We start from the raw sequence: 106,511 nt of genomic DNA, 5'->3' as shown, positions 1-106,511 counted from the left end.
CGACGTTTTTAATATCGATGGAACACCTAACCGAGCTGGACGGATAACCCATTTTGCACGTCTAGCACTCACAGTGGATAATCAAGAGCGATGGATGGACTTTCTGATCACCAACCTAGGAGGTGAAGACATCATCCTTGGACTCCCCTGGCTACGGAAGGTAAATCCGGAGATTGATTGGGAGAAAGGACGACTTTCAGTAAAGCCTCCTCGAGTAACGATAGAAGAAGTCCCAGACGAGGAGATCTTGTACTCTCATCTAGCCGCCACTCACACAGAAACCCCGATCCTCGAACTCCCGGAACTGGAACCTCCCGCAGAAAACCCCCACATTGAGGAGCCACTAGAAGCGACCCTTGAACCAAGTGAATCAGCAGCGGTGGAAGAACCACCAATACACCGAATTCGAGCCAATCATAAAACTCGCCGGGCATGGGTAAAAGCAGGAATTCTAGAGGAACAGACGGAGGAAGTCTGGTGCGCCGCAGGATTCACTTACTCCCAGCAGCTAGCAGAGGAAGCCAACCGAGACAAACCTGTTAAAACCTTCGAAGAAATGGTCCCTGAGCAGTATCGTGATTTCAAGAAGGTTTTCTCAGAATCCGCCTCCGAACGATTACCTGCCCACCAACCTTGGGACCATGCGATTGATCTCGTACCTGGAGCACCGGCAACCATGCGTACCAAGATTTATCCCATGTCCCTAAATGAGCAGGAGGAGTTGGATCGTTTCCTAGAAGAAAACCTACGGAAAGGCTATATCGTCCCCTCAAAATCACCAATCTCATCACCGGTCTTCTTCGTAAAGAAGAAGGATGGGAAACTCCGTTTCGTACAAGACTACCGGAAACTGAACGAGTACACTGTGAAGAACCGATACCCTCTTCCATTAGTTGCTGATATCATTAGTCGACTTCAGGGAGCCAGATACTTCACGAAGTTTGATGTCCGCTGGGGTTACAATAACATACGGATTAAGAAGGGGCATGAATGGAAAGGCGCGTTCGCAACAACCCGAGGCTTGTTCGAGCCTAAGGTCATGTTCTTTGGTCTCACAAATTCCCCTGCCACGTTCCAAGCACTTATGAATGCTATATTTGCTGATCTCATTGCAGCCGGCAAGGTGGCAGTCTACCTAGATGACATCCTTATCTTCAGTAACGATCTCGAGGAACACCGACGAATGGTACGGGAAGTATTAACCCGGTTAGAAAAGCACGACCTCTACCTACGACCAGAAAAATGCGAATTTGAACAACAACAGATTGAATACCTCGGACTCATCATCTCAGAAGGGGAGGTGAGAATGGATCCAGTAAAAGTAGCGGCTGTTCGCGACTGGCCAGTCCCTACTAATCTTCGGGAACTACGAGGGTTCTTGGGATTTGCAAACTTCTACCGACGCTTTATCCGGAATTTTGCCAAAATAGCACGACCTCTGAACGACCTGACGAAGAAAGACATCAGCTTTACCTGGACCGACACTCAACAGAAAGCATTTGATACCCTTCGAGAAGCCTTCATCTCCGCACCGATCCTTGCTCTATGGACACCAGACAGGCCTACTCGAATCGAGGTAGACGCATCAGGCTTTGCCACGGGAGGCGCCCTTATGCAGAAGCAAGACGATGGCCAATGGCATCCGGTAGCCTTCAGATCGGCATCCATGCAGCCAGCAGAACGGAACTACGAAATCTACGATCGAGAAATGCTTGCTATCATTGAAGCACTGAAGGATTGGAGGAACTTTCTAGAAGGACTCCCTCAACCATTCGACATCATTACGGACCATTCGAACCTCGAATTCTGGCGCACTGCCCAAGACCTCACCCGCCGACAAGCACGATGGGCCCTCTATCTGTCACGGTTTGACTTTCATATGATCCACCGCCCTGGTAGAGTAAACACCCAAGCTGATGCTCTCTCCCGCATGGCAGTTCATCATGTATCGGACAGCGATGATAACCGACAACAGACAGTCCTTAAACCTGGCCACTTCGTAAAAATTGCAGCTTCGATCCTACAGAACCCCTTAGAGGATCGTATCCGGAAAGCCTCAGAACGGGAGGCACAGGTATTGGAGGGTCTCAAAACAGTCAAAGAGCACGGACTACAGCGCTTGGCCAATGGGATAGCCGAATGGGAAGAAGACAATGGGTTGGTCTACTACCGAGGTCGAGTATACGTACCAGCAAATGACGACCTACGCACTGAGGTACTCCGTCAATGCCACGACCATCCAACTGCAGGACACCCCGGACTACACGGGACACTCGACTTGGTCAGTACCCATTTCTGGTGGCCTACGTTGCGCTCTTTTGTGGAAAAATACGTTGAGGGATGCGAGGTTTGTGCCCGTAAGAAGATCCAGCGACACCCACGGGCCGTAACTCAACCATTAGATGTACCATCCGGTCTATGGGAAGAGGTAGGGGTTGACCTGATAACACAGCTACCTAACTCCCAAGGCTACGATGCTGTCTTGGTTTGCACAGACCTGTATGGAAAACAAATTCACGCCGTTCCTTGCACCAGCTCCATCACAGCCGAAGGCGTTGCCGATATTTACTACCGAGAGATCTTCCGTCTCCATGGTCTTCCTCTTCACTTTAAATCCGACCGCGGACCCCAGTTTGCAGCTAAACTCATGCGATCCCTTCTCGCTAGGCTAGGAATTAAATCAGATCTAACCTCCGGATACCGTCCTCAGTCTAATGGCCAAACCGAACGAGCAAATCAGGAAGTAGAGAAATACATCCGCCTCTATGTAGGACGACGACAAGACGACTGGGCAGAGCACCTTCCCATGGCGGAGTTTGTGATTAACTCACGGACTCATTCTGCGCTAGGCATGTCCCCGTTTGAGCTAACCTACGGCTATCTTCCCCTGTTCAATATCCCAGTGGGCCAACGCAGCGGCATTCCAGCTGTAGATGACCGTATACGGATTCTCCGAGAAGCGCGACAAGATGCCGGAGCTGCCTTACACCTAGGAAAGAAACAACAGAAGGAGGGATACGAACACGGGAAGCGGAAAGCTCATCAATTTAAAGTTGGAGACCTAGTCTGGCTCAGTGCAGAGGACATTAACCTTCAACTTTCCAGTGAAAAGTTAGGAGATCGACAGCTTGGCCCTTATCGCATTCTGGAGAAAATTGGCCCTTTAGACTACCGCCTTGACCTTCCCCTATCCCTAGATCGCCTCCATCCCGTCTTCCATGTCGATAAACTATACCCCTGGAAAGGTAACTCCATTAATGGCGAAATACCAACACCACCAGAGCCGGTATACTTAGAGGATGAAGACGAACCGGAATACGAAGTAGAGGAGATCTTAGACAGCCGGGTTCGATGGAAGAAGTTGGAATATTTGGTTAAATGGAAAGGTTACGATGCAGGGCACAACTCTTGGGAACCCGCAGCCAACCTCAGTCGAGCACCAAAAATTGTTCGGGCCTTTCATAAAAAACACCCAACAGCGGCAAAGCCTTGACCATCGAGGGCAATGGTCATAAGGAGGGGGGTAATGTCATAAAGTACGCAGCCCCTATCATTTTCCTTTTCTCACCGTCCCGACGCCTTTACTTGTACGATACATCATCCCATCACTGTCAAACCCCCATCGATTACTGATCCATCGATTACTGATCCACCTGACCCATCTTCTCCTTCTATTGGCTTCCGCCACCTTCCTTGTTCCTAAACTGTACAGTATTACATCGTTGTTTCTCACAGACCGGATTATGTATATATAGCCAACCCTCCACAGCCTGGTCCCTTATCTTGACCTCTCTGTCATTATCTGGGACCAGGTATGTGCTTACTTATTATTATTACCTATGACTACGATACTCAATATATCTCTGTCATTATCTGGGACCAGTCTGCCGCCGTTCTGCTTAGTCGCTCCGCCTTGTTGCCTTGTCCAGTTGCTCCGCCTCTGTCAAGTCCATGCCGCGGGCCTCCATTCCGCCGCTCGGTACTCCGAAGATCTGCTCTTATTGTAATCTCTCCCTATTGTTCTTTCTCGCTACACATATCCTTTCGTCCTAGTCTCTCATTATTGTCTTTTACTCTTTCGTTCTAGTCTCTCCTTATTGTCTTTTACTCTACCCTGCAGGTACTACTCGTATAGCTCCTAGTAGTTAGTCTGGCGCTCCGCACCGATGCGCCGTTCCGTAGATATAAATACTGCCTGTACGCTACTGTAGTTCCTCAGTTTAATTATCAACTTAGATCAACTTAGATCTCCCTTCTCAACTTAGCTCTTCTCTAAGTCTTCTGGCTCAACGCCTTGAAGTACGTCCTCCTTGACCTTAGGACTTTAACGTCCTCTGGTCCGCTCCTCGTCATCGGCGATACCGCCGCTCCGACCTGGCTGCTACTTAGCTCCTCTCTCTCTACTCTCGCTCTCCGGGGACATACGGCGTAACGGCGGTGTTGTTAATAACTTCACTACTGTCCCATTCGTATTCCGCACTTAGACACCCTGTGGCCTTGGCACGGTTACACGGTGTACATGATCTTAACAGTATAATTAAACTCAATCCGTTAACGTCGTACTGACATATCATTTTTTATGCCTCCGAAAACTCGAGCTCAATCTAGAGCTAACTCCGAAGAAAACACTTTCTTCACTACAGCCCAATCATTTGCCCCATTCTCCGACTCTATCTCTGCAATTGGTCAACCACGTCGCCGTAATCGCGGTTTCGGTCCAGCCACAGTTCCTACTACGTCGACTCTTCCTGAAGCCATGGAAGAAGAACAACAATTTGAGTACAGCACCTTGTATACTGGTGACGGACAACCTGTCCAAGTCCTGACTCCTCGCCGTGGACAACCCCCCGTGGTCGCTCCGGCTCGGGGCCGGTCTACTACTCGAATTGATTCCCCAATCCTCCAAGCCATAGCCCGCCGTACGGGTAAACAACCCCAACGTCGCGCTGCTTCTGAATCTCCACGTGACCCACCTCCTCACTTCGATTTGGACACTGGTGATCACGATGATCAAGACCCTCCTGTCGATCCCGACGATCCGGGTGCCGACAACAACAATGACGATCTGGATGACGACTCCGGCGGTTTACCGCGTGGTGAGCCTGGTGACCCCAGTGGGCCTGGCGGTCCCGGCGGTCCCGGCGGACCTGGTGGTCCTGGTGGACCTGGTGGTCCTCGTTCCCCAATCTCTCCTGACATCCCCAACGAGCAACGAGCTATGTTGGAACTCCTCTCGGGGTTCAAGGGTTCCATTGAGACCCTTGGTACCGTCCTCGCCGCCCTCGGCCGCCCTTCTGACAGCTCTGAATCCAAGAGCAAGGTCAAGGAGCCAGAGGTATTCGACGGTTCGGATCCCCGAAAACTCAAGACGTTCTTCGTCAATCTCGCCCTGGTCTTTAATGACCGTCCAAAGTACTTCACCGACCAACGGAAGGTGAACTATACCCTTTCCTATCTCAGTGGGTCAGCCAAAGAATGGTTTGTCCCTGATATCCTCGATCCGGATCTCGACTCGCTGCCGGCCTGGACGTCCTCCTTCAAGGCCCTAGTAAAGGAACTTCAGGACAATTTCGGCGTTTACGACGCCCAAGGCGAGGTCGAAGATTCTCTCGGTAATCTGAAGATGAAGGAAACCGAGAACATCCGGAAATACAATATCCGGTTCAACACCCTGGCTGCTAGTACCAACTGGGATTCTGCTGCCCTGAAATGGGCTTATGGACGAGGCTTAGCTGAGCGCATCAAGGACGAAATGGCGCGTTTGCCCGAGCCGGCGACGCTCGCCGATTACCGTCAAGAGGTTCTTCGTATTGACAATCGTTATTGGAAACGCGAGGAAACTAGGAAGCGCGAGGCTGGTAAGCCTTTTGTTGCTCGGAACCCGAAGAAGGGTTCCTCGGACTTTAAGACTGGTTCTACTAACCAGCAAAACAACTCTCAGCCATCTGGCTCTTCGGCGCCGTTCACGCCGAAGCCTAAACCCTTCTCTGGTGGTAAGCCTAACAACAATGGTAAGCCCCAGAACTCTTCGAATTCCGGCCAATCCGGCGGTCAGCGCCCCGCGTTCAACCATCTTGGTGCAGATGGGAAAGTCCTTCCCTCCGAGAAGGAAAGAAGGATGAAGAACAACCTTTGTCTCTTCTGCGGTGGTAAGCATCAGATTGCTGACTGTAACAAGCGAAAGGCCCGAGAATCGAAGGGCCGCGCTGCCGAGGTTGAAGAAACCCCCGAAGCAACCATTGAGGTTGTTGAAGAGGATTCGGAAAACTAATCCGCAGCTCTTGTTCCCCGGTACGAAACGGGAGCTGCGTTGATCAGGTTCGTACCTCACCTGGGGAGTTATATCTCAACGCGTCCGCTCTTTCTTCCATTGAACGATCTCTTGTAATATCTTTGACTACTGAATTTCCTTTATCCGATTCGGCCGCGCCGGCCGAACCTATCTCTGCTCTTCTCAAATTTCCTACTCTTGTTGATTCTGGTTCTACTGACTCTTTCATTGATACTCGTTATGTTTCACAAAATTCTATTCCTACGACCAAAATCTCTCCTGTTAATCTTCGTCTCTTTGATGGTTCATTATCTTCTAAACCCATTACCGATATGGCGAATATCGCCGTTCGGTTCCCTTCCGGCGAGCTGCTTCTATTACCCTTTTATGTTACACATTTAGATTCATCTTGTAAAGCAGTACTAGGTTACAGTTTCTTATCCCGCTACAATCCGTTGATTGACTGGGCATCTCGAAACATTACGTTCCGTAACACTTCACACCTTGATTCTCCACAGACGTCTGTGCCTTCTGCCGTCAACACTGTTGATGCAAAGGTCGCTGTTCCGCTACCGGAACTTTCGCCGTCGGTTTCACCGACAATTCTGGAGACCCCTCCTGGGGACTCACCTCGCTCTCGCTCTCGCTCCCGCTCTCGGACTTCACGGGCCAAGCCCCTTTCCTCCAAATTCCCTTTTGAACCCATCTACTCTTACCCTACGGTCTCTCAATTCGCTGCTCAGCTGGAAACTCCCGAGGTAGACATTGCACTTGTCAGTGCTGCAGTCTTCAATAGGGCTTGCAAGGACGCCGGTATGGAACCCATCCTTCTTCGTGCTATCCACTCAGAGGTCGCGGCCCGCGCCGCCGACCGCTCTTCCACCGCTCCTACTGTCCCTCTACTTCCTCCTTCCATCCCAGCCGAGTATGCTGAGTTTGCAGACGTCTTCGACGAGATAGCTGCAGATTCTCTTCCTGAACACAGACCTTACGACTTGAAGATTGACTTGGAAGAAGGCGCTTCGCCGCCTCTCGGCCGTATTTACCCTTTGTCTGAAAAGGAGCTAGTTGCCCTTAAAGACTTTATTGACAAACAGCTGGCTACTGGTGCCATCACCCCATCATCCTCTCCTCACGGCGCTCCGGTCCTTTTCGTCCCGAAGAAAGACGGCAAACTTCGCCTTTGCGTCGATTTCCGTGGACTCAATCGTATCACCAAAAAGGATCGTTACCCACTCCCACTCATTTCAGATCTCCTCGACGCTCCGAAAAGAGCTAAAATATACACCAAATTGGATCTCGCTCACGCTTATCATCTGGTCAGAATCGCTGAAGGTGATGAATGGAAGACCACCTTTCGGACCCGCTACGGCTCTTACGAATGGAAGGTCATGCCGTTCGGCCTTACGAACGCCCCTGCGGCTTTCCAGCGGTTTGTTAATGACATCTTCTCTGACATGCTCGATGTCTGTGTTATTGTCTATCTTGACGATATTCTAATCTACTCTGATACGCCAGAAGAACACCGAGAACACGTTAAGGAGGTTCTTCGGCGGTTACGGAAACATCGGCTTTACGCCAACCCCGAGAAGTGCGAATTCAATATGGATACTGTTGAGTATTTGGGTTATATTCTTTCTCCCGACGGATTAACCATGTCCAAAGAGAAAGTTCAGACAGTTCTAGAGTGGCCGGTTCCGAGGAAGGTCAAGGACATTCAGTCCTTTCTGGGTTTTGCAAATTTCTATCGTCGTTTCATTTATAATTATAGCGATATCGTTGTGCCGATGACTCGGCTTACCCGAAAAGGCGCTCCCTGGATCTGGGACAGCAGCTGTCAAGAGGCCTTCGAAAACCTCAAAATCGCTTTTACTTCTGCGCCGATACTGGCCCATTGGGAGCCGAATCGCCCACTTATCGTGGAAACCGACGCTTCCGATTACGCCATTGCGGCTATTCTTTCCATCCAATATGCTGACGGTGAAATTCATCCTCTAGCCTTCCTTTCCAGAACGCTTCATGCGGCGGAACTCAACTATGATACACACGACAAAGAGCTACTGGCCATCTTCGAGGCCTTTAAAGCTTGGCGTCATTATCTGGAAGGCTCGGGTGATCCGGTGGACGTCGTCACCGATCACAAGAATCTTGAGTATTTCTCTACTACCAAGGTTCTTACACGCCGACAGGTCCGATGGTCAGAATTTTTACATCAATTTAATATGGTCATTCGCTTCCGACCGGGAAAACTCGGCGAGAAACCTGATTCGATAACTAGACGCTGGGACGTCTACCCTAAAGAGGGGGATATCGGCTACGCCCAAGTGAACCCTCATAACTTCCGTCCTATATTTACTAACGAACAACTCACTGCGTCTCTTCGAGCTACCTTCTTGGAAGGCCCGGTTTTACGAGCCTCGATTATCATGGATATCGAAGCCCTACACCAAGCCATCATCCTCGCCCTTCCCGCCGACCCGAGCTCCGTTGCTGGTTTGGAACTTGCAAAAGATCCTTCCAATGAACGTTGGAGCTTAGGTAGTGACAAGCTACTACGCCTTGACGACCGTATTTATGTCCCTAATCACGGCGATCTTCGCCTTCAAGTCCTTCGCTATTTCCATGATCATCCACTCTCAGGCCATTTCGGCCAGAACCGCACTCTCGAAGCTGTACGTCGTCAATACACCTGGCCCAAGGTCAGAGACTTTGTTCGTGACTACGTTACCTCCTGCACTATCTGTGGTCGCAATAAGCCCCGCCGTCACCGGCCTTACGGCTTGTTGAAACCTCTGCCGGTTCCGGTCCGACCATGGGATTCCATCTCCATGGACTTCATTGAACAACTGCCAATGTCGAATGGTTATACAGCTATCCTAGTCGTCGTGGATCGATCTTCCAAACAAGCTATATTTATTCCAACTCACGACACCATTACTTCCGAACAACTAGCTGAGCTTTTTGTTATTCACGTCTTCTCTAAACATGGTGTCCCTAATCATGTTACTTCCGATCGTGGTTCCGAATTTGTTTCGGCGTTCTTCCGGGCTCTCGGTAAAGCGCTCTCCATGGAACTTCACTATACCTCTGGATATCATCCGGAAGCCGATGGGCAAACTGAGCGTGTCAATCAGACTCTCGAACAGTACATCAGGATCTATTGTTCCTACCAACAAGATGACTGGTCGCCTCTACTTCCGATCGCCGAGTTCGCCTATAACAACGCTCCCAATGCTTCCACTGGTATTACTCCATTCTTCGCTAACAAAGGATACCACCCAAATATCACCGTTCGGCCCGAGGTCGACATGAAGTCTGATCTAGCCAGAGACTTCGTCGTCAATCTCGATGAACTCCACGTCTTCCTTCGAGAGGAAATCCTTTTAGCTCAGTCTCGTTACAAGGAACAAGCTGACAGGAAAAGAATCTCGCACCCGGAGTTCCCGATCGGCTCCGAAGTATTCGTTCTTGCTAAGCACATTCGTTCTACTCGTCCTACTGAAAAATTCTCAGAAAAATATCTTGGTCCTTTCAAGGTCATCAGTCGACCTGGTACTTTGTCTTACGAGCTCAAGCTCCCAGACTATCTTCGCCGAATTCACCCGGTTTTCCATGTCTCACAGCTGGAGCCGGTTACGCCGAACCCGTTCCCGAATCGTACTCAATCTCCTCCACCTCCAATTGAAGTTGATGGTGAAGAGGAGTACAACGTTGCCGAAATCCTCGACTCCAAGCTGGACAGAAGGTATAAACGTTGTCCTCTACGTTATTACATTCGGTGGGCCGGTTACGAAGGTACTGATGATGAGTTCTCTTGGGTTGCTGCTGATGAATTACATGCTGACGAACTTGTACCGGCGTTCCACGCCCGATACCCTCACAAACCTGGACCTTGATCACAAAAAATCATTTTATTCATTTCCCTTTTCCGCCGCGCTCCGCCGAAGTCTACTTTGTGCGTTTAGAGGATAAACACGATGATAGCAAATTGAGTGTTTATCTCTTTCTCTTAATTGCTTACATTCTCCTTCAATCTACTATTGCACTTATATTTCGTTCACACTTCGAACTAATTACTTTTTACGCCGCTTAGCGGCCCATTCACTTTCCGATTTCCAAAATCGAGTTGACATTTTTTATATATACAAAGTCCAAAAAACAAAAACGATACGAGGGGGGTAGGGCTACAAGAAGGTTACAAGAGAGGCCGAATGCCGATGTCCGATGTCCGCGATACTACTACTCTACCACTTCCTTCTCCTTCCCCTTATCCGCTCGCGCCTCGGTCGGCGCCATCTCCTCCTCGACTATTTCCTCCTCCTCTCCTTCCCCATCTTTCTCCGTCTCCTTCTCCCTCTCCTCCACTTCTTCTTCTTCCTCCCTTTCTTCTTCACTCTCCTCAACAACCCTTCGCCGCTTCAGCGGACGCCGCCGCTCGGTGGTCCTCCTCGACGGTCCTGCCGCCGCCGGTCCCTCTCCCATACCCATCAAGGACATCCTAGTGTCCATGGATATGAGGCGCGTATGGTCGTCCTCTTGCCTTCTCAGCAGCTGGCGAAGGTACTGCTGAGTCTTCGAATTCGCCTCTCGTAGGGCCCGGTTATCGGCGAGGAGTTGTGCCATTTGACTTTCGAGGACAGCTAGCCGCTCGCCGCTCGGGCCCGCTCCTCCATCCTTCTTCACTACATAAGGACGACCCGAGTACGAGCATCGTACTTTCGAGTCGTGGCAGGGCTTACATATTACGCTACTCCGCTTGCCAGCCTGCTTCAGGCAAGGGATTTTCTTCGACCTGCACCGTTCGCAAGGTTCTCGGTCTTCTTCGTCCTCATCATCGTCGTCGCCGTCGTCGCCGTCGTCTGGGTCCTCATCGACGACCTGAGTAGAAACAAGTCAATAAAGAAGATTTAATGTTAGCCGAAAAAGACGTACCGGGGCCTTGGCTTTACCCTTTCCCTTATTCTTCATCTTCGATACCTCCACAATAGGTCTCCTCGGCGAAGCAGAAACATCCCCGGTGGAAGTTCCGCCTTGACTTCTGGCGGTAGCAGCCTCCGCCAACTTCCTCCGTCGTTCGACGATCTCGTCTTCCTGTTCTCGAGCCCGGACGGCCCGATCGCGAGCATCTTGAGCAGCTTGGCGTCTCGCCGCCGCCGCTCGCTCCGCCGCCTGCTTCTTCTTTTCCGCCTCCTCTGCCGCCTTCTTAGCAGCTGCCTCCTCCGCTGCCTTCCTTTTAGCAGCCTCCGCTGCCTTCCGCGCCTTCACCCTCTCAACCCTCGCAAGGGCCTCCCTGATGATTTCGTCTTCGTCTTCGTCGATAGGGGCGCCGGGACTCGGAGGATCGGCGGGGCGAGAAGAGGTGCTGGCGGAGGGTTGGGTGGTCGTGGTGGTTCGGCTGGTCGTCATGTTGGTGGACTTAGAAGATTTTGAGAGAGTTAGGGCCTTAGCGGCAAAACCCTGGGCCTTTTATAGGACAAAAACTGCGCACGGACCAGCGAAAATTTTCCTTCGAGTTGTACGGGGTGTACGGTGAACCGCGCCAATTCCCGGTACTAACGGCTTTTGAAAATTCTCCTGCTGACTGATGGGCCAAATCCCCGATCCTGACGGCCTTTGAAATTTTTCTTTGGTGACTAACCAACTACCGGTATTAATGGCTTTCGAGGGCTCAAGCCTAAGAGGGGGATACTGTCAAGTCCATGCCGCGGGCCTCCATTCCGCCGCTCGGTACTCCGAAGATCTGCTCTTATTGTAATCTCTCCCTATTGTTCTTTCTCGCTACACATATCCTTTCGTCCTAGTCTCTCATTATTGTCTTTTACTCTTTCGTTCTAGTCTCTCCTTATTGTCTTTTACTCTACCCTGCAGGTACTACTCGTATAGCTCCTAGTAGTTAGTCTGGCGCTCCGCACCGATGCGCCGTTCCGTAGATATAAATACTGCCTGTACGCTACTGTAGTTCCTCAGTTTAATTATCAACTTAGATCAACTTAGATCTCCCTTCTCAACTTAGCTCTTCTCTAAGTCTTCTGGCTCAACGCCTTGAAGTACGTCCTCCTTGACCTTAGGACTTTAACGTCCTCTGGTCCGCTCCTCGTCATCGGCGATACCGCCGCTCCGACCTGGCTGCTACTTAGCTCCTCTCTCTCTACTCTCGCTCTCCGGGGACATACGGCGTAACGGCGGTGTTGTTAATAACTTCACTACTGTCCCATTCGTATTCCGCACTTAGACACCCTGTGGCCTTGGCACGGTTACACGGTGTACATGATCTTAACAGCCTCACCGTTCTGCTTAGTCGCTCCGCTTTCCCGCTCCGTTAGTCACTCCGCCTCTGCCGCTTCGTGACAGTTCGTACCATCTTCGCGCGTGGACTTTGACCAAGGCAGCTGAATATGGACTGAAGTATTGCCCCTGTGGTCATTCCAATTAATGTTCTTTGTGTTACGCGACACGTGAAATTTGGGATCAAAAGCATTGCATGAAGGGATAGTGAGCTCTCCGAGTCGGCGGCATCCCCAGAAAGTAACCAAAGCCAGGGCCCATATAGCGCAATGGAACGAGTTTGAAGTATCTAGAGCACGGTAGAGGGCTAATAAGTGTGCGAGTGTGATAGGGTGTCGTATGGGTCGTTTGTGAGCTGTCCCTTCCTTCTTCGCTGCCTTCCGGGCCATCTTTATTTCTGGTGAATCACTCGGCCATTGAGCACCTGAATACTCGAACCATGCACGTAAACCTGAGAGCCAGTTCTTGATACAACTACCTGAGACCTTGCCCATATGATGACCGACGAAACCTGCGATAAGCATGGGATGGGCGGGCATACGATCCTCTTCAGGAATTTCCCTAGAATCGCAATATTGATTGAAACGTAAGGGGCCCGCCGCGTATGAAGCTAAAGTGTTCGGCGCCAGTGACTTTTGCATAGCGTTATGTGCATCGTCAATCACTGATAGTGGAAGGGATTCAGATAAGTGTTGTCGGTGTTGAATTGCCCAGGGAGACGTCCAGGTGTGTAGTCGTTTGGTAGCCAGAGAGTGTTTTCGTAGGTCGGAAGGCCTGTATTCTTGTCCAGGGAGAGGTTGACGTGGATTCGGTGTAGGATTAGGATAAATTTTAGTGGCCGTTGGGTATGTAGAAGGGATATAAGGAGTAAGGAATGTTGGGATTATAGGTGCCGTAGGTTCGGGATTAGTATGGATGTGTGGTAATATTGGAGCAGCGGGCACTCGCGGAAGTGCCTTGCTCGCGCTAGAATCAGCTAGCGCAAATTCTGGTGGCAGCCTAATAAATTCAATGCGTTGTTCATCAGAATATTTGTAACGGGATAATATATAAGCTTTCAATACCTAAACATAAATAAGAATATCATCTAGCTCCTGCGGGAGCATAAACGCAAGTGGGAGTTTTGTATTCCTTGATCCTAATATTCCGCGAGATATAGGGTCGGCAGGATTCTCCGCTGAGATGACATATTCGATCTTTGGTTGAATGTACAGGGGTCCAATGACACCGCAAATACGTCGTATAGATGTGTTGATCCAGAAGTTTGGGCTACGAGCCTTGTTGAGTGCTCCAATTGCACCTTTGTTGTCTGAATGAATAAGGATGAGGGCATCATGATATCCCATTACTTCGAGATAGTATATAGCTAATTCGATAGCGATGGTTTCTAACCAACAAATATCTCTTCCGGGAAGCTTCCAGTCTGAAGTTAGATGAAATGCCGCCCAAGTGTCACCAATTATGATGCCGATGCCCCAGTCCGTGGATGCATCAACGTATATGTCCAAGTCTAGCAGATCTCCTAATTGTCGTAGCTCACGATAATAGAAAGGATTTTTGAGGCGTTCTAGCCACCATTTGATTTCTGTAAAGACTGCTGGTGTTGGGAAACGTCCGGCGGAAGCTTCGCGCTCGCCACGGTATGTAGCCATAAAGTTTGATATGGGAGGAAGATGTGAACGTCCATCAGGATGTAAGAAAGCGAGATGACATAGGGTGCCATGTAGAGATTCTAACTCGGGTAATGGGGTTTTCCGGCCGGTGAACTTTTCGATGAAGATTACAAGGCGGTGTAGGTATTTGATTCGCTTCGGTTCTGGTAAACTAACCCGTCGGTTGTCGATATCCCAACAAAATCCTATGAACGTAATAATCGAAACGAATAATTTGTCGCCTTTGAGGGGGTGCCATGGAACGCCGAGTGGTCGAATTATGTCTAGCATTTGTTCGCGGTCGTAGGGATATGTACTGTCTTCGAGAGGCACCGAAAACACCGCGAAATCATCTTCTATTTTCTCCACCGGATGTACCCCTCTGGCTTTCCAGATATCCCGTACCGCTGCGGAGACCTGTCCCGAGTTGCTACTAGCTGACGAAAGTCCAAAACAGTGGACGTTCTCGAACCAGAAATCACCGTGATTGTCGCGTACCACCAGATAAGGTTTGTGGTGTGGGAGTACCGGAATTGTCCTATGAAACTTTTCGATATCAAGGGTGAGGCCCTTGGTACCACGCGGTGCCGAAGCAATCTGTAGATATAAGTATAAGTTGAATGTTCTGGAAGTGATAATCCGAATATAATAATGCGGTATAATGCGCGGAATAATAATTTTTTGAGCATAAAAATCATAAGGCCTGGGATAATATGAACGGGCATAACACCCGTAGGGCCGTAATAACAGGGCATAATAATATAAGTTGGTCCCTCGGATTGAAGCCAAGTAGACCGTGGGGTAATCAGTGTGAATTAGGATAGAAAAGACTCACCGTATCTGCTATTTCCGGTGCTGAACTAAAAGTTGTTGGAAATAATGTCTTTTCGACGGAAGAGTTAACTGATGGAATTATATTCCTAGAGGAATTGCGACCGTCTTTGGATAGATTACGGCAAACACGGAATTTTGGGGGAATACCGGGTCCTTGTTCTGATTTGGAAACGATGAAGGGGGAAACCCGGAAATGTCCTCTGCAAATAAAATAAATCTCGTCATGTGTGAAAGGTCCATCCATACGACCTGCGGCGACTTCTTCGGCAATATACTGGTCGACTACCTGAGGGTATTGCGAAACGCTCGGGTGATTGGGTGTAATGATTGTTTCTGTGAGAGGTGGCATAACTCCGATAGGAAAGCCCAAGCGAAGATTTCGAACTAAGAGAGGATGGGAGCTGGTAAGATTACATTCTGAAAGCATTCGTTCAAAAATGTCGGCGTTGTAAGGAGTCACAATTTTGTTGTATAGTTGAACGAAATGATCTGGCGTATTCGGCAAAGGGTTACGTTCGATAATAGCTGAAGAGAAATCATGGAATTGCAAAGTGGGATATATGGAAGACTGAGGGAAATGATCAAGCGGAGAAATATTTGCACCTCCCGGCGTGGTGGTCCTTACTGCCGCAGAGGGAGCAAACGTGGAGGTATGTGCATGTCGCGGAACAGCGGGAAGCTGCCAGGTTCCAGGGGATGCAGATTCGCTCGGCTGCTCGGTCAGGCGTGACCAGACTGGTGTTGTTGTATTTAGCCCAGAGTAACGGTCCCTGTTTACCATCCTTGTGTTCTCCCAATTTATGACCCCGCTGACCGCATCCGATGCAGCAAGGTCCGGGGTTGTTAGCCTTACTGCCCTGCGGAAAGGGCTGGTTTGGAGGAGAAGAAGAGGAGGAGTAGTTCGAGGTTGGGTTGGATTGGAAAGGATAAGAATGCCACGATGATCCACCGCGGGCTTTTGTCATCGTCTCCTCGAACTCGACTCTGCTCTCCACCTTGGTCCATTCCGAGTCGTACACTCCCTGTATGAAACCGGTGAATTCCAGGTACTGTTCATTTCTGATTCGGAGTTCCGCTGGCTTCCAGTAAGTGTAGAGCTTTGCCGTATGACGTTTATTGAGGAAAAATGAGAAATGTTGGATGATAAATTGGGCTCGTGAACCTGCTGGGCCCTCTGGGTCGCGACTCGTTTCGAACCTCATGTAGTTGTTGACACACTCCACGAAAAGAATATAATCGAGTCCTTCGAGTCGGTCTTCCTCAGCGTATTTTATACGTAGGAGTTTCTTCAAGGCTTCGAGGTCGATGAAGTAGCCGCTCTTCCTGGTATCATTCGACTTGTATTTCCTCCGTGGAAGGGAATGGGCGCGAGCGGAGATGAATTGGAGAGAGTCGTTGCTGAAGAATGGTAATGGAATAGGTGAAACATGGGCAATTTCGTATAACGCGTCGTGGAAGTTTGCTTGGAAGGGGACTAGTGGGTTCTTCATCACCGGGACCAAGGGTTCGGCCAGTCTTCTCTTTTTCTTCTTTTCTTCCTCCGCTTCTGCACTCGTATCCTCCTCTCTCTCTCTCTTATCCTTTTCCTCCTGGTTCTTCCGGCTCTCCATCCATTCTAGTACGAAATCCGGGATCAGGTGCTTCAATGAGTCGAAACGAAATGGGTTAGTGCGGATTTTCTCCCATTCTTCCGGCTGGATAGTGAGTTCGGAAGTGACTGGTGATGGCGTCCTGATGTTCTCCGGATCCTTGAGATGTGCTGCCCGTTGTAAATCGCGACGAATATTGTTTGCATTGTTTTCTTTGTTGAATGTAAGACGCGTCGTTACATCCCAGGAAGCGAACATATTGCGAGCTTCGGTGCTACTGTGGGTTATATGCACTCTATCGGGGTTCTGTAATGTCGGACGGCTGCGTAAAGGGAGCTGCATTGTTGTATCCGAAGATTACGACGAAAGGTGGGATTGTGGGATGTATTGCGATGAGTGTCGTGAGTGAGAACGGACAAGCGCCTAATAACACTCATCGCCACTCCTTATCTTATCCTATGATAAGCCAACCTACGGTTGACTTATCTCGGATTAACCATTATTTTGGAGAAATTATAAAAAGTCATTTCGGTCTAGTACGCGTCAACCTCTGTGCAAGAGAAATTCGAAGAATTCCATACGGGGGCTGACCACTTTTTCCGTTTCGAAATCAAAAAAATAATAGAATGGTGCGTTCACAGTGTCGTAGTCATCATCTTCGTATTGTTGAACAATGCATTTCATCAGTTCCCAATGGTTGGCGCTCAATACTTCGTTGGAGTGCGGAAAAACGGAGATTGTGTGAATGCATTGTACATGCTATACATGTCCTTCAAGCCACCACCATTTGATACAATCATCCGGTCTCCTTGGACCACATCTTTTCAATACATCCACAGTCACTAAGTAACGCTTCTCTCCCGCTACTCGGGTTGGATTCCTGAGCTTGTACAAAAGCCATCTCAGCAGGTCTCGACAATACGTCTCTTTTCGTTCTCACGTACTGCATATCTTAAAGCAAGTTCTGAAGAAGAATGTGCCACTTCGACAACACTCATATTACCGCCCTCACTGACCTTATCAACAAAGCTACTCAGGATGTCATTGCTGAATACTCTGCGGTTGGACAAGCCGTTCCATCTCTCGATACCCTTCAGCCGGGTCCATTCCAGGTACCAGAGGAAACGCCTACCCGATTGATCAGGGCCATACAAATCATTGAAGCGGCCTGTGCACAACTTAGCTTCACAATTGCTCCTCCAGGCTCTGTTATGGTCAATGTGAGTCTCGATGATGTTATTATGTTCTCTCCGTTACATATCATCTGCTCTAGAAATCATTGGAGGTATACATTAACCTGTCCCTTACGATGCACCTCTATCCTTACCAACCCTGGTTAGCATGAAGAACCTGCTTGCTTGCTCGTTGTAACTGAAGCTCGAATCGCGGACCTTTTGCTCGGCATACCTGAAGGTTTACATACCAGCATCAGAGTTAGCTTCCCGCTCGGGCCTTGACGCGAAGAAATTGACGCGCATTCTGCGTCTTCTCGCCACGAAGCATTGCTTCAAAGAGAGTAAGAATTTTTCAGCTCCTCCTAGCAACAACGAATCTAAATCACATTCTCCTTCCAGTCAAACCCGGGGTTTTCGCGAATAATCGGTTGAGCATGAAACTTCTCTCGTCCGATACCGTTTCGTCGATTGTGTGTCTACTGTACATTGTTCAAATCATGTGGTTGCTATCCGACACATCCTGAATTATTCCTTACAGGACGGATGAAAGTCTGCGGGCATCCGCATACCTCAACGATACCTTAACTGATCCTTCTGAGATGGATGGTGGGATCCCGTTTAGACGCGCTACCGGGTATCCGTTCTTTGATTTTCATAAAACAGTATGTTATCTGTATTCCAATTTTGTCAGATGAAAAAATGAACCAATCCTTCTAGCGGCAGGGGCTCAAAAAAGGCGAGGTATGTCGTCCTTAATCTAAATGTCTTCTCACTGTCTGTGCCCTGGTAACTTCTTTTTTCATTTTCGCAGCGCTTCCCAAGGGCTATGGTTGGCTGGGGAGATGTAACTGGAAAAGGTTTCCTAGCTAAAGGTATGTACGTTAATTAATTGCCCCTTAAGTTCTTGAGTTCCCTACCACGCTTACTACGAAATTGTTCTATCTGCTCCTGATATCAGTTTATCCATGGACATCCCTGCCCGCGGACACCACAGTTTGCGATATCGGTGGAGGCAATGGACATGTTACCATGAGTCTCATGAAGGCACATCCACATATCAAGTTAGTTCTTCAAGACCAACCGCAAGTTATCGAGATGGCGCGGAAGGTGTCGTAATTCATGTTTTCAATGTTTTTCGATGCTCATGGTTTCCGTTATCTACTAGTTCTGGGCTAAAGAGTACCCTAAAGCGATTGAGAATCAGAGGGTCGAATTTGTTCCATTTGACTTCTTCAAGGACGCTGCCGTGCAAGGATGCGATTTCTACTATGTATGTATGTCTTTCACGGTTGAATATTGGAATCCAACTTGCAGAATGGATCCTAGATTCGCTCGATCCTGTAAGATCTACTTCATGTTAACCTCGAGAAAGGTCCTGATGAATACACAGACGGGACTGGCCTGACGCCGAAAGCGAGATCATCCTCAAGAATGTGCGGAAGGCCATGAAGCCAAGTAGTAGGGTTATCATTCGTACGTTGTCTGTTGATATAAAGATCTTCCGTAGTTCTTCTGACGTCCGACCAGACGACACCGTTCTCCGCAACGCTGTCCACACTCACGAAACCTCATCGAATGAGGGCACTGTCCAGCTCGATATCGCGCCCGAACCGCTCCTACCGAATTATGGTGTCGCCCGTGTCAGAACGTATGAACTTGATATGACAATGATGAATCTATTGAATGCTCAAGCGCGGACACTTCCCGAGTTCATCGAACTAGGGTGAGTAGAATTTGTATGGTCTGAAATCCAACGTACTGATGCGTGTTGACTGATCTAGTAAAAACTGCGGGCTTAAGTTCGAAAATTTATATGGGGCTGGAGAGGTAGATCTGGTCGAGTTCAGTCCAATCTGAGAGACGAGAAGACGAGGTTGGAGTTACAAATGTACCTTACAATTCCCTGCAGTTATCACTAATCTCTGTTTTGAAAAATTTCCTGGATCTTTGACCTTTGGTGTTAAACCTCAACGCCTTTGAACACTTTCTCGAAGACCTCGAAATTCCTGGCACCATTACCAGGAGAACTGTACACCGCAAATATGACCTTCTTGAAGCGGCCCTTGAATTCAGATTCGAGAAGGATATCACGCATCTCGTTTGCAACGAGTAGTGGAGGGCAACGATACGCGCCGCAGCCCATAGCACCTAATCGTTAGCTTGATTGAGAAACAAAATCGAACGGGTCAATAGGACAAAAGAGCATACCGAGGACCAGAAACTCCTGGTCATTCCATCCCGCCATCCTATACACCAGCCTAATCTTCTCCCTCAAATCCTGCAGATCACTCTCCTTAACAAACCTCTGCTCGTCTTTCGTCAACTCAGGACCGCAGGGAGCAGCAACAGTGAGGACAGAGACAACACATCGCTCTTTATTGGGAAGGTCAACACAGTCGTGATCGAGGTCGTGCTTGAAGATAACGACGCCAGGCGAGAATACTCCCGCAATAGATCCAGGACCGAGATTAGGCCATGGGTAATAGGAAGGGGATAGAGTGGAGAAAAGAGTCGAGGAGTAACAGAGGGCTTCTTCCTGGCGCGGCCATCAGGAACTTTCATCCAATTGACACCAAAAACATCGACACACTTGAGTTTTAGATAACGTCGTATCCCATCCTCCACCTGGTCTTTGGTCACTCGCTAGGTTCAACACAGCCGTCTTCCCCGTTGCATTATGTGGATCATCTGATATCAGTCTTCTCGCGATGGTGAATGAATCCGAGTTGACAACAGATACTGGCTTTGGGCTTGGTATCTCTGAAAGAGTAGGAAGAGGCGGCAGTTGATCCGAAATGAATGTTGAAGCCAGAGTAGCACCTTGAGCTTCAAGTTCAACGGTGACATTGGTTGATCTCGCGATGGTATCTCTAGATACTGCGTGACGCTGTTTCCAGGTGAGAGTGCACTTTGGTGTTGTCATCAGGGAATGGTTTAAAGGCGTTTTGCCGATACGGCATTTGAATGGCCTTTACATACTATGATGCCGCTACAAAGAGCTCACAAGTGCATTCACAGAGCACGACATACTACATACTGGATCAGCTCTTCTGCAGCTTCCCGCGCCTTCGTGAACAGCTTGCATAATCAAAGAATTGTGATACAGCAAAACGCGTACATAATATAAAGCCCAATTATATCGTTTCTGTAAATGGGATCGTAACCGATTCTTCCTCCTTTCTCCTCCTCCAATATTCTCTGTTGTGAAGATCTTACTGTTTCCCATTGAGGTGGGGAACATTAGGATTGAGTGGTGGAATTTTACCTCTATATTACTAGCCGTTGTGAGTCAGGGGTAATGCCAGTAGTGAGTTTTGAACAGTTTTCGATGTTAATGGCAGCAGATAGGGAGGTAGAGCAACGGGGTACATACACGGAAGAAGGGTTGTATATGTATCAATGTCAGTCATTTAAAATGCACCACAGATATGTAACGATGAAGAACCGTCTACAGTATTACTAGTTGCAAAATAAGTAGATGGCTCAGAGTAGATATAAAATATTATGAGGAATGGAATTGACTCCGAACTCGGAGTCTCAAAAAATGGAACTCATACTTCAACTGCTCATCCCAGAGGACAGACTTAGGGAGCAATGGACGACAGGCTAGAACATTAATTGACCTATACAAATTTCTTTGACTGCACTATATATTTCAAATTGCAGTGAGACATCTCAAGCAACTCTTGAGTTCTTCAAATGGCCTCACTTGACCTCTTACTTCACGTCACTTATAATTACTATTCTTACCAGGTTTTACTCCACTTACTGAACGTGTTATGGATAGTGCTGTATGAATCAAGTATTCTAGAAGTTGGCCTCACTTCTTAGAACTTGCTGATGAATTCTGCTTCCTAATTGATACAGATAATCGAGGCTTTTTATTCCGAAATAAAGTTGACTCGGGGTCCCCGGAGATGAAGATTGAAAATCTTGACAAAGATTATTCCGATTATTCCATTCAGGTGATGGCGTTGAATAAATTTCTGCAATAATATTGTGTGTGACCATGGGTCGGTTCGCAATGTTTTATGCACCGCCTTCGATGAAATTCTATATCGGAATGATCAACGCAAGCTGGCAATTGTCTGATTCTGTCTGCGGAACCATATCAAGATTTACTGAATGTGCTGAGCTTCCACGTAGGTCGATACCGGCATAATATACATCAGACATGTGTATGCATAGACTCTTATACATCAGCGCTCGAAGGTTTTCGAAGGTCTGGTGAGGGTGCAATGGGTTATCTGAGATTCCTTTAAATCTTGGACAGGAACAACATGGCCACGCGATGCCACGTGGTGACTTGATCGATCGATCGCCACGTTGTTCTTTCCCCATCACACATGGCTCATTTGATTTCTTCGGAATCACTTCCTTCTTGTTCGTCCCGATTCCTTAAAATGCGAGAAGTTTGAGATATAGAGGAGCGCCTTGCGCTTCCTCACGACCAAATAATGTCTGGTTCCTACGTCCTCCTTCAGTATGGAACAGACCCATTCAATAATCGTTATGAGGATCCCGAAGGAAGACTAGCGTTCTCTTTGTGAGCATTGACCATACTCACGAATCCACAGTGGTGTCTCACATTTTTTGGCTCAACATTTAAGGTCCCTTGTAAGTCATTAAATGACCGGCTTTGAATAAGGTAATAATAACTTCTTACTTGTGCAGGCCTCCCAATCGCCCAATCTGGTCATAAGGCTTGCTCGACATATACCTTGGGCTCAACAATATCCAAATGTCATGGGTCCCGAGAACGCTTACTTTTATTTCGGTCCAGAAACAAGTCCAGGGTACATTGTTTATGGAAATAACCGGATTAGTCTTCCAATGTCGCATCTGAGTCGGCAGCAAAGAGAAGGGAGCACGTACGTCGTTTTATTTTCACGCAGTGCGCATGGACAAGGCTCAGAGTCGCAATTCTCACATGAACTGCTTAGCTCGCGCTACTTTACTGCCCAATCAGGCAGACATTACAAGTGGAGGATTACACCACACCGTATGGAGGTACGTTTTATATTTCGTTTCTCCTTTCCCACAGCCTACAACTGGAAAAAAAATTGCGGGAGCAATGGCAAATATGATATATTCCGCTGACGAATTTCTGTTCTGCTCTATCCCACTTTCCTATCTACCATACAATGAACGGGTTTACTGCCACGTTCGACTGTTCCTTCCCCATCCCCCCCCTTTCACATCAGTAGTGCATGGACGGAAGAACGTGCCTAGCAGTTTGGGAGGCCGTACCATCTACCGAATACGACTACGACGCGCGACTTACCCTTAGGCCTTCTGCTCTCATGCTTATCACAGAGATAATGACGACACTGATACTCAACCGTATGTATCTTGCGCTGAACTGGTAACGACTCTGGTCTTCTACTTGCAACCAACATGCGGCGGAACGAGGAAGGACATGACTTCCGACAATTCGGATACCGGCCTACTGAGTCACTTTGACGTGAAACTTAGGTTGCATTCCATTGCAGAAAACATCTGCTTGGTTTATGACATAGCATTCACGATCAAGGGCCTAAGCTCCTAGTATACGCACTGTGGCGGCAGTCGTTTGTATGTCACCTTCACTGATATCCTCCGCGGAAAATGTTCAATGCCAGACTATTTGTTCGAATGTTGGACGCCACCATCTTCTCGATGTCGCATATTTTTAATATCCATGCCGCTTCCTCAACTAAACCACTTCACGTTATTAGCTATGACTTTGTATACCTGCAACCTCACCCCGTGTAATCCTTTCCACATCTATCATCATACCCTACCAACACAATTAAAAAACGGCGTCACATATGTGCCTCTATGGCCGAAGGAGCCTATGTATATTAGCAATGTTTTTCAATGTCGTGTACTATTACAACTTTCACCATTTGTGTTCGTGATTTCCTTCATTGTTTGCTGACCTGTAATAATCCATTCCAAACGTCGAGAATCCGAACAGTATTTCCCTAAATTCGCTAGCGACAGGACCGATAAAGGTGGAGCTACAGCACGACGCACCTGGGTTCAGCTGGTAGTTTAGCTTGAACACGAGACAGACCTTTGGTCGGATTGAATGAATGACCTGATCCCGAGTCTCTGTAGGCGAATGCTACCTCATGGCACTCTCATTTTGTGAATTATATGCGCCCGAAGGTTGGAAGCCTTAAGGTTCTCTGTTGCCCTAAACCTCTCGTTCTTCTCTCATAACTACTTAGTAGTACTAGAGTATATGAGAAAATTTTGACTATGGTTGTTTATCTGGATGTGTCCTGAATAGGGCATGGAAATCCGTGACAAAGTTTCAATGGTTCCGACCAACCAGGAGTAGAGAGATAAACCACTTCTGAATAACACTTGCCGAACCTACTCCTCGTGTGTTCAGACATTAACCTATACCAAGTTCATCCAGATTTGACCAGCGACTCCAGTAAGCTGTAAAACAAATGATGATTAGGTTTGGTGTTTGGTATATCGTTTCGTGGGACCCGTTATAATCTGTACTTTCTGCAGGGAATCAAGTTGGGCATCCCCTTTCGCGATTTGTTTGATACGGGAGCGCGGTAACAAAGAAGAAATTCATCCCCGAGAGTCTCCGAGTTTGAAAGTCAATTAGCACAGGTGTACACCGTGCAGTTTGAAAAGACAAGGTGTATGCTCGTTATCGACGTAAAACTACGTAGAATTGTTTACGATTTTATGAAAGAAGACTAAAACAAATAAGGACTGTTCAGTTTCGGCGGCCCAAACCCGTGGGCCACGATCTGAACGTTCGGAACGGAATTTACGGATTTTTAGTGGAAAATTCCTGCTTGTGATTTATTATGCACATTACTTTACAGAAAAATGAACTAGTATGTACAAGTTCGCTCGGAAAGTTGGCCCGGGATCAGCCACGTGGCCCTTCTTGATTTATGCCTCCATCGCGTCTAAGCACCGTATTCGACCTTAGCAGTCTCCGGCTTCATACAGATGGTTCGCTCGTTCAACAGACCACGAAAAATAACAACTTGCGTTCCTCGAAACGCACTGTACGGGATACTCACGGTAATTGGATGGCTAAAGATGCCGGAGGATTAACTTTTGTGCCCAAGTACCGGAAAGTTTTACCTATGCAACGGGAAGACGAAGGGAAAGGAAGTATCACAGAAGACTATCTGGATAATGCCGCGCCTAGAGTGGATTTCTTTGCGCAACAGCCTACCTTGAAGACTTCTCGAGCCCGGAAACGGCGAAAATTCGCAACCGACGAAGAGTATCTCGCGCCAATGTTGCCTCTGCGTGGTAGCTCTGCTCTCAAGAATGACTCGGAGTCTATATTGCAGCCTCAACTGGCACATCCTTCATCAGTGAACCCATCCTTCCATATCTTCGAAAAAGCTTTTGATTAATCATCTCCTCATGTAGGACCTCTTAAAATGCATACATTACTATGCAAGTATGTATTATGACGAACGAGGATTGCTGTTAAATGTCTCGCGGCAGTATCGTAAAGAAAGAAAAGCGCGGAGACTTGCGAAACTGGCTCAGGATGGAAGGACTGCTCGCACGAAAACGAGATCGTCATCAGATACGGGTAAATTTTCTGGTTTGGAGGAAGATGCAATCATCGATGATGAGGATGGCGACGAAGAATCAGAAAGGGATCATCAGGAGGAACCTACGAAAGCTCCTGTGCGCAGAAAGGATCATGATATAGCCGACATGTACAAGACGATGGACGGTTCTGCTCTAATAGCAATAGGTTCGTATCTTTAATCAAGTGCCATCCCTTCCTCCCATCTTATATTCATGTTCAGGAATGCTGCTGCAGGAACACATTAACGAACTTTTACACCCACAAACAGTCTCCAGCGCAGAATTATAGGAACGAACAATACACCTTCATATGATCATGATATGAGTGATAATTCGGGCTATGACTTATACATGGTACATACTTCCACACTTGAATACATGTATTCCTGTTTCATTCAAATTGACGAAAATCTTCCACTCAATGAACATCTGTTGGTAACTACATGGAACTCATCCCCTTAGAAGATTCCCAAGAAGCCCCCGGCGACTTCGTTCTCATTCAAGTATCTCAAAAGCCTGACATATGAAGGGGAAATTGTACGTGTATGATTACATCTATGTAATTGTTAGAACAAGTAGGTGTGCGATTGGTGAACGCTACAGAATTGAAAACTTAGCGAGGTGTTGGAGTGTTGGATGTAATCGATTGCCAGGAACCTCGTATATGTAAATGGAGATACAGCAAGATGCACTGAAAGATATCATAGACGAAAAATCAGAAACATACCGGAACTCATTGTTACGATGAGGGCGAATGTAAACCGGCACTTATCCAGACTTATCCTTCCTCGGAGATCGCGTATGAATACCGTTATCATGATACAATACTGTAACAAATTCACAGATTGGTGGACCTGGAAAGGTGCGTTGATTGACAGTAACTTTCAAAATTCATGAAGCTCCAGGAAGCTCCTCGGGTTCGAAATCTGAAACAAAATTCTTGTGGCGCAGCTTACTTAGTGTGAGTATCATGTACGCAATTGTCAAGGAAAACAATTCCGTCCTGGGAAGGTGAATATACGAAGGAAGCAAGGGGAACATGTCATTGGGAACCTCTTTAAGATGTCGATATACATACAACACAGGAATATCATAGCGTGTGCTGAGGCCTGTCACGATACTTCGCGGGTAATATACGTGGGACCTGCGCAACGAGCTCTGTTGGATTCCAATCCTGCGGTAGCGTACCATCTTGCCAACTACGCATGACATTGGCATTCAAAATCCCGGAGTGCTCGCCAGGAAATATTCGCAGTCGCTCCATTCTCCTATCCCTCAGTTTATTTTTTGGTAACATACCAGATACAGCTTGTCGGATGATCTAACAAATAACCCTGGTCAAAAAAGGCATCAAAATTGAGCTTATATCAGTCGCACCTCCTCTGGTTTCTTTACCATCATATCTCTGTAGGGAGTCTCTTGAAGTCCTCCCGGAAACATCGTATGTTTGCGATATAAGATCTCTTGTTCCTTTCTTCCTGAAACCCGTATCCTTTTACAGTGGGTGACAATGACATAGTCCCCACAGTCGACTACATTTACCACTTAGAGCCATTCATTTGCTATGCCTAACGACTGTGCTCACCACTAGGGTTGTATATGGGCTTATGTTTGCCCATGAGCACCAGCGCAATACGCTCTGCGAGTTTTCCCAGAATGCGGTCTGTCGCGTCGACTTGATGCCATACTCGAGCGTATGCAAGCGCTGTCTAAATGGAGGGCTGAGAAAGACAAAAATCGCGAAATTTGACAAACGTACATTGCCCACAGCTTGGGACATGGAGGGCGAAGAATTAAGGTGTGTTTGTTCCAGAAGCTGTTGCCAAGCGGAATATCCGTAACATCCGTTCGGCATCGGGTCCGGCATTCATCTTATCGCTAGACCATGAACTTGATGGAGAAAATGTTACCCAGCTCTTTCTTTTCCTGTGCTTGCACTCACTATATCTCAGTCGACTCTTTGATAAACTTTTATGTCCACCCATGAAGAAGAAGATGTACAAACCCAAGTTGAAGTAGACAGAAATCCTAATTCGCCGTCAAAGTATCCAACGACCATTGGGTATGGCGAAGATGTTGAAAAACGTTCTACGAGACGGGAACTACAAGACGTAAAGCCGGTATATAGCCCCACGAACACTTTGGACTCCCGAGAAGTCGTCATCGTGGACTGGGACGGTCCAGACGATCCTAAGAATCCGAAAAAGCCTGTCTCTGTGCTACTTGTTCTGCAATATACGCACTCATTTGTTCTACAGTTGGCCCAGGAGTCGTAAATGGGCGGCTACTTTGATTGTGGCCCTATTTACTTTTGTTTCGCCCGTGGCATCCGCAATGATTGCACCTGGGAGTCAACAGGTTGCGGATGAGTTTGGAATAACGAGTAATGTCGTGCTGGATATGATAACATCCATCTTTGTGCTTGGTTTTGGTACGTTGTCTTTGTGCTTGGTTTTTGTACGTTCTATCACATCGTTTCTTAACGCTTCTTTTGGGCGTTGACTTATATAGCAATCGGACCGCTGGTAAATCGTGCTAAATCATTTCTCTCGTTCAAGTACTGATTTTCGTTCTCACCTGTCATTACAAGCTCATGGGACCATTGAGTGAATTATATGGTCGCTCTCGCGTGGTTCAATTGGGAAATGCCTTTTTTCTCGGTAATTTGACTACAGAATCACGCTCTGTAATTTGTCCATTTACAAGTCTTTACATATTCCATCGTAGTTTGGAATTTTTCATGCGGCTTCGCACAAAATCAAACGCAGCTCATCATCTTTCGATTTTTGGCCGGAATTGGGGGTAGTGCCCCACTAACTGTACGTTCTCTTCTTATGTTTGACCGAAACTTTTTTTTTCACCGGAGCTTCTTCACTCAGATTGGTGGTGCTGTCATTGGCGACACATTCTTTCCGGAAGAACGAGGTCGAGCTATAGCTATCTATGCTCTCGGTCCCATGATAGGACCTGCAGCCGGGCCAGTCATTGGAGCTTGGTCAGTCTAATATACAAGGTTCCATTTCTCCTTCATATTTTACATCGTCAATCACGTCCTTAGGATTGCTGCTCGAGTAAGTTGGAGATGGGTGGTACGTACGTTTTTTGTTTCCTAAGGCCTCTGTATATCTTCGGGCCTCGTTCATTCGGCCATTCATAGTTCTGGTCTACAACAATTTTCGATGTAGCCGTTCAAGCGGTGGGAATCATCCTACTACAAGAAAGTAATTAATCTTCGTCAAGATTCCTTCCTGTATTATCTCTTTGTTGACATTACCTGCCTAGCATTCGCCCCTGTGTTGTTGGAACGCAAAGCCCAGAGGTTGGCGAAAGCTTCGGATAACGAAAAGGGTACCGGTAAACCTACTTCATTTTCTACAATCTATGAGAACGAAAACAGAAAGTAATTTATTCACTCAATGCTCTGGTGAATCTATTGTGACCTTCCGTTTTTGCAGCTGGGCATACATCCTCCGAACGGCGCTGACCCGGCCTTTCATGATGTTCATCCGAGAACCAATTTTACAACTACTCGGCGTGTACATGGCTTTCATCTATGGAATATTCTATGGTGCGGAACTCACCCTACTCGCTGCCTTTAGACGTTTCTAATTGTATGCTCCCAAGCTCAGTTTTTATCACTACGATCCCCGGAATATTCACCATCATCTACGGCGAATCCATCGGTATTATGGGCTTGAATTATTTTGCTCTCGGACTCGGCATGGTTTTTGCCAGTTGGATGAATTCCAGGACTATGGACAAGATTTATATGTACTTCAAAACGAGGAACAACGGTATCGGCGAGCCTGAGTATCGTGTTCGTAAGTACACCACTTTACTAGAATCTTCCGGCTATCTCACGTATACAGCAACCATCGTTCCCGCCTCGATATTTGTTCCCGTTGGGATTTTTATGACCGGATGGGCTGCACAAGCGCACGTTCACTGGTTTGTCGTTGACATGGTGAGATTTTACTTACCACTTCGAACAGGTATCTTCATATCTCTAATCTGCTACGTTTGCAGGGAATATTTTTCGTCGGAGCTGGCATGATTCTTGCGTTTCAGGCGATACAAGTATACATCGTTGACGTGTTCACACTGTACGCTGCTTCGGGTCAATAACTTCTCGATATTGTAAAGAGTGTGGTCACTGACTGTATCATCATCGCCTTTTCAATAGGTATAGCATCGGTATCGTGTCTTCGTTCTTTCTGCGGTTTTGGATTCCCTTTGTTTGGCAATACGATGTTCGACAGTCTAGGATACGGTAAAGGTAGCACTATCCTAGCGTGCGTCGTAATCGCTGTCGGTTGTCCTGCGTGAGTTTTCAGGTTTACCCTCACGACAAATTTTTCACATTTTTAAAGCCCATGGATTTTGTGGTGTTTCGGGAAAAGGATCAGGTCAGGCAGTAAATTTGCGAAAAAGTCATAAGTGTGTACGTGGGTGTTGGTCAACCATAACTTATAGACCTTGTACTTTTCCATTCACGATATTAATACATACCTGCAAACCAAAAGTACTCATGGAATGTTATATCCAAATTTCAATGCACCAGCTCAATGACTGGCAGTGGTTGTACCGGTTTGGTCTGCAATTTCCTCTCACAAATTTCAAGGCCGTCGTTTCCAAAACATACAGAAAAGCAGTAGAAGAAGAAGTTACAAGGGAAAACGAAATCAAGGAAGGAACATGTCAAGAGTCACACTAGTCCAAGGTCATGAGTCGACGAAGATACAGGTCAGTACCTCGTTTCCTCATGTCGGCGCCATCATTACCTTTGGGACTCTTAGTACTGGCACCATTCTGCATAATAATCAGTGAGGGTGTGGTGGGTTCACTAGTGTATCAACGGACCTCTTCGGTGGAACCATGACCAGAATCAGGGTCAGGTGATTTTTTCTTGGAATCGGTTTTCTTGTCATCCTCGGAATTGCTGCTCTCGTCACCCTTCCCGTTATCACTCCCGTCACCGGTCTCATCACCTTTCCCATCTCCCGTCCCGTCGTCCTCCTTCTTGCCACTGTCCTCATCACCTTTACCCTCTTTCTCACCTTCCCCTTTGTTGGAACTGGTCGAAGAATCTGAACCAGAAGAGTTAGAGGAACTAGAAGAGCCGGTACTGCTGGGAGGAACGCCATCACCGGTAGATGAACTGCCTGCATTGCTAGTCGAACCACTATTGGGGGAACCTGAGGCGCCACCACCCATCACATCGTTTGCTATAGCCGATGATGCTCCTGCGGACCCTCCTGCAGCCATCCCTTGTGCAATCATAGGGGCTAGTTGTGCGAGTGATCCTACCGCCGCGGTTGCCGCAGTGGTCACATCAGCCCCAGTCGGTGGCACTGGTGCTTCTCCCTCGGTTGTTTGAAGATGGTTTAGCTCCTCTTTCTTCTCCGCCGGAGTCTCTTTATGTTCAGGAATTACAGGCTTTGGTTCTTCTTTCTTCGCCTCCCCTCCGTCTTTCTTCTCCTCCTCCTCCTTCTTCTCCGTCGCTTTTTCCAGTTCCAACTTCTTCTCTGCCTCTGTAAGGGGTGCCTGCACGGGCTCCTTCAAGGCACCCACATGAGGGGGTGTAGCCACCGTCTTCGCTGTCACTGCAGGATGGACAGAGTTTGCATTGGCTGCAGCCTTTCGAAGTTTCGCTTTAGCCCTCTGTTTCGCCTTCTTCCTCCGATTCCTATCTGTATTCTTTCCCCAACTGTTCACAACGTTCTTGTTGTGACTGGAACGATTTTGCTGCCCACTTTTTTGCCCCTTCTGCTGTTGTCGTGCCTCTAACTGAGAGTGTTCCCCACTCCTAAGAAATAAAGTCTTGTCATCGAAGGGAGCATCCCGTTCAAGGAAGCCTGCTGCATTGCGAGCAATAACAATGTGACTGTTTCCTCGCGGCTTGGAACCAGTAGGAGCACCCTGCACGGAGAGAGAGATTGCGAGAGTAAGGAAAGGGAAGACAGTGTTCCGAATTAACATTTCGGAATACGTAGGTCGAGAGTGAGTGATTTTCTGGACTTGGAACACTGATGACTCTGAGGAATAGTTGGATAAATTACGCTGTTTACTGTGTATACTCTTCACCGGGCCAGCCGGTGGGGTGAGTCGACGAGAGAGAGGGAAAGAGAAAAGTTACAGGTTTCCGTCGGCATTGCCATTTAACAAGGGGTCTTCGGCTGGCCGGCTAACACTAGCTGATACCTATTAGAAATGTGTGTTCCGTTACTGTAATCTTAAGTAGTGATTGTACAGTACGGTAAACTGGTTGTTCGGGAATCGGACCTAGCCAGTATAATTTAACTATCCTATCCTATCCTATACTTTATTTGGGTACTGTGAATCCCGGCAGGTCCTGTCTGGAAGGATTCTGCCAGTGGATTCAGCCACAATCGGAACCACGATTTTGTCCACTTCACCAGCCTTTCCACAACTTGCAAAGGTCCCAAAGCGGTGGTCTAGGGAGATATCTGATAGGCTGCTTCCATAATCCAACACTGCAAGGAAAGGCTCAAGGTAGCCGGCACAGCGAGGAACAACCGGGGCCCATGTTAGTTCGAACATTGAGCGGCCTGGTGTTTCCCTTCGCAATTATAAGCAATCATGATTCATCAGCCTATAGAGCGTACACTTGGACTTTTGTCTCAAAGGGATCGATATCGTCGGTCCAAATTGACCTGTATCTGCTTAGAATACAGAAAACCCTTTGAGCGACAAGAACATTGATAAATATGATACCTGAATCCGATCGCGTTGTGTCATTCCCTGGTCATTCCCGCCACTCGAGATCAAAGCGGTACTTACTGACACTCTTGCAAGAAGCGACTCTAAGCGACCCCGCCCGAGCCCAATTACTTATAGATAACAATGCACGATGGGAATACACGCTAATCCTACATCATGCCAGACTTTGCCAGTGTGAAGGCTTGATTGAAAATTCTGTCCCTCTGAGGCATCACATTCTGCCAATCTACATATCAATGAGCTCAATATCCTCGGGGCTGTATACAGCTGTATATAAGTATTGGAAAATGCCCGGAGGCCAGATGAATACATAGAGGGTGTTTCAGAAAGTGATTGGTTCTCTCTGGCCCTCTGAGATATTTTCGCGTGTCGCATCAGTCGCTCTATATGGAGAACGAGCTGTTTTACGGCTTTGCACATGCAGTACACTGCACAGCGTATACGCAGTGAACAGACGACGCCACAGATACGACGGCTTACGGCGGAGGAGAATCACTTTAGACACTTGGCTGGGCACAGAACTTGTACCCCCCGTATCTACGACGAACGTCTGTACTGTACATTTTTGTTAGACCCATGTGAAAGCCAGTCATTCTAAATATTACATCCGAAAGTACTACTCGAGATACATCAACGAGCATTTCACCTAACGGTTAAACAATAATGCATAAAACGCCCAGTCACCTCAACTCAACAGGCGGAATCCACTCTGGAACACCACCCTCGCCCCAATCAAACCGATCTCTTTTGAAAACCTCAACAACGGCCTTTGGCAAGACACTTTCAAGATAATTTGGAGGCAATTGGGAATCATACGGTGTTTTACCAGGTCGGAATAATTTCCGCAAGTGAGGTGCATCGAAATTTGGTTTGGAATCGGTCAAATTGCTTGAGGTGTTGGTGGTGTTGCTTAAGGGAGTACTGGAACCGAAGGCTCCACCTCCTCCTGATCCGAAACCTCCTCCAGCGGACTGAGTCCCAAATGCACTAGTGCTGTTCGTAGTAGCAGTAGTACCGAATGCGCCGAATGCTGAAGGCGCAGAGGTAGAACTTGTTAGAGATCCAAAAGCCGATGATGGTTGAGTAAATGCAGGTGTTTGAGCGAATGCAGACGTAGTGTTTGTCGATGGTTGGCCAAAGACGGAAGTCGGATTTGATGTAGAGGGAGCTGGTTGTCCAAATACTGACGTCGATGATGCAGGTTGCCCAAATGCCGACGTCGATGCTGTTGATGCAGGCTGGCTAAAAGCTCCAAATGTAGTGGAAGGTGCAGCAGGTGCCAGAGCGCCGAAAGCAGATGTTGGGGCCGCCGGCGGTGCGGAATTGCTACCAAAAGCATTACCACCTGTGCTAGAGGCTCCAAATGCAGACGGCTGGCCGAATGCTGAACCGCTTGTATTTGTGGAGCTAGTGCCGGAGAAGGTAGATGGCTGTGAATTGGCAAAGGCTGCGAATCCTCCGCCAGACCCACTCCCTGAAGGAGCACCTGAACCGAATGCACTGGGTCCGCTATTTGCAAATGCAGCGAACGCGCCCCCGGAGATGGCAGGCTTAATCAGAGAGGATGTGGGTGTGCTCGTTTGACCGAAAGCAGAAGTTGTAGCTGTAGCAGGGGCACCGAACGCTGAAGTTGTTGAGGTAGCAGGAGAACTACCAAAAGTAGATGATTGTCCAAATGCCGAGGTTGTCGTAGTGCTAGGAGTACCAAATACAGACGAAGTGTTCGTTGTAGAAGGCGTTCCGCCAAACGCGGTAGAACTTGGTTGACCAAACGTCGAAGTACCAAACACCGACGTCGGGGGTTTTCCAAACGGTGAATTATTGTTGTTAGCACCGAAAGCGGAAGGCTGACCGAACGCTGATGTCGTAGCTGTCGTCGACGGGGTGGCGAACGCAGAAGTGGAAGAATTTTTGTTCATCAGAGAGCTGAACGCTCCGTTGTTAACACTACCAGTAGCCAACGCAGGTGCAGAGTTCGATGTGCCGAAAACAGAATTCGAGTTTGCGGAAGCACCAAAGATCGAGGGCGTAGATACTGATGATGGGCCGAAAGCACTCTGGCTACCGAATGCTCCATTGGACGAAGACGAAGACGCAAACGGAGAGGATGAGGAGGAAGGAAAAGCGGAAGAAGAGGCACCAGTTGTGGAACCAACGACGCTGCTCTGTTTGACGGCTTGAGTATACAGCGTTTGAATATTATTTCGCGCGTTCTGTTAACAGAGAAAGGCTTTTAATCATTCTTCAATCGACTTCCGGTAAAATGAAGGACAGACGCACATTGAAAGCATTATCAGCCTGTGAAATTTGGGTTGCCTCGTATTGAATGTACCCATTAAGATTGTTCTGTACTTTAGCCTCCCATGCTTTGACCCTGAGTTCCTCTGGACAAGCATCGAGTCCTACCACGATGACTGGTTCGTACTTGGCTGGACCATAGGAAGACAAAGGCCACAAAGGCTTTTCTTTTCCTAGCGTGATATCGGAGGAGAGCGATTCTGAGCTGTAGCGTAGGATTTTTGAGGATTGTTGTTTTATCTGAATGATAAAGACACGTACGAGAACAGACCAGCACTGTTCTTAACACCGGTATCACTACCGCTAGCGGAATTGACCCAGGTCTGATCTACGAAGCGATAAGGAATTGCTTATTGCTATGTAAGGCAAAGTACACACTACCACTCTGAGGATGTTCATTTCGACATTTGTCTCCAAAGCGACACTGACCTCGAAGGAAGTAGCTACAGACGACCTGAACAAAGTGGATCAGAGAGAGAGAAGAAACATTCAAAGATTGAATATACCATTTGTTGTTGAGTCTTGACCGACAACTTCAGGATCAGTTTCAGGCCATTCGAATTTTATGTAAGCACCTGCGCTCTTATAGAAATACTGTACAACTTGAACTACATACAACAATCGTAGTATGCTATCGTTACAAAAATGTCCTTCCCCCCTCTGCTTCCCTTAGGAAAGCACCTGGTGAAATTATAGCTCGATATCCCTCTTTGTGGACTGCGCGAAATCAGGAGGTTCGTGAACAACATTTGAATAATGAGTAGAAAACGACAAACCCCAAACTGTATGCCATCCAGACTTGAACTCTCCGATCCTGAACTCTCCAATCCCGAACTCTCCGATGATTCTCCTTCGCTTCCGACTGATGTGAATGCGCTCTTTGATGATTTTGCTAAACTGTCTATTCCATATATACCTGCACCCAGTAATCCTAAACCAGCCACAGCCGATATGCCACCAACAACGTTTCTCAACTTCTGTTTCCCTTTTTTCTTCTCTTTTTCCTTGTCTTCCTTTTCCTTTTCCTTATCCTCCTCCTCTTTCGACTCCCCCACCCCATCCGCCGGTTGATGCGGCACTGGATCACAATGAGTGCCATACATATGGTCATGTTCATATGGGTCGATAGAACTCTCGCTTGAAGAAGAACCATGCGAAGAACAGCTAGTCTGGCTGGACGTCGAAGAATGGGAAGAAGTCGAAGAAATCGAAGAGCCCGTGTTGACACGACTCAGCCCACCAGGCTTAGGTTCGTGGTTAGAGGAAGCAGTGATCGCTGCTGAACCTGGCTCCTTCTCCTTCTCCTTCCCCTTCACGTCCGAGACCCCAGAGTTAGAGGGGCCAGCGTGAGTATTACCATTAGCTTCGCTCGCAGGCTGAGGTTTCTTCGGCAGTACTTGGGCGGCCTCCGCTTTGCCGCCATTAGGAGCAGCTTCCTTGTTCCCTTCGGTGACAGGCACCCCTTGCCCTTCAGAGGTCGTGTTAATCTGGCCTCCCCCTGCCTTTGCCTGCTGTTGCTGCTTCCTCTGCTTCTTCCTCTGTTTATTCTTCTTCTTAGCCCTGCGTTCAACGGTCCGACTCCGCAGTTGAGAATCCACCTTAAAGTCCACATCGACATGGGACTGTGCCTCCAACAAGTCTGGTGTCGGTGATGCACGTCGCATGTGGAGAACGTTGGTGTCTGACGCGCGAGCGCCTAACGGATGGAGCACTGGAGCCGCGTTTGAAGCGAGGGTAACCGCGAGAGCGATGAAGGGGATAAGTGTGCGATGAGATCGCATCGTGGTGGTGAGTCGGTCGACGACGTGATTGCGTGTGGCAAGCTGCTATCTAGTTCGATTCAAAAGAAGCGACGATGGGATGGAAAAAAGCAAGAGGGAAAAACGAGAGGAGTGGTAGAGACAGTTTCGTTGTCTCTGAAGATTGCGTTGAATTCGTTATGAGAGTCGAAAAAAAAACTGTCGAATGGTTCACCGGACCAGCCGATAGAACTTGGGACAACGAGATGGGGGGTGTTCAGGTTGAATAAGAGCCCCGGGCTGTAAAAGAATGTCATCCAACGGGAGATCTTATAAGTTTCCGGACATTCCGAATACATGTTCCATACGGAGTCTTGTTCCACATGACCGAATGATTTACCTCATCAGTTTCGAAACCCGATTATCTGATACACAATGGTCAACACAGCGCAACTGCGCATTGAATCCTGTGCGTAGAAGATGGAATTGGAAAATGAGGAACGGTAAGTCCTTATAGGCTGGAAGTTCATACGCTATCGCAGGGGGGCCGGTATCTCCATCTGTGAAACCTGAGTACTTCGTCCTACTTCGTCACTTCCGAAAATTCTGTCGAAATACATGTCGTGCTCAACCGCGTTGAATAACAGTGGAACAACCATTATTTTTACTCTATCCTCACCTACTGTGACTCTTGTCTTACTTATATCCTCTCCCCCCACAACCTTACCATGCGCAATCAACACTGCATTCATGATGGGAAATCTCGGCTCGGTCTTCGACGCGAAATCTGGCGGAATTTCTTGGTAAGATTTCTCCCTATCGCTGGAAAGGATGACAAGAAATCCACTTAGCTTGTCCTCTCTCGCCTACTTTATACCCTCTTATGCCTCATGCTCATTGAGAAAGATCAAGAAGCAAACGGGAAGCTGGGAAGAGCGGGAAGATGTATGCGGGGCAACCGCTGGCAATCGACGCTTGTCCTTCAAACGTCCGTCGGACGAGTTCAAATTTCATTTTGAACCTCCAACTCCACTTTGTGATGCACAACCGAGCCGCAAAGCACTGTTCAACTCCTCTTTTTTGAAATCCTGTTTCTGAAGTTTTCTCGGACCTCCATGGAGTTTCTTTACTTGTACTAAACTACAGTCTGCAGGGAGAGAGAAAACGCGCCTACATCACATATATTCTTCGATTTTCACGATACAGCAGGCCGGTCTCAAAGAAATCATGATAACGACGTATCGTCTCGTATCGTCCTCTATAACAGAAAGGTTAATCCTATCTCGGGCTTTGGACAGCTCTGGACCTCAACGATGTCTGATGTTGCACGGATAGGATAGGATAGGATATGAATTATGTATCGCAACTCGGCTGAGAGCCCAGGAGCGCTCTGATGCCAGTGAATTTACAGTGAGCTATTTTTCGGTTATTATTGAAGGGAAGGATAAAAAAGCTTGACCGGGGCCCATGCAGCTACCACGCACGCATTGCGCTTAGTCGGTATCATTGTGTGTCCATGCCACGTATGTGTTCTTATGTGTTAGATATGTACATTGCATGTGCAAGCTCATATAGTGGCAAAGCGCAGCATCGCCCTTGAACTTGATTCCATTTCTGCTTTCTTGGAACGATGTAAAATATTACCAATGACCATGTTCTATGAGTAGCACCCATCCAAGAGCACATTTTTATATCCCTCGTGAACCTTCTGGCTACTAAGCGACTCGATTAATTCCAAAGGGTGAACCAATGACTTGGTTCTTCCATTTTGCAAGCTTCTTGAGGACAACTGGCTCTAGGAATTTGATCGCCAGGTCGCGTTGTTGGACGTATTCGGAATGTTGAAAGGACGCCTGCAATTGCAATATTCCTGAATCCCAACTGCAGGCTCGTTACTTATCATTATGGACTTGGGGCCTCTCCGAGTCTGACAGTAGCTCTTAAGAGCCGGCGTCTTTGAGACTCCCCTTATCATGTATCTACATCATAGTGAACCGGAGTCTGATATGAATGTTCAATTTACTCTAATGTAATAGTTTTACAACACACGGCTAGCTTTGGATGGAATTCTGAGGAGAGCTCGTTGGTCTCAATTGCACTTCTTACCTTGCTTGCAGTGGACATTGAACCATCCAAGCGCCCATGCAGAATTTCGTTTTAAAGTTGTCTCTGTCCATTCCGACGGCGGAGCAAAGTCACATTTACGCCTTATCAGGCAAAAGGGCTCCGGATGCAGGCATCATGCAGCCCTTTTGAAGCCTTTTGATTCAAGGGTGACTCCGACTCTAACCCTGTCCAACCCTGTCCCACAACAGCCTAGAACAGCCTCAGACAGCATCCCTCAAGGACCTTGGAGGCTCCTGCGAAACTCCACCCGCCTCTACCCGCTCAGGTGGCCTGAAATACACGACGATTTTGGCTTGAAGTATGCTAATTCGGATGGGCAGGAGCTTCCGGGGTCCTCTCCTTCTCTATATTGCATCGTCCCTAAGCTTTTCCGCTTGCTAAGGCTTGCTATTTCTATTTTACACTAACTTCCCCAGTGCCTCAAGTCTCCTGTTCTACAATCTTTGCTTAATATCTTATGCTTGTGTGAAGTTACAAATTTCATGAAGTCAGACTGATCGAAGAACACAATGCAAGCAAGGTGTATGCAAACGGGGCATGTTAATACTTCATTTGCTTTCATTTGTTGGCTATTACTAGAGATTCTATAACCATTTGCGTCCATTGAAGTCTATTCAAATTGACAGATTTTGAACCACCCCCTCTGACAGCTTTACAGAAGCAATCGTGCAGCAACCTAGGTAATCAAAGCTTAGAAGTTGAGATTGTTTTATTAGTATGAAGCTTTCGATTCATTTGACGCGCAACGCGACGCGTCGTCAATTGAAGCACGTGGGTTATTCTGACTTAATGTCGTTGATGAGCCAAACAAGTGACCAAACAGGACCCTAAATTTGTTTCTTTGTTGAACGACGACCAACGACGACAAAACAAAGCCGATCATAATCTTCGGGATAGACTCGGGGCTTACCTTTGACTTTGAACTGTGTTTCAAAATTTCCCACATCTCTGGCACAAGGGCCAGTCCCAAACGATATGCCGCGTCAATCTCGTTCCTTTGCATCGTCTGCGAATTCATCAGATAACGAGTCTCTGAAGGAAAATCACGTCAACGGATTTAACAGGGTGAAAATGGAGAAATTAAAGCAGCAACAAACTAAAGTGAAAGAAGAAAATGCCAGGAGGGCTAGGGCTCGCGTCGAGGAGCAAGAACGCGGTGATGGACTGGATGTTGACGCCGACGCCGATACGGATGAGGAAGAGGATTTTGATAATCAAGGCAGTGGCTCTCCCAAAGGCCGAAAGCGCGCGCGTGCAAATACAGACGGTGACTCAAGGCCTTCTCAATTTCAGGATGGCACTTCCTGTGCTCCGCGCTCGGTTACGCTCCCCAGGGACCCAAAAGACAAGTGCGTTGTTCTTGTATTCCATCACAGACGCAACCACTCACTTGAGATCATACATATCAGCTTTATACCTGGTTCCATAGTCCGCATTCAACTCCGCAATTTCGTGACCTACGACTATGTTGAGTTTCGCCCTGGTCCATACTTAAATATGATCATAGGACCTAATGGCACGGGAAAAAGTAGCATTGCCTGTGCCATTGCGTTGGGGTTGAATTTTTCACCTAAAGTGCGGCTATTTAAATTGAATCCTTTCACTCTGGTCGAATCAGTAATGTTCCCGTCTTAGGTCCTCGGTCGTGCCGATGAAGTTAGTGCCTACGTTAAGAACGGTACTCCTGACGGCCATATCGAAATCGAGCTCAAAACTCCTGCTGGCAAGCCCAATCTCGTCATCCATCGAAAATTGGTTGCATATAGCAAGTCCTCTACGTTCATGTTGAATGGCAAGAATGCTACAGGAAAAGAAGTCAGTCAGCGTATGGCTGAGTTGGGGGTCCAAGTCGGAAACCTATGGTTAGTCGACGATTTGATGATTTCCATCCTCACAAACTGTGTATATTAACTGTTTAACTCTCAGCTCTTTTCTTCCTCAAGATAAAGTTTCTGAATTCGCCATGATGACCCCTCAACAGCTGCTGAAAGAAACCCAAAAGGCAGCTGGTGACACCAATCTTACAAGCTGGCATGAAACCCTGATCGAGGCTGGCAAGGAGAGTAGTTTAATTAAGGAGGTAGGTGATCCTTCTCACCAGCATGAGAAGGCACACTGATATCACCCCAGAAAGTTGCATCCGAACAGTCACAACTCACTCAAATGAATGCCCGTAACGCCGCTATTGAGCATGATGTTGAGCGTTATCACGAACGACGCAAGATAGAAGACATGATAAAAATACTCGAAGTCTACATACCGTGTGCGAGTTATAGAGAGTTGCTAGCTCGGTATGTTTTTCCTGCCATTGTTCTCAGTTTGATGTTCTAATCGAACATGTTTCTTGTTTTTTGCATCGATTAATCTATTAATTGTATAAGCTACCACGAATTGAAGGTAGTCCAACGCAAGATGCATCAGAAAGTTCTTCGATTGAAAGCAAAGAATGAGCCAGCACATGAATTATTGAAGTAAGCTTACTCGTTCTCACCTCAGCTCATGGTCATCACATTGATTCTATCACCGGAAGCGTTCTCAAATCTGATCTCAAAGAGAGAGAACGCACCCGGGAGACGCGCAAAAGAGACACTCAAAAGCTTTTCCGCGAGATGCAACAAATGTACGACAGTAATGAAAAGATGGTTAGTCCTGCTATTTGGGAGACGGGATTTCTACTCACGTAATACTCGCCGATCTCCTATTCAGGAGAATCATGCCGACACACTTCAGTCAAAGCTTGAACACCTTGTGCAGGCCGAAAGGGATCGCCAAAGACAAATCCGCGATTTGGAAGGAAAGATCCAACGAATGGAGGCAGAGTATAATCAACCCTTGCCGGATGAAGTGGTAGTGGTGTTAGAAGACAAGAATGGAGCTATCAAGAGACAGAAGGTGAGTGCCCTTAACCTTCTCACTGAGTTTCCTGACAGGATGTTTTGAAGCTGGAGCTTGTCCGTGAACGTAACGACATACGTAGTCGCCGTGGAGAATGTGACAGCAGGTTGAGAGAAAAATTGGAGGAGAAGGCAGTAATAATGAGAAAAATTGAGCAGGCCCAGAGAAAGTCTGTTGTTTACTTTTTACATTACTGACGTTCCCTTGCTCATTGCTCTCACTTCAGTCTCCACCAACTTGACTCGGCGGACCATCAGAAGCTCCAGCGATTGGCACAATTTAACCAAGATACGGCTGATGCAGTTGTTTGGCTTAGATCCAACAAGCATCGCTTCAAAAAGGATATCATTGAACCAGCGATTTTGACGCTCACTGTACCCAACATACGTTACGCACCGGCAGTGGAGAGTGTTATGAGCGGAGATAGGTTCAAGGTAATTTGGAATTGCTCTCCTCAAGCGAAACTGACCCGTTACTACCCAGACTTTTGTTGCTCAATGCCGAGAGGATTATGATCTCCTTAACGAACTTGTCAACGATCAAGGTGCGCTCGGGCGAAAGGCTTGGATCTCGACGTGGTTTCGGGACCCTGACACTACACAACTTGTTGAACCACCAATGACGCCAGAGGAACTTCAAACCCTGCATTTTGATGGTTATCTCTCTGATTTTGTCTCCTGTCCCCCGGGCATGTTGTGGTTCTTAAAGAACGACATATCATTACATAGAATTGTTAGTCTGCTCTTTTTCGTAGCCCTCATCTACTAATCTTTCACTGCAGGCGGTAACTCTCAATAACAATAGTGTCGATGTTAACAGAGCTACGCAAGCGGTCGCGCGCTCCGGTGGAGCAACCTTCATTGTCGGGTCTGTCATCAACAATGTTTCCCGATCTCGATACGGTAGGAAGGCTGTATCAAACGTGACGAGGGAGGTCAGGCCAGCAAAACTGTTGGCAAATCATGGTGGTGAGTCGCAATCCGTTCCTATATCCTCGCCGTGGACTTTGACCCTAATATACGTGTTTTCCTTACAGTCGACGCTGACGCTAAACGTCGCTTTGAGTCGGAGATTGTACAGCACAAGGTTGACGTGGCTGCGCACGATGAAGAGATCGGACGGTTCAAAGAAGAGGAAAGGAAGATCGAAGCCGAAGCTAAAGAACATGATAAACGGGGAGTGAGTACTCCCAATCCCTGCATTGGCACGTTGATTCATTTCTTCTGTTGTATCAACTAGGCAGCTATTCAAGATCGCACAGACGCTGCACAGAGGGCTCGCGCGTTAAAAGAAAAGCTGAATTTGGCCATTGGTATGCATTATCTACACTTCGTCGATCCAAAATTACAATGAAGTACTGACGGCGCATTTTTGCAGCACGAGAAAAGATCATGCTCAGACAGAAGCGTGCAGCGCCTTCTGCAGATCAGGAGCGTGAAGACATCCGCGCTGAGTTGGTCGGTGTCGCAAAAAAGAGGGTCAAAGTTGTCAAGGATTATTTGGTTCGTCTGATTCTTTTGCTTGTCTCCCATAGTTCCTGAAATATGTCAATCATAGGCTATTGCCAAGAAAGTCGTGGTTGAGCAGCAAGAAACAACCCGAATTGGGCTGGAGTACCTTCAGATAAGTGCCAATCGTGCCTTTTTAGACGAATTGTGCAAGAGGAAGGATGAGAAGTATAATAAGGCGATGGAGGAATTTGCTGAAAGTTTGTCTCTTGCTTGCCTTCTAAACAAAACCTACTCAAGAATGTCAATCAGTCGACGCGGAATACAACGACGCGAAGAAACACTCCAAGGACGCCCTGAACGAGTCCCGTGATGCGCTCAATAACACTACCGATGTAATTCGCGAACATTACCATGAGGCACTGGCCAAACGCACAGAATACGAGAATGCACTCCAAACTGCGGAAAGCAACGGGACTTCTCCACCCTCGGCAGAAGGTGTGGATTTACGCACGGCAGATGACTACCGGGCGGAGCTTGAATCGCAGGAGGCGCAGTTGGAATTGGTGAGCAAGACACAGCCCGGTGTTATTGAGCAGTATGAAAAGAGGAAGAGGGATGTGAGTAGTTCACCATTCTATATGTAATGCCGATACTCATAAGGACGTGGTCGTAGATTGAACAATTGGAGAAGACCTTAGAAGAAAGGCAGCGCAATGCTGCCAAAGTCGAACGCAGTATCCAGCTGACCTTGGTACATATCTCTATCTTCAAAACTTGTCAATGACCGACTGGCCTTTTTAGGATCACTGGAAGCCCGCTTTGGAAAAACTCATTGGGAGCATTGGACAAAAGTTTTCAGCTGCGTTTGACCGTATGTCTTTGGTCTTTGTATCACTTGGCTCTAATCAAAGAACAAATGTTGCTTCCCCCCTTCAGGTATTGGTTGCGCAGGTGAAATCCACATCAGTGAGAATGAAGATTACGACAAGTGGGCAATTGACATCCTTGTCAAATTTCGTGATGAAGAGAAGCTGCAGTTGCTTACTGGACAGAGGCAGTCCGGAGGGGTATGCCAATTTTAAAGGACCGTCCGCATCTACTGTCATGCTAATCGTCTCCTAGGAACGTTCTCTAACGACCATTCTATACTTAATGAGTTTGACTGAAGAAGCCCGTGCTCCATTCTCGTTGGTCGACGAAATCAATCAGGTGAGTTGCCCCTGCTCCGCTGTCACGACTGCTACTCATGCGTGTACTACAGGGAATGGACCAACGCGCTGAACGCGTCGTGCATGATAACATGGTCGACGTCACTTGCAAAGACGACTCGGCTCAATACTTCCTGATTACGCCTAAACTCCTACCTGACCTAAAATACCACGAACGAATGAAAATCTTGTGCGTCAACAACGGTGAATGGCTTCCAGAGGAGACGAAAGTAGGCAACTTGATGAATCTGATCGAGGGGTTTCTCTCGACAAGGAGGAACACAACTGCGAATGGACACTAGATCGATTATTGATCATCCTTTAACTTCTTGTTCACTTGCTGGTGTCCCTTCGTGTTCCTCGGTCGCAAACCTTTGATTTGTTTCCCACAGCTTATTATATTTGTTAACTTATATTTTCGCTCATAACTCGGACCGTACTTATGCCTTCCTCTCTCTTCAGACCAGTATTATAGATGTTTGCTACTTACCATAACACCCCAACAAATAGTCCATAAACATATTGTATTCGATAAATATATCCTATTTCTTGCTTGTCCATGGTCAAATAATATGCCATATTCAACTACTTTATATACATACATACACGCCTCGAGTTTACAAGAAGAGCTACAAGAAAGGTGAAGTAGTATCAATGCTACTGTTGTATATATGTTATTTTGCCGATCGCATCGTTTGGAAAAAATCATTGAGAACGTAAACACGGTGTGCTAGTAGTCTAGAATAGTGTCCTCGCAATCATATTGTGGGCAATGAGATACGGATCCTTCTGTGGAGCAGGTTGCCAGAGCTCCTCAGATCCACGGTCGACAAGCTGCTGCAACGGAGATCGAGGCGAACGTTGAAAAGAACACAAGGATGAAGACCTTCTAAACGAAGATGACATATTAGAGCAGGTGTTGACGCCCACGTTCTCCGATCGTGAGAAGGAACGCAGCTTTCTTAGCTGCGAGCTCGGGGGAGAGGTCAAATTTAAGGCAGGATAGATGGTAGAAGCGGAGGTAGTTGGGATAGTGGTAAAGTTAGTACAGGATTCAGGTGATTCAAGGATAGGATACATATGTCGTTTCGTGAAGTGGTGATCTTTCGATGATAGGAGTGGTTTCAAACAGATAGAGGTTCGGCGCTGATGAATTGTGACCACGTCCAGTAGCTCAGCAGCTAAGCCTGACGCGACACCTGGAGCCTGCCCTAGCACCTGGGCAGACATCTTAGGCAATAGGATTGAACCACTGCCATGCTGTGTTGAAGTTACTAGACGGATAGTTGCTTCGGATGACGGAACTGTAGTAACGGAAGTAGCACCACCGTTATTTACTCGGGCACTAGGACCTCGATTCCGAGTAGAGGGGTGTCCGTTGCCAAGTCCAGAAAGAGATCGGCGTTTTGCAGAAACCGGTTTAAAGGATGAAGATGAATCAGACGGACTTGCGGGAGGCGAACCCAAAGGCAGTTTCAACCCCAATCCAACTAGTCCTTTCTCCTTCGCAGTCTGGTCCGACGAATGGAGTGGCCTTATTATTTCGATAGAGGGTGCAGAGTTTCGAGAACAAGGTCCAGACTTCCCAGGAAGACGGAGACCTAAACCAAGAGGCTTCTGTGTTGTTTTGCGCAACACCGTTCCCCGATGGATTCGGTCGTTAATGTTCACTATAGGAGAAGAAATGGCGTCGACTGAAGAGCTTGAGGAAGAAGGATAGATATCCCAGAACAAATGGGGGATAGGATCAGAAGACGACCTTGGAGAGGGAAGAGCGACTATGGGCGAAGGTGAATTTAGGTCTAGAAACTGGGGACGCAGTACAGGCTTTGTCAGTGGGTTTAACCCGAGATTCTGCCCGATATTTTCAGTCATAGCAGGAGAGAGGAGTATCGAGAGCTCTGATTCCTCTTGCTTTAACGACTAGAAATCTCGATAAAAAATAAGGATTAGAAGAATAAATCTTGTCTACCTCAGTCCCTTGGCCTGATCTCGTTTTTGACCTCACGAGCTTCTTCTTCTTATTCTTCAATAGAATAAATCGGGCGACAGACTCCTCGCCGTCCGATTCTTCAGCTTCATATCCAGCTTCATCTGCTGCTGCTGCAGGAGACTCGACCTTCAGAAGTCCTTGACTGTGCTGCGGGACTGGGAGAGAGGCGTTGGATGCGTTTAACGTGGGCGTTTTGAGTCTTCCTTTGCACGATGATTCCCAAGATTCGTCGTACTCGACGAGCAACTTTCGCTTATCAGGACTATCTTCTTCCTCGTCCTCATTCAAGGGCGAAGTTGGAGGCGAAATATCCGTCTGCGAGGAGCTAGAGCTGAAAAGGCAGCTATTGTCAAAGAGCGAGGACGTAGACGTGGACGAAGATATAGATGAAGATGAAGCGGAAGACAAGGCCAGCGTGTCAAGATTGTTTGGGATGGATAGAAAAGTAGACATGTTCGAAAAAAAGAAGAAAAAGTGGAGAAAAAGATGTAGAAAAGGATAGATGTGAAGCTTGAGAGCTGATAGTGGTGGCTAGAAGGAGAGCAACGGCGAGATCTAAATTAGTAATTATCGACCAACTTCGACGCGACGTAACACCCCACGTGACGGCGTCACCCTCCTTCCGCTTTCTTCGACCACAGATTCAGAATGTAATGAAATTTTTCCCAGCGATTCCGAATCGGAAAGATACGCCGGATGCTAGAAAGATACTCCTTCCTCTTTTACCGTCTAAGTTCTTAGTAAGTGCCTTCCTCCGATAACAACGTCTTCACTTGCTGACTACAGTACTCCTCGCCAAAACTCTTCCGGTGTCACTCCGAATATATATGAAATTTGACTCATCTGGTTGAACTCCACTATAAAAGGTAGGGGACGATGCGATCTGCATCCTCACATTCCAACTACGTATTATTCCTCTCCACCCAAGGTTAGCATCTCGCGGTGGAAACATCTGACATGTATTGACCCCCGCATCTTTGAATCAATAGATGTCTAAAGAGATCAAAGCTTGGGGTGCTACCTCCCCTCAGAGGACAGAACCAATGACCATAACTCGTCGTGCACCAGACGACGAAGACGTCGCTATCGATATTAAATTCGCTGGGATCTGTCACTCCGACATCCATACAGCCCGCAACGAATGGGGAAGGACCACATACCCTCAGGTCGTCGGACACGAAATCGCTGGAGTTGTCAATGCCGTAGGCAAAAATGTCACCAAGTTCAAAGTTGGTGACCACGTCGGAATTGGCTGCATGGTGAACAGCTGTCGCCAATGTGCCAATTGCGTGGACGGCGAGGAGCAATACTGCACCTCTGGTTTGGTCTTGACATACAATTCGACGGATCCCAAAGACGGGTCAATTACGCAGGGCGGCTATTCGCAATACATCGTGGTGGATCAGGCTTTTGTGCTGAGTGTCCCAGAAAGCATTCCATTGGATAAGGCGGCCCCGTTAATGTGTGCGGGTATAACATTGTACTCGCCACTGAATCATTGGAATGCTGGGCCAGGCAAGAGGGTGGGCATCATTGGATTTGGTGGCCTAGGGCATATGGGTGTCAAACTCGCAAAGTGAGCGATTTGATTCCTGTAGTTAAGTCTATACATAAGCCTAATACTCGCGCCTGTCCCTATAGAGCACTAGGGTCTGAAGTGACCGTGTTTTCTCAAACCAATAGCAAAAAAGAGTTGGGACTCCGGTTTGGAGCAGACGACTACGTCGCAACGAGCGAGCCCGACGCTTTTTCCAAACTCAGTCAAAGATTTGACATCATCATTAATACTGTTTCCGCTAAAATTCCTCTCGATCTATACCTTTCTTGTCTCCGCCGCGATGGTACTCTCATTCAAGTTGGGGCTCCTGAGGACCAATTGCAGATTTCCCCTTCCAGCCTGTATGCTCATCGAGTCGGAGTCCACGGGTCAATGATTGGCGGGATTGCAGAGACGCAGAAGATGTTGGATTTGTGTGGAGAGAAGCAGATTTTCCCAGAAATTGAGACTATTCCGGCGTCATATATCAATGAGGCGTATGAGAGAGTCATGAAGTCAGATGTCAAATTTAGATTTGTGATCGATGTGTCGACTATGTAGAGTAAATGGTACTACGAATCTTCGATGGTTTATTTCTAAAGTCTCTGCGAAGGCGTACAAAGTATTAGGACGGTTTGTATCACTATTTCTGCTTAGTATCGAATATGGTCGTCGTGGCTGCGGCAGAGTGCAATTCGATTATTGACCTTCTCAATCTGCAAGACATATACATGAATTTCTCGAAAGTAATGCACGAATCAACGTCGCACCTGAGTTGCTCCATGTAGTATTCCCGCAACTCTCTGTATCGCAGCAGACGATGGCGTTTATGGAGAAGGGTCAACATCAAACAAGTTGCCACCATTGCTGTTTGAAGGCTGTCAGGAACCGATGATTTTATGTATACGATATGACGGGGTAAATTACCTCCAAGAATACACATTGCTGTAACCGCATATTGCCAGGGCGCAACACGGAGAGGAGTTTCTGGGGGCACCGCACAAATGCCTACAACACAGTTGCGCTAGACGAGTATGAATTTGGGATTGAAAAGACGTTATGAACACTCACTTCTTCACATTCTTGATCAATTTGACAAGGCGACCCCAAAGATTTACTCTGCTCGCAGAGCAAGCTATCCTGGCCACAGTACAAGTCGGGTGAATGACAGTTATCCCGAATTACAACGGTAGTGTATAGTTGTCCATTCAGTCCGACATCCGTATACGTAGTGTTGTCGATAATGCAAGGAGTACCTATTGTCGCATTCGCATACCTGATTGTGAAAGGAATTCTACAGGATGTTTTCAAAAGGCAATGGAGGATCCGCCGTACATGCATATAGAGTGTAAGCAGATTGAACCATAAAAGTTTTCTGAGCTTGAAAAGTCTTGCCAGTTGACTGCACGAGCACATTGTTCATCCCTGTTCATCTGGCAGGCGCCACCTGGGTTCACTTGAGTTCTACATCCATTCCCTTCGTCAGGGCAGAAGGATCCCGTCAAACACAGAGGAGGCAGAGCATCAGAAGTAGAGTATCCAAAAGGAAATTCGTCTCTTCGACAAGTTCTTGCAAGGCAAGTCCCGTTTTCAGAACCAGAACAGTAAGCGAGGTCGGAGCAGTCAGAGACAAACTTGCGAGTGTTTGAATCGAGATGGTCGCGCGACGTAGAGCAGACTCCGCCAATACCAGTAGATCCAGCATGGCAATATCGAATCATGAGTAAGAGAGCGAGGTTGCCGACAAAGATTGAAAGCATGATGAAAGCACGAGTACGAGCACCACACGCGATTAGCGCTCGAGCGCTCATCTTATCAACATGGCGGCAAGATCACCGACTCTGAAAGAGGAGGTCCTTGTCGGATTCAAATGGTTGTGTTTTGTGAGATCATTTTGCACTATTCATTCGTATGTAATCAATTCATTGCTGTCCATTTTGGTATAAGGTGTGGTGAATAATATCTTTCGGAGAAGCTGTATGATGTATAGGTGTCTTATTGTAGTAACAGTGTGAACCGATTTGGAGTTAGTGCATGTAGTTTGTTTTCTTACGTTGTATAGTTTAACTCTGAATGGTGCGCATACTTTAATGATATTGTTGCTTTTCTGGGCAGAGTACACTTCAGTACTATGTATGTCTATATAACAATGTCCAGGTATTATGACAATACAGGAAAATCAATCTGATCCGGCTTGACCTCCCCTTTGTACTTACATGCGATTGTAGGCCACTGCACCACCATGCATGGCAAAAACTCGGCTCCTTCCTTGTGGGTTATTAAATATTATGGAATCAAAAAACAGGGGCGCCTTTCAGGCGCCGACATTGATTTTCTGAGAAAAGCAGAATAAAAGTAAATTTACTTAAACTATCTATGGAGTAACAGGGAGTAACCGAATGAGACGAGAAAAAGTAATCGTGACAGAGGGTGACAGTCCCGTGATATCCCGTGCCGGTCACATTTAAATGAATGTATTCCAACAGAATGTGACTGAGTACCATATATGGAGAAACTCCTTCCAAGTAAGCAAAGCGAAATAGCATGACGCGACCTACATAAGGACGAGTCTTCCGTAAACTACAGCCTCGTAATTATTATTGTCAACTTGAATGCCAAACTTATCCTGCCAGTGTGGAACCGACCTCTGAACTTACAAATGGAGGTCACTCATTCTTTCATGAATGGATCACTAATCCTACAATGAAGATCTCCAACTCCTTTTCATCCAGTAACTTTGTATATTACAGTGCAATTGCTCATGCTGACAGATAGCCATTGCAGAAAATTCTAGTAGTTTATACAATGCACTAGGTCGACCAACAGTGACCATGACTTAATTCTCAACACCAATTTTGGCCGCACATCAAACACTAGACTGATTCCGAAGTTTCAGTATACTTTGCAAAAATGAAGGAGTTCATTTTTTGCAATCTTGTCATTGATATTCCATGTCAACAGTATAACAAATGTATCTTTAGGCAAAAACAAACTGAAAATTCAACATAAATACATTCTTCAAAATACAAATTACAGACACTGTAAACCGTACCAAAAATCACTACACCACAATGCAAAAGTTTAACAATAACCTCAATCTGTATCTAATCACATATATTCAACAGTTACATACGACCATACTGCATCATATTATTTTCCTCTTGAACATAATTTTGATTTACTTCTATAATCGCGAATAATCAGCATACCTGCTTGTCATGAAACCATTCAGAGTCGGGGATTGCCGTGCCAGCACGGCGCTAAGGATAAGACAGCGTTATCACACGATTCGTTCAAGCTTTCTCGCGCTAACTATGTTCCCTCGACCATTCCCTCCAATCTCCTCCAATGCTTCCTTATATGAATCAGGCGAGCGTTGAACACTTATTGACATTACTCAGTATTTATTCCTCCACCCTTCTTCTATCGTATTCGACCTTCCAAAAATTCAGTTCAAATTCGAACAATAGAATCAGAAAATCTAATTGGGTGCGAGTTATCTGGATTTAAGTTAAGCCAGAAATGCGCACGTCCGCATGAATATTCATCGAGTAAAATTTCCTTCTGTAACACTATGATTATGATTACTCACCAAGGCAGTGAGAGAAAGCCGGCTACAGATGGATGAAATCATTTGTTCTCAGGCAAGTCCCTTCCCCGACAATGGAATCCAATTTTGCTGACTTCAAGACTCAACCGTTATCATTCCGTTACAGTGTAATTCCCCCGGGGTGAGTCGCACATTACACTCACGGCATGAGCGTTCGAAGAAAGTTTTACCGGATTAGTGTTTCCTGGCTTAGAATTCAGTACTTAAGGCAAGGGAACAAGCAGTGAGTTTCATTCCAATAATTCGATTCCCTCCAGAAATTTTGAGTATCTAGACTCATTGTGCCATCGTTAGTACTTCGCCACCTTCATTGAATGCTCCTACACAAATCATGTTTATAGATAAATGTCTAAAGAGGTCAAAGCCTGGGCCGCCACTTCCCCAGAGAAGACAGAACCTATCAGTATCACACGGCGCGCACCAGACGATGAGGACGTCGCTATCGATATCAAGTTCGCCGGGATCTGCCACTCTGACATTCACACAGTTCGCAGCGAATGGGGCAGCACGGCATATCCTCTTGTTGTCGGACATGAGATCGCCGGAGTTGTCAATGCCGTAGGCAAGAACGTTACCAAGTTCCAAGTCGGTGATCACGTCGGAGTCGGTTGCATGGTGAACAGTTGTCGCCAATGCACCAATTGCCAAGACGGCGAAGAGCAGTATTGCCTTTCCGGTGCAGTCCTGACATATAACTCGAGAGATCCCAAAGATGGAACGATCACGCAAGGGGGATATTCGCAGTACCTCGTGGTGGATCAGGCTTTCGTGTTGCGTGTTCCGGAGACTATTCCATTGGACAAGGCGGCCCCGTTGATGTGTGCAGGTATCACTTTGTATTCACCGCTACACCACTGGCATGCCGGGCCTGGAAAGAGGGTGGGCATCATTGGATTTGGTGGTCTAGGTCATATGGGCGTCAAGCTTGCGAAGTAAGCAATTTTATTACCATCCTTGTCCATGAAACTGATGTTCATACTCGCATTGCCCTAAGAGCACTAGGTTCTGAAGTGACCGTGTTTTCTCAAACAAACAGCAAAAAAGAGTTGGGACTACGGCTCGGAGCAGACAACTACGTCGCAACGAGCGAACCCGATGTTTTTTCCAAGCTCAGTCGGAAGTTCGACCTTATAATCAATACCGTTTCAGCTAATATCCCTCTCGAGCTGTACCTCTCATGTCTCTGCCGTGATGGTTCTTTGGTTCAAGTCGGGGCACCAGAGCATCCTTTACAGATCTCTCCATTCAGCCTCGATGCTCAGAGAGTTGGCATTCATGGGTCAATGATTGGTGGGATTGCAGAGACGCAGCAGATGTTAGAATTTTGTGGAGAGAAACAGATTTTCCCAGAGATCGAAACCATCCCTGCGTCGTATATTAATGAGGCTTATGAGAGAGTCATGAAGTCTCAAGTCAAGTTTAGATTTGTGATTGATGTCTCGACGATGTAGAGTGAATATGTAGAATTGTGAAATCAACAATTTCACCCAGACGAGCTAGTGTCAACTCAACGTCATATACTGAATTTTTCGTAGTACTGTACCTACCCGAATTCTCAATGGCATAAATTACCTGCATTACTGTAATACTCATACATCACGGAAAACTCTCTTTCAAGTATTCCAGCGCGCGGGCCCCCTTCTAAGCTCAGTTGCTGAAGTAGGCGCAGGCGGGTGTGAACCTCGTGGAAGACCGTATGTATAGACTATATATGTTGAACTTTCTACCTTCATCGATACGACGGTAGGAAGAAAAGTGCCGAGGCAGGCTCCATAGCCATCCACCCTTGAATCTTACAGTATATCTTACACACGTCTACAGATCGTGGACTCGTGGGTCACTCTTGGTTCAAGGTGTAAAAAATCATAGAAGTAAGTTGTGCAAACGTACTGTGGTTAGCGAACGTGCCCACAACTTCGAACGACTCGTTTCTGGAAGAACACAGTTTCATTGGCAGTTATCATTCACAGCCATGAGAGAGGACACCTACACACTTGTCGGTGCTGTTGCCAGCCCTCGCTTGCTTCAAAATTCGAACGTGTGGGAGCTAAACGTGTCAAAAGCTAAACGACGATATTATGTGGTTTGAGGACTATCTGAGGACTATAAGGGTCTTTGGTTCGAAACTCGCAAAACGCCTGTATAATACACTGCAGAGCTCATTGACGGTGAATAATTAGCTCGTAACTTGCCTTGAATTACTTCAAAGTTTGACCACAAACGTTTGTCAAAGTATAGCTGCTATGGACGTGTATTTCAAAAGCCTCGCGAAGTTCTGCAGCTGCTTCAAAACGCCAGAGGTGAGGCGTTTAGCAACAGCGATGCCGTGACGGTAGTAAAGGAGAAGAAGGCAAATCTGATCGGCTGACCGGCAATCGACTATTATCTTTATTGCCGGAGTTTCGGCATAAACCTATTTGCATTCCTTGGCTTGAAAAACGTCCCCATCGTCCCAAAAAGCAAACATACTTCAAGAGATAAACTGCGACTGCTAATCCGACCAAGTGTCTACATACATGCAAGTCGTCGTTTATTATTGTCGATCACCATCTGTGTTTATGAAAGGACTAAAGACTCCTGTCCGCAGAGACTACTCGGAAAGATGACTGGGGCATTGGGCTATTATGGACTTGGAAGGCTCAACGATCCTTCTCCAGATTGTCAGGTTCTGTCATTTACATACATATAAGAGGCTCTTCTAGTTTCTACGTTCCATTATTTTATTTTATTCCTCCTTTCCGAAGTATAATGGCTACCCAAGGCTTCACCTCGATAGTGAGAACGTCACCTTCGGCGACTGAAAGGACCCCTCTTCTTCAGCATGACATCCCATCATCGCCCGAACTAGGATCGGACTTACCATCTCCAAGTCTCAAGGCACATGAAGACCTCCTTGGTTCTAAGTCAAGGATGGAGCCGTCTCCTCTCCCACAAGCACAACTAATTACACTGTGCCTCGTACGAATAGTCGTACCGATCTCCTTCACACAGATATTCCCGTATATCAATGAGTTCATTGAGTTCTTGGGAGTGACAGATTCGTCACAAATCGGTTTCTTTAGTGGGCTTGTGGTGAGAAAAATTTCAATTATCTTGTCGTACTTAGGATTATCTTGTAGGATGCTGAATTGTGACTCTAGGAATCCAGCTTTGCGATATCGCAGTTGCTTTTCATTTATCATTGGGCTCGATTGTCTGGTAAGCTTTGACTGTTACCCCGCTCACCGGTTCTCATAAACCTATATTCCACAGATAGATTTGGTCGTCGTCCCATTATCATTATTGGTACGCTTGGGGTCGCTGTAATGACCATCGTGTTTGGTCTCGCAAACAGCATCCCCGAACTCATAATTTATCGTTGTCTTGGTGCGAACTTTCCTTAGGTGTTTGCCAGACCTCATGCCGATATCTTCGTATTTTCTATTTTCAGCTGGGTTCTTCGGGGCTACTGCATCGGTTATACACACTGTGTTGGGCGAAATTACAGGTAAGTGGACTTTCAAGCTCTCCTATAATGGTGCTGATTTGTTGTCTTTCTAGACTCAACTAATCAGGCTGCGGCCTTTCCTTTGTACGGGTATGTAAACGATCAATTCTCAGCTTCATAAGTATCTCATAGTACACTGTTGTGTCAGAATTACAGGACCTGTTGGAAGCATCATCGGGTAGGCAAAAGCTTCACAATATTTGCGTTTTTAGTATCACTAATCGTTAGCTCCTTCCGCCTTTCATTTTCTACTACTTCTAGACCTCTTATCGGTGGCTCGCTTTCAAATCCGGCCCAGAAATTCGAACGCATTGACCACGCAGAAGGGCTTTTCAGTCGCATCGTCTCATTTTTCCATCTGCATCCATATTTCCTTCCAGGTCTCGTTTCCGGTATCATATCCTTGATGGGAGTTGCGTTGGCGTATTTTTGTTTGGAAGAGGTAAGTACAAAGGTTCTGATTGTGCATGTTCGTTTTTTACACTGAACTATTATGTTCTTGATAGAGTTTGCCTACTAAACGACGCTTTCCTACTAGTAGTAGTCAAACCGATCCAGAAACATTTGCTGGTGCAAACAACGAATCAGAAGATAATGCTCCGTCGTTTCCTAAGCATCCCTCCGCTCGCATACTCCTCTCTATACCCATTATTCGAGCATTAAGTCTTAGTGGTTTCGCACTCGAAATGAATGGGACTTCTTTTGTGGTTCTCTTCGTGCTATTTTGTTACACGCCTATTGAACAGGGCGGTCTAGCGTTTCCTGTGAGTTTGCACCGAGCTTTTTTGGTATAATTCCAGTAGCCACTCATGCGCACGAACTCTGACTATCTTTTGACTTCACGGCCATGATCCCTTCCCTACCAGCCCTCCGTCATCGGCTATGCTCTCGCATTTACTGGACTGGTGGCTGGTCTTACTCAGTTGTTCCTTATGCCTGTTTTCCTCAGACGCTTCGAAGCAGCCAAGATCTACTCCGTCTGTATGGCTGTATGGCCTCTGGTGTTCCTTATACTTCCATGCCTAAATATCATTGCCCGGTACGGTAGTCATCATGGGCTGAATGGTATGGAGGGGTTGGGTGGAAGTAGTGGACTCGGACAAGACTTTGATCGCGCAGGAGGGCTTACGCCACTAAGCACCCATACAAAAGCAATTCTATGGGTGGGATTCTTTGTCACTTTAACCTTGAGTCGAGTTGGAGGGATTGCATATCCGTAAGTGTGACGATCTTCCGTTTATACAAACATCAGAATGGTTTTCAACAGGGCTAGCATGATCTTAATCAAGAACAACGTTCCTTGTCCAGAGTATCTAGGTTCAACCAATGGACTAGTGCAGTGGTTCATGTGTCTCTCTCGCTGTGTGAGCGCAGCCTTTGCTAGGTGAGCAGCTATTTTTACCTCTTCGTGGGCTACGCGAGCTCATCAACTGCTGTGAATTTAGCTCTGCCTTTGCTTTCTCCGCAAAGTATAATATTATGGGAGGTCATTTCTGGGCCGTCTTGCACGCTTTGATAGCAGTTTTGGGATGGTGGTTGGCTCGTAGCATATCCTTGAATAGTAAAAGCACCTTGAGCTCATAACAACAATTTAATGCATGGTTCGAAACAGGCTTTCAAACCGCCCTATCCTTTTATCCTCGAATACAAGCTTCCATTTCGGTCATATATTTCAGTAGCTGTGATTTTCAAGCAAATACGCGAATCGCCGTCCGAGGATATGGTGAACACCCATGATCTAGGAGCTTGGCTTACCTGACAACTCAGTGAAAAGAACATCTTTTTCCATTCCCTTCTGCTTTCCTTTACGCTCATCCTTGTAATGTTTCGAAATTAAAAACGCCACGTCTAGAACAAGTTGTATGTCAATGTTCATAACAAAGGGGAGCTTTAGCGCACCAAGACTTTGCTCAAAATTGAGCCGAGGATCGCAGAAAGACTGTTGAACAATCAGCGCATTGATTTCAATGATGAGCAGAGCCAATATTACTACACACCTGATATCGTAGCCCAAGTTGCTCTTCACTCAGTTCCATACTTCCCCCGAGACATTCCGTTACACTGAAGCCCTCGTCGTTCAGTTCACCCGTGAACTCCAAGCTCACACCACCGAGACGAGAGTCGCATTCGCTATGTATGCGGATGCAGGATGTGAGTTCATTGATGATGGTACGAAAATGACGGGTTTTGAGGCCAGTATTGGATGTCAAAGTACTATCAGGGGAAGAATTTTTCAGCTGCGCGCATTAAATCATGCACGAGCTACACTCACTTTCCATGCATAGGATCGCATATCCAAACAACTGGATGCAGAGATAATTTGACGGCTTTGATGTGCTCAGGGAGGTAGTTCTCGACCTTTATAGGAGGTGAGGATATAACAGAGCGTCTTCAAGAAGTTACACACTTTACCAGCGCCATATCTTGTGATTAGCGTCACTCTTCCAGGTACTTTGTCCAAGTTAACAACTTCAAGAAAAGAAAGTCTCAGAAGTGGGCAGAATACAGGTTAATAATCATCAACTTACTGTCCAACAATCTCACCAGTTCGTCGCTTTGCATGCTCGGCCCTACTTTGATTCCGATGGGGTTTTTGATTCCCCGAAAATATTCAACATGTCCGCCATCTAGCTGCCTCGTCCGGTCACCAATCCATAAGAAGTGAGCAGATGTGTTGTAGTATGCCTTTTCGTTCGGTACAGAGCTGACGGACTTGGGGACGGGGCACTCGCGGGTTAGAGCTTGCTCGTAATCTAACATCAAGCCCTCATGACTATGTATACGCAAATTACTCATCAGTGCACTCAGTCGAACAAGTGTCTTTACCTGGTATAGAAATCCACTTCTCCAACCGTATTTTTTGCTCCTCCAAGCTCGAAAGAAGCACCCGCATCTTGTCCAATAGTTCGACTGAAATCAAGAGCATCTGTAAGATCTTCCACGATGCTCTCAAACTCATTCCTAGAGGGATAACTCAGTCAACATGTTGAAGCAGAGGTGACACGCCATACCGTAGAGAGGGTGAACGGACGTGGCTCAACGACCAGTCCCGAGGTTGATGTAGAGATGCGAATCCTGATGTGAGGAGTCCACGAACGTGGTTGAGCGTTGTCGCAGAATGGAAATACGCTCTGAACCCAACGCCTCAGTCATTTTCACAATCGCCAATAAATCCATAGACTACCTCAATAGCCGCTCCGGATCCGGCGTCCTATCGTCTATATCTAACCTGACAGGGATTTGCGTGAGGCAATCATCATTGACACGGTAGGGTCAACCAACCCATTGACATTGTCACCTCTATAAGCATTAGAATCCAGCTCTATACAAATTAGATGAAAGAACATGTACCTAAAGCTCAAAACCTCTCGATCTCCCACTTGCTCTGTTTTACTGCTTCTAGGTTTGGCATATTGGCCTGCAATGCGTCCTATACGAACCTATTTCAAGAGTCAAAGCACTGCCAAAAGACGGATTGGACCACTAACGATTGGCAGTCGTGCACCCCAGATGAGAATGAGCGAGAATGACAAGATGAGACCGATCTTGGCAGAAATGTTTTCCTATCGCCATATCCGACAGGATTAGGCATATACTCACTGGCAAAGATTCAACTAGAGCATACACACATTTGTACAGGCATCGAAACTTTCCGCGCAGTCGCCAGCATGTAACAAAAAGGCTTCATTTCGTTGAACAAGGCTTAGTTGATAGCGCAGTCGCTCTATCTGTAGTCATCGATGAACTTGGGATCCTAAATTGAGAATGGGCTTGGACCATATACCTCTGAAGGAGTGACCAGAGGCGGTAGGGTCTCCAGTTTCGACAGCACTCTGAACTTTGACTCAATCGATTTATATCGATGAATTGGTGGAAAATTTTCTCACTTTGACAGTCCTTTGCGGTCAGGATACTCTACGTCCTGGTCGAGCGTAAATACGAATAGAAAGAGCTTGAGAAAAGTCGAACCTGTGCAACTGGTTTCGATGTCCACGATGAAGGCGACCAACTAGGTTTTGAGGACATGATGATACCAAGTCAAGAGAGAGACCGTGTGAGCAATCAATACTCCGAAGTTCCGAGTCATAAATTTGAGTGCCCAGCGTCTAGATCTGGCCATTGAGGAGAAGAAATCTAGTATCTGAACTTATAATATGGGCATGTAGAGTAGAGTTCAAGCCCACCCGTACTCAAAGTCTTGGTACACCTGTGTACAGTATACACGCGCAACCCACGCGTGACGCAATCGTCATGCACAAATCACGCATATACCTCGAACTCTATTTGACTATTAGTATTTCATTATCATATGAATGTCGCGTCAGACCAAGGAGGACTGCCGATCTGGTGGCACCACCAGATATTTACCTTGCGGACCATTTGACTTTTCGTGTATCCATCAACGCACTCCTGCCAAGATTCACTACTCGCTCGTCTTGAATTTTGATGAAATACAGGCCTCACGACGACGATAATTGCCAGAGGATGGGTTGTATTCGCCTCGTACTCCTCGACTATCGTCTAATTCAACGCATACTACATCTACAGTCTTCTTCCTTTTCAAGCCTTCCGTCACCTGCGAGTGGTATCAGAGCTCAAAGAATCGATTCAAAACGAACGTTCAAAACTAGCTATAATATATAGATATAACTAATATGTATCAAGGTTGCCGTCGCATTCAGTTTCAAGGGTTATCGTCAATTTCTCCCATAAGTAACCTCAAGTGACCTTCAATAATCCTCTTCTCATACCTCTCCATCACTGACCTGTTAGTCTCAAGTCCCTGAATCACACTTCACGCCGCATAGACAAATGATTCAAGGCCAAGCTTTGTGTTGATGATGTCAGGTCTGTTTTACTTCTATCACTTATGCTACCTGCCAAGATTGCGAGCTCTATTGCTGTTGCAGGTTGTGCATTACATCGGTTCGGCAGCGGTGAAGAATGAGAATGTAGGTCAACTCTCTCTCACTCATGTAGTACCCCTCCATAATGTAAAATTTGTTTTTATCAGAGTTCTGTAGCACGGATTGCCAGTGCGAAGTGTCACCAGAGTATAATACGTCCCCGTAGGATTACTTCAGACACAGAATTGTGGACAGCGATAGATAGTGAGGAAGGCTGGAGAGACGTTGATTGTTTGTACGATTTCGAATAGAACAGAGGCATATCATCGAGTAAGACATAGTTATTGATGACCGCCCAAACGATTTATCTGAGGAAATGTTTTGCTTTCCTTGCTGTAGACCAAGCGAAGATGGCGACAAGGTGTGCGAAGGCTGTAGCTGTCGGGTGAAAAGTGAGGCAGGAAACTTGAAGCGACTGCAAGGCGGGGTACATATGTTGGTCGCGGGCGACAAAGATAAAACAAATTGGATAAATCCATCAATACTGTGCTGTTCCAATGAGGCGAGTAAGGAGCTCTAGCTGAGCAGATGAAAGACTGTTCCTGGGCTGCGAGATGAGCAGAAGGAAGGAAGTTCAAGAAGAGTTGACATACCCTCAACGCATTTTTTCCAAGGCTTATGAATCCTACTAATCTCAAACTTTGATAATTGTAGTGCTCAAGAATCTCTTTTAGCACAGCATGCTAACATTATAAACTTGACGGGATATCTTCATTCACACTGCGGACAAAGATATCATTTAGCAAGGACAGTTCGACAGCAAAAAAGGTCATGATATATGTGAGCGGTGATGATTCAGAAAACTAATAAAATGATTGTCTCATACGCCTTGGGCGTCGAAGTGAGCTGAGTTATGGTATCATCATGAAGACTGCACACGAAAGGTAGGTCTGTAGACGAGAATCAGAATGCTTACCAGTACTAGCACTATGGAGAGCATTTCTCTTTGCTCCGTGAAAGTCTGAGTTGAACGTCAGAGCAATTTCATCCGTTGTTTATGGACATTGGAAGAAATATAAAGGAACGAGAAAGTGGTTGCGCTGAAAACCAGAAAATTCAAAAATGTATCACGTGTTAAGATAAACATCTTCTCACCTCACAACGGCGCGCCGGCGTCTTCTAAGGCTCCAACCGTACTATCTATATACTATCTATATATGGTTATAACTATATATGTATTTGTATAGGTCTACCCCCCCCAAGAGAAATTTAAACATACAGTATGTATACTGTTTATACTGTATATATGGTTATTCTACCAGCATGCGAGGTCCATCGTGTCCAATTAGTAATTCAGGTTGCTGGGCCACTTCTATTACACATTCTTGACAGCCCTAGCTGTGTTCGTTGTGAATCCCGCCTACAGGATGTCAATGAGAAATAATTGAATCTTTTGTCTCCCTTTTTCCACTCCTCTCTTCAAACTTTATGGCTGAAGCAGCGCACGTTCAGTGTGCAGCAGCAGTAAGGCTGTTGAGTACCCTTGTCAAAGGATTACCAGACCATGTTCCTCTTGCATCCACAGAAAGCAGAATCTCAGAGATATTTAAAAAGGTACCGGAGCCTCTACCATCTGCGGACCCTGATGAGCATTGGACTACTTTCAATCGTCGCATGGACTTGTTGTATGGGAATGATGTACGTGGTGCTGATGGTAAACTATTAAACATCACTCGAGGCCCATTGGGAATGGATCTTGTTGTTGGATATATTCAAAGTGCAGTCGATGCAGGCCATCTACTATGGGAAGCTGCCTTGCCAAAATTTGCAAGGTTGGTGACTGGTGTGCAAAACATAAGGTATGCATTCAATGGTACATAGTGAAGAGAATTTCGATTGACAAAAATACTCCTAATAGTAAAGACCCTCCAGTACGAACAAAAACTCCACCAAGAATGACCATTGAAGAAGTTAATGATGAAGAGGCGCCGGCACCAACGATTCAAAAGTCTCAGCACACGAAGGCTAAAACCAGCACAAGCAAAGAAAGTGTGCCGGGAAAATCTTCGGCAAAGCGGAAGAAGACCACTGCCAGTGGTGTCGACATTTGGGCTGATACCTTATCTGCTGATGACGCTGATTATATACTGCCAAAGCGTTCTCGCATTGAAGAAGATTCGGAAAGTGAGGTATTTGATTCCAATAATGAAGAGATAATCTCGACCACAGAACGTGGCAAAGGATTGGTGAGGCATATCTTATTATGAAAGGAAAAATCGGAAGTATATGACAAATTTTAGAAGGAACGCAGCAAAAAGAGGGCAGCCAGGGGAGCGGAGCAGAGAGACACCAAGACAACTAGATTACGCAAAAATAAAGTCATTTCAATCGACTCTGGATCGGAGTCCGATGGACAATCAGCACAGCACAAAGTGGATACTGAAGAGGCAAGGGAACAAGCTAAAGGTGCTCGTCGAGGGCCTTCCAATGCCAGTATGCAGCATTTCCATGAGCCGGTTGCAGTCATGGATAAAAAGAAGGGGGCACGTTGAGAGTTCAAATGTCGATACTGTGAATGGTAAGTTCAAGTTTATTCAGATGATTACCAGAATTCATACCTCTGTACATAGTGTACGCAGCGTTGAAAGGACAGTGAAGGGCCCTAAAGTATCATTTGATGATGAGGGAAAGTTGCCCAAACTGAATAACCTTGCTACCCATTCGAACAAGTGCAGAGGAAAGTCGAAACCACAGGAAAGAAGTGATGAAGGGAATGGAACAGAGCAGAGCACAGCTGAGGGTCTGAATCTGAAGCGTAGCGCTGATCTAATGCGCAACTACCTCAAGGATGGCGAGCTTAACCCTGAAGCTCTTACCACCGAGAGAGGCTTTTTACGCTTATTTGCCGCCTGGATACTGGATGAAGACTTGCCATGGACCACTGGAGAGGCACCAAGTCTTCGTTTACTCTTCAAGTATCTGAAAGTTCGCTATATGTTGCCTTCTGATACGACTGTTCGCAATCAGCTCGCAAAGATCTTTGCTGAGCTAAATGCTAAAGTAGTAAAATCGTTCACGGTGTGTATGAAATTTTTGTGTGATTCAACAACTGATCATTTCTATAGAGCGTAAAATCGAAGATTGCTTATGCTGAAGATACATGGACTACAAAACAGATGGTTTATACTTTTGCATGTACTATTGGAAGTTTCATTGACGATGACTGGAGATTGGTTGAGATGGTGGTGGATTTCAAGCCTTTAGAAGAGAAGGAACATGAGGGAGAGTATGCAGGGCAAGCATTTGTCAACGGAGTGAGAGAGCGAGGAGGTCTCAATAAGATATGTGATTTCACGTTCATGAGTCTACTGCCATATAACTGACCGTTTACTATCTACTGTATCAGCCTCACCACCGATAATGCCTCTGTCAATGATGTCCTGGTCGCTACTGTTGCACGTTGTGTTCTCGCATGCTATGGTGTCGAATGGAATCCAGATGGCCATATACGTTGTATTGCCCATGTCATCAATCTCACAGTTCAAGATCTATTGGCATCGATGGACGAAGCAGAATGGTCAAGCAACATCGACTACTATGAGCTTAACAAGGATGCACCATTTCACTATAGCGTTGATGAAGATGTCAAACAGATTGCACTGGAAGCAGAAGGGGACAGTGAACAAGTTGATGGAGAGGAAGATGTAGAGATCGGAACAGCTATACAAAAGGAGGAGGCGAAGAAAAAGAAGGCGGAATCGAAACAGCAGTGTGAAGAATCAGAGCAGACTGTTGCCGAAAGTATGAAGGGAACGAGTGCACTGCGTCGGGTTTGTCATTTTTATGATTGCCATATATCGTTCTTATTCCCTTTTTACAGCTCCGGTTCATTACAACAAAGATCGTGTCTTCACCTCAGCGCCACCAAAAATTTCGTAGAATTGCTCATTCGAAATATTCAGAACAGACTGAGGAGAATGCCAGACGAAGAAATCTGATGGTTGTACGCAATGTCCGTACTCGATGGAACTACACCCATGCCATGATCCGTCGTGCCCAACTCTTACAAGAAGTCAGTATTGCTGCTTTTTATTCTACTTTCATGGAATGAAACTCTATTTTAGGCTATCGATACTTGGACATTTGAGACAGAAGAGATGCGCCCGCTGCTTATTGACAAAAAAGAGTGGAAACTCTTAGAAGATCTTGCAGATATCCTTGAGGTATGTCAATCCTGCCTTTTCCTTTCCTCCATGCTCATTGCATTTCAAGCCGTTTACACATGTTACTCTGATTATGTCTCGCACTTCACAGCCGACAATTCCATTTGTGCTTCCTGCATATCATCAACTCGACACACACCTAGAGGCTAAAAGTACCGAGACTAGTTTGCCAAAGATACTCACTAACGCGGCATCTGTCGGATTAGAGAAGCTGAGGAAATACAAGCGATTGGCAGACGGGAACCGATTCTATGTTCTTGGTACTGGTGCGTTCCCTATTCCTTTTTTTTGACTGTCTTTGACATCCTTGGCAGTATTACACCCGGGAATGCGCTCCAAATGGTTTGAGACCCTCGGAACGACATCATGGGAACGAGAGGACCATCGAGACAAGGCTGAAACTATGTTCCGACACGTTGCGCTGGATTACTTCCAAGAACAACTAACCTCACCAACTCCTGACCAGTCATCCCTCAATAAGCCGAAGCCACCTGCTAACGGGTTCTTGAGCCAGATGTGTGCTGTTGACCTCTCATTCATTCCCACTTCACCTCGAGCAACTCAGGCCGATTTGGAGGATGAAATATCGCGTTATCTCCGATTTGAGGGAGGCGTTGGGAAAACACAGGAACCACTAGAATGGTGGCAGGTAAGGTCTATTATGCCGCTGCACTTTCGTTTCTGAGTTAAAGTATAGAAACACGCTGGTTCTTTTCCTACCGTTGCTCGAATGGCGCGCGACTTTCTTGGCATTCCGGCAACTAGTGTTTCTGTTGAGCGAACATTCTCGAAATCTCGTCACATTTGCTCAGACTTAAGGGGTTCATTGAAAGCTGAAACCATTCAGAAGGCTCTTTTGGCGAAGGTCTGGATTCGTAGTGGATTATTAGATGTTAACGAGCCCGTTAAACCTCGCAAAAAGCATGGTTCTGTGGACCGCGTGACTCAAAAATGATACTGTATGTTTAACTGTCTTTATATAGTAAACATACGGTTATACACTGTATATGTATATTTACGCTGTCGAGGGTATACATATACAGTACGGTTGGAGCCTTAGCGTCTTCGTTGGTGACCATTTCTTTCCAACTCACTTGACACTGACTCATGGTCTCAATTGCACTTCTCGACCTCCCATCGTATAATACTGTTTATCCTTGGGGATGCCGCTCCTTATAAACAAACATGTTTGATTTACTGCTTGCCTGGAGCTATAACTCTACCGGCATGCCCATGACATTTGCGTCGTTCAGAAATTAATGACTAGTGTGATATGATATGGATGGTACTAGATGGTACTCCCTAAGTTACTTCGAGATGTTACAGTTATCAAACGGTTACAATGTACAAAATGGACCTTTCGAAATGAAAACTTACTATTGAACAACGAGAGCTACAATACGTGCATATGAAAAGATCAAGTCATGGAAAGGGATGGAGACGCAAAGAGAGAGAGAGAGAAAATGTAGATTATGTGAACAACGTAGGAGGAGGAAAATACATCAAATCATAGTTTCGCTAATTTCGCCCTAGAATCCGGCTTGGGACCAATAGTCGAGTGGATAGCAGACACATACAGTTTGTCTGTTTCGGAATCCATGATCTGAAAGTGTGCGTTAGCGTAGTGGATAAGATGAACACGGCGTGGACTTTCGGAATAACCCACCTCAACCCGAGCAGTCCTGATACGACCTTCAATGAATATAGACGTTGAAATCGCACGGAGTCGGGTACCACTATAGAAGATGAAAAGGAGTTGAACGTGAGCTGGAGACAGTGCAACCAAAGGCTACTCACATTTTGGCAGGCCGATGCCATATCAAATTCATACTTTGCGATACTCCTGTTGCATCGATACCTAACGCGGCGCCCAGGACGACAATAGCTGACATCGAACATCTAAAACAGAGGGGAATGGGTGTTAATAGTGTGCGGCAATACAAGTTTGGAAAACATGCATGTAGGAAAAAACTAAGTTGAAAACGAAGTTCACTAAGACGGCTGAATTGTGACCCAGTCTAGATTCGTTTGGATCTCAAGTTCCAAGAAGATCAGTTTGTAGAAAACGTGTAACTCGGCATATATATACGAAGATAAAAATGGAAGACGACTCGAGGCTGGGATCTCCTTCAATCTTTCAGGATTTAAACACAGACATAACGAATCTATCTTGAATCTGTGGCTATCTCTGGATATCACAAGCCAGAGATAGTCACACAATACAAGCACGAGGAACAAATGACAAACTGATCAACGATAGAAAGTTTAATAGAACAACGCAAGGTATTCACACCAGGCAACCGCCGATGAGAAAGAAGGGCGTAGGGGCGCAAGGAAAACATAATGTCGAAAAAATTCAGAAGGAAACGATATGGCTCGAGATGTACTCACGGATCGACGATGTAACATGCACAGGCGCCGTGTAGGGTTCCGTATGGATTACACATATCTGAGTTGGAGTGAGTAGACCATAGTCGACGAGACTCTAGCATATACTCACCTTTGGTAATCGGGATCTCGAAAATCGTTTGAGCTTCCGTCGCTCGTTGAGGGATACGTCCCTGGGCATTCCCTGGGCTAGTTGCCCAGACGTTCATGCTCCTCATCTGTAGCCTTCGTGCAATTGCGACGCCAAAAGACTCCTCTTTTGCTCCAGTGTAATAGGCCAACATGTCCATGACATGCCTTTTGGCTTGGTCAGAAACATTTCCATCGATTGAGGACACGTCTAATGGAGCTGACGAAGAAGAATTTAAGGGCGCGGGCAACGCAGAAGTTAATGAAGTTGATGCAGAACTCGACGTGGTGGAATCAGGAGGTATGACGGGGAAAGCAGAGGTATCAGACTGCCAATCTTCCTGCTGTTGGTGTTGAGAGCGGTTAGACGACATCGGGAGGCTAGAATTCCTTCTTGGAGCGGAAGTAGATTGTAGAATATCCAGGAATATTGTTTGAGAAGAGGAACAAGAAACAGAAATCAAAAAAGGCGGTGGGTATGGTTCAAGGACAAGAGTTGATGATTGGCGTGAGTACTTGGTATATATCGACGCCTTTTGAAGTTCCTTGCAAAATGCCGACCTCAGGAAGAAAATTGATTTGATAGACGTCTATCCAAGTACTATAAGTGTAATTCCCAGATTGAGTAGATTGAAATCGAGATGTTGTGAATCTACTGTCACAGCAGCTTCTCTTCCAATCGGATGGAAGAGCCATTGTCTGGCCGCGGATCCTCCTGGTCGGCTTTCAACAACATTAAGAATACCCACATAGGCCGCTGTACCAAAGTTTTTACCAGGTCTTCAAAGTGGTGTCAAATATTGCACTTGACTCATTATAAACTAACTCGAACGCCATTCGACATTCATATCCGCAAAGATCCACCATCCCTGCAAGCTATTAAGACAGTCCCCGGCGCGGAACGGCGTTCATTGTCACTCTGCATTTGTACCGACGACGCGTAGCACGACAGAGGCAAAAGTTTCCTCCAAGCCGTGACGCATCGTCTGCGCCGTAAGGCGCGTTTGTACTATTCAATTTTGACCAGAGAAAGCTTATCGATCTCTGCTTACTGTATTGAGGGCATATCGTATTTTGAAGCGGCAATTGAATAAACATTGAAGCTTGGAAGCGTAACTTGCAGCGTAGTACATGTTCTGAAATTGGTTTCGCAGTCACTTGTTCATTTGAGGATCCTCGAGCATAACTTTAGAGTGAGATCAGACCTGATGAGGGGCCTTGATTGTCTTCATTCTCGCCACGACCGTTTACCGTGGGTTAGCTTAGTCAATGTTTTCTGGAGAGAGAAAGAGTGTAAAATCAGCTTTGGTTCCAACGTCGGGGCGCACTATTTCCTGAAGCATAGCTAGTCCAGGGAGGTCCAGGGCGGCCCGCAAAAACTCGGGCAAAGCGAATAATTTCGGGTTTGACAGCGTCGATCACGAGAATTCTTTACATCCTAAATTCGATAGCCTTCGAAGGACAGGCTCATAGTGAGCATGAGCATGAAGTGACTCGATTCCGGCTGACTGTTGATTCGCAAAATCCCAGACATTGGTTCCATCAAGGACGATGGATACTGTCCAGGTTCTAGCGGTGAGCAAGCAGAATCAAAAGCAGATTCGACAAAACCACAAGACCAACAAGATCAGAGAGGATAAAATCTCCGGAAGGTACCGAACGTTCTGCAATTTGGACACTGATAGCCTAAATTCATGTAACTTCGATGTAGGTCCAGGCAGAGGAATCAAAGACGTCAAATAGAGGATACTTACTCGGTTCATTGTTGGATACATACCTGGCCTGCAATGCGTTGAGGTACAGCTGAGACTGGTCTAGGAAGTAGTGCGATTTCGAAGTAACAAGGTACCGACGCTTTGCACACACGAATCGGAATGCCCGTTTACGGTGCAAATGGTGAAGAGAGAATTTAGTGCTGCGCATGATTGGGACACGAGCATTACTGAAGAGAAGACTTCTGAATGACTTATGAACCCCACGCTGATCGCTGACTGACTCGGAGCATCAAGAGAACGTCCTATCTGTTAACTTTAAGAAGTTGCGTGAATATCGAATTATAGATTGCTCAGAGAAATTTTTCGAATGTGCTCACCGGTGACTGGTAGCCACTGCCACGAGATTGACCGCCACCAGGAGCAAGGTCAACAGAGGTCGCCGTTATCGCTCGCCGGCGTTCGTGAATTCTTCGAGAAACAGTTATTTGTCGAGAACACTGAACTTTCAGGTTATACAGAACGGAAGCGTCAGAGTACCATTCAACATCAGAAACAATCAAAACTCGTAAGATCTCTTCGAAAATATGTCATAGAATGCAAGTGTCCCCGTACTTCGATAAGGTCTCAAGACTACCGGAGGCTCTACAGAGAGGATGTCTTGGGACGGAATGTTCTGCTTTTGACGATGAGCGAAAATGCCGCCAGTCGGAAAGGACAACGAAAGACTGACCTGAGCGCATGGATAACCAGAGTAAATGGAGTAACAAAACACTTCTTGTGTTCTATCTTTTGCTCATGTTCATATCCGACCCATCCTGCTGACCGCGTTGACTATGATATTCTGACCAATCTAGATATGGAGAGATACAGGATACAAGAAATCTCGTCAAGTATAGACCCTTCGGAGGTTTTCAATTTCTGGGTTTCAAAAGGGTTCATTTTCGACTCACTAGTACGCAATTGCAGTCTGATTGGCCCTCTACTGTATTTCCGCTTTTTTTGTCTTCACTTCAGCCTTCTAGACGGTCTTCTATCTCTTGAAATAAGACTCAGATAGCACGGAGATTCGTCAGACGTTGGATGAAAAGCCAAAACATGCGCGCAACTTGAGGAGGGGATCTGAAATCTGGTGTGACGGCCCTTGTTAGTGAGTCGAAGATGGGTTTTTGTCTACCTGTTTTGCGAATCTGATGCTTGGAAGGTCCGAAGACTGACAGAGATCCTGCTTATGACACGAAAACCTGAGAACATGGTTCAGATTAGAAGGATAACTGGGGTCTACACCAATAAGCCCCATACACTCTCCGCCTGACCACTAGCTCTGACTAGCGAACACCCTACCAGCGAGATTCGAGAAAGATCTTTCAAAGAGCCTAGACGTCTACTACGTCCGTTGAAAGCCTACTTATCGATATAGAGCCTGGCAGTAGGGTCGGCGAAAACAGTCTGAAAATTCTGATGCCTCACAAACATTCAACTCAATCTCCGGCCCGCCGAGTGCCTTTTCCATTCTTACGGCGGGAGGGGCAGAGGCTATTTGCCTAGCGCGTTGACCTCTTCCCCTTCCACTTGAATCATACACGATGATAGACACGGGACGGGGCCTAAATGAACTACGTCCACTGCACCGGGCTCAAACAGAAAAGGCTAATTTTCTCCGACGACGACTGAGTTATACTGAGGATTGAATAAGATCCTCAGAAACACTTGTGAATCTGTGAAATAATCTGTCCATAAATCACGCAGTTTGCCTCGACAGTATGTTTTGGGGAATGAGCATAACTATGTAACTCTCAAAAATAAACGGACCACACAATCACCGACCGTTACCCTAGGGAAAGGGCTTTCTGGTATGAAACTGGACTCATGATCAGAGTGGCAGACATTCGCACATCGTTGATTGTCATTGAGAGGGTTCAGATTCCTAGTGACAATAAACTAATGGAACTAAGAACTCATAGAATGACGGTACGTCCGACTTATCTATAATTTAGGAACACTGCTCACTTCCACTGAAGTAATCCACACGGGTTAGCATGGGTACGTTGACACCATTTCAACGCTCCAAGTCTCCAGAATCCGAAAAGAGGGAAAACCCCAGATCAAAATGGAGTCCCTTGAAGCTTGATGACTGGAATGGAAGTAACCCGACGAGGGAAGGTCAAGAAATAGATAAGCTTTGTGGGTTGGTTGAGAATGAATAGTAATAGAAAATACGTCGGATAATGTAATTATCATGAAAACAGTATATAGGCTCTATGCCACACCGAGAGGCTCGGAAAGTGGAGAACAAGGAATCGATATGCATATCCTGGAATAGAGATTTCAAAGAGGTTGAAGATCCTTACCCGAACGCCGCCAAATCAGATTTAAGGGGAATCGCAACTCCAGCACGACAATTCATTGCACCGACAGTGGAAAGATATCATATCAGATATCCAAAGGAGATCACAGGGGGTCACAGCCGAGCGATGTTCATTCGTACTGCAGCATCGTCGAATGCTAAGCCAGCGTACGGTGTTTTAGTGATTACTTGTTTTCATTTTTAAGAGCCATAATGATGTCCCGAGGAGGACGAATGGGCGCGAGCAGTACATCCCCGACGAGGAAAAGGCATTGGTGCACCAGAAAGAGACTCCGCTTCTAATCATATACTAAGATTGAAGAGAAATAAGTGGTGTGATTGGATTTCGAATGCCGAGGGGTAGAGCGTACCATGTACTATACCTTCAAGCGGGAAATACAGCTTCAGCATCTACAACGATAAATAAAGCTATGCAAACTGCTCACCGTAAAATAGTGTCCAAACCAACACAAAGGTAAACGCGTTATCTGAACCTGGGTTCAATAATTCCATTATGCCACTTCCACCTCCATTGACACCCTTCGCTGTGACTGCGCTGGCCATATACCTTCCCGGCTTTCCCTTACAACACACGACATAGATACACAATGCAGCCCAAAGCATCGCAAGTGCAAACAGACCAAACCCAGCAAAGTTGGTCAGACCAAGGATGCCAGCCACGGAGCCAGCAAAGACGGCGGATATAAATTTTATGGACGTCAGGGTGAGAATGTTGTGTTGGACATTGGGAGCGTATAGAAGCTGAACAGATTGTTGTGCTGACGATGATGGATCGTTTGACATGGTGGCGGCTAATGGGCTATGAAGAATGTTTGTTCTATCACGTTCTATCATGTTACCAATTAGGCCTATAGGCTACTTCGATGCGACGCCTCATATCTTACTGTGTATATTTTTGATTTAGGAAAACTAAACCATCGTTGGGGAATTTGGAAGAGGAATGCCAGAAAGATTGAAAACTACCCCTTGAGTAGGTAGGAGGAGTTCTGGCTTCGCTTCAAGCGCTGACTTCATTTATCTCCCTCAGTTCTTTCAAGGTTCCACAAGGGTCTACGTGCGAAGGTGGGCTATCGCGCTGCGCGCGTGGCAGGAACGATTCCTCAAGAAAGCATCTACTGTATGTATATACGCCAACATTTGGATTGCTAAGATACATAGATAATGATGAAAAGAGTGGCAAGAAGTACGGCGCCCTTGGGCGCCGATTGTGAAAGATAGATAGATACAAGAGGTGAGGGAGATTCAGATCGGGTACACGATTCTCACGACCCCCCCCCCCCAATGAATAGAGAGTCCAGGCAGGGTCTATTTGTAGAACTGTCTCAAATGCCCTTCAAGCTCACATATACCTTCCAGACTGTACCTAAGTAGTTGGATATCATCAATAAGTGACACAAACACAGGTATTCGAAGATTTCGAACAAGTTTTATGGCCTCTCGAACCATCATAGGATGCCGTGCAGCTCGGCTTGGGCTTGGTCAGGGCCTTTCGCGTGGCAACATAAGTACCCCCGATCTGAATCTCCCTCACCTCTTGGATAGATAGATGACCTTGCTTGCTTAGGTCCTTCTCCAGTCCGCCCGATTAGCGCGCGTGAAGATTTTACCACGGTTTTTCAGATTATCATTTCGTCTCACGTCACATTATCTTATCTGCACACCTTCTCACCAATTATTACACTCTTTGTCGGTCGCATAATGTTCCTTCGTTCGTTCTCAACAATATTACCTACAGAGTCTACCTGACCAATCTCCTTAACGTTAAATATTCCCCACATTGCAGAAATCCTTCCAAACGGACATTATCTCTTAAAATCACTCCATCCCACTTCGCTATTGCTTTCCTTTCAGTTGAGTCGTAAACAGTCACCCTCATCTGTGTTCTTCTTGGAAATCCTACTTTGGTCAACACATAATCCACTGCATCGGAAATCGCGTCAGGATGACCAGTTACCATCACCACTATCTCTCGAATGTTCTCTAATCGTGTCAATAGTTCAACAAAAATGTCAACAGCTTCTTCATTAGCCTATAGTGGGAATTATCAGTACGCATTGTAAGTCGTTATTTCGACGTACGTGGTTTGGCTGATACCAAATTCCTCTCAGGACAAACTTGAGCGTCTGAAGCTGCGGTGCTGCATTCAATACTTCCAACACCTGTGTATACGGTTGCCCTCCTTGCGTTTGAAGCTCCAATGTTGTTACAGTTTGGACTTTGGCCAACGCATTCACGAACAATGTCCATTCAAATTCTGCCACTTCGTCATCTATCAACGTCATTGTCTGGATCTGTTCATTGTTGCTTTCCAACAACAAGCGATTGTGCACGATCGATCCTGAAAAACGGTGTAATGCGGGAAGCTCGTTGAAGTCTAATACAACACTTCCTCCCATTCTATTGGACCTGTACTCCAGTCTGGTGACGGTGACATGCCGTTGAATGAATTGCTTCATGTTCGCAACGTTACTCCTGTCGTCGATGTACAACCCTCGCAAGTCCTGGAACTGAAAACCGTTATTGTCCAATAGCCGTTGCAATGGTCTCTTGTCCCTACGCAAGGGTTTACGTCCAATGCGAATCGATAATTGCTGGACCCTCGTTGCAGCCCGTTGCATTTGATCCAACAACTTTGCTAGCATAAAATAATCAACTTAACCAGGGTGAGCATGCCAAACTCTCATAAAGTAATGTTTGCGCACCTGGCATACCCAACGACTGTAAATCTAGTCGCACTGTCCTCAGTGTTTTCGAACACATTTGCAGCTGTTTTAGTGTTTAGTCACGGACTCTCACATCTTTATGCTCTTACAATTTGTATGGACACTTGCCTCTGTCTATGTTCTGAGGCTGGTGTGCAGAGATTAAGTGTCTGAAGGTGGCGGAACGCTAGTGGTACTGAAGAAGGGAAGACGTCAACCACGGTTTGTAGGTTGCTGATGAAGCTGAACCCTTGCAATGGGTGATCCCTACGGTAGTGGCCTACGTTCGCCAATGCCTGTGCGACAGTATGTACGAGTGACTGTTCTGGATCCACCAGAACTACTGACACCTCGTTGACTGATATCGCGGGATGCTTAGCGCCCCACTCCTGGCCTGTCACTACTTTTTTCGATAGAGTCGCCAATGCCACCGAGGGTGCGTTAACGTACAGAAAGCCGTTCAAGTTGATGTGGGTTGCTCTCGTTAGTTGGCTGAGCACTGACAGGGCACGTTCCTTGTGCTCATCGTATGCCGCCACTTCTAGTATCAGTTCCCTCGGCATGTCGAGTAGTGTTGCCGTCTTAGCACTTGTTCCACGTTTTCGTCTATGACTCCACATCGAAGATCGTAAAAAAGGAATGGTGTGCGTTGTAAGCAGTTGCCGGTGTTCACTCTTTCCACTGTTTAATCACTTATCTTTGAACTTTGTCATTTTTCATAGCAACTGCGACACACTTCAGCATTTTGTCAAATTTGGATGTGTTCTTGACCCTTCCGCAACTATTACTTCAGCTCCCTATATTACAGACATCAAAGTACGAGTGAGGCCGCCGCGTATTGGTGGACTAGGACAAAACAAGTACATCATGCCCGACTGTTATTCTGCCCGACAATTATCGTAGTAGATTCTGCATTTTGTCAAATTCGGATGTGTTCTTGACCCTTCCGCAACTATTACTTCGGCTCCCTATATTACAGATACATCAAAGTACGAGTGAGGCCGCCACGTATTGGTGGACTAGGCCAAAACAAGTACATCATGTCCGACTGTTATTCTGCCCGACAATTATTGTAGTAGATTCTAATCGTTCCGGTATCTTCTTCCTTTTCCTAATGCCTTTCAAATTCGGAAGACTTCCTACCTTTTGCTAATGCCTTTCTGTGAGGCCCCGGCACAGAAGGCCTGCTCTGGTCTTACCCAGACTGGGCCTAAGCGAACGCAGTAGCCGCCTAGGCCGTATGAGGAGGTATGGGATAGTGCCGATACTGGTGAGGGGAGCCTAACCAGGGGTAGTTGTGGAGCTTGGGTAGACCTAATAGAGGGTCCTGGAGGTGTAGAACGTAACGCGTAACCACCGCTTCGATGTGGAGGGGAGGTGTAGCCGATACGAGTGGGAAGCTGTGGGGAGCTTAGGGAGCAATGAAGCGGAATTGGGAACCTAATGGGAGGTTCCAAAGGATGAAGGACAAATTGTAGAGCCTCGACGTAGATGGTGAGTCGAAGTAGAGGCGTAGACAATACGAGGATTGACAGAAAGAGGCCAGAGATGGGGAACAGAGAGGAGAAACAGAGTTGAGGTGAGACAGAGATAAAGGAAACAGATAATGAGGAAATATATGACTGTTGAGACGTGTCAGGCCCTGTTAGCAAGTACTAGTAGACTGTACTAAAGGGACCAAGCCAGGTAGGAAGAGTCTCCAGGTAAGATTTGACAATAACACGCTGGGGAGCTCCGAGGGGAGTCCCCAGCCTACTGTACATGAGGCTGTCAGGTACATATGTCATGTGGCTACTGGAGTGACAGGTAATATGTACAGTAAAGATCGTAAGGATGGTGCATAGAATATTGGAAACATGTATAAGTGATGAACCGGAGCTCTGGAAAGGAAAGGGAAAGGTCCGGAGAAGCAAGGCATGACACTTTTGTCAAGTCCATGCCTCGGGCCTCCATTCCGCCGCTCGGTATTCCGAAGATCTACCTTTTATTGTAATCTCTTCCTTATTGTTCTTTCTCGCTACACATACCCTTTCACTCTAGTCCCTCCTTATTGTCTTTTACTTCACCCTGCAGGACTACACGTATAACTCCTAGTAGTTAGTCTGGCGCTCCGCCCCGTTGCGCCGCTCCGTAGATATAAATACTGCCTGTACGCTACTGTAGTTCCTCAGTTTAATTATCAACTTAGATCTCCCTTCTCAACTTAACTCTTCTCTAAGTCTTCAGGCTCAACGCCTCGAAGTACGTTCTCCTCGACCTTAGGACTTTGACGTTCTCTGGTCCGCTCCTCGTCATCGGCGATACCGCCGCTCCGACCTGGCTGCTACTTAGCTCCTCTCTCTCTACTCTCGCTCTCCGGGGACTAACGGCGTAACGGCGGTGTTGTTAATAACTTCACTACTGTCCCATTCGTCTTCCGCACTTAGACACCCTGTGGCCTTGGCACGGTTACACGGTGTACATGATCTTAACAGTATAATTAAACTCAATCCGTTAACGTCGTACTGACATATCATTTTTTATGCCTCCGAAAACTCGAGCTCAATCTAGAGCTAACTCCGAAGAAAACACTTTCTTCACTACAGCCCAATCATTTGCCCCATTCTCCGACTCTATCTCTGCCATTGGTCAACCACGTCGCCGTAATCGCGGTTTCGGTCCAGCTACAGTTCCTACTACGTCGACTCTTCCTGAAGCCATGGAAGAAGAACAACAATTCGAGTACAGTACATTGTACACTGGTGACGGACAACCTGTCCAAGTCCTGACCCCTTGCCGTGGACAACCCCCCGTGGTTGCTCCGGCTCGGGGCCGTTCAACTACTCGTATTGATTCTCCAATCCTCCAAGCCATAGCCCGCCGTACGGGGAAACAACCCCAACGTCGCGCTGCTTCTGAATCTCCTCGTGACCCACCTCCTCACTTCGATTTGGACACTGGTGATCACGATGATCAAGACCCTCCTGTCGACCCCGACGATCCGGGCGCCGATAATAACAACAACGATCTGGATGACGATTCCGGCGGTTTACCGCGTGGTGAACCTGGTGACCCCAGTGGACCTGGTGGTCCTGGTGGTCCCGGCGGTCCCGGCGGTCCTGGTGGACCTGGTGGACCTCGTTCTCCCATATCTCCTGACATCCCCAACGAGCAACGTGCTATGTTGGAACTCCTCTCGGGATTCAAGGGCTCCATTGAGACCCTTGGTACCGTCCTCGCCGCTCTCGGACGTCCCTCTGACAGCTCTGAATCTAAGAGCAAGGTCAAGGAGCCCGAGGTATTCGACGGTTCGGACCCCCGAAAACTCAAGACGTTCTTCGTCAATCTCGCCCTGGTCTTTAATGACCGTCCAAAGTACTTCACCGACCAACGGAAGGTGAACTATACCCTTTCCTATCTCAGTGGGTCAGCCAAAGAATGGTTTGTCCCTGATATCCTCGATCCGGATCTCGACTCGCTGCCGGCCTGGACGTCCTCCTTCAAGGCCCTGGTAAAGGAGCTTCAGGACAATTTCGGCGTTTACGACGCCCAAGGCGAGGCCGAAGATTCTCTCGGTAATCTGAAGATGAAGGAAACCGAGAACATCCGGAAATACAATATCCGGTTCAACACCCTGGCTGCTAGTACCAACTGGGATTCTGCTGCCCTGAAATGGGCTTATGGACGAGGCTTAGCTGAGCGCATCAAGGACAAAATGGCGCGTTTGCCCGAGCCGGCGACGCTCGCCGATTACCGTCAAGAGGTTCTTCGTATTGACAATCGTTATTGGAAACGCGAGGAAACTAGGAAGCGCGAGGCTGGTAAGCCTTTTGTTGCTCGGAACCCGAAGAAGGGTTCCTCGGACTTTAAGACTGGTTCTACTAACCAGCAAAACAACTCTCAGCCATCTGGCTCTTCGGCGCCGTTCACGCCGAAGCCTAAACCCTTCTCTGGTGGTAAGCCTAATAACAATGGTAAGCCCCAGAACTCTTCGAATTCCGGCCAATCCGGCGGTCAGCGCCCCGCGTTCAACCATCTTGGTGCAGATGGGAAAGTCCTTCCCTCCGAGAAGGAAAGAAGGATGAAGAACAACCTTTGTCTCTTCTGCGGTGGTAAGCATCAGATTGCTGACTGCAATAAGCGAAAGGCCCGAGAATCGAAGGGCCGTGCTGCCGAGGTTGAAGAAACCCCCGAAGCAACCATTGAGGTTGTTGAAGAGGATTCGGAAAACTAGTCCGCAGCTCTTGTTCCCCGGTACGAAACGGGAGCTGCGTTGATCAGGTTCGTACCTCACCTGGGGAGTTATATCTCAATGTGTCCGCTCTTTCTTCCATTGAACGATCTCTTGTAATATCATTGACTACTGAATTTCCTTTGTCCGATTCGGCCGCGCCGGCCGAACCTATTTCTGCTCTTCTTAAATTTCCTACTCTTGTTGATTCTGGTTCTACTGACTCTTTCATCGATACTCGTTATGTTTCTCAAAATTCCATTCCTACGACCAAAATCTCTCCTGTTAATCTTCGTCTTTTTGATGGTTCATTATCTTCTAAACCCATTACCGATATGGCGAATATCGCCGTTCGGTTCCCTTCCGGCGAGCTGCTTCTATTACCCTTTTATGTTACACATTTAGATTCATCCTGTAAAGCAGTATTAGGTTACAGTTTCTTATCCCGCTACAATCCGTTGATTGACTGGGCATCTCGAAACATTACGTTCCGTAACACTTCACATTTTGATTCTCCACAGACGTCTGTGCCTTCTGCTATCAACCCCGTTGTTGCAAAGGTCGCTGTTCCGCTACCGGAACCTTCGCCGTCGGTTTCACCGACAATTCTGGAGACCCCTCCTGGGGACTCACCTCGCTCTCGCTCTCGCTCCCGCGCTCGGACTTTACGGGCCAAGCCCCTTTTGTCCAAATTCCCTTTTGAACCCATCTACTCTTACCCTACGGTCTCTCAATTCGCTGCTCAGCTGGAAACTCCCGAGGTAGACATTGCACTTGTCAGTGCTGCAGTCTTCAATAGGGCTTGCAAGGACGCCGGTATGGAACCCATTCTTCTTCGTGCTATCCACTCAGAGGTCGCGGCCCGCGCCGCCGACCGCTCTTCCACCGCTCCTACTGTCCCTCCACTTCCTCCTTCCATCCCAGCAGAGTATGCTGAGTTTGCAGACGTCTTCGACGAGATAGCTGCAGATTCTCTTCCTGAACACAGACCTTACGACTTGAAGATTGACTTGGAAGAGGGCGCTTCGCCGCCCCTCGGCCGTATTTATCCTTTGTCTGAAAAGGAGTTAGTCGCCCTTAAAGACTTTATTGACAAACAGCTGGCTACTGGTGCCATCACCCCGTCATCCTCTCCTCACGGCGCTCCGGTCCTTTTTGTCCCGAAGAAAGACGGAAAACTTCGCCTTTGCGTCGATTTCCGTGGACTCAATCGTATCACCAAAAAGGATCGTTACCCACTCCCACTCATTTCAGATCTTCTCGACGCTCCGAAAAGAGCTAAAATATACACCAAATTGGATCTCGCTCACGCTTATCATCTAGTCAGAATCGCTGAAGGTGACGAATGGAAAACCACCTTTCGGACCCGTTACGGCTCTTACGAATGGAAGGTCATGTCGTTCGGCCTTACGAACGCCCCTGCGGCTTTCCAGCGGTTTGTTAATGACATCTTCTCTGACATGCTCGATGTTTGTGTCATCGTCTATCTTGACGATATTCTGATCTACTCTGATACGCCAGAAGAACACTGAGAACACGTTAAGGAGGTTCTTCGGCGGTTACGCCATCATCGGCTTTACGCCAATCCCGAGAAGTGCGAATTCAATATGGATACTGTTGAGTATTTGGGTTACATTCTTTCTCCCGACGGATTAACCATGTCCAAAGAGAAAGTTCAAACAGTTCTAGAGTGGCCGGTCCCGAGGAAGGTTAAGGACATTCAGTCCTTCCTGGGTTTTGCAAACTTCTATCGTCGTTTTATCTATAATTATAGCGATATCGTTGTGCCGATGACTCGGCTTACCCGAAAAGGCGCTCCCTGGATCTGGGACAGCAGCTGTCAAGAGGCCTTCGAAAACCTCAAAATCGCTTTTACTTCTGCGCCGATACTGGCCCATTGGGAGCCGAATCGCCCACTTATCGTGGAGACCGACGCTTCCGATTATGCCATTGCGGCTATTCTTTCCATCCAATATGCTGACGGTGAAATTCATCCTCTAGCCTTCCTTTCCAGAACGCTTCACGCGGCTGAACTCAACTACGATACACACGACAAAGAGCTACTGGCCATCTTCGAGGCCTTTAAAGCTTGGCGTCATTATCTGGAAGGCTCGGGTGATCCGGTGGACGTCGTCACCGATCACAAAAATCTTGAGTATTTCTCTACTACCAAGATTCTCACCCGCCGACAGGTCCGATGGTCAGAATTTTTACATCAATTTAATATGGTCATTCGCTTCCGGCCGGGGAAACTCGGCGAGAAACCCGACTCGATAACTAGACGCTGGGACGTCTACCCTAAAGAGGGGGATATCGGCTACGCCCAAGTGAACCCTCATAACTTCCGTCCTATATTTACTAACGAACAACTCACTGCGTCTCTTCGAGCTACCTTCTTGGAAGGCCCGGTTTTACGAGCCTCGATTATCATGGATATCGAAGCCCTACACCAAGCCATCATCCTCGCCCTTCCCGCCGACCCGAGCTCCGTTGTTGGTTTGGAACTTGCAAAAGATCCTTCCAATGAACGTTGGAGCTTAGGTAGTGACAAGCTACTACGCCTTGACGACCGTATTTATGTCCCTAATCACGGCGACCTTCGCCTTCAAGTTCTCCGCTACTTCCATGATCATCCACTCTCCGGCCATTTCGGCCAGAACCGCACTCTGGAAGCTGTACGTCGTCAGTACACCTGGCCCAAGGTCAGAGACTTCGTACGTGACTACGTTACCTCTTGCACTATCTGTGGGCGCAACAAACCTCGCCGCCATCGGCCTTACGGGTTGTTGAAGCCTCTGCCGGTTCCGGTCCGACCATGGGATTCCATATCCATGGACTTCATTGAGCAACTACCGATGTCGAATGGCTATACAGCTATCCTCGTCGTCGTGGATCGATCTTCCAAACAAGCTATATTTATTCCAACTCACGACACCATTACTTCCGAACAACTAGCTGAGCTTTTTGTTATTCATGTCTTCTCTAAGCATGGTGTTCCTAATCATGTTACTTCTGATCGTGGTTCCGAATTTGTTTCGGCGTTCTTCCGGGCTCTCGGTAAAGCGCTCTCCATGGAACTTCACTATACCTCTGGATATCATCCGGAAGCCGACGGGCAGACCGAGCGTGTCAATCAGACTCTTGAACAGTACATCAGGATCTACTGCTCCTATCAACAAGATGACTGGTCGCCTTTACTTCCGATCGCCGAATTCGCCTATAACAACGCTCCCAATGCTTCCACTGGTATTACTCCATTCTTCGCCAACAAAGGATACCACCCAAACATCACCGTTCGGCCCGAGGTCGACATGAAGTCTGATCTTGCTAGAGACTTCGTCGTCAACCTTGATGAACTCCACGCTTTCCTTCGAGAGGAAATCCTTTTAGCCCAGTCTCGTTACAAGGAACAAGCTGACAGGAAAAGAATCTCGCATCCGGAGTTCCCGATCGGTTCCGAAGTATTTGTTCTTGCTAAGCATATTCGCTCTACTCGTCCTACTGAAAAATTCTCTGAAAAATATCTTGGTCCCTTCAAGGTCATCAGTCGACCTGGTACTCTATCTTACGAGCTCAAGCTCCCGGACTACCTTCGCCGAATTCACCCGGTTTTCCACGTCTCACAGCTGGAGCCGGTTACGCCGAATCCTTTCCCGAATCGAACTCAATCTCCTCCACCTCCAATTGAAGTTGATGGTGAAGAGGAGTACAACATTGCCGAAATCCTTGACTCCAAGTTGGACAGAAGGTACAAACGTTGTCCTCTACGATATTACATTCGGTGGGCCGGTTATGAAGGTACCGACGATGAGTTTTCTTGGGTTGCTGCTGATGAACTACATGCTGACGAACTTGTACCGGCATTCCATGCCCGATACCCTCACAAGCCTGGACCTTGATCACAAAAACATCCTATTCCTTTTCCCCGCTTTCGCCATGCTCCGCCGAAGTTTACTTCGTGTGTTTAGAGGGTAAACACGATGATAGCAAATTGAGTGTTTACCTTCCCTTCTTAAATTGTTTACTTTGTTTCTTAGTTACTAATTTACTTATTCTTCAAATCACACTTAAACTACTTATACTTCAAAACTAATTACTTCTTACGCCGCTTCGCGGCCCATTCGCCTTCCGATTCAAATCGCGTTAATAATTTTTATATACAAAAGCAAAAAAGAAAATGATGTAGGAAGACAGGAGGCCACAAGAAGATTACAAAAAGGGCCGAGGGTGTCATAAAGTACGCAGCCCCTATCATTTTCCTTTTCTCACCGTCTCGACGCCTTTACTTGTACGATACATCATCCCATCACTGTCAAACCCCATCGATTACTGATCCATCGATTACTGATCCACCTGACCCATCTTCTCCTTCTATTGGCTTCCGCCACCTTCCTTGTTCCTAAACTGTACAGTATTACATCGTTGTTTCTCGCAGACCGGATTATGTATATATAGCCAACCCTCCACAGCCTGGTCCCTTATCTTGACCTCTCTGTCATTATCTGGGACCAGGTATGTGCTTACTTATTATTACCTATGACTACGATACTCAATATATCTCTGTCATTATCTGGGACCAGCCTGCCGCCGTTCTGCTTAGTCGCTCCGCCTTGTTGCCTTGTCCAATTGCTCCGCCTCACCGTTCTGCTTAGTCGCTCCGCTTTCCCGCTCCGTTAGTCACTCCGCCTCTGCCGCTTCGTGACATTAGGTCAAGATCCACTACTGCACTGACAGCCTACCGATAAGGTTGTCCTTGCAGGGTCTATAGACACCACGTCTTCCCCAGTTCCGCCCGACTCTGAAACACCTGTTGCCAGTATAGACTGCTCCGCACTCCCGCACGCACTTGACCCCAGAGACCAAGCTCACGCCCATAACAACGACGATACTTGGCGCGATTGCCAGTCTCAACCTTGCCCCAACGCCCTTTCGAACTCAATCCGAGAGCCACTCACTGTGAGCAATATAACCTTCCTGCCGATTCCCCAGCCCCGATTGCCTACTCCCATCATGTCGACTCCTATCCCGCCTGCCCCAAACACCTCTGCGGAGGATCTCATGGCTCAGCTCATCAGACAAGTAGCTAACCTTGCTACAGCTATGGAGGAACACTCATCCTCTAAGTCAAGCATGAACAAACCCGAGGTTTTCAAGGGTAAAGATGGCGCTGAAGCCCGTCGCTTCATGGCTCAGTTCCAGAATTGGGCGTCAGAACAACCGGATCTTGCCAAAAGCCAAGTAAAACTCATCAAGTCTGCCTTGGGCTTCTTCACAGAAAGTGCCGGAGATTGGGCAACTCCCCATCTGCTACATTTCAATGCAGAAAATCCCCCTTTCGGAGGAAATTGGGAGGCGTTTCTGAAGGAATTTAGCCAACGGTTTGAACCAATGGACCCAGGTATGGAAGCCCGTAGCGAGATCAAGAATCTCAGGCAAAGTAAAGGACAGACAGTTGCGGAATTCGCTCAGAAGTTCAAGGATATCGGAGATCAGACTGAAATGTCTGATATTGACTTGCGGGAACGTTTCTTCACTGCATTACTCCCAGAGATCCGACAACACCTCATCACCGTAAACATTGCCCAAGGAATTGCTCCGACTCTGAAGGAGGCAATCAAACGGGCCATATCGGTGGATGTCTACCTGCACGATCCCACCATGACTGGCCGGAACTCTGGATACCCTCCCACGCATACCGCTCATACTACCCCTGCTGACCCCCACGCTATGGACATTGATGCAACCCACACCAGTAATGGGAATACTAGGGAAGCATTCCTAGCTCGCATGCGAGGACGATGCTTCGGCTGCGGTGCCCAAGGTCATGTCAAGCAAAACTGCCCACACCGAGAAACCACCTGCCGCTACTGTGGACGTCGAGGACATCTGGAAGCAGTCTGCCAAGACAAATTCATGGGACTCGGACGAGACCGAGGCCGACGCCAGCAACCTCGACGCCAACAGATATCCGCTACGGGACCCGCGCCATTCTCCCTATTCCCAAACGAATCTGTCCAAATCGCGTCCTCGACCCCAACATCTGCTCCTGCACCCGTAGCTGCTACTCCGAGCCCCCCTAACCAGGACTTTTCCAATCAGATTGGTCAAATAAGGGAATTACTTGATCGTGCTAACGCTATGTCCTCCTCGTCCTCTGGCTTTCAACAGGGTTTTTAAAGAGGGTACCCGCTTCGGCTGCACCGAGAGTACCCCGTAATCAGTTTGTTATGTTCGCTACTTCCTCGTATGACTCGCACCCATCATGTACAATATCGTCGATCCGGGAATTAAACTCTACTTCCCCACATTTCCGAATTCATGCGAGACTAAGAGGAAGGAATCACAGTATAACAACTGCAGCCATGGTAGACTGTGGAGCTACCGCCCTGTTTTTAAACCAAGACTTTGTCACCCGGAACCATGTAAGATGTGCACCCCTCCATAAACCAATCGATGTTTTTAATATCGATGGAACACCTAACCGAGCTGGACGGATAACCCATTTTGCACGTCTAGCACTCACAGTGGATAATCAGGAGCGATGGATGGACTTTCTGATCACCAACCTAGGAGGTGAAGACATCATCCTTGGACTCCCCTGGCTACGGAAGGTAAATCCGGAGATTGATTGGGAGAAAGGACGACTTTCAGTAAAGCCTCCTCGAGTAACGATAGAAGAAGTCCCAGACGAGGAGATCTTGTACTCTCATCTAGCCGCCACTCACACAGAAACCCCGATCCTCAAACTCCCGGAACTGGAACCTCCCGCAGAAAACCCCCACATTGAGGTGCCACTAGAAGCGATCCTTGAACCGAGTGAATCAGCAGCGGTGGAAGAACCACCAATACACCGAATTCGAGCCAATCATAAAACTCGCCGGGCATGGGTAAAAGCAGGAATTCTAGAGGAACAGACGGAGGAAGTCTGGTGCGCCGCAGGATTCACTTACTCCCAGCAGCTAGCAGAGGAAGCCAACCGAGACAAACCCGTTAAAACCTTCGAAGAAATGGTCCCTGAGCAGTATCGTGATTTCAAGAAGGTTTTCTCAGAATCCGCCTCTGAACGATTACCTGCCCACCAACCTTGGGACCATGCGATTGATCTCGTACCTGGAGCACCGGCAACCATGCGTACCAAGATTTATCCCATGTCCCTAAACGAGCAGGAGGAGTTGGATCGTTTCCTAGAAGAAAACCTACGGAAAGGCTATATCGTCCCCTCAAAATCACCAATCTCATCACCGGTCTTCTTCGTAAAGAAGAAGGATGGGAAACTCCGTTTCGTACAAGACTACCGGAAACTGAACGAGTACACTGTGAAGAACCGATACCCTCTCCCATTAGTTGCTGACATCATTAGCCGACTTCAGGGAGCCAGATACTTCACGAAGTTTGATGTCCGCTGGGGTTACAATAACATACGGATTAAGAAGGGGCATGAATGGAAAGGCGCGTTTGCAACAACCCGAGGCTTGTTCGAGCCTAAGGTCATGTTCTTTGGTCTCACAAATTCCCCTGCCACGTTCCAAGCACTTATGAATGCTATATTTGCTGATCTCATTGCAGCCGGCAAGGTGGCAGTCTACCTAGATGACATCCTTATCTTCAGTAACGATCTCGAGGAACACCGACGAATGGTACGGGAAGTATTAACCCGGTTAGAAAAGCACGACCTCTACCTACGACCCGAAAAATGCGAATTTGAACAACAACAGATTGAATACCTCGGACTCATCATCTCAGAAGGGGAGGTGAGAATGGATCCGGTAAAAGTAGCGGCTGTTCGTGACTGGCCAGTCCCTACTAACCTTCGGGAACTACGAGGGTTCTTGGGATTTGCAAACTTCTACCGACGCTTTATCCGGAATTTTGCCAAAATAGCACGACCTCTGAACGACCTGACGAAGAAAGACACCAGCTTTACCTGGACCGACACTCGACAGAAAGCATTTGATACCCTTCGAGAAGCCTTCATCTCCGCACCAATCCTTGCTCTATGGACACCAGACAGGCCTACTCGAATCGAGGTAGACGCATCAGGCTTTGCCACGGGAGGCGCCCTTATGCAGAAGCAGGATGATGGCCAATGGCATCCGGTAGCCTTTAGATCGGCATCCATGCAGCCAGCGGAACGGAACTACGAAATCTACGATCGAGAAATGCTTGCTATCATTGAAGCACTGAAGGATTGGAGGAACTTTCTAGAAGGACTCCCTCAACCATTCGAACCTCGAATTCTGGCGCACTGCACAAGACCTCACCCGCCGACAAGCCCGATGGGCCCTCTATCTGTCACGGTTTGACTTTCATATGATCCACCGCCCTGGCAGAGTAAACACCCAAGCTGATGCTCTCTCCCGCATGGCAGTTCATCATGTATCGGACAGCGATGATAACCGACAACAGACAGTCCTTAAACCTGGCCACTTCGTAAAAATTGCAGCTTCGATCCTACAGAACCCCTTAGAGGATCGTATCCGGAAAGCCTCAGAACGGGAGGCACAGGTATTGGAGGGTCTCAAAACAGTCAAAGAGCACGGACTACAGCGCTTGGCCAATGGGATAGCCGAATGGGAAGAAGACAATGGGTTGGTCTACTACCGAGGTCGAGTATACGTACCAGCAAACGACGACCTACGCACTGAGGTACTCCGTCAATGCCATGACCATCCAACTGCAGGACACCCCGAACTACACGGGACGCTCGACTTGGTCAGTACCCATTTCTGGTGGCCTACGTTGCGCTCTTTTGTGGAAAAATACGTTGAGGGATGCGAGGTTTGTGCCCGTAAGAAGATCCAGCGACACCCACGGGCCGTAACTCAACCATTAGATGTACCATCCGGTCTATGGGAAGAGGTAGGGGTTGACCTGATAACACAGCTACCTAACTCCCAAGGCTACGATGCTGTCTTGGTTTGCACAGACCTGTATGGAAAACAAATTCACGCTATTCCTTGCACCAGCTCCATCACAGCCGAAGGCGTTGCCGATATTTACTACCGAGAGATCTTCCGTCTCCATGGTCTTCCTCTTCACTTTAAATCCGACCGCGGACCCCAGTTTGCAGCTAAACTCATGCGATCCCTTCTCGCTAGGCTAGGAATTAAATCAGATCTAACCTCCGGATACCGTCCTCAGTCTAATGGCCAAACCGAACGAGCAAATCAGGAAGTAGAGAAATACATCCGCCTCTATGTAGGACGACGACAAGACGACTGGGCAGAGCACCTCCCCATGGCGGAGTTTGTGATTAACTCACGGACTCATTCTGCGCTAGGCATGTCCCCGTTCGAGCTAACCTACGGCTATCTTCCCCTGTTCAATATCCCAGTGGGCCAACGCAGCGGTATTCCAGCTGTAGATGACCGTATACGGATTCTCCGAGAAGCGCGACAAGATGCCGGAGCTGCCTTACACCTAGGAAAGAAACAACAGAAGGAGGGATACGAACGCGGGAAGCGGAAAGCTCATCAATTTAAAGTTGGAGACCTAGTCTGGCTCAGTGCAGAGGACATTAACCTTCAGCTTTCCAGTGAAAAGTTAGGAGATCGACAGCTTGGCCCTTATCGCATTCTGGAGAAAATTGGCCCTTTAGACTACCGCCTTGACCTTCCCCTATCCCTAGATCGCCTCCATCCCGTCTTCCATGTTGATAAACTATACCCCTGGAAAGGTAACTCCATTAATGGCGAAATACCAACACCACCAGAGCCGGTATACCTAGAGGATGAAGACGAACCGGAATACGAAGTAGAGGAGATCTTAGACAGCCGGGTTCGATGGAAGAAGTTGGAATATTTGGTTAAGTGGAAAGGTTACGACGCAGGGCACAACTCTTGGGAACCCGCAGCCAACCTCAGTCGAGCACCAAAAATTGTCCGGGCCTTTCATAAAAAACACCCAACAGCGGCAAAGCCTTGACCATCGAGGGCAATGGTCATAAGGAGGGGGGTAATGTCATAAAGTACGCAGCCCCTATCATTTTCCTTTTCTCACCGTCTCGACGCCTTTACTTGTACGATACATCATCCCATCACTGTCAAACCCCATCGATTACTGATCCATCGATTACTGATCCACCTGACCCATCTTCTCCTTCTATTGGCTTCCGCCACCTTCCTTGTTCCTAAACTGTACAGTATTACATCGTTGTTTCTCGCAGACCGGATTATGTATATATAGCCAACCCTCCACAGCCTGGTCCCTTATCTTGACCTCTCTGTCATTATCTGGGACCAGGTATGTGCTTACTTATTATTACCTATGACTACGATACTCAATATATCTCTGTCATTATCTGGGACCAGCCTGCCGCCGTTCTGCTTAGTCGCTCCGCCTTGTTGCCTTGTCCAATTGCTCCGCCTCACCGTTCTGCTTAGTCGCTCCGCTTTCCCGCTCCGTTAGTCACTCCGCCTCTGCCGCTTCGTGACAGAGGGGCCGATGTCCGATGTCCGTTACTACTCCTCCCTCTCCTTCCCCTTCTCCGACCGGGCCTTCTTCGGCGCCGGTTCCATCCCTTCCTCCTCCTCTACTTCCTGCTCCCCTTCTCCATCTTCCTCTCCTACTATCCTATCCTCTTCCTCCTCCTCGCTATCCACTACCCTTCTCCTTTTCTTCGGCAATCGCGACGGTCCCGGTTCCGGCATCTCCGGTGGCGAATCCCTTCTCCTTGCGGCGTCCCTCATCAACCACTCGAGCTTCTTGATGATGTGGCGGTCGTAGGTGTTGGACTTGATCTGACCTTCACGGAGAACCCGGTTGTCGGCCAATAATTGAGCCACCTGGCTCTCCAATACTGCCAGACGCTCGCCGGTCGGGTGGGAAGGTACCTCCTTTTTCACCGTGGGGGGCCGGTTGGAGTGCGAGCAACGCACTTTTGCATCATGGCAGGGCTTACAGGTGGTGCTACTCCGCTTGCCGGCCTGCTGAAGGCAAGGGATCCGTTTACTCCTGCAACGTTCGCAAGGAGTTCTGTCGTTGTCGTTGTCGTCATCATCCCCGTCGTCGCCGTCATCGGGGTCCCCGCCAACAGGCTACAAACAGGAATGTTAGTAAAAGGTTAAATTCGAGGCTACGCGCTACTCACCTGGGCCTTGGCCTTTCCTTTTCCCTTGTCCTTATGGACTTCCACCACGGGCCGTCGTGGGGAAATCGAACTTCCTCCTGGCGAAGACCCCCGCCGACTGCGAGCGGCGGCCGCCTCCGCCATCACCCTACGGCGCTCCTCCAACTCTCGCGCGGCTACTTCCTTCTTCCTCTGCGCCTCTTCTGCAGCCTTCTTGGCCGCTTCTTCTTCGGCCTTCCTTCTGGCCGCCGCCGCCACTTTCCTTGCCTTCATCCTGCGGACTGTTTCTTCGGCCTGTTGGATGGCTTCGTCGTCGTCTTCTTCCAAGGCCTCGTCGTCGTCGTCAACCGGATCGGCGGGAGGCGGGTTTAAGGGGCGCGACCTTGAAGGGCCGGCCGTAGTTGAAGAGGGGGTGGTGATCGTCTGAGTACGGCTGTGTGACATTGTCGACTTGGGAAGTGGGGAAAGTTAGGGCCACATCGGCAAAACCTGGCCCTTTTTATAAGGACAAAATGGCGCACGGACCAGCGAAAATTTTCTTCGAATTGTACATGGTCTACGGTGCACCGAAAATTTTCTTGGATGACTAACAACAATCCCCGGCACCAACGGCCTTTGAAAATTTTTCTGCTGACTGATGGGCCAAATTCCCGAGGCTGACGGCCTTTAAAATTTTTCCTTGGTGACAAATCAACTCCCGGTATTAATGGCTTTCGAGGGCTCAAGCCTAAGAGGGGGATACTGTCAAGTCCATGCCTCGGGCCTCCATTCCGCCGCTCGGTATTCCGAAGATCTACCTTTTATTGTAATCTCTTCCTTATTGTTCTTTCTCGCTACACATACCCTTTCACTCTAGTCCCTCCTTATTGTCTTTTACTTCACCCTGCAGGACTACACGTATAACTCCTAGTAGTTAGTCTGGCGCTCCGCCCCGTTGCGCCGCTCCGTAGATATAAATACTGCCTGTACGCTACTGTAGTTCCTCAGTTTAATTATCAACTTAGATCTCCCTTCTCAACTTAACTCTTCTCTAAGTCTTCAGGCTCAACGCCTCGAAGTACGTTCTCCTCGACCTTAGGACTTTGACGTTCTCTGGTCCGCTCCTCGTCATCGGCGATACCGCCGCTCCGACCTGGCTGCTACTTAGCTCCTCTCTCTCTACTCTCGCTCTCCGGGGACTAACGGCGTAACGGCGGTGTTGTTAATAACTTCACTACTGTCCCATTCGTCTTCCGCACTTAGACACCCTGTGGCCTTGGCACGGTTACACGGTGTACATGATCTTAACAACTTTCAAATTCGGAAGACTTCCTATTGCATCTGCAATTAGCCACACCCAAACTGGCGGGCACACCGAAATGACAGTGACTCCTACGTTAGGATATTCATAATCTTGTTTGTTATCCAGACTCCTTCTGACTCTTTTCACCATCTATTATCAGACGTCGTTATACACAAATGGGTGTCGACAAACATTTTCTGGAGTTCTACCACCTTGATCCTAGCCATCCGTTCGCCACCTCAGATAATGATGTGTCTATTGTTGAGAATGATATCGCTACCGACGCCAAGGTGAAAGCGAACGTGCTCTACACCTATAAATATTACTAACGACAGTATGCAGTCTGGTGAGCTTGTTCACGCTTCGAACGGCCTGCTTTTTGGAACCAGCTGTATGCTGCCCGTCCTTGTTGCAGTTCCACTCGATCGTGGTATAAAGGACTATTGCTCACTCGACGACCTGTACACCAGATCATACATATTCAATATGTCACCGACGGGCGTCTCCGAATGCAGTAATAACCGTGTACATATCAACAGCTTCCCACTTCAAAGTACTTCATACTTGCAACACCTATTCACTTTCTACTTCTGCGGTCAGCACGAACGCATGGCAACCAACGATTTGATCGAGAACAATATGCTCCGCACTTACGATCCCCCCGATTACTTGTGGACTGGTAATGTTCTTGTCGTGAAGCACGCTGCGCCCTGCACCACCACAATTGCAGATGTCTTGGTTAATGTCGAAAGAGAAGATTTCGGTCTCATCAAGGTAATCTTGGAATGGTGTGTGTTTCATATTTTTCCACAATGACCAAGTAACCTTTCATTGTATAGGCTCATCGCGCGTAACGTTGACACTCGGTTGACGTATCCAAATCCTCATCGGCAACTGCTCACTTTTCCTCCTGTGTTTAGTGCGGACCCGTTGAAGCCTCCACACAGGTTGTTCAGCGTTCGCGATCTAAGGGAAATCGTGTTCGGATACTGTGGTATAAAGTCGCTGTTCAACCTTGCTTTGGGCAACTTCGACTTCTATGCACATGTTAGGCAATTTTTCACTTCTCATGTACACTGCGTACTCGCGGATGCTTTTGAAAACAATGCTCACGAGACTTTCATGGAAGCCCTTGACCATTTCGGTCGTTTATCGTTGGTTCCGCTGCTTACTGAATCATGGATCCGCGTGTAAATTTCGCACTAACCAACATTAACATTGTCGCCGTTTCGGGGTGGCGCGCCTTGTGGTTACTCACTCTGAAAGACCTCCAATGTGTTGAAACATATGACAACCCCTTCGCCCGCGATAACTTCTCGATATATACTGAATCTTTCCAACAGTTCCTTACTCCGAAAGTATGTCTTTGTTGCTGTCAAGCATTGTTTGTTGCTAACTTGTCAGTTTTGCGCAGGGTTTACTGTTGACGTTAACTATCACCAAAGGTGACTGTATGCTACCCCTGCTGATAGCCGGTGATTCTATCGCAGAGTCTGTAGCGGTGGGGAGTCATTATGCTTACTGCTTATATCCGGATTTACTTGAAGAAGGCATCATTATGCCGCTTGATGAAGATCTGCCTTTGAGCACCCAACGGAGAGATACCCTCAACAACAGGGGTAATTTCATGGAGGACAACCGCGATTGGCATTTTGCTTGTGGTAAATCCTGTCCTGCATTGATGAGGCGATCTCGTGGATCCAGGAATATTGGTGCATTCTGCTGGGGGGGGTTTAGTAGTCCTTATAGAGATAGCTATGAACCGAACTGGGGTTTGTTTCAGTGGAGATGTGCTCGAGAATGCTCTAATAATCTGTGCGTTAACTCTCTTGGTGTTGTACCCTCCCTTTATCTTCGCTAGATCACCAGAGTTGTCGATCGGTGGTCGTAGTGTTTGCACTAGATTAGGAAATATATTGATAGATGATAACGTGTGGTTCAAAAAATATGTCACTGATTGTCGAAGTTATTTATTTAACATTTCTGTCCTTGTGATTGTTGACTACGTTCTCATATGGACAACCTTGCAAACGAGATCTTGCATTCTATCGTGCGCCTCATTCCTGAACAACATCACTTGGCGTCACTATCACTCACCTGTCTTCGGCTACATGCAGTCAGCAATAGTTGCTTGTATGAAACTGTGACCTCAACCGTGCTGGCCACTTTTGCTTTGGAAAATAAGAGCAAATGGTTAGCCCATCCAGCAGCAAACGTCCTTCACCTCACTGTCGACAATGATAAAGCGTGTCTACACTTTTTGAAGCTATGAAGAATCTTGAAACCTTTAAAGGTTATCGTTCGATCCTAATGTTCGACTTTCAATCACAAACATTATCCCTGTCCGACATCTTGCGAAATCGGCCGGTACGGTTGTTTTCTTCAGTCGAAACACTCAGGGTCACTTGCAAATGCTCGGAGTCCGACATCGGTCTGTTCATGGCAATTTTCGTGCGTCTTCTCCAACATTATTAATGATATGCTTTTAATTGAAACTGCAGAATGATCTCTGTTGGTCCCCTTTAAGGAACGTAAAACTGGATTTTGCGAACGTTCTGAGCCCTCGTTTGTGTTTAAAGTTCTGTCAACCTAGATTGAATTAATGCTCCTCACCCACAGCTTCTTACACTACTATCAAGTACTGCATCCAAGGGCTTCACAAGTACGCACCACAGCTCCAAACGTTGGAGATCGTTCTACCCCAAACTTCGCAATTCGAAACCGTCTTTCCTCTCCAAACGTTACTTAACCAGGAATTTTTTGTTTTCCCTAAACTCTCTCAGCTTTGACTTGACCTTCCTCTGCGTTCTGTATCTTTATCCCTTCTCCTCTTGCATCACCCCATGATCTGAAACCTGGATATTCACACATCATCTGACGATTGTGTTTTCAGCACCGACATGCGTTCCTTACATGTCCTACCCAGATTACAGAACTTCGTGGGTTCCCTCACCAACTGCGTTGAACTATTCGAAAGCAATGACTGGAGGCCTATTGAGGCACTTCTCATCCTGTGCAGACGTCAACCAATGCCCATATTTAGGCGTTTGGTCCGAGGACTTCATACACTTATGAGTATTCGAACTCTGGACATCTTCTCCGTTATAGGGCTTAAACTAGGGGAACTTTGACTACTTGTGAACGCCTGCCCCAACTTAACTCGCTTCTCTACCCACATTTTCTGCGATGAACTTGGTGATCAAGTAAGTCTGTCCGTTGGTCTATTCGAAGTGTGACTCTAACTGGCCTTAGTTTGCAACACAGGAAGGTGCTTACAACATTCTGCTCAATTCCCTGCCCGAGCTGCGTGAATTACAACTCACATTTACGGCCGATGATGATGTCGACTTCAGGGCGCACCAGGATCGTTCCATCGTGAGCGCGTTGCACGGAAGATGTGACGGTTGAGGTCAACATTATGAACCGCAGGAAAATCCAACTTAGCTTCAGGCAAACATATTCTATTTAAACTTTCAAACATATATCAGTACAAGTACGTTACAGAAAGTCCGTTCTGTTAACGGTTGTGGCTTCAGCCACTACGTTCTACCCTCAAATCACGTGATGACATCCAATATATCCTGTGCTGCTACATTATCGCAATTATCGCCCAAACCCTGAACCAATGAAGTCAACACCAAACTTCCCAATCCTGTTACCCGAGTTAGAACCTGATATAGCGACTTGTAGCGGCTCAGGCCACTGCTTGTATCGACAACAACTTTATTGAACCTTTGCCCCATCGTGTCTTCTTCTGTTATTGCATATCGTGGTACCAAGGGTAGCTGCGTTCTCTCGATAACAATTTCGCGTCTTGTTTCACAAGGATGAGGAACTTTGAAGGGGACCATCACTGGTTTGATTATTACCAACTCATTCATACCTGGATTGGCTGCGATGATCTTCTGTGACACATGCACCGTCACCTGCGCCACTCCATATTTCAATCTTACGTCGTGTGCCTCTTCTTCAACAACATCTCTGTCATCAACGACAATTTCCGTCACCTCTCCCCAAACGTGTCGCAGTTCTGACTGCGTAATGGTAACAATCATACCAACGAACAGGTATACTCCCCGTAAAAGGGTAAACTCCCTCTTGAATCGTTCCTTCATTTTGTCAAAATCATCAGAACTCAACCTATCACCATCCTGGAACACAAGAACATCGCTCGCTGGTGAAATGAAAAGTGTCTTCCTCGTGGCTCGAGCAAAACGACACGCAAAGTTGATGTTCCAGTACTGTCGTTGAGTGTCACTGGTGGTGACTACAATTGCATCCTCATGTGGCAGAAGTATGTTCATTGATGCGATTCCGTTCGTTTGTGCAGCCCGGGTGTTTAACAACTGAACGTCCCCGAGATTGGTGCACTGGGTTCGAACATGACAAAGAAGGCTGGACCATACTTCCATCGAGCCCGTCATATCGCGTTGGAGCACCTGAACATTTTCAAAGAAAGGTTTAATGAACGGAGCTGCTGTGGTTGTCGGCCACCATACTGTATCCCAGTATCGGCCAGACGGTGGGTGTTGCGCAATGTCTGCGAACAAAACCACATTCCTAAGCCCAAACATGTTCTTGTTCCTTGCGCCATCGTTGGCCCCGCCCATCAACAGTGCCAGTTCACGCAACAAAGTGGCAGAAAGTGCGGAGCAATCGTCAATCACGATGTACTGCTTGTTAGCCATCAACGTGGGAGTTAAAGTCGCTTTGGTGATGTATACTGCGTTCAGCGTTTTTGCTGCAACATCAGAGGCAGATCCTGTCAACAACAAATTGGTGCTGCTATGTGCTTCAAACACAGCAAACAGCGCCCGCACTAGAACAGTCTTGCCCGTTCCTGAAGCGCCATGTACCAGCTGTAGCAACGGTTCAGGTTTCTCCCCACTTAAAGTCGCCTGCAAATGTTCCGACACCACATTTCGTACTAGATTCTGTTCATTGTTCAAGCTCATTGCCTACAGCGAAAACATGTAACACTGAAAGCCAAAGGTGTCCGAAAAACTCACCTGTGGACTGTTCGGATGTGACATAGCAGATCAGAATTGTACTTCACGTATGACCATTCGTCGAAGAGCGATAGGGGATGTAATCGCATAAATAACCTGGTCTGAAATACGAGCACTTTCCATTCACTATCGCAACTCAAATTCTACTCTAATCCTGCATCCGTTCGATAGCAGCCTTTCCTTTCTGTTAACGAGCTTGCCTCGTTTTTGTGTGAAAGAGAAAGGAAGGAATCTAATGGGCACTCCAACCAACCAATCTAATACACAATATGCGAGTTCACTGCTATCAAATTTATTTAATAGCAAGGGGTAGCGTTGGCAAAGGTTCCGCAAAGCTTTGAGAGCTAAGTAAGAAGCTTTAATCAATCAATTTGAATCGTTCTGAGGATTCGATATATCCTTTGATCAAGGTAGATTCAGCACAATTTGTGCTTGGGTTGTATTGATTTGGGTATATCAAGAATTGGGGGTTTGAATCAAAGTAAATTAAAACCGAAACACACAGACCCCTACGGAGGGCTAGAACTATGTGCTGGCACAACCACACAGCGTGATTTGCCCTTAAGACCAATGACTGGTCCTAAGTTCGAAGAATACCCAACAACTGGATATACTTCTTGCAGTCACAAGGAGCAGAACACAATGTTCCTATACTCACAAGTGCCGGGCCCGAATGGCTGCTAGCGAAGAGGTTTCAGTCTGGTGGGAGTGTGTCTTTCCTTTTTACGGATTAGCACTGCAACGTCGTCCCAAAATCACTTGTATTCCAGATACATCGGATCGCTATTTATACATACAGAATATAGAATCGCACAGTACAATTAATTTAATACAATAAACGTTTGGAACCGCAAGGAAACTTCTACACTCGGTCTGATACCATTTAATTTGAATCTACATGTCCTTATTTGGTCCATAATGGTTCCAAGATTCAAGTATACTGTCATAAAGTACGCAGCCCCTATCATTTTCCCTTTCTCACCGTCTCGACGCCTTTACTTGTACAATACATCATCCCATCGCTGTCAATCTCCATCGATTACTGATCTATCTATTACTGATCCACCTGACCCACCTTCTCTTTCTATCGGCTTCCGCCTCCTTCCTTGCCCCTGAACTGTACAGTATTACATCGTTGTTTCTCGCAGACTAGATTATGTATATATAGCCAACCCTCCACAGCCTGGTCCCTTATCTTGACCTCTCTGTCATTATCTGGGACCAGTTCGCCTCCGCTCCACTTAGTCGCTCCGCCTCACTCACCTGCTTAGTCGCTCCGCCTCACTGCCTGGCTTAGTCACCCCGCTTCCTGCTCCGCTAGTCACTCCGCCTCTGCCACTTCGTGACATTAGGTCAAGATCCATTACTGCACTGACAGCCTACCGATAAGGTTGTCCTTGCAGGATCCGTAGACACCACGTCTTCCCCAGTCCCGCCCGATTCTGAAACACCTGCTGCCAGTATAGACTGCTCCACACTCCCGCACGCACTTGACCCCAGAGACCAAGCTCACGCCCACAACAACAACGATACTTGGCGCGATTGCCAGTCTCAACCTTGCCCCAACGCCCTTTCGAACTCGATCCGAGAGCCACTCACTGTGAGCAATATAACCTTCCTGCCAATTCCCCAACCCCGATTGCCTACTCCCATCATGTCGACTCCTGTCCCGCCTGCCCCAAATACCTCTGCTGAGGATCTCATGGCTCAGCTCATCAGACAAGTAGCCAGCCTTGCTACAGCGATGGAGGAACGCTCATCATCCAAGTCAAGCATGAACAAACCCGAGGTCTTCAAGGGTAAAGATGGTGCTGAAGCTCGTCGCTTCATGGCTCAGTTCCAAAATTGGGCGTCAGAACAACCGGATCTCGCCAAGAGCCAAGTTAAACTTATCAAGTCCGCCCTGGGCTTCTTCACAGAAAGTGCTGGAGATTGGGCAACTCCCCATCTGTTACACTTCAGTGCAGAGAATCCCCCTTTCGGAGGAAACTGGGATACGTTCTTGAAGGAATTTAGCCAGCGGTTTGAACCAATGGACCCAGGTATGGAAGCCCGTAGCGAGATCAAGAACCTCAGACAAAGTAAAGGGCAGACAGTTGCAGAATTTGCCCAGAAGTTCAAGGACATCGGAGATCGGACTGAAATGTCTGATATTGATTTACAGGAACGCTTCTTCACCGCCTTACTTCCGGAGATCCAACAACACCTTATCATCGTAAACATCGCCCAAGGAATCGCTCCGACTTTGAAAGAGGCAATCAAACGAGCCATATCGGTGGATGTCTACCTGCATGATCCCACCATGACTGGCCGAAACACCGGACACTCTCCCGCACACACCGCTCACATTACCCCTGCCGACCCTCACGCCATGGACATTGATGCTACTCATACCAGCACTGGGAATAGCAGGGAGGCCTTCCTTGCCCGTATGCGCGGACGATGTTTGGGTTGTGGAGCTCAAGGCCATGTTAAGCAGAATTGCCCACACAAGGAGACTACCTGCCGATACTGTGGACGCCGGGGACACCTAGAATCCGTCTGTCAGGACAAGTTCATGGGACTTAGTCGCGACCGTGGCCGACGCCAACAGCCTCGCTGTCAGCAGATCTCAGCCACGGCGGCACCATTTACCTTATTCCCAAACGAATCAGTTCAGATTGCCGCCTCAATCCCAACACCTGTCGCTGGACCTGCTACACCGAGCCCCGCTAATCAGGACTTCTCCACCCAGATTGGACAAATAAGGGAATTGTTGGACCGTGCTAATGCCATGTCTCCTCCGTCCTCTGGTTTTCAGCAGGGTTTTTAAAGAGGGTACCCGCTCCGGCTGCACCGAGAGTACCCCATAATCAGTTTACTATGTTCGCTACCTCTTCGTATGACTCGCTCCCATCATGTACAATATCATCTATTTGGGAATTAAATTCCAGCTCCCCACATTTCCGAATTCATGCGAAACTGAGAGGAAGGAACCATAGTATAACAACCGCAGCCATGGTAGACTGTGGAGCTACCGCCCTGTTTTTAAACCAAGACTTTGCCACCAGAAATCACGTAACCTGCGCACCCCTCCATAAACCAATCGATGTATTCAATATCGATGGTACACCTAACCGAGCCGGGCGAATCACCCACTTTGCACGCTTAGCACTCACAGTGGATAACCAAGAGCGATGGATGGATTTCCTGATCACAAACTTAGGAGGAGAGGATATTATTCTCGGACTCCCCTGGTTACGGAAGGTGAATCCAGAGATTGACTGGGAGAAGGGACGACTTTCAGTAAAGCCACCCCGGGTACATATAGAGGAAGTAGAAGATGAGCAGACTTCACACCCTCACCTAGTGGCGTCTACTACCGATAGTCCAATCCAGGAACTCCTGAACGAAGGATCCCAACGTGAACCCAATCACACTGAGGCAGACCTAGAGGAGAATGAAATCATAACAGCAACGGAGGAATCCCCAATACACCGAATACGAGCCAATCACAAAATGCGTCGGGCATGGGTGAAAGCGGGGATATTGGAAGAACAAACAGAGGAAGTATGGTGCTCAGCAGGGTTCACTTATTCTCAACAACTAGCAGAGGAGGCTAACCGTGATAAACCCATTAAAACCTTTGAGGAGATGGTCCCTGAGCAGTACCGAGACTTCAAGAAGGTTTTCTCCGAATCTGCCTCTGAGCGATTACCTGCCCATCAGCCCTGGGATCACGCTATCGATCTTGTACCCGGAGCACCAGCAACCATGCGGACAAAGATCTACCCAATGTCCTTGAACGAGCAGGAGGAACTCGACCGCTTTCTAGAAGAAAACCTACGGAAAGGCTACATCGTTCCCTCGAAGTCACCCATCTCATCTCCAGTCTTCTTCGTGAAGAAGAAGGATGGGAAACTCCGTTTCGTACAGGACTACCGGAAACTGAATGAGTATACTGTGAAGAACCGATACCCTCTCCCATTAGTTGCTGATATCATTAGCCGGCTTCAGGGAGCGCGATATTTCACCAAGTTTGACGTTCGCTGGGGCTACAATAATGTGCAGATTAAGAAGGGGCATGAATGGAAAGGCGCATTTGCAACAACTCGGGGCTTGTTCGAGCCTAAGGTTATGTTCTTCGGTCTCACGAATTCCCCTGCCACATTCCAAGCACTTATGAATGCGATATTTGCTGATCTCATTGCAGCTGGCAAGGTGGCAGTCTACCTAGACAACATCCTCATATTCAGTAACGACCTCAAGGAACACCGACAAGTGGTACGGGAAGTATTAACGCGACTAGAAAAGCACGACCTCTATTTGCGCCCAGAGAAGTGTGAATTTGAACAGCAACAGATCGAATACCTGGGACTTATCATTTCAGAAGGGGAGGTGAGAATGGATCCGGTCAAAGTAGCGGCTGTTCGTGACTGGCCAGTCCCTACCAACCTCCGGGAACTGCGAGGATTTTTGGGGTTTGCAAACTTCTACCGGCGCTTTATCCGAAATTTTGCAAGAATAGCTCGACCTTTGAACGACCTAACCAAGAAGGATACCAGCTTTAACTGGACTGGTACACAACAGGAGGCATTTGACACCCTTCGAGAGGCCTTCATCTCCGCACCAATCCTTGCTCTATGGGCGCCAGATCGGCCCACTCGAATTGAGGTAGACGCATCAGGCTTTGCTACGGGAGGCGCCCTCATGCAGAAGCAAGACAATGGTCAGTGGCACCCGGTAGCCTTCAGATCAGCATCCATGCAGCCAGCAGAACGGAACTATGAAATATATGATCGGGAGATGCTTGCCATCATTGAAGCATTGAAGGACTGGAGGAATTTCCTGGAAGGACTTCCACAACCATTCGACATTATCACTGATCACTCCAACCTCGAATTCTGGCGCACAGCACAAGACCTTACCCGTCGACAAGCCCGATGGGCCCTCTATCTATCACGGTTTGATTTTCATATGATCCACCGTCCTGGCCGAGTAAACACCCAAGCTGATGCTCTTTCTCGTATGGCAGTACATCATGTATCAGATAGCAATGACAATCAGCAACAGACCGTCCTTAAACCTGGCCACTTCACCAAAATTGCCGCTTCAATCCTACGGAACCCCCTAGAGGATCGTATTCGGAAAGCCTCAGAACGGGAAGCACAAGTACTGGAAGGTCTGGAAACAGTCAAGAAGCACGGATTACAACGCTTGGCCAATGGGATAGCTGAATGGGAGGAGGACAACGGGTTGGTCTATTACCGGGGCCGGGTATATGTACCAGCAGACAACAATCTACGCACCGAGGTACTCCGTCAATGCCATGATCATCCAACTGCTGGACATCCCGGATTACATGGGACACTTGACCTGGTCAGCACCCACTTCTGGTGGCCGACACTGCGTTCTATTGTGGAGAAATACGTTGAGGGATGCGAGATTTGCGCCCGCAAGAAGATCCAACGGCACCCACGAGCTGTGACTCAACCACTGGATGTACCATCTGGCCTATGGGAAGAGGTAGGGGTCGACCTGATAACACAATTGCCTAACTCCCAGGGATACGACGCAGTCTTGGTCTGTACAGACCTGTATGGAAAACAAATCCATGCTATTCCTTGCACCAGCTCCATTACAGCCGAAGGTGTCGCCGATATCTATTACCGAGAAATCTTCCGTCTCCATGGTCTTCCCCTCCACTTCAAATCCGACCGCGGACCTCAGTTCGCAGCTAAACTCATGCGATCCCTCCTCGCTAGACTGGGAATTAAATCAGATCTAACCTCCGGATATCGTCCTCAGTCCAATGGCCAAACTGAACGCGCAAATCAGGAAGTGGAAAAATACATCCGCCTCTATGTGGGACGACGACAAGATGACTGGGCAGAACACCTCCCCATGGCGGAGTTTGTGATTAACTCGCGGACTCACTCGGCCCTAGGCATGTCCCCATTCGAGTTAACCTACGGATACCTTCCCCTGTTCAATATCCCGGTTGGTCAACGCAGCGGCATTCCAGCGGTGGATGACCACATACGGATTCTCCGAGAAGCGCGACAGGATGCTGGAGCTGCCTTACATCTAGGAAAGAAGCAACAAAAGGAGGGATACGAACGTGGGAAGCGAAAAGCGCATCAATTCAAAGTTGGGGACCTAGTTTGGCTAAGTGCGGAGGACATTAACCTGCAGCTATCCAGTGAAAAACTAGGAGACCGACAGCTAGGACCTTACCGTATTCTGGAGAAAGTCGGACCTCTGGATTACCGCCTTGACCTTCCCTTGTCATTAGACCGCCTTCATCCTGTCTTTCATGTCGACAAACTATATCCATGGAAAGGTAACCCCATCAATGGCGAAATACCAACACCACCAGAGCCGGTGTACTTAGAAGATGAAGATGAACCGGAATATGAAGTGGAGGAGATCTTGGACAGTCGGGTACGATGGAAGAAGTTGGAATATCTAGTAAAATGGAAAGGTTACGATGCAGGACACAACTCTTGGGAACCCGCACCCAACCTCAGCCGGGCACCAAAAATTGTTCGGGCCTTTCACAAAAAACATCCGACAGCGGCAAAACCTTGACCATCGAGGGCAATGGTCATAAGGAGGGGGGTAATGTCATAAAGTACGCAGCCCCTATCATTTTCCCTTTCTCACCGTCTCGACGCCTTTACTTGTACAATACATCATCCCATCGCTGTCAATCTCCATCGATTACTGATCTATCTATTACTGATCCACCTGACCCACCTTCTCTTTCTATCGGCTTCCGCCTCCTTCCTTGCCCCTGAACTGTACAGTATTACATCGTTGTTTCTCGCAGACTAGATTATGTATATATAGCCAACCCTCCACAGCCTGGTCCCTTATCTTGACCTCTCTGTCATTATCTGGGACCAGTTCGCCTCCGCTCCGCTTAGTCGCTCCGCCTCACTCACCTGCTTAGTCGCTCCGCCTCACTGCCTGGCTTAGTCACCCCGCTTCCTGCTCCGCTAGTCACTCCGCCTCTGCCACTTCGTGACATATACCTCCAAACATAGGTAGGTACTTCGTTATTCATTTAATTTAATTGTTTTGGAGAATGACTCAAATGGTGTTCAACTGTCATTGCTGTTCAACACTTACTTCGATCATTTGTCACCTCGTCCGGAGGCAAATCAGCTCTCCTCGATTCTAATCCTATCAATCTGATTCGTCTGGATTAAACTAATTGCTTCTCTCTTTCAACAGACACCCATTGTGCCTATACTCTATCAAGGGAGTTACACATAGTATTCATTTAATGGCATTCTTCAATATTTTCTACGTCAGGACTCTTTGACATTCATTTGATATGTCTTCGGAGCCTCGCAGTACTTCGATCATTCTTCTAGTCATTTTCCTCAACCATGCGACTTGATTGGTCTATTAGACTAAATCACAGTCTTTTAGATTAATGCATGATCTCGTTCTAGAAGGAGTATTTGATAATTCCTGAGTTCTAGAAAGTCATTTTGAGTCAATCCTCGGCTCATGGTCACTTGAGTAAGTTCTTCCAAACTCCTGCCAGTGTAAGGTCCAATAAGAATACCCTTGGTATGTCATACGTGAATGGTCATCCTTCGGATGTAGTCTGAGTCTGGTATAATCCTGCTTGACAAACAGGTAGACTGCTATCCGAAGGTAGTATCGGGGATGGGTAAACTAACCAACTTGTGGTAGTATGGGTATATGGTCCCTTCAACTTATTAGACTGATTCAGTATTGACTTTGACTGTCAATCTGGGTCTCAATTACAGTCCTCTCGATACAAATCTATACGTGAAAATGTCACAATTCACAGCATAGACGTCTAGCCAAAATTTAGGCGTGTCAATGGGTAAACAACCTCAACATCGTGCTGCTTCAGAGTCTCCTCGTGACCCGCCTCCTCACTTCGATCTGGACGCTGGTGATCACGATGATCAAGACCCTCCTGTCGACCCCGACGATCCGGGTGCCGACAACAATCATGACAACCTGGATGACGATTCCGGCGGTTTACCGTGTGGTGAGCCTGGTGACCCCAGTGGACCTGGTGGTCCTGGTGGTCCCGGCGGTCCCGGCGGTCCTGGTGGACCTGGTGGACCCCGTTCCCCAATCTCTCCTGACATCCCCAACGAGCAACGTGCTATGTTGGAACTCCTCTCGGGATTCAAGGGTTCCATTGAGACCCTTGGTACCGTCCTCGCCGCTCTCGGCCGTCCCTCTGACAGCTCTGAATCTAAGAGCAAGGTCAAGGAGCCAGAGGTATTCGATGGTTCGGATCCCCAAAAACTCAAGACGTTCTTCGTCAATCTCGCCCTGGTCTTTAATGACCGTCCCAAGTATTTCACCGACCAACGGAAGGTGAACTACACCCTTTCCTATCTCAGTGGGTCAGCCAAAGAATGGTTTGTCCCTGATATCCTCGATCCGGATCTCGACTTGCTGCCGGCGTGGATGTCCTCCTTCAAGGCCCTTGTAAAGGAGTGACAAGACCGTGCCTACAGGTCAATAGCTATAGAGGTTCTGAGGCCGGATCTGGCCCGGGAATGGCCCGGGATAATTCCGAGGTCCGGAACTGAGTATTGGCCTGTAGTACACACTGGGAGTGGGACGTCGGTGAAGTTATTAGCAACACCCTTCACACACTGTTGTGTCCCCGGGAATATAATGGCAAGGATATAGTGTCAAGATGAGTAGCCTAGATGGTGTTCCTGTGATCCGGGAGTCCGGAGCAGCTCAGAAGCAAAGGTAAAAGAGATATTAAAGAGTGGGATAAGGTGGTACACTTGATTTCAAGCTTGACTACAACGTACAAAGTATTCTAGCTTATATACATCCCAGATACAGTCAGAAGACCTCGATGAAAGCTCGGAATAATAAATAAATAGAATGTAGGTCACAAGGTTATTAATCCGAAGTCCGGCCGCTCCGGGCCGGGCCGGGAAGCGTATTGGGTGAATTGCATGCATATGACAAGGAGCTACAGGACAATTTCGGCGTTTACGACGCCCAAGGCGAGGCCGAAGATTCTCTCGGTAATCTGAAGATGAAGGAAACCGAGAACATCCGGAAATACAATATCCGGTTCAACACCCTGGCTGCTAGTACCAACTGGGATTCTGCTGCCCTGAAATGGGCTTATGGACGAGGCTTAGCTGAGCGCATCAAGGACAAAATGGCGCGTTTGCCCGAGCCGGCGACGCTCGCCGATTACCATCAAGAGGTTCTTCGTATTGACAATCGTTATTGGAAACGCGAGGAAACTAGGAAGCGCGAGGCTGGTAAGCCTTTTGTTGCTCGGAACCCGAAGAAGGGTTCCTCGGACTTTAAGACTGGTTCTACTAACCAGCAAAACAACTCTCAGCCATCTGGCTCTTCGGCGCCGTTCACGCCGAAGCCTAAACCCTTCTCTGGTGGTAAGCCTAATAACAATGGTAAGCCCCAGAACTCTTCGAATTCCGGCCAATCCGGCGGTCAGCGCCCCGCGTTCAACCATCTTGGTGCAGATGGGAAAGTCCTTCCCTCCGAGAAGGAAAGAAGGATGAAGAACAACCTTTGTCTCTTCTGCGGTGGTAAGCATCAGATTGCTGACTGCAACAAGCGAAAGGCCCGAGAATCGAAGGGCCATGCTGCCGAGGTTGAAGAAACCCCCGAAGCAACCATTGAGGTTGTTGAAGAGGAATCGGAAAACTAGTCCGCAGCTCTTGTTCCCCGGTACGAAACGGGAGCTGCGTTGATCAGGTTCGTACCTCACCTGGGGAGTTATATCTCAACACGTCCGCTCTTTCTTCCATTGAACGATCTCTTGTAATATCGTTAACTACTGAATTTCCTTTATCCGATTCGGCCGCGCCGGCCGAACCTATTTCTGCTCTTCTTAAATTTCCTACTCTTGTTGATTCTGGTTCTACTGACTCTTTCATTGATACTCATTATGTTTCTCAAAATTCTATTCCTACGACCAAAATCTCTCCTGGTAATCTTCGTCTTTTTGATGGTTCACTATCTTCTAAACCCATTACCGATATGGCGAATATCGCCGTTTGGTTCCCTTCTGGCGAGCTGCTTCTATTACCTGTCAAGTCCATGCCTCGGGCCTCCATTCTGCCGCTCGGTACTCCGAAGATCCACTCTTATTGTAATCTTACTCTTATTGTTCTTTCTCGCTACACATACCCTTTTGCTCTAGTCCCTTCTTATTGTCTTTTACTTTACCCTGCAGGTACTACTCGTATAGCTCCTAGTAGTTAGTCTGGCGCTCCGCACCGATGCGCCAATCCATAGATATAAATACTGCCTGTATGCTACTGTAGTTCCTCAGTTTAATTATCGACTTAGATCAACTTAGATCTCCCTTCCCAACTTAACTCTTCTCTAAGTCTTCAGGCTCAACGCCTTGAAGTACGTTCCACTCGACCTTAGGACTTGAACGTTCTCTGGTTTGCTCCTCGTCATTGGCAATACCGCCGCTCCGACTTGGCTGCTCCTCAGTTCCTCCCTTTTCTACTTTCGATCTCCGGGGACTAACGGCGTAACGGCGGTGTTGTTAATAACTTCACTACTGTCCCACTCGTCTTCCGCACTTAGACACCTTGTGGCTTTGGCATGGTTACACGGTGTACATGATCTTAACATTACCCTTTTATGTTACTCATTTAGATTCATCTTGTAAAGCAGTATTAGGTTACAGTTTCTTATCCCGCTACAATCCGTTGATTGACTGGGCATCTCGAAACATTACGTTCCGTAACACTTCACACTTTGATTCTCCACAGATGTCTGTGCCTTCTGCTACCAACACCGTTGATGCAAAGGTCGCTGTTCCGCTACCGGAACCTTCGCCGTTGGTTTCACCGACAATTCTGGAGACCCCTCCTGGGGACTCACTTCGCTCTCGGATGTTACGGGCCAAGCCCCTCTCGTCTAAATTTCCCTTTGAACCCATCTATTGTTACCCTACGGTCTCTCAATTCGCTGCTCAACTGGAAACTCCCGAGGTCGACATTGCACTCGTCAGTGCTGCAGTCTTTAATAGGGCTTGCAAGGACGCTGGTATGGAACCCATCCTTCTTCGTGCTATCCACTCAGAGGTCGCGGCCTGTGCTGCCGACCGCTCCTCCACTGCTCCTACTGTCCCTCCACTTCATCACTCTATTCCAGAAGAGTACGCCGAGTTTGCAGACGTCTTCGACGAGATTGCTGCAGATTCACTCCCTGAACACAGACCCTACGACTTGAAGATTGACTTGGAAGAGGGCGCTTCGCCGCCCCTCGGCCGTATTTATCCTCTGTCTGAAAAGGAGCTAGTCGCCCTTAAAGACTTTATTGACAAACAGCTGGCTACTGGTGCCATCACCCCATCATCCTCTCCTCACGGCGCTCCGGTCCTTTTTGTCCCGAAGAAAGACGGCAAACTTCGCCTTTGCGTCGATTTCCGTGGACTCAATTGTATCACCAAAAAGGATCGTTACCCACTCCCACTCATATCAGATCTTCTCGACACTCCGAAAAGAGCTAAAATATACACCAAATTGGATCTCGCCCACACTTATCATCTCATCAGAATCGCTGAAGGTGACGAATGGAAAACCACCTTTCGGACCCGTTACGGCTCTTACGAATGGAAGGTTATGCCATTCGGCCTTACGAACGCCCCTGTGGCTTTCCAGCGGTTTGTTAATGACATCTTCTGACATGCTCGATGTTTGTGTCATCGTCTATCTTGACGATATTCTGATCTACTCTGATACGCCAGAAGAACACCGAGAACACGTCAAGGAGGTTGTTCGGCGGTTACGGAAACATCGGCTTTACGCCAACCCTGAGAAGTGTGAATTCAATATGGATACTGTTGAGTATTTGGGTTATATTCTTTCTCCTGACGGATTGACTATGTCCAAGGAGAAAGTTCAGACAGTTCTAGAGTGGCCGGTTCCGAGGAAGGTTAAGGACATTCAGTCCTTTTTGGGTTTTGCAAACTTCTACCGTCGTTTTATTTATAATCACAGTGATATCGTTGTGCCGATGACTTGGCTTACCCGAAAAGGCGCTTCCTGGATCTGGGACAGCAGCTGTCAAGAGGCCTTCGAAAATCTCAAAACTGCTTTCACTT

At 47.4% G+C, this 106,511-nt stretch overlaps 24 protein-coding genes across 24 annotated transcripts; 12 read left to right on the top strand and 12 right to left on the bottom strand.

Moving 5' to 3' along the window:
• Positions 1 to 17,605: 17,605 nt before the first annotated feature.
• Positions 17,606 to 19,663, top strand: C8R40DRAFT_1175521 (S-adenosyl-L-methionine-dependent methyltransferase; the record flags this gene model as incomplete). The annotated part of the gene is made up of 14 exons (XM_046232339.1): positions 17,606 to 17,851; positions 17,905 to 17,916; positions 17,972 to 18,064; positions 18,132 to 18,147; positions 18,206 to 18,287; positions 18,345 to 18,468; positions 18,524 to 18,547; positions 18,618 to 18,678; positions 18,765 to 18,913; positions 18,972 to 19,076; positions 19,133 to 19,146; positions 19,197 to 19,279; positions 19,334 to 19,529; positions 19,588 to 19,663. The coding sequence occupies 14 exons, from the start codon at positions 17,606 to 17,608 to the stop codon at positions 19,661 to 19,663; spliced, it is 1,281 nt and encodes a 426-aa protein (XP_046081592.1).
• C8R40DRAFT_1126022 (uncharacterized protein) lies at positions 19,507 to 20,776 on the bottom strand. The gene is made up of 3 exons (XM_046229007.1): positions 20,397 to 20,776; positions 20,015 to 20,342; positions 19,507 to 19,954 (listed from the first exon to the last, which is right to left on the bottom strand). Exons 1-3 carry the CDS (start codon positions 20,727 to 20,729, stop codon positions 19,767 to 19,769), a joined length of 849 nt encoding a protein of 282 aa, XP_046081591.1. The 5' UTR covers positions 20,730 to 20,776; the 3' UTR covers positions 19,507 to 19,766.
• A 1,487-nt stretch (positions 20,777 to 22,263) lies between these two features.
• Positions 22,264 to 23,175, top strand: C8R40DRAFT_1056683 (uncharacterized protein; the record flags this gene model as incomplete). The annotated part of the gene is made up of 5 exons (XM_046225100.1): positions 22,264 to 22,352; positions 22,417 to 22,423; positions 22,481 to 22,677; positions 22,750 to 22,816; positions 23,014 to 23,175. The coding sequence occupies 5 exons, from the start codon at positions 22,264 to 22,266 to the stop codon at positions 23,173 to 23,175; spliced, it is 522 nt and encodes a 173-aa protein (XP_046081590.1).
• Positions 23,176 to 23,313: 138 nt separating this feature from the next.
• C8R40DRAFT_639994 (uncharacterized protein) lies at positions 23,314 to 24,129 on the top strand. Its single transcript, XM_046235742.1, has 3 exons — positions 23,314 to 23,698; positions 23,766 to 23,974; positions 24,025 to 24,129. Exons 1-2 carry the CDS (start codon positions 23,421 to 23,423, stop codon positions 23,839 to 23,841), a joined length of 354 nt encoding a protein of 117 aa, XP_046081589.1. The 5' UTR covers positions 23,314 to 23,420; the 3' UTR covers positions 23,842 to 23,974; positions 24,025 to 24,129.
• Positions 24,130 to 24,695: 566 nt separating this feature from the next.
• C8R40DRAFT_1240395 (uncharacterized protein) lies at positions 24,696 to 25,913 on the top strand. Its single transcript, XM_046233516.1, has 3 exons — positions 24,696 to 25,152; positions 25,211 to 25,547; positions 25,603 to 25,913. Exons 1-3 carry the CDS (start codon positions 24,718 to 24,720, stop codon positions 25,668 to 25,670), a joined length of 840 nt encoding a protein of 279 aa, XP_046081588.1. The 5' UTR covers positions 24,696 to 24,717; the 3' UTR covers positions 25,671 to 25,913.
• Positions 25,914 to 26,471: 558 nt separating this feature from the next.
• Positions 26,472 to 27,161, bottom strand: C8R40DRAFT_1056717 (ribosomal protein L13 domain-containing protein; the record flags this gene model as incomplete). Its single annotated transcript, XM_046225102.1, has 4 exons — positions 26,472 to 26,702; positions 26,759 to 26,913; positions 26,967 to 27,090; positions 27,141 to 27,161. 4 exons carry the CDS (start codon positions 27,159 to 27,161, stop codon positions 26,472 to 26,474), a joined length of 531 nt encoding a protein of 176 aa, XP_046081587.1.
• An 89-nt stretch (positions 27,162 to 27,250) lies between these two features.
• C8R40DRAFT_1126007 (MFS polyamine transporter) lies at positions 27,251 to 29,943 on the top strand. Its single transcript, XM_046229006.1, has 15 exons — positions 27,251 to 27,587; positions 27,640 to 27,812; positions 27,893 to 27,906; positions 27,972 to 28,041; positions 28,109 to 28,200; positions 28,261 to 28,376; positions 28,440 to 28,470; positions 28,539 to 28,602; positions 28,664 to 28,781; positions 28,837 to 28,949; positions 29,011 to 29,202; positions 29,251 to 29,345; positions 29,408 to 29,498; positions 29,565 to 29,703; positions 29,752 to 29,943. Exons 1-15 carry the CDS (start codon positions 27,355 to 27,357, stop codon positions 29,816 to 29,818), a joined length of 1,608 nt encoding a protein of 535 aa, XP_046081586.1. The 5' UTR covers positions 27,251 to 27,354; the 3' UTR covers positions 29,819 to 29,943.
• An 11-nt stretch (positions 29,944 to 29,954) lies between these two features.
• C8R40DRAFT_1126003 (uncharacterized protein) lies at positions 29,955 to 31,696 on the bottom strand. The gene is made up of 3 exons (XM_046229005.1): positions 31,428 to 31,696; positions 30,242 to 31,381; positions 29,955 to 30,190 (listed from the first exon to the last, which is right to left on the bottom strand). Exons 2-3 carry the CDS (start codon positions 31,358 to 31,360, stop codon positions 30,092 to 30,094), a joined length of 1,218 nt encoding a protein of 405 aa, XP_046081585.1. The 5' UTR covers positions 31,361 to 31,381; positions 31,428 to 31,696; the 3' UTR covers positions 29,955 to 30,091.
• Positions 31,697 to 32,802: 1,106 nt separating this feature from the next.
• C8R40DRAFT_1056777 (uncharacterized protein) lies at positions 32,803 to 32,994 on the bottom strand (the record flags this gene model as incomplete). The annotated part of the gene is made up of 1 exon (XM_046225105.1): positions 32,803 to 32,994. A coding segment is annotated over one exon (192 nt), but the record flags the coding sequence as incomplete, so codon positions are not given.
• A 1,965-nt stretch (positions 32,995 to 34,959) lies between these two features.
• On the bottom strand, positions 34,960 to 36,571 carry C8R40DRAFT_639690 (uncharacterized protein). The gene has a single exon (XM_046235741.1). It carries the CDS (start codon positions 36,199 to 36,201, stop codon positions 35,029 to 35,031), a length of 1,173 nt encoding a protein of 390 aa, XP_046081583.1. The 5' UTR covers positions 36,202 to 36,571; the 3' UTR covers positions 34,960 to 35,028.
• A 2,554-nt stretch (positions 36,572 to 39,125) lies between these two features.
• C8R40DRAFT_1153935 (uncharacterized protein) lies at positions 39,126 to 44,387 on the top strand. The gene is made up of 22 exons (XM_046229583.1): positions 39,126 to 39,635; positions 39,696 to 39,861; positions 39,922 to 40,148; positions 40,213 to 40,366; positions 40,417 to 40,577; positions 40,668 to 40,757; positions 40,817 to 40,928; positions 40,993 to 41,178; positions 41,229 to 41,350; positions 41,408 to 41,615; positions 41,665 to 41,913; positions 41,963 to 42,149; positions 42,218 to 42,360; positions 42,421 to 42,493; positions 42,559 to 42,683; positions 42,739 to 42,889; positions 42,942 to 43,249; positions 43,306 to 43,383; positions 43,434 to 43,503; positions 43,569 to 43,699; positions 43,755 to 43,841; positions 43,894 to 44,387. Exons 1-22 carry the CDS (start codon positions 39,262 to 39,264, stop codon positions 44,140 to 44,142), a joined length of 3,651 nt encoding a protein of 1,216 aa, XP_046081582.1. The 5' UTR covers positions 39,126 to 39,261; the 3' UTR covers positions 44,143 to 44,387.
• Positions 44,388 to 44,578: 191 nt separating this feature from the next.
• On the bottom strand, positions 44,579 to 46,286 carry C8R40DRAFT_1175511 (uncharacterized protein; the record flags this gene model as incomplete). The annotated part of the gene is made up of 2 exons (XM_046232338.1): positions 44,579 to 45,763; positions 45,849 to 46,286. The coding sequence occupies 2 exons, from the start codon at positions 46,284 to 46,286 to the stop codon at positions 44,579 to 44,581; spliced, it is 1,623 nt and encodes a 540-aa protein (XP_046081581.1).
• A 590-nt stretch (positions 46,287 to 46,876) lies between these two features.
• C8R40DRAFT_1163127 (NADP-dependent alcohol dehydrogenase) lies at positions 46,877 to 47,931 on the top strand (the record flags this gene model as incomplete). Its single annotated transcript, XM_046230337.1, has 2 exons — positions 46,877 to 47,409; positions 47,475 to 47,931. The coding sequence occupies 2 exons, from the start codon at positions 46,877 to 46,879 to the stop codon at positions 47,929 to 47,931; spliced, it is 990 nt and encodes a 329-aa protein (XP_046081580.1).
• An 82-nt stretch (positions 47,932 to 48,013) lies between these two features.
• Positions 48,014 to 49,091, bottom strand: C8R40DRAFT_1056925 (uncharacterized protein; the record flags this gene model as incomplete). The annotated part of the gene is made up of 5 exons (XM_046225116.1): positions 48,014 to 48,086; positions 48,141 to 48,237; positions 48,298 to 48,394; positions 48,442 to 48,646; positions 48,706 to 49,091. 5 exons carry the CDS (start codon positions 49,089 to 49,091, stop codon positions 48,014 to 48,016), a joined length of 858 nt encoding a protein of 285 aa, XP_046081579.1.
• Positions 49,092 to 51,325: 2,234 nt separating this feature from the next.
• Positions 51,326 to 52,431, top strand: C8R40DRAFT_1056872 (NADP-dependent alcohol dehydrogenase; the record flags this gene model as incomplete). The annotated part of the gene is made up of 2 exons (XM_046225112.1): positions 51,326 to 51,912; positions 51,975 to 52,431. 2 exons carry the CDS (start codon positions 51,326 to 51,328, stop codon positions 52,429 to 52,431), a joined length of 1,044 nt encoding a protein of 347 aa, XP_046081578.1.
• A 1,459-nt stretch (positions 52,432 to 53,890) lies between these two features.
• Positions 53,891 to 56,051, top strand: C8R40DRAFT_1056918 (MFS general substrate transporter; the record flags this gene model as incomplete). Its single annotated transcript, XM_046225115.1, has 12 exons — positions 53,891 to 54,052; positions 54,121 to 54,178; positions 54,233 to 54,346; positions 54,411 to 54,467; positions 54,521 to 54,557; positions 54,616 to 54,645; positions 54,696 to 54,909; positions 54,974 to 55,231; positions 55,334 to 55,514; positions 55,572 to 55,683; positions 55,735 to 55,851; positions 55,913 to 56,051. The coding sequence occupies 12 exons, from the start codon at positions 53,891 to 53,893 to the stop codon at positions 56,049 to 56,051; spliced, it is 1,479 nt and encodes a 492-aa protein (XP_046081577.1).
• Positions 56,052 to 56,205: 154 nt separating this feature from the next.
• On the bottom strand, positions 56,206 to 58,493 carry C8R40DRAFT_1175507 (DAHP synthetase; the record flags this gene model as incomplete). Its single annotated transcript, XM_046232337.1, has 16 exons — positions 56,206 to 56,315; positions 56,367 to 56,406; positions 56,465 to 56,681; positions 56,740 to 56,825; positions 56,875 to 56,936; positions 56,996 to 57,240; positions 57,294 to 57,428; positions 57,479 to 57,598; positions 57,652 to 57,696; positions 57,750 to 57,767; positions 57,819 to 57,907; positions 57,956 to 58,030; positions 58,097 to 58,195; positions 58,252 to 58,300; positions 58,355 to 58,389; positions 58,437 to 58,493. 16 exons carry the CDS (start codon positions 58,491 to 58,493, stop codon positions 56,206 to 56,208), a joined length of 1,482 nt encoding a protein of 493 aa, XP_046081576.1.
• A 4,896-nt stretch (positions 58,494 to 63,389) lies between these two features.
• On the top strand, positions 63,390 to 64,633 carry C8R40DRAFT_639107 (uncharacterized protein). Its single transcript, XM_046235740.1, has 3 exons — positions 63,390 to 63,537; positions 63,587 to 63,803; positions 63,852 to 64,633. Exons 1-3 carry the CDS (start codon positions 63,472 to 63,474, stop codon positions 64,220 to 64,222), a joined length of 654 nt encoding a protein of 217 aa, XP_046081575.1. The 5' UTR covers positions 63,390 to 63,471; the 3' UTR covers positions 64,223 to 64,633.
• Positions 64,634 to 64,887: 254 nt separating this feature from the next.
• On the bottom strand, positions 64,888 to 66,643 carry C8R40DRAFT_1125927 (uncharacterized protein). The gene is made up of 5 exons (XM_046229004.1): positions 66,038 to 66,643; positions 65,929 to 65,986; positions 65,335 to 65,436; positions 65,204 to 65,273; positions 64,888 to 65,140 (listed from the first exon to the last, which is right to left on the bottom strand). The coding sequence occupies exons 1-5, from the start codon at positions 66,426 to 66,428 to the stop codon at positions 65,045 to 65,047; spliced, it is 717 nt and encodes a 238-aa protein (XP_046081574.1). The 5' UTR covers positions 66,429 to 66,643; the 3' UTR covers positions 64,888 to 65,044.
• A 3,162-nt stretch (positions 66,644 to 69,805) lies between these two features.
• C8R40DRAFT_1073204 (uncharacterized protein) lies at positions 69,806 to 70,427 on the top strand (the record flags this gene model as incomplete). The annotated part of the gene is made up of 3 exons (XM_046226537.1): positions 69,806 to 69,950; positions 70,023 to 70,294; positions 70,320 to 70,427. 3 exons carry the CDS (start codon positions 69,806 to 69,808, stop codon positions 70,425 to 70,427), a joined length of 525 nt encoding a protein of 174 aa, XP_046081573.1.
• Positions 70,042 to 71,131, bottom strand: C8R40DRAFT_1125921 (uncharacterized protein). Its single transcript, XM_046229003.1, has 4 exons — positions 71,019 to 71,131; positions 70,560 to 70,961; positions 70,485 to 70,496; positions 70,042 to 70,423 (listed from the first exon to the last, which is right to left on the bottom strand). The coding sequence occupies exons 2-4, from the start codon at positions 70,915 to 70,917 to the stop codon at positions 70,413 to 70,415; spliced, it is 381 nt and encodes a 126-aa protein (XP_046081572.1). The 5' UTR covers positions 70,918 to 70,961; positions 71,019 to 71,131; the 3' UTR covers positions 70,042 to 70,412.
• A 741-nt stretch (positions 71,132 to 71,872) lies between these two features.
• C8R40DRAFT_1073203 (uncharacterized protein) lies at positions 71,873 to 73,456 on the bottom strand (the record flags this gene model as incomplete). Its single annotated transcript, XM_046226536.1, has 4 exons — positions 71,873 to 72,163; positions 72,213 to 72,769; positions 72,837 to 72,900; positions 72,947 to 73,456. The coding sequence occupies 4 exons, from the start codon at positions 73,454 to 73,456 to the stop codon at positions 71,873 to 71,875; spliced, it is 1,422 nt and encodes a 473-aa protein (XP_046081571.1).
• A 16,426-nt stretch (positions 73,457 to 89,882) lies between these two features.
• C8R40DRAFT_1073202 (uncharacterized protein) lies at positions 89,883 to 91,304 on the top strand (the record flags this gene model as incomplete). The annotated part of the gene is made up of 7 exons (XM_046226535.1): positions 89,883 to 90,184; positions 90,236 to 90,467; positions 90,740 to 90,754; positions 90,811 to 90,841; positions 90,869 to 91,057; positions 91,101 to 91,211; positions 91,258 to 91,304. 7 exons carry the CDS (start codon positions 89,883 to 89,885, stop codon positions 91,302 to 91,304), a joined length of 927 nt encoding a protein of 308 aa, XP_046081570.1.
• A 1,649-nt stretch (positions 91,305 to 92,953) lies between these two features.
• Positions 92,954 to 94,429, bottom strand: C8R40DRAFT_1175495 (uncharacterized protein; the record flags this gene model as incomplete). Its single annotated transcript, XM_046232336.1, has 2 exons — positions 92,954 to 94,354; positions 94,406 to 94,429. The coding sequence occupies 2 exons, from the start codon at positions 94,427 to 94,429 to the stop codon at positions 92,954 to 92,956; spliced, it is 1,425 nt and encodes a 474-aa protein (XP_046081569.1).
• Positions 94,430 to 106,511: the final 12,082 nt, after the last annotated feature.

The sequence above is a fragment of the Lentinula edodes genome (genome assembly GCF_021015755.1).
Source record: "Lentinula edodes strain Le(Bin) 0899 ss11 chromosome Unknown C8R40scaffold_44, whole genome shotgun sequence".
NCBI lineage: Eukaryota > Fungi > Basidiomycota > Agaricomycetes > Agaricales > Omphalotaceae > Lentinula > Lentinula edodes.
This window is presented reverse-complemented; position numbering and strand designations above follow the sequence as displayed.

Coding starts and splice junctions, on each gene's coding strand:
- C8R40DRAFT_1126022 (XM_046229007.1), bottom strand. CDS start 20,729: ATGACAACACCAAAGTGCACTCTCACCTGGAAACAGCGTCACGCAGTA. Junction 20,343..20,396: donor CGACGTTATCTAAAACTCAA/GTGTGTCGATGT, acceptor TGGCCGCGCCAG/GAAGAAGCCCTCTGTTACTC. Junction 19,955..20,014: donor CCAGGAGTTTCTGGTCCTCG/GTATGCTCTTTT, acceptor GCTAACGATTAG/GTGCTATGGGCTGCGGCGCG.
- C8R40DRAFT_639994 (XM_046235742.1), top strand. CDS start 23,421: ATGCCAGACTATTTGTTCGAATGTTGGACGCCACCATCTTCTCGATGT. Junction 23,699..23,765: donor TTACAACTTTCACCATTTGT/GTTCGTGATTTC, acceptor GAATCCGAACAG/TATTTCCCTAAATTCGCTAG.
- C8R40DRAFT_1240395 (XM_046233516.1), top strand. CDS start 24,718: ATGCCTCCATCGCGTCTAAGCACCGTATTCGACCTTAGCAGTCTCCGG. Junction 25,153..25,210: donor AACTGGCACATCCTTCATCA/GTGAACCCATCC, acceptor CTCCTCATGTAG/GACCTCTTAAAATGCATACA. Junction 25,548..25,602: donor TTCTGCTCTAATAGCAATAG/GTTCGTATCTTT, acceptor ATTCATGTTCAG/GAATGCTGCTGCAGGAACAC.
- C8R40DRAFT_1126007 (XM_046229006.1), top strand. CDS start 27,355: ATGTCCACCCATGAAGAAGAAGATGTACAAACCCAAGTTGAAGTAGAC. Junction 28,782..28,836: donor TATGAGAACGAAAACAGAAA/GTAATTTATTCA, acceptor CCGTTTTTGCAG/CTGGGCATACATCCTCCGAA. Junction 28,950..29,010: donor CATCTATGGAATATTCTATG/GTGCGGAACTCA, acceptor TCCCAAGCTCAG/TTTTTATCACTACGATCCCC.
- C8R40DRAFT_1126003 (XM_046229005.1), bottom strand. CDS start 31,360: ATGTTAATTCGGAACACTGTCTTCCCTTTCCTTACTCTCGCAATCTCT. Junction 30,191..30,241: donor GTCATGGTTCCACCGAAGAG/GTCCGTTGATAC, acceptor ATTATTATGCAG/AATGGTGCCAGTACTAAGAG.
- C8R40DRAFT_639690 (XM_046235741.1), bottom strand. CDS start 36,201: ATGCGATCTCATCGCACACTTATCCCCTTCATCGCTCTCGCGGTTACC.
- C8R40DRAFT_1153935 (XM_046229583.1), top strand. CDS start 39,262: ATGCCGCGTCAATCTCGTTCCTTTGCATCGTCTGCGAATTCATCAGAT. Junction 40,929..40,992: donor ACGACAGTAATGAAAAGATG/GTTAGTCCTGCT, acceptor TCTCCTATTCAG/GAGAATCATGCCGACACACT. Junction 41,616..41,664: donor TGAGCGGAGATAGGTTCAAG/GTAATTTGGAAT, acceptor GTTACTACCCAG/ACTTTTGTTGCTCAATGCCG.
- C8R40DRAFT_639107 (XM_046235740.1), top strand. CDS start 63,472: ATGCGCCCGCTGCTTATTGACAAAAAAGAGTGGAAACTCTTAGAAGAT. Junction 63,538..63,586: donor ATCTTGCAGATATCCTTGAG/GTATGTCAATCC, acceptor TTGCATTTCAAG/CCGTTTACACATGTTACTCT. Junction 63,804..63,851: donor ATTCTATGTTCTTGGTACTG/GTGCGTTCCCTA, acceptor CATCCTTGGCAG/TATTACACCCGGGAATGCGC.
- C8R40DRAFT_1125927 (XM_046229004.1), bottom strand. CDS start 66,428: ATGTCGTCTAACCGCTCTCAACACCAACAGCAGGAAGATTGGCAGTCT. Junction 65,987..66,037: donor CGAGATCCCGATTACCAAAG/GTGAGTATATGC, acceptor ACTCCAACTCAG/ATATGTGTAATCCATACGGA. Junction 65,141..65,203: donor TCAGGACTGCTCGGGTTGAG/GTGGGTTATTCC, acceptor GCACACTTTCAG/ATCATGGATTCCGAAACAGA.
- C8R40DRAFT_1125921 (XM_046229003.1), bottom strand. CDS start 70,917: ATGTCAAACGATCCATCATCGTCAGCACAACAATCTGTTCAGCTTCTA.